This window comes from Lontra canadensis, unplaced genomic scaffold, assembly GCF_010015895.1.
Source record: "Lontra canadensis isolate GAN:19392208 unplaced genomic scaffold, GSC_riverotter_1.0 scaffold4, whole genome shotgun sequence".
NCBI classification, from domain to species: Eukaryota; Metazoa; Chordata; class Mammalia; order Carnivora; family Mustelidae; genus Lontra; species Lontra canadensis.
This window is the reverse complement of record NW_022630998.1, coordinates 54576678-54702038: the sequence shown is the minus strand read 5'-3', so window position 1 is coordinate 54702038 and position 125361 is coordinate 54576678. Positions and strand designations below refer to the sequence as shown.

Below are 125361 nucleotides of genomic sequence, written 5' to 3'. Positions count from 1 at the left end.
ACTCTTTTGCCTTTGAGCTCTAACACACACGTACTCTCCATCACTTTTCTCCATCATATCTTTATACTTTAGCTACTAACAATTTAGACATGTACTTCCTAACAGCCCAAGTCTGGGTTAAATGTCCTCCCCTCCTAAAGGTTCCCTGAAGCACACACTTCCTGCCTTCCCTTGGGAAGTTTCTCCAACGATTTTTTTTTTTTTAAACAAGTATTTATTTGAGAGACAGAGAGAGAGCATATGCACCTTCACAGGGGGCAGAAGAGGAGTGTAAAGGAAGAGGGAGAGAGAGAATCTGAAGCACCCTGCTGAGCTTGGGGCTGAGGCAGGTCTTTATCTCACCACCCTGAGTTCTTGACCTAAGCAAAAATCAAGAGTTGGACACTCAACCGACTGAGCCACCAAAGCATCCCTCATTGAATTTTAACTGCCTGTTTATTTATCACTAGACTGGAAGCTACATGACAGCAGAGGCTATCTAGCAGAGTCTGGCACATAGTAGAGGCCTTATGAACATTTATTGAATGAATAAAAGAATCCTCATCCTCCACAGCTCCCATAACTATGGTTATAGTTTCCTGTTCCAATTCTGCCTTTACCAGTACTGTCATCTTTGATTCATCAGCTTTCAATTCACACTGGTAATTGAAATTATTAATACAATAGATATTCATTGGTTACCTCCTGTGAACCTGACGTAGAGCTAGGATACAGTAGGGAACAAGACAGACATGGTTCCTGTCCTTATGGAGCCTACAGGCTAAAGGGCATGAGACGTCAAAGAAAATAAACAGGCATTACGTGATTAAAAACTATGAAAAATCTATCCCCTATTTAAATGTCCCATCCCCATGGGGAACCTGGGTGGCTCAGTGGGTTAAGCCTCTGCCTTCGGCTCAAGTTATGATCTCAGGGTCCTGGGATTGAGTCCTGCATCGGGCTCTCTGCTCGGCAGGGAGCCTTCTTCCTCCTCTCTCTCTCTCTCTCTCTGCTTACTTCTCTGCCTACTTGTGATCTCTCTCTGTCAAATAAATAAATAAATAGATAATCTTTTAAAAAAATAAATAAATGTCCCATCTCCTATCCCCTAATAACCCATTTCCTATGTAAATGAGTAATATTTTTTTTGTTTTGTTTTAAGGGTCATTTGGATTCCATTCTTTCAACAAAAATGTGTGTAGCTTCTACTATGTACAAGGCACTATGCTAGGGGCTGGAGATGCACTACTTTTTTTAAAGTTTATTAAGTAATCTCTACGCCCAGCATGGGGCTTGAACCCACTATCCTGAGATCAGGAGTCGCTTGCTCCTCCAACTGCACTAGCCAGACACCCCTGGAAAGACAACACTTGAACAAGACAGGTGCAGTCACCTTCTTCACAGCGATTGCAGTCTAGCGGAAGAGGCAAACATTGAAGCAAACAGAGAGATGCAGGCCCATGGAAGTGTTTTAAGCAAGGAAGGGACATGGTCCCATGTATTATAGAGTTCATTCTGAAGAAGGATTGGAAGAAAGCAAAAGTGGAAGAAGGAGGCTTCTGCAATTGTCCAGCTAAGAGGTGAATACATTTTTTTTTAAGATTTTTTTTTTTTTGACAGATCACAAGTAGGCAGAGAGGCAGGCAGAGAGAGAGAGGAGGAGGAGGCAGGCTCCCTACTGAGCAGAGAGCCCAATGCGGGACTCCATCCCAGGACCCTGAGATCATGACCTGAGCCGAAGGCAGAGGCTTTAACCACTGAGCCACCCAGGCGCCCCGGTGAATACACTTTAGATTATGGTGATGGCAGTCAACGTAGAGAAAGGTAAACAGATTCAAGATATTTAGAGAATGAAATTCATTACACCTTAGTAATACAGCTTTTTAGTTGAGAACTGTCAATTCTTTGCTGTGCCATATGGAATACCCTTTCTAGATAAATGAACTTAGAAAGGTAGCATAGTGGAAAAGAATTCAGGCTCTGAATCAGACCGGGTTCATCATTTTATTAGCTGGGTGACCTCAGGTGATTCAATTAACCACTTTGTTAAACAAGGGTCATAAAAATAAGTACCTCATAGGATCGCTATGAGGATTAAAGAAATAATATGTATATAATATGTATACATATAATAATATGTATATAAACCATATATACTTATATATGTATACAGCTGGCATATAGTAAGAACTTTAAGATGTCAGCTATTTTATTATTATTTTAGGAAAATTGGTCTATACACATTAGTCTGATTAAAAACAGAAAAGCTTACTTGTTCTCTATATTAATCTCTTCCCTAACCTAACTGAGCTACTTATCACCATAGAGTAGTATGATACATCTTCTCCAACTGCCAGACCAATCTGCTCATTCTTCAAAACTCCACAACAGAACTCGCCTCCTCTTGTTTTGTTTTTTAAAAATTTTTTTTGTCCAAACTCACCCCACCAGTCACTCTAGTAAATTCAACTGAATCACCACATCTCAATTTAGATCCATAAAACTATAATTACCTTTAGCTTGTCTCTGAGTCTCTTTGTGTTTGTTTTTCATGCATATGTACCTGACTTCCCTATCTTGAGATTACAGAGTTAGAGGAAGTAGTTGTGGGCACTTCTTTTAATACTTCTGTTCTACAGGTGTGCAGCATTCAACAAATACGGTTACTTCCCTATCCTATCAGACACCTTTTATTTTTAAAATGATTTTTCAAACCTTTTTTTTTTTTTTTTTTTTTTGGTTTAAAAATGGTTTTCAAGGGGCACCTGGGTGGCTCAGTGGGTTAAGCCTCTGCCTTCGGCTCAGGTCATGGTCTCAGGATCCTGGGATCAAGCCCCGCATCAGGCTATCTGCTCGGCAGGGAGCCTGCTTCCCCTCCCTTTCTGCCTGCCTCTCTGCCTACTTGTGATCTCACTCTCTCTGTCAAATAAATAAATAAAAATCTTTACAAAAAAAAATGCTTTAAAAAAAAAGCTTTTTTAAACCTCTATACTAGGGGCGCCTGGGTGGCTCAGAGGGTTGAGGCCTCTGCCTTCGGCTCAGGTCATGGTCCCAGGGTCCTGGGATGGAGCCCCACATCGGGCTCTCTGCTCAGCAGGGAACCTGCTTCCTCCTCTCTCTCTGCCTGCTTCTCTGCCTACTTGTGATCTCTGTCTGTCAAATAATAAAAAAAAATCTTAAACCTCTATACTAGTATTCTATCTTAATTTTTATACTTTCTGAATGGTGAATGGGCTTTTTTTTTTTGTAATGATAAAAGCAATGAGTATGAAGAGAAGAATGAAGAATCATTCTAGGACTTCTGGGATTAGCTGTTTCTGGAGTTGCTCTGTGTGCAGCCTTTGACAGTGAATGGGCAGCAGAGGAAGAGTGTTTGGTGGTTGTGGTCAAAGGCTTTGGAGTAAGATGCCTGGGTCTAAATTGAGGCTCTGTCTCATGCTAGCTCTCTGCTCCTTCAACCCTGGGACTCTAGAACCTCATGTGTAAAATGTGGATAATGATAATACCTAGCTCTTGAGCTTGCTGTGAGAATAAAATGAGCTACACCAAGCAAGCTGATTAGTCCAGTGCCTGGTTCATAGCAAGTGAATGTTCAAGGATTTTAAGCTAAAGAGAAGGAAGGAAGGAAGAAATAGAAGTGGAGAATACTGGAAGCCAGTTTGATCAGTGCTGGGTCTGAATGTTTGTGTCAAACTATATATGTTGAAATCCCAATGCCCAGTCTGAAGGTATTAAGAGGTAGAACCTTTGGGAAGTGCTTAGTTTGGGAGGATGGAGCCCTTATGAATGGGATTAGTGCTCTTATAAAAGAGAATCCAGGGGTTCCTGGGTGGCTCTGTTGCTTGAGCATCCGACTCATGGTTTCAGCTCAGGTCATGGTCTCAGTGTCCTAGGATCAAGCCCCACATCAGGCTCCAAGCTCGTCAGGGGATCTGTTTGAGATTTCCTCTCCCTCTTTCTCTGCCCCTCTCTCCACTCTCTGTCTAAAAAAAATAAATAAAATCTTAAAAAAAAAAAAAAGAACCTGAACAAAATAAAACAAACAAAAAGAGAACCCACAAGCTCAACACCCACTTCCACTTTGTGAGTAAACAAACAAAAATGTAGGACCCAGAAGAAGGCCTTCACCAGACATGCTGGCACCCTGATCTCACACCTAGTTTCTGAAACTATGAGAAATAAACTTCTATTGTTTATAAGACATCCAGCCTGTGGTATTTTGTTATAGCAGCTCAAAAGGAAATAATAAAGGGAAATTCTAAATCTGACTGACATGAGCTAAGAACAAGTAGCCATGTTAATTAGGGAGACTTAGATATTAAGACAAATGTACCCGAATTAGAGAAGTTACACTTCATAGGTACTAAAATTTTTAGAAACTTCTGTTGCCTAGATTTCTCGTGAAGTGGTGATACCTGTAATTCTCAGGAATTAGCAATCATTCACTCGTGCTATACCACTCCAGGTTCATAGCAAGTGAATGTTCAAGGATTTTAAGCTAAAGAGAAGGAAGGAAGGAAGAAATAGAAGTGGAGAATACTGGAAGCCAGTTTGATCAGTGCTGGGTCTGAATGTTTGTGTCAAACTATATATGTTGAAATCCCAATGCCCAGTCTGAAGGTATTAAGAGGTAGAACCTTTGGGAACCACAAGCTTCAGCCTGCCATCTTGTCAACATTCCACAAAGCATTGCCAGCTGTGTCATGGGCTCTTATGGGAAACGTGACACCTGAGTCATCAAAACACTGCTTGTAGTTCCTAAATAGCCTACCTATTCAAATTGTCACCACCTTCACCATCATCATTGTGGAGCAGTCCTAGGGCTCCTTAAGGAATGAAAGGAAGGAAGGAGGAAAGGAAGAAAGAAAAGGAGAAGAAAAAGCAAAGGGACAGCTAAATACAAACAATTATTAATTGAGATTCCAATTTTGAGGACCACATATATTTATATATATATACTTTTTTTTTTTGAAGAGAGCTAGAGAGCACATGAGTGAGTTGGGGGGGAGGGGCAGATGGAGACAGAGGGAGAGAATCTCAAGCAGACTCTATGCCCAGCAGTAGCCTGATGCAGGGCATCATCTCAGGAATAGGAGATCATGACCCAAGTGGAATTCAAGAGTCGGATGGTTAGCCAACTAAGCCACCCAGGTGCCCATGAAGGACTATGTTTTGAAAATTTGTTTTGCACATTTATGACATTTAAGATCCCTATTTTTACAGTATCAATGAAATGGGACTGCTCTGAACTATGTAAATTGGGGGCACAACCATAGGCCTGCTTTTTTTTTTTTTTTTTTTTTTGGCAAGCTCTCAACATCTTAGTGGCCAGAAGTCAATTTTTCTAGATGTTCTTCCATATAGCATCTGAGAATGCAGGCTCTAGTGTTAGATTGCCTGGCTTTGAATCATGAACCCCTTCCATCACCTCTATTCCAAACTTGTTGTGTGACCCTGGGCCAATCACTTGACCCCTTTAGGATAGTACTTATTTGGTAATATTGCTGTAACGTTGTATTAGTCATTTATTAATATTTACTGAGGATTGGGACACCTGGGTGGCTCAGTTGGTTAAGCGTCTGCCTTCAGCTCAGGTCATGATCCCACGGTCCTAAGATCGAGTCCCACATTGGGTCCTTGCTCAGCAGGGAACCTGCTTCTTCCTCTGCCTGCTGCTCCCCACACTTGTGCATGCTCTCTTTCCAACAAATACATTTTAAAAATCTTTAAACAAGGGGCACCTGGGTGGCTCAGTGGGTTAAAGCCTCTGCCTTCAGCTCAGGTCATGATCCCAGGGTCCTGGGATCAAGCCCCGCATTGGGCTCTCTGCTCAGCAGGAAGCCTGCTTCCCTCTCTCCCTCTGCCTGCCTCTCTGCCTACTTGTGATCTCTCTCTGTCAAATAAATAAATAAAATCTTTAAAATTTTTTTAAAAATATTTACTGAGCATTTTTTACCTATCAGGTTTGTTTTCAGTGCTAAAGAAAAAGGAGGACAAAATTCTTGACTTAATGAAAATTTATATTCTAGTTAGGATGAGGTAGAGAAAATAAATAAATGAAAAATTTCAGACTATGAAAAATGCTCCGAGGAAGATAAAACAGAATTATGTGATAGAAAATAACCAGAGGAGGGAAGTGAGGTGTTATTTTATGGGATGGTCTGGTTAGGCCTTCCTAAGCAGGTGGATTTGAGCTGACAAGAAAAAGTTAACCATGCAAATATATATGGAAAAGAGTTCCAGGCAAAAGGACCAGAAGGACCTTGAAATGGTTGAGAAACCAAAGATGCTTTGTCCTCACTCCTCTCTTCCCAAACATCCAGGATCCCCTCCTCACATTCAACTGATGATTTCTTCTTAATTCACTGAAAACACAGAAGCTATCAGTAAAGAACATCCATGAGTTATATTTCCTACCTCCATCAACAGGTGTTCTTTTCTTGACATATTATGAACAATCAGAGCACCAATTAAGACCTACCGAACACTTGTACACTAAGTCCCACTCTTTTTTCCTACTAAGAGATTTTATTGTTGCAGTTGCTCACCTCGCCTCTCACATCATCAGATTTTCTTTCTTCATTACATCATACTCATCTGAATCCATACATATCATCTTACCTAATGCAAGCAAGCAAAGAAGTGAAAGAAAAACAGAACAAAATGCAAGCTAACCCTATCTTCTCTATCTCACAATGCCATCTAGTACCACCATTGTTCCACTCCCTTTTACAATAAAACCCTTCATGAGAACTGTCTTACTATCTCTAATTCCTTTCCTGAACCTGTTCCAGTCAGGCGTTCATTTCCTCCACTCCATGGAGCTATCCAGGACATCAGTGATTTCCACGCTGCCAAATTCAGTGGTCAATTCCTTATCTTCATTTTCCTTGATCCAAGAACTATACGTATGACACTGTTGAAAACTCCATCTTTTCTGAGACGTATTTCTTTTCTCTCTGTTCTCCTGTCTCATGGCCATGCCTTCTCAGTTGACTTTCTAAATAGGGGAATGCCCTAATGGCCTTTCTAGATATAGTCACTTCCTAGATGATCTTATCCAGGCCTATGGTTTTAAACAAAATATACATGCTGATGAATCCTCAATCTTTAACACCAGACCCAATCTTTCTTATGAACTCCAGACTCACAGATCAAACTGTCTTCTTGACATCCCCACTTGGGTTTTTATATTTTTTATCAATTATGCCTAAGAAGCTACCCCCAAACTTAGTGGCCTCAAACAATAACCATTTATTATTCCTCACAGTTTCTGTGGGTTAGGTGTGTGGGAGCAACTTGACCAGGTGGTTCTAGCCAGTGGGGTCTTGAGATTACAGTCAGATGTTGGCCAAGGTTGCAGTCATCCAAAGGTTTGACTGGGGCTGGAAGATCTACTTTTTTTTTTTTTTTTAAAGATTTTATTTATTTATTTGACAGACAGAGATCACAAGTAGGCAGAGAGGCAGGTAGAGAGAGAGAAAGGGAAGCAGGCTCCCTGCTGAGCAGAGAGCCCGACGTGGGGCTTGATCCCAGGACCCTGAGACCACGACCAGAGGCGAAGGCAGAGGCTTAACCCACTGAGCCACCCAGGCGCCCCGACTTTTTTTTTTTTTTAAGATTTTATTTATTCACTTTGACAGACAGAGAGAGATCACAAGTAGGCAGAGAGGCAGGTAAAGAGAGAAGGAAGAAGGCTCCCCGAGCAGAGAGCCCGATGTGGGGCTCGATCCCAGGATCCTGAAATCATGACCTGAGCCAAAGGCAGACGCCCAACCCACTGAGCCACCCAGGCACCCCAAGGAAGATCTACTTTTTTTTTTTAATATTTATTTATTTATTTACTTGACAGAGAGAGATCACAAGTAGGCAGAGAGGCAGGCAGAGAGAGAGGAAGGGAAGCAGGCTCCCTGCTGAGCAGAGAGCCTGATGCGGGGCTCGGTCCCAGGACCCCGGGATCATGACCTGAGCCAAAGGCAGAGGCTTTAACCCACTGAGCTACCCAGGCGCCCCGAGGAAGATCTACTTTTTTTTTTTTTAAGATTTTATTTATTTATTTGACAGAGAGATCACAAGTAGATGGAGAGGCAGGCAGAGAGAGAGAGAGAGAGAGAGGGAATCAGGCTCCTTGCTGAGCAGAGAGCCCAATGCGGGACTCGATCCCAGGACCCTGAGATCATGACCTGAGCCGAAGGCAGCAGCTTAACCCACTGAGCCACCCAGGCGCCCGGAAGATCTACTTTTAACATGGCTTACTCACAAGGCTAGAAAGTTAGTTGTGGCTATTGGTAAAGAGGTTTCAGCTCCTCAAATTGTGGGCTTGTTCACAGGGTTGATTGTCATGCAACATGGCAACTTACTTTCCCTAGAACAAGAGATCCCTGTAGAAGCTACAGTGCTTTTTATAAGCTAGACTCAGAAGTCAACGGCTGTTCCTTCTAGAGCATTCTGTTGCTTACAAAGATAAGCCCTGATCTAATATGGGAGAAAATACACATGGGTGTGAATACTAGAAGGTGAGCATCATTGGGGGCCATCTTGGAGGCTGGCTACCACAATGTATAATGTCTAAGAAAATACGTACTGTCTAATTTATGTCCAATACTGAATGTATGATCTACTAACCATTCTTTAAATCTGCTTCCCACTTTTTTTCCCCACCTCAGGTCAGTTACTCAAGTCAAACCCCTTGGTGTCATCCTTGATTCCTCTTTGTGTTTTATACCAACTAGTCTGTCAGTAAGACTCATTGATTCTACCTTCAAAATATATCCAGAATCCAACTTCTTACCATCTCTTTCACTGCTATTCTAGGCCAAACCACCATCATCCTATGCCTGAATTATTACTTCCTAACTGTTTTCCCTATCTCCACTTTTATCCCTTCCAGCCTGATTACCATAAGGGAGCCATTTCAATCCTATTTTTAAAAATTAAAAACTAGAATGGATAATTTTATTCATCTGCTTAAAACCTTCAGTGTCTTCCAGTCTCACTCAGAATAAGAACCTGAAGTCCTTACCATGACCAACAGAGTCCTCTGTGACTTGGCCGCTAATGACTTCTGTAAACTTTTTTACCATTATTTTCCTCCTGGCTCACTCCACTCCAGCCCCATTGCTCCCCACTTTCCTGAAATGTGCCAAACTAGTACCTGCCTCAAGTCCTTGCACGTCCCTGGAAAGCTCTTCTCCCAGATATCCATGTGACTAACACCTTTACTGCTTCCTGACCACTGCTCGGAGAGTGCTTTAAAGTTCCCCATCATGCTCTTTCCCCACACTTAATTTTTTTTCTTTATAGAATATATCCCACCTGACATATTATATAGCTGTTCATTTGGCATCATTCTCCTCCTGCTAAAATAGATCTCCAAGAGAATACCTATTTTCTTCACTGCTAGAACCCCAGGGACTGTATCGGTGCTTTGCATATTATAGGTTTTCAATAAGTGTTTCTTTTTAAGTAGGCTTTACGCCCAAAGGGGCTTGAACTCACCATCCTGAGATCAAGAGTTGCATGATCTATCAACTGAGCTAGCTAGGTGCTCCCGGTATTTCTTGAAAGAAAGGCTGGGATGCCTGGCTGGCTCACCTGGGAAAAGCATATAACTCTTGATCTTGACGTTGTGAGTTTGAGCCTCATGATTGGTGTAAAGATAACTAAAAAATAAATAAATATACTTAAAAAAAAAAAAAGAAAAGAAAGGCTAAGCGCAGGAACCGAGGGGCACCTAGGTGAGTCAGTCGGTTAAGCATCTGTCTTTGGCTCCAGTCATGGCCCCAAGATCCTGGGATCAAGCCCCACATTAGGCTCCCTGCTCAGCAGGGAATCTGCTTCTCCCTTTCCCTCTTGCTGCTCCCCCTGCATGTTCTCTCTCTCTCTCTCTCTCATAAATAAATAAAATCTTTAACATAAACAAATAAACAAACAAATAAATAAATGTAGGAACTGAGGGCATATTGGCGGCTCAGTTGGTTAAGCATGGGACTCTTGATTTTGGCTCAGGTCATGACCTCAGGGTCATGAGATTAAGTGGCGTGTAAGGCTCTGCATTAGGCATGGAGCCTGCTTGAAATTTTTTTCTCTCCCTCTCACTCTGCCCTTCCCCCCCCAAATAAATAAATAAATAAATGCAGGAACTGGAAGAAACTAACCCATGAAAAGTTACTTGGTAGAGTGCCCAGCACAAAAGTATGAGGTATTATTATTTGATGTTTCCAAATCCCAAGGGGCTTATCTGATTTTTTTTTTTAAAAGGATTTTATTTATTTATTTGACACAGAAAAAGAGTGAGAGAGAGAACACAGCAGGGGGAGTGGGAGAGGGAGAAGCAGGCTTCCCACCCAGTGGTGAACCCAATGTAGGGCTCAATCCCAGGACTTTAGGATCAACACCTGAGCCAAAGGCAGATGCTTAATGAAGAAGCCACCCACGCGTCCCCCTAAGGGGCCATTTATATTAACCATTCTTACAGTTACAGAGTGGGACATAACTTTAAAAAAAAACTCTTATAACAGGGGCACCTGGGTAGCTCAGTCGTTAAGTGTCTGCCTTAGGGTCAGGTCATGATCCCAGGGTCCTGGGATCAAGCCCTGCACTGAGCCCTGCATCCGGCTCCCTGCTCAGCAAGAAGCCTGCTTCTCCTTCTCCCACTCCCCCTGCTTCGGTTCCCTCTCTTTCTGTCTCTCTCTGTCAAATAAATACATAAAATCTTAAAAACAAACAAACAAACAAACAGGGACGCCTGGGTGGCTCAGTTGGTTAAGTGTCTGCCTTCAGCTCGGATCATGATCCCAGGGTACTGGAATCCAGTCCTTCATGGGGCTTCTTGCTCAGCAGGGAGCCTGCTTCTCTCTTTGCCTCTGCTGCCGCTCTGCCTGCTTGTGTTCTCTCTTTGATAAATAAATAAAACCTTTAAAAAAGAAAACCAAAAACAAACAAACCTTTAAACATATTTCTCTGAAGAAAATAAATCTATATTTCCATAATGAAGAGAGACAATTCCAATCGTCTCGCTATGTATCTGCTAACTCGCCTTGCCTTTGCATAGCCAAGATTCAAGTGACATACATTTATTTATTTATTTATTTATAAATAAAAGTAAGTTCTACATTCAATGTGGGACTTGAACTCATGACCCCAAAATCAGGAGTTTCATGCTCCCCTGACTGAGTCAGCCGGTGCCCTGAAGTGACTCTTCTCTGAGTCAGATGGGCTGCTACTGGTGACACAGACTCAGCCGGGACTGATATTTTGATGGATGTGTGTTTAATTAGATGATCATATATAAACGTAGAGGCATGAGAGGGTCTGTTTGTAACTATGAAGTTCCTGGTTTGAAATTCTACCAGAGCTTTGTCTAACTGCATTTTGGGAAGACAGATTATGATTATACATTACACAGAAATTTAAATCTGAAAAATTACTCTTAACCTCTCTTATACACCTGGGACAGCTCTCAGCCACAGGTTAAAGGAGAGGACAAAAAAAAAAATTGTGGGCAAATCCACTTTGATTATAGAAGGCCTATCCACCTCTAGCAACACTTGTGTGAAATTGCATAGTTAACAGTTCTTCCTGGTTGAGGCCCAGTTACCCTAAAGCTGAGAAAGGGAACTTGGTTTGAATAAGGATGGTATAGATGTATATTCTTCCTATAGTCACTCTCTTTTTCCAATGCCTTATATAAATAACCTCTCTCAGATCAACTGACATCTCCTCTTCTTGTGAAGATAAAACTAAGAGAAAAGCCAATCTTTGTAAAGTATCCATTTTTAACATCCACCTTAATTAAGGAAAAAAAATTATTTGATATTAGCCTTATTCTCTACTATCCCAAGAACAGTGTCTAATAGATGGTAACGGGCTTAATACATATTTGTTGGATGAATTTTGAATGAACCACATGGTTAATATTTCAGTGTTTGCTTGCAAGATATTTAAGTGAAGGTTGTAGGTGTGGACTTTATGGTCAAACACAAAGGGAGGCTGGGCCTTTCCACTCATTAGTTTCATGATCTCTCTGGAATGCAATTTTCTCATCTGTGAATATTGTTTACTATACAGGGGGCCTGTGAAGGGGAGAAGCAACAATACATTGAAATATTTAGCAGAGGGCCAGCACAGAGTATGTACTCAAAAACTGTGGCTAGGATTATTATTTACAATGCCTGACTGTTAGGCTCCCGGAATCTGAACTCCCAAAAGGCTGGATCGATATAAATGGATATAACTTTTCAAACTTTTGTGATAAAAGCAATTCCTATTCCATTTCTACCACACTACTATTAAGTTCTTTCCTAGCCTGAGGCCTAATCACATCACTCACATTTCTCTTTTTTTAATTTGTCATTTTTGGGTAACACTTCATCTCTGTAGTAGGAAGTAGTGAAGGAAACATGTGGATAAGCATAAGGAAAGGGAGGAGGAAAGAGGGAAGCGGCAACCGTTAGATATGAGAAAGCTATGGGCTTGCTAAGATATAGATGCAAATTCTGCTCCACCTGCAAATATGTGTGATTCTGGGTAAACTACTCAGTCTCTGGCCTTTTCCCCTCATTTGCAATGTTGGGGAGAAGATGTCATGAAGGAAGTTCATTAGATGATTTCTAAGTGCATTTTGCTACTACTCTATGTAAGAGGCCCACAAACTGCAGGCAGCAAGCCAACCCTGGTTGGCCCCTGCTTCTGTTTACTTGCAAGGTAATCATGGCTTTTGCACTTTTAAATTTTTTTTTAATCAAAAAAATATGTTGTGACATTTGAAAATTATCTAAAATTGAAAATCTTATATAAGTTTTACGTGGATACAGTCTTAATCATTTGCTTACATATTACCTACGGCCAGCTTCATGCCAAGCAGGCAGAGCTGGGTGGGTGTCAGAGACCTCCTGGCCCACAAAACCCAAGATATTTGCTACTTAGCCCTTTTAAGAAAAATTTGCTTTTTCCTGCTCTATGTGTAGATAGCATACCTGTTTATTTTAGGCTGACTCATCTCTTTTATAGAAGGGGTGTGCTCATGAGGTATTTTTCAAAATATTATTATTGTAATGCATAATCCCATAAACTGTTCAGCTTTCTAAGAGGAGAAACCATTTTGCTCTCCTTTGGAATCCAAGTGCTAGTGCCTAACATTGTGCTGGCATATAGCAGGTGCTCAGTATCTGTTGTTGGATAAGCATTGTAAGACCAGTGCCAAGCTGGGAATTTCAAAACTTCAAAAGGAATTTCTCATTCAGTACAAACTAAGTTGCCTATTTTGGTAATTTCGATTGGAAAAAAATATTTCTAAAAACTTTTTTGCTGGCCAAAATTCTCCCTGCAAAAACACAAACAAAACCAAAACAAAACCCTACTGAATTTTAGATTAGATATCTAGTGAAAAGAGAATTTTAAAAAAATATTAGAATCGTTCTTCTTCCTAAATAAAGCATATGTTAAAAAGATTGGTAAAATTGAAATGGCCTCAGCCTTCTACAACTGTGCGCCACGTTTTAAAAATGACGATTATTGGAGTCCAGGACATGGTTGTCAGAAACATTCTGCGTAACTTAGGCATACCGGCGAGAAATACAAGCATGTATGCTGAGCAAAATGATTGTGTAAGAAAAAAAAAAAAAGTAAAATTTTGCATTCTGTGCAATGTGTCGAACGTGAACGTATTGCACGTTGTGTTGCAGATTTACTACAGCTGAGTCATTTCGGGACACAAGTGTGTCTCCAGGAAAAAACGAGAGGAAGGAATCAGGCTGAGGGGCTCGCCGGGTTCCCCCAGGCACTCCCAGTAGCAGACACCGGTATTCCGCGGCGGGCGGCGGCGTGGTCAAAAAAGGAGCCGCGGCCCCTTTAAGAGGCACAGCACCTTCTCCAAGATACCATCTTGCACCAGGAGTTCACGTAAGCTCTCCACCTACCTTGCTATATCCCCTCCTCCTTAACTGGGTACGGCCGGCCGGCGGGGCGAGCGAGCCTTTTCATTGGCTTTGCGCGCATCGGCCTTCTTACTTCTATTGGTTCTTGCGCCCGCCACTCGGCGCTATCTCCCGCCCACCTGAGCCGTCCGGCTAGGTTGAGTGAGGGCTCTTGGGTTAGTTCCTGTTAGGCCCCGGCCGGGGGAGTAGGTTGAAGTCTCCTAAGATGCCCGGTGGGCTGGGGCACCGGGAGCTGTGAAGAGGGCGTGAGGAGGCGGCGAGGGGAGACCCGCGGCAGGCTTGAACAAGAGCGGCGGCCGAGCCCGCCTTCCCTGCACCATGCTCATAGAGGATGTGGATGCCCTCAAGTCCTGGCTGGCCAAGTTACTGGAGCCGATGTGAGTGAGCCAGCCTGGGCCAGGGCCGGCGAACGTGGGCGTTGGGGGCCCGCGGGGGTGTGGGGGGAGGGGAGGCGGCGTGGGGGAGGGCGGAGCGGAGGGGCCGCGGTCGGGAGGTCCCGGCGACGTCTTGTATGTAGTACTATCACCATTGTGGGGGGGGCGGTGGCGGGGGGGAGCGAGAGCCTGGGGCGTAGAGGCGGTGTGGCTGTGGGACGGGGTGGGGGGGGGCCGGCAAGGACAGCGAGGGCTTTTTAAATATAAATATTGAGGTGCTGGAAGGGGTAGCAGAAATAGTGAGGGAATTTAAAATTTTGTTGTTTGAGGACTGCGAGAGATCGCAAGGCTGTCGAGGGATTTTTAAACGTGAATATTGGGATCTTGAAGGGTGTAGCAGGATGTCGAGGGCTTTATTAACCGATATTAGTATGAGACTAAGATCCAGAGCGGAGTGTGGAGGGCCTTTTAAAAACGTGAGGGCAGAAAGGAGTAGTAGGGACATTGAGGGCTTTATAGTGATTATTGATGAGCTGTAAGGGTTCAAGAATTTTGAAGGATTTGAGAAACGGGGTAGTTGAAAGGGATATGTGGGCATTGAAGTGTTTTTGGGAATTACTGGAAAGCTGTGAAATATGATAACAAGGATATGAAGGGATTTTAAAATATTATCCAAGAGTTGATAGTGCTAGGAGGACTAATAACTTCTAAATACCATTAAGGGTTGGAAAAAATAAGGGTTTTAAATTTTAAGGGTTGAAAGGGCTACTCTGGTATTCAGTATTATTGGAGAAGTATTTGAAAGGGGGATACCTGAAGCATGCAAGCATTTTTAGTTATAGCTATTGGAGGAATAAAAGGTATAGCAGAAAGACTTTAAGAGTTTTGTAAATATTGTTGAAGGATTGTGAGGGCAACTGAGGATAGTGAGGTGTAGGATATTGTTGAGCTAAAAATAATGAGAAGGGCTCATTTTTAAAAAATATTTTGGGTAGTATGAGTTGTAGAAATATTGGGAGGCTTCAAAGGGATAACAGAGGTACCAGCTTTGTTTGATTGTTTTGTAACCATTGTAAGAGGGTAGGATTGTGGTGTGTTTATTTGGGATACCCGGGTATAGGTAGTTTCTGAGACATCTCATACAGGGAAGAGAGGGAATGCTGAAGGGAGGATTGGAGAGAGATGATACCTAACTCTCCTGGGAAAGAAGGCATGGAAGGGGAAGGGAAGGGATAATTTCCTGCCCTCTTCTCATTTCTACTACTTAGTTATTCTATTAGAGGTGAGGACTTCTAAAGGAAAACTTATTAAAGGACTGCTAAAGGAAAAGGGGTACAAGAGGAAGGGATGGGCAGGCATGCTTCATTAGATTAGATTGCTTTAGTGAAAAAAAAAAGTTTTTCAGAAGGGGAAATAAGGGATAGTGTGGGAGGCATTGGAGGTATGGTGACGTTGGGGCTCTTTGGAGATAGCTACTTCCTGGATTATCTATTACCTGGTCCTTTTGAGAAATCTTGTTAACTAACTTTGTTTGTTGTTTTGCTCCTTTGATTTCTTGGACGTTAACGTCTAGGAAGTGATGCACCTGTAGTCCAATGTATCAGCCTTGCGAAGGTAGGCTGGTTAAAGGAGATAGCATTAGGGGAGGGTTTTTTTTGTTTTAATTTATTTATTTGTTTGTTTTTTTTATTAGGGGAGTTTTGATATCTGAAGTGCTATTTACGTTCTGAGGATGAGGAATATGTGAGTAGAGTACAGGTGTTAGTGAAAGTACACTGGGGCTTTTGGGTTTTATATTAGCGGTGGTCTACTTGAAAGTTTTGTAGAAGAATGTGGGCCTCTTGAGTATTCATCATACTTTTTCTACAGTATACTTTTGGAGCACAGTGATGGAGATGGATTGTGACAAAGGTGGGGAATGAAGGGAATAGATTTAGGGAAATTGACCATATATGGAACAGACTAAAAAAAAAGAAAAAGGTCTGTGTTTAAAAAATTCTTAACCTTCATGTTATTTAACATAAACCCTTGTGTGTGTGTGCTGGACAATTTTGCATACAGGCCCTGAGTTTGTTAGTTAAATATGTGTGTCTTTGATAGAAGGTGACAAGTTTTAACGTTATAGTTAAGTGCCCTTCTTTTGTAAACTCCCTAAAATGTTTTATTCTGGGTAGTGGTGTTTTCTTTCTTTTCTTTTTTATTTTTTTTATAGATTTTATTTATTTGAGAGAGAGAGCAAGAGTGAGGCGAGGGGCAGAGGGAGAAGCAGACTCTTCACTGACCTAGGAGCCTGATGAGGGGCTTGATCCCAGGACCTCCCAGGACCCTGGGATCATGACCTGAGCCATAGGCAGCCATTAACTGATTGAGCCACCCAGGCACCTCTGGTTTTTTCTTAATATGAAAATTTAGTTTGGGTAGGAACTTATTAAACCTCCCAATAGTGTTTTCTCTTGACTTTTTTTGGGCTATTTATACTTTAAGTTTATAGATATTCTGTATTTTCATGGGTAAAAAGTATTTTTAAAGTGATTATTTGAGGGGCACCGGGGTGGCTCAGTGGGTTAAAGCCACTGCCTTTAGCTCGGGTCATGATCCCAGGGTTCTGGGATTGAGCCCCACATGGGACTCTGCTCAGTGGGAAGCCTGCCCCCCTGCCACCACCCCCTACCCCGCCACCTGCCTCTCTGCCTACTTGTGATCTCTGTCTGTCAAATAAATAAATAAAATCTTTAAAAAAAAAAGTTAAAGTGATTATTTCAGCTTGGTTTCCGCATTTGTTTTGAGTTACATGTTCAACTGAAAGCACACATCATGCCTTTTTTTTTTTTTAATCGTTACTTTTTAGGGTTAAAAAGAGCTAAAAATCGCTGTTTAGATTTTAATAATATAGGTAGCTTTTCTAGAAGTACAAAATAAAAGTACTAATTTTTTTTAAAAGATTTTATTTATTTATTTGACAGAGAGAGAGAGAGATCACAAGTAGGCAAAGAGGCAGGCATAGAGAGAGGGAGAAACAGGCTCCCTGCCGAGCAGAGCCCCCGACGTCGGGGCTCGATCCCAGGACCCTGAGACCATGACCTGAGCTGAAGGCAGTGGCTTAACCCTCTGAGCCCCCCGGGCGCCCCAAACGTACTAATTTTTAGTTCATATAAGTAATGGTTTTGGATGGAAGTGGTAATAGGAATTAGCAAATGCAAAAAAAAAAAAAAAAGAAAAAACAAAAAAACGGAAAGAAATAGAAAATGCTGATATCATACATATTTTCATTCTTAGTATGTTGTCATGGGAGATTATTTTTTGTTTAGATACCCTAAAATGTAATAAATGATATGCTAAAATGGGTTGTATTTGTAAATTCACTTTTTGCATATTCCAGATTGAAGAAAATTTTCATGGCAGATTGGCATGTTGTTACAACATAGCATTTTGGAGCAGTTGTTAGGTTTTCAGATAATGGAGTTGTAGTGGATATGTTGAATTCATACTATCCCTGGGCATGATCCACTTTTGCTTGTGTTATTTAGCTTAGTTTACAGTTAACTAAATTTATAAAAGATTTTTAAGCATGTTGTGTCTAGTCACTGGTGAAACAAAGGCATACAGTGAGGTATATCTGAACCAATCCATTTTCTATGTAATTATTCCCTTTAGACAAATTAGATATATCATCTGCTAGTAGAACTTACCTGTTACTTGCCACTACTTTTGTAGAGGTGGTATCTATCTATTACTTTTACTAGAGGAAAGACAGAAGGATGGTACCTGGAAGAAATGACTGCTTTAACAGGCCAGAGAAAAATCTAGTACCATTTTTGTTGGCAGTGCAGTTCAGGGAGAGAAACCATCTTAGTCAAGAAGTTTATATGTTTCTTTTCTTACTGTTACGTGAATAGACAAACTCACAAGTCTTGTTCGATGTCTTTATCTTGCCTCACTTCCAAAATATCCTAGATATCTTAGTCATAGAGACTATGTAAGGATTATGCGCAATTGGGAGATGTCATGGTTTCTATCAGAAATAACTTCTCATTTTTCAGTATGTGAATCCTTTAAGAGCAACGTCTAAGTAAATCTAGGGGATATATTAATCACTGAAGAAATTAAAAGTTTAGAAAAAGTTCAGGCAAGCATTTTTCAGTAACAAACATGCATTTCTACCCAAAAACGTTGTCTTTAGTGGGAAATGTTTTAAGTTATTTATACCAGATAAATTAAATATATATAAACATATATAATTCAAGGCTGCTCATTTGGCTTATTATAAAAATTTGTCTTGGCGTAAGTTTTAAAAAGAGTGATGGTGTTTGTAATACTTTTTGGACATTTGCTCTATTATAAAACATCTTTATGTGAATCAGGTTATTTAGTTTCTAGTTTGTCTCTATGTCTGATTATTGTGTGACTTTAGAGAAATTCTCCAAATTTTCTCTAAACAGTTAATCATATTAGCCTTCTACCTACCTCACGGATATGATATGAATATTAATGTGTAGGCTATAAAAAGGGCCTGTGTACCTTAGAATCATTAAATATAAATGAAATTTTATGGCTTTTGAAATATGAAAATATATTAAACTGTTTTTTGCAAAAATATTTTACTTATTAATGTTAAGCTCTACTGTCACTTTCATAATAATCTAAGGCACGCTAGAGCTAGAGTCTCATTGCAGGCCCTGTAGGTAGGACTGGGAATTGCTAGAGAAAGCCATGGCTTTGAGGTGCACTTTCTGTGAATTCAGTGAATTCAAGATCTTTTTAAGTGTGCTAGGAGATTGAATATGTTGTCATCTCCGAGTGTATGATGGATAAGGCAGCGATAAGCTTCACATACTAAGATCGTTTTATTGGTTCAGTGGTCGTTGGAGGGGTTATACTTTGGTTGAACTCTGGAGTTACATGGTGCCATAGATTTTGCAGTCCTTAATCACATTAAATTCTGATTAGTAATGTCTGGGGCTGCTCAAATGGGGGGAAAAATTGTCACCTGGCAGCTGTGAGACCTGACCTCTCAGATAAATAAACTACAAAGGTGAAATGAGTATTTTGGAGGTTTGTTCTTGAGACTGAGTAGTTCTGATAATGTAGTTAGTGGCTTCAAAGAGTTAGTATACCTCGAAAGTGCTGTGGGACTTGTTTAAGGAGACAGTTACCTATTTCACAGAAAAGGGCTTATTTTGATCAGAAGACTTCTTGGCAAGTTTTAGTATACTAAGTTAAGGACATATTTGTTCTTATGTCCTTTGGTCTGCCTCCTAAATATGTCTGACTTCATTCTTCCTGGCCCAACTGCTATAGGCTAGAAGCCAGAAGTTGCTTTTATAGCTCTATGTTTCCTATTACTGCCTTGTCTCATCCTCTTTCAGGGCTGTTACTTACTTTTTTGTTAATTTTTTTAACCGTTCGTTATTTTGCACTATAATTATTTGTTTTCATGTTCATCTTTTGGCCACTAAACTGCTTGGCAAGGTTTGTCGTGCTCAGAGTAATTTCATTACCAAGCAAGATGCTTGGCCTTTAATGAATGGTCAATAAATGTTTAAATGAATCATTATACTTATATGTACATATAGGTTGGTTGACAATTTAAAATGTAAGATTTAAAAAAAATGTTTTACTTAATTATTTGACAGAGAGAGAGAGAGAGAGTGCACACGCAGAAGAAGGGGGAGTGGCAGGCAGAGGGAAAGGGAGAAACAGGCTCCCCGACATGGCCTCAATCCTGGGACTCTGGGATCATGACTTGGGCCGAAGGCAGATGCTTGACCGACTGAACTACCGAGGTGGCCCTAGATTTTTCTTTTTTAATAGTCTGATTTTTAGGGTATACTTACGTGGTGACTGCTGCTTTGTGACCCATAGTCCAAATATCAAGATGGTGTTTGCATATGACAGATGTATGTATATATATTTTTTTTACCCAAAATAAATCTAGGGGTAATTTCTTCAGTTCATGAAAGCCTCTAAGGGGAAGATGGAAGCTTTTATTTGAAAAGAAGTAGAAAAAAAAATAAAAAGAAAAGAAAAGAAGTAGAAGTACCATTATTTCTCTTTTTAATATCTGTTCACAGGTTCTTAGAACTTAATAGTTATTCACATTAACAATTTGAAAATGTCAACTCAGATATTACTTCTTTTTCTTTCTTTTTTTCTTTTTTTTTTTTAAGATTTTGTTTGTAAGTAATGCCAACACCAAACATGGGACTTGAACTTAAAACCCCAAGATTAAAAACTCTCAGGGGCGCCTGGGTGGCTTAGTGGGTTAAAGCCTCTGCCTTCAGCTCAGATCATGATCTCAGGGTCCTGGGATAAAGTCCTGCGTCGGGCTCCCTGCTAGGCGGGGAGCCTGCTTTCCCCTCCCTCTCTGCCTGCCTCTCTGCCTGCTTGTGATCTCTCTCTGTCAAATAAATAAATCTTTAAAAAAAAATAAAAATAAAAACTCTCAATCTCCACCAGCTGAGCCCGCTGGGCGCTCCCCCTGGACCTTTACTTGTTTTTCCAGTGTTGTTTTTTTTTTTTTTTAAAGATTTTATTTATTTATTTGAGAGAGAGGCAGTGAGAGAGGGCATGAGCGAGGAGAAGGTCAGAGGGAGAAGCGGACTCCCCATGGAGCTGGGAGCCCGATGCGGGGCCCGATGCGGGACCCGATCCCGGGACTCCGGGATCATGACCTGAGCCGAAAGCAGTCGTCCAACCAACTGAGCCACCCAGGCGTCCCTCCAGTGTTGTTTTATTGAAGGAATAATCAATCTGAACACAGATCAGAAGCAGACTTTTTGTTTTTTTATACACTTTTTTTCTTATAAAAATGCAGAAAAGAAAGATAAAATTACTTGTATTTATTTCTAGTTTCTCTTGTGTATATGAACTTCCATGTGATAGCTTCCATATGATAGCTATAATCAGACTCAAATGTAGAATTTTTTATCTGTATTTTTCCATTTGACCTTATTATCAGAAACATTTTTCATATTTGTGTATTGTTTTTATAACTATCACTTTGAATGCCTAATATTTCATAAACAGTGAGAATGGTTGTGCTGACTTTACTTTTTCTGTTAAAAATAATGCTGTTTTCAGGGGTGCCTGGGTGGCTAGTCAGTTAAGTGTCTGCCTTCTGCTTAGGTCATGATCCCAGAGTCCTGTGATTGAGTCCTGTTGGGCTCCTTGCTCAGTGGGGAGTCTGCTTCTCCCTCTGCCCCTCCCCCTACTCATGCGCATGCTCTCTCTCTCATTTTCTCTCTCTAAAATAAATAAAATCTTAAAAAAAATACAAAGTTCTTTTTACACCACACACACACATACATATATCTATCTATCTAGTGTTAATTAGGTATCAGTATTTTCTGTGTTTGGCTTTATTTCCTGAGACTAACTTCCCTGAAGCTAACTACAACTACTGGTCAGAGAACATGAACTTTTTTTAAAGATTTATTTATTTATTTATTTTAGAGGGAGGGGGACCACATGCAGCTGGGCGCACCCGCACATGGAGGGGGAGAAATTCAAGAGACTCCCCACTGAGTGTGGAGCCCTACTCCGATTGATCCCAGGACCCTGAGATCACCACCTGAGCTGAAACCGAGTTGGACAGTTAACCAACTGAGCCATCCAGGCACCCGGAGAATATGAACCCCGTGAATATTTTTTTTTAAAGATTTTATTTATTTATTTGACAGAGAGAGATCACAAGTAGGCAGAGAGAGAAGGGGAAGTAGGCTCCCTGCTGAGCAGAGACACCCCACCCCCACCCCCCAATGCGGGACTCCATCCCAGGACCCTGAGATCATGACCTGAGCCAAAGGCAGAGGCTTAATCCACTGAGCCACCCAGGCGCCCCCCGAGAATATTTTTATTGGTTGTTGATATACATTAAGAGATCATGTTTTGTTTTTTTTCCTCCCAGTGGCTCAATAGCATATTCATTAATTGTCTCACTTCTTTTTTAGTATATGTGCTGTGGAAGTGAGCATAATTGTCTCACTTCTAAAACAAATATTACACCAAGGTAGAACTTAAAATTGAACCCATATTCAGAAATGTAGATTTTTCTGAAAGTGGAAAAGATTTAAGTAGTGTTGGTTTTTCCTAAAACAAATAGACTTTGATTTTTTTTTTAAAAAGATTATTTATTTATTTATTTGACAGACAGAGATCACAAGCAGGCAGAGAGGCAAGCAGAGAGAAAGGAAGGGAAGCAGGCTCCACGTTGGGCAGAGAGCCCGATGCGGGGCTCGATCCCAGGACCTTGGGATCCAAGCGCCCAGACTTTGATATTTTGAAGTAGTGTTTCTTGGGTTAGGGCCTAAGGTAAAGAAAGACCTTTGCTCTTTGGTCTTGGGATTGGGTATATGTATGAAATCTATGAAGCTGATGTGCTAGCATAGCAGATGTGTCATATACCTGCAGTGGAGATTTTCATTAAGGAGGAAAAAGACAAATTTGAGGTTTTACACATAAAACCTCATATTACTTTACATTTTTAGGGCAATATTTCTGTTAACTTCTCCTGATGAAAATTCATTCTTGTTGATAGTTATTTTTTAAATAAAAGATAGATAATTGAAAGATGTTCTTAGAACGTTATTATGCAAGATGTGAATTTTAAGGAGTCCTCATTTCTAATTTCCATTAAACTTACAGAGATTTCTTTTGTTCTTTTAATTAGAACGTACATAGAATGCGGATTTACAGTAGGAAAGTATATGTGGTATAAAATAGATTTTTAACTCTGTGGAATTGTAGTTGAGTTTTCGTTCCACAGGTGTGCTTTCTGCCTGATCTTGAGTGGATCACTTAATTTGTCTTTACATACTTACAAATTTAGGTATCTATAAAATGAATAGTAACTCCTTAATTGTACTGTTAAGGCCTTTTAGAGACTATCCTAGAATAGTAATTTTAGATGGATATTACTGTATTTTCTAATCTCTTTTTATAACAGAAGCCCCTTTCTATCTAGAAATGTGTGTATTTAATATAGCCATGGATCCAAAATCTTAAAATCATCTTCATTCCCAAATATTCTTGTCCCTGTAGTTACTTAAAGTGAATTTTCATAAGCTTTGGTTACAAATAAATAGCTAAAGGATTTTAAATACTCTGAGGTAAGAGAAATAAGAAGTAGTCCTGCATTTGTTGTGTAAATTATCAAGCATCTTACTCATGCTCGGATTTTTGCAATTCACTTCTGGAAGTTTGGTTGGGCTACTGTTAGCATTGGTGCCGTAGCTACTGCAGTATTATAATTGTCAGTTTTTAAGGATTATATAGTAGGGGTGATGAAAGAATAAATAAGAACAATCATAAAGGTACAGAAAATTACAGCATGAAATTCCCCATTGTATTTAAGTTTCACCATTTGATTGGTGTGACTTACTATTTCAGACCACCAATTTCCTTCATAGTGCACCTTATGGATACAGATTAAGAGTTGTTAAATTTAAATGGTCCCATTCCGTTGGCTGTAAACATGCTTTTTGTATTTGGTACAGAATTCTAACTATCAGTTACTAACAATCACTCATATTGCACAAATACGTAATATCTGTGATCACTCTCTTTTCTTAAGAGTCTAGGTTTTTTTTTGCTCTTTTACCTTCTTGTAACTATTCATCTTGAAGCTTAACACATCGCATCAAAATATATTTCATTCAGGAGCAACCTTACTCTGCATTTGTTTTTCAGAGTGTGAAGACTAAATACATGTTTAAGATATCTGGGTTTGTTTAACTCCCCTCATTTATCCAGTAATCTCAATGTTGTGCCTGCTTCTTGCTAGAAACCTCGTATTACCCAGCTTTCTACCTTTTGGGTCATGAGACTCCTCAAAGGTTCTCCTAACAGCAAAAAAAAATGAGATTGTCTCTTTCTACCATTCTCACTTATTTTTATTTTTAAAAATGTTATTCATTTATTAGAGCGAGAGAGCTCGCGTGCCTGTGAGCACAAGTTGGGGGAAGGGCAGAGAGAGAGGAAGAAGCAGGTTCCCCGCTGATGAGGGAGCCCAATGAGGTGCTTAGTCCCGGGACCCAGAGATCAAGACCTGAGCCAAAGGCAGCCGCTTAACTGACTGAGCCAACCAGGCGCCCTGCCATTCTTATTTTTAAAAATCCTTTTCTTTCTCTGTTTAAAATATCTTTCTTTTCCAGGATCTGAACTTTCTAAGTAAAGGTAGAAATCTGATAGATTTTTTTTTTTTAATCCTCTCCCATTCGAATGTTGATTAGAACTATACTGATCAAATACCTTACTGTTTTCAGGAGTGAGATTAAATCTCTCTACACATTTCTGTTTTAAGGGGTTTATGGATTAGCCAAGGTGGGAATGGCCTCTGTAACATTTTTGAACATACTATTATTTGTTTTATTATTTATTATTTTTTTTAGATTGAGTAATTGACATACAATGTTATATTAGTTTCACATATACAACATAGTGATTTGATTTATACATTGTGTAGTGGTCATCACAATAAGTCAATTAGAATCTGTCACCATACAGAGTTATTAGAATATTATTGACTGTATTCGTTAGGCTATACATTACATCCCCACGTCTGACTTATTTTGTAATTGGAAGATTGTGTCTCTTAATCCCCTTCACCTATTAAACCAATTTTCTCTCCCCACCCCCCTGCACCAACTCCCCTTCCTCTTGCAGCCATCAGTTTGTTTTCTGTATCTGTGAGCATTTCTGTTTCTTTTTGTTTTTTAGATTCCACATGTAAGTGAAATCATACGGTATTTGTCTTTCTCTGACTTAGCACACTTAGCATATACCTTATAGGTCCATCCATGTTTTTGCAAATAGCAAGATTTCATTCTTTTTTATGGCTGAGTAATAATACATTATATCTATATATACCATGTCATTTTTATCTTCTTTATTCATTTACCTATCAGTGGATTTTTTTGGTTGCTTCCTTATCTTGACTCTTGTAAATTATGCTTTGATGAACATAAGGGTGCATATGTCTTTCTGAATTAGTGTTTTCATTTTCTTCAGGTAAATAGAAGTGGAATTACTGTATCATGTCATAGTTCTATTTTTCATTTTTTAAGGAACCTCCATACTGTTCTCCGTAGTGGCTGCACCAGTTTACATTCCTATCAAGCAATGCATGAGGGTTCCTTTTTCCTTACATTCTCACCAAGTTGTTATTGCTTGTCTTGTTTGTTTGTTTGTTTGAGATTTTATTTTTCAATAATCTCTACACCCAACATGGAGCTTGAACTCAAAATCCCTACATTAAGAGTCAGCTGTTGTACCCAACTGAGCCCGCTAGGTGCCCCTCTTGTCTTTTTGATCATAGCCTTTCTGACAAGTGTGAGGTGATATCTCATTGTGGTTTTGATTTGCATTTTCTGGTGGCTAGTGAAGTTGAGCATTTTTTTAAACGCCTGTTGGCCATTTGCATGTCTTTTTTGGAAAAATATGTGTTCAGGTCCTCTGCCAGTTTTCTCTTTTTTTTCTTTAAAGATTTTTTTCTTTGATTTAATTAAAGTATAGTTGACAGGTTTTTGTTTGTTTTAGGCCTTCTACTCATTTTTTGATCAGATTGTTTGTTTTTCTGATATTGATCTGTCTATCCATTTGAGAATTTAGCAGTTGGGTCTACCAAGGTAATCTGTTTGAAAATGGAATTTACATTTTTTACTTAAGAAAAATCCTGGCTAAACTGCATTTTTTTAAAAAGATTTTATTTATTTATTTGGCAGAGAGAGATCACAGGTAGGCAGAGAGGCAGGCAGAAGGAGAGGGGGAAGCAGGCTCCCCGCTGAGCAGAGGGCCCGATGTGGGGTTCGATCCCAGGACCCTGAGATCGTGACCTGAGCCGAAGGCGGAGGCTTAACCCACTGAGCCACCCAGGCGCCCCTAAATTGCATGTTTTTATTAATGTGTAGTTCCTCATCTTGCACACTTACACTCTCTCCTAGTGCACTTTGATCCTTACCCATAACATTAGCTCTGAGTTTTGTAAGATTGACAGTCATTGAATGTTGCTCCCTTGGATTTGGTGCATAAATGTGCATTGATGTTCAAAGAATTAGCCTTTCCCACTGATCAACTTGACGTCTTTTTACAAAAAGGTAATTATTATGTGCCCCCAGCCACATATTTACGTTTTGGCAATAAAAAAATTCTATTTTATTGAAATATGAACTTTAAAAATATAGACAAGAAGGAAGTAAAGGTGCTGATGCTTGGTTTTCTTTTTATAAAATTTGCTTTAAGTACTTAAAAATATATTTTTCCTATATATATATACATACATATATATGTATATATATTATATATGTGTACTATCTAAATATATTTAAATATATATTTATTTATATTTATAATATATATTATAATATATAAATATATTAATATATATAAATATATATTTATATTTATATATAATTTATATATATTTAGAGCACAAAAATTTTCTCTTCCTTGTAGGGTAGATAAAATATTAGGTCTGAAGATTGCTACATGTTAGGAATTGACAACTCAGGGAATGTGGGCTGCCCTGGCATAGATGGTTTTGAATGTTGAAAGACATGTGACTGGGGCATCTGGGTGGTCTGCCTTCAGCTCATGCCTTGATCCCGGAGTACTGGGTCAGGCACCTTGCTCAGCGAGGATCCTGCTTCTCCTTCTCCCTCTGCTTCTACCCCTGCTTGTGCTCCCTCACTCTCATTCGCTCTCAAATAAATAAAATCTTAAAAACAAAACAAAACAAAACCCAAAAGACCGGTTACTACTGCCTAGGAAAAAAGACAAAGAGAGACAAGTAGATAGAGGTTGTCCTTGTTGCCCTTCTACCACTTCTTTTCTTTCTCTTCTACGTCCCAGATTTTTTTCTTTCTTGCTTGTAGCTGCTAGAGTATTTGTCAGTAATATTTAAGGTGTTAACCTTCTTGTGTTCTTATTTTTTAAAGAGAGCCTTAAGATACTGAGATTGTCGGTGGACTTGATCACTATTTTTAGATGCTGGTGCCTGGGTAATAGGGAATGGGGGAAAGGTGTCCCACTTGCCCTGGTTCTTCATCCTTGGTTACATGGAACAACAGATAGTTCCTGAGGATATCCGCTTCTCGAGCAGTGTAACTCAGGGGTTGATTGCCACCCTTTCCCTGTTACCATTGAGAGAGCAAACAAATGCAGATTTGGTTCAAAATTCTGGGTATAATTAGAAAATTGAACATAGGAGACACAGTTTTATAAAAATAAGCAGAAAGGGACAGTGTTGCTTGCATTATGTACATGCTCTTTGTTACACAAATCACCTTTGTTTGCAATCACTTTATTTTAAAGACCTTTATTTTTCCAAAATAGGGGTGACTTTATTAATGACATCGCTATTTGAAAAAAAAAAAAAAGTTTGAAAATTTTTGTTTTCTCTTTGTCTAACTAGATGTGATGCTGACCCTTCAGCCTTAGCCAACTATGTTGTAGCGCTGGTCAAGAAGGACAAACCTGAGAAAGAATTGAAAGCCTTTTGTGCTGATCAACTTGACGTCTTTTTACAAAAAGGTAATTATTATGTGCCCCCAGCCACATATTTACGTTTTAAATTTAAAACTTTGTATAAAATACTGGAAATTAAAGTTTGGAAGGAAAGAAATCAGTCATCATCCTTTAACATTTGAATATATACATTCCTGTTAATTATTTATCATGTATTTTGGAAGACTTTTTTTTCCTCCTTTCCTTTCCTTCTCTGCTTCTTTCCTGTGTTGAAGCAGTGTAACTCCACTGCTTTTTAGGGGAATGGGTCCTCTGTAGCTTGTAGCAGAGTCTAGTTGATGGTTGGCGGTGTGACAACTTGTCGATAATGTAGCTTCTAATGCTTACTGCTTATTAGGACACTGAGCTACTTCTTTTTCCCCCTCTTGGCTGGAGCCTTCCTGACCCTTCCTGTCCAGGAAAAGATGGGCATGATCTTCTCTTTGTGCTTTTAACTTCCGATCTTCTTTTTTTTTTTTTTTTAAAGATTTTATTTATTTATTTGACAGAGAGAGATCACAAGTAGACAGAGAGGCAAGCAGAGAGAGAGAGAGAGAGAGGGAAGCAGGCTCCCTGCTGAGCAGAGAGCCCGATGTGGGACTCGATCCCAGGACCCTGAGATCATGACCTGAGCCGAAGGGAGCGGCTTAACGCACTGAGCCACCCAGGCGCCCCTAACTTCCGATCTTCTTACCAAAGTCCTTTCCATGTGTGCAGAATTTCCTGGAGTCCTCCCCTGCTAATGCTCTGACCTCATCTCCTACCACTCCTCTTCACTTGTTCCATTCTAGCCCACCTTGTTCTCCTTGCCTTTTTTTTTTAGCGTGGCAAACATGTTCCCACCTCAGGGCTTTTGAACTCATTTTACTCTTGCTTGAAATGGTTTCTTTAATGGTTTCTGGTGTCTTCTCAAATGTGCCTTCTCAGAGTAGTTTCCTTTGAGTGCCCTATATACAGTATATTATACCTCATGCCCCTATTCATCCTCTCCTCTTCCCAGTCTGGCTTCATTTTGTTTGTCATGGCACTTGTCACTTCCTGCCATGTTATATGTTTGTTTGTGTTTTTATCTGTGTCTTCCTGCCCCCCTATCGTTTGTCTTTCTTTTGTTGAGAATGGCCTCTTGGATCCCACAGAGCTTGGTACATAGAATGTATTCAATAAATATTGTTGAATATATGAAAGGAATGTAGTTAATGCATACTTACTGGTTGATCTAACAGTTGGTATGAGAATATCCTTTAATTCAAATATCTTCTTAGAAGGGAAAGATAGTAAGTATGGCTTCTCACTTGAAAAGTTAGAATTACATAGTTTTGGGTGAATTTTAGGGCTTTTTTTTACACATAAAAAATCCAGTAATTTCTCATATATATATATACATATATATGAATATTCATCTTATATGAATATATGAATATATTGTATGAATATATATTATAAATATAAGAATATTTATTCACATATATGAATATTTTCTTTTGAAATTATTAATTTGTATTACTTGATTTATAGTAGTTTCAAAATCCAGAAATGGTATTCTTCATCATAAGGGTTAGACTCATTTTTAGTTCCACCACCAGTATTTGAGATGTTCTGTTTTCCTCACCTTTGCCGTAGAGTGTTTTCAAACATCTGGCTTTGTTTGTGCAACACTTAAATAGTGTTTCTTCTCCTTAGAAACTTCAGGTTTTGTGGATAAACTGTTTGAAAGTCTCTATACTAAGAACTACCTTCCACCTCTGGAACCAGTTAAGCCTGAGCCAAAACCACCAGTCCAAGAAAAAGAAGAAATTAAAGAAGAGGTAATACAAGATTTTCTTTGTCTTTGGGGGCTTTTAAGATCCTATTACTAGTATCGTTCTTAGTTGGAAGTTGACCTCTTGAAAGTAATCACCTGTTGATTGAAATTTCTGTGTTTGGCACGTGATACAGATTCTTTATCAGGGCTTCTAAGTTCTTTGGACTTGAAATGTTGGAAGAGTTTCAGATAGCGTGTTTAGTGTTCCAAGAAAAAGTTTAGTAATATTGAGGAATTTAGAGAAATCTTATTCAGAGACTTTAGAAACAGAAAACTTGGTTAAATGTAGAGGTTAGATTAAAGTAAAATATTGATAAAACCTTAAGAGAAATTATTAAGTAACACATTTCCATATACTAGACAAACCATTTTCTCTTTTTTAACCAGAGTATTTTTTTATAATTAATGTAGTTATAAATATCATTGTTAATGCGTGAAAGAAAAAGAAAAAAAATGTTTTTATAATGTTGAAGTACAAAAACATGATTATTTATGGTAATCTATTTGAACCAAGGGGAAAAGTTTTTAGAGTTCATTTGTAATTCCTTTTTTTTTTTTTTTTTTTTTTTACTGGCATGTAACAATAGGCATTTATTGCATATTTACTGGTCGGGTGAAGCCTCCAGTCTTCAGGTTTGTGGACTGGCTGGGCGGCTCTGCTTTATACAGGCTTTATACCATTCTGGGACCCAGGCTGAAGGGGAAGGAGCTCTCGGGGGGAAGTTCTTCTCCTAGTGATGGCAGAAGCTCACAAGGGCTTATACAACCAATCAAGCACCCTTCCACTGTTGCTTGTGTCATGCCATCTGGTCATCCTGAGGATGTTCCTTTTGATAGCTATAATATCATTACTAGTTTCATTAAATTTAATAAAATATCTGTATTTCAGTTTTATCAATTGACACATTAGTGTCCCCTTTGCCTTTTTTTTTTTCCCTCCCCAAAAAAGTTTCCCCTTTTTTATAGCTTTTTTTTTTCTCCTCCAGTACAGGATTCAATCTAAGGATCATGTATTGCATTTAGTTGTCATTTCTGCTCTGTCTTAAAATGCTAGGTTGATTGAATGGGTTCATCATTAAAAGAAAACAAAAGAAGTCATTAAATGACTATATTTAAGATCAGTGGAAATCACTGTCACAGTTTTGGTTTTGCCTCATGCCTTGTAATTGTTTCATAAAATCTTATTAAAATAGGAAAGTCTCCTGGTATGTTATTTCAAGTAATGGAAATAAGAGGAAACTTATCTACCATACTTGATAATGTATAATTTTCGGTCTATGTGTATATGTTAAATCTTTAAGAAATAGTTAAAATCTTTGTGCTATCTGTCCTTTTCTATAGTTGTTGAAATTCAGCGGACCAGAAGTATCTGTTTGAAAGATAGCTGGTTTGAATATAAGAGAAAAATTGGATTATTTTGAGTTTGGAAGGACAATTTGAAAAAACACCACATTGTTATGCCATTTCATTTTGTATCTTTATAGTAAATCCTAATTTTGAAAAGTTTGAAGTGGCTATCAGCTTCTGTGTGTAAATATCCCAAATGATACTGTCTGGCATTTCTCTTGTTTTCTAAGATTTTTGTACACAACTTGTCATCATTGACATAAATAATAGCTCATATGATAGTATATAAAGTAGTTTATAGTAATTCTGTTAGTGTGGAATGAAAGGGGTTTGAAGTACCACACACCTTTGGCTAATGGGCTGTATTTCTGGTCTGTGCCGTTGATGCTCAGGACAGCGTACAGAGGTTCAGATCCACCTAAGACCTAGCCATTTTAACTTTATTTCTGGGTCCCCAGTTAACATTGTACCATCAATAGTTGAACAGATTACTTGTCACATGGGGAACCATGTAAGAATTTGGATCATTGCCACAACTCCGGTGCTGGAAAAACCTTGGGTATATATGTGCCATATTTATGAAGCACAGTGTATTTTACCTGTAGTTGGAAGATGACTTGTGAATTTTCTCTTCTTACAATTGGCTGTTATTAAACCCTTACCCTAAGTTCATGAACAAGCAAAAGAATCATCCATTATGATAAAAGATCTTAAGTATTATAATTCCTGATTTGCACTATGCCTGATCATCTGAAATGTTAGAAGGCAGTTTTTCTTAGATTTGGATTTTTGACTGGAAATATGAGAACCTGTAGCACAGTTTTTCCTTCCTTTGTTTGAAAATATATTTCATTTTAATTTTTAAAAATATTATTATATTGTAGAGAATTTTCAGCATACGTCATAAGGGACAATTGTATAATGAATTCTTACCCTTTCATCACTCAACTCCAACAACCCATCAGTCCATGGCCAGTCCTGCCCAACCAAATACCATACCTGTTTGGTATACATTTTTTTTTTTTTTTTTTTTTAAAGTGGGCTCTACACCCAGCATGGAGGTTAAGACCTGAGCTGAGATCAAGAGTCAGGCGCTCAACTGAATGAACCATCCACGCATCCCTTATTTAGTATACTTATATATCAAATATAAATTTATTTATTTATTTATTTATTTATTATTTATTTATTTATATTATACAATTTAGTAGAATGGAAGCTCTTAGACTTGTGTAGCTGTGATAGATCAAGATAATGAATAATTAAAACCTAAATGTGCAATGATTAGACTTCTAATAGAGGATGTGAAGTAGAAAGATTTAAGTCAGGTGGACAACAAAGGAGAAAAACTTTAAAAATTACTGTGCCTGGTGATCCCATGATTCTGTAAAGAAATCTACTTTTCATATTCTTAGAATAGTAAGATTGAAGTAGATGAGAGGTTTTGGGTTTTTTTTTTTTTTTTAAGATTTTATTTATTTATTTGACAGACAGAGATCACAAGTAGGCAGAGAGGCAGGCAGAGAGAGGAGGAAGCCGGCTCCCCGCTGAGCAGAGATTCCCAATGCGGTGCTCGATCCCAGGACCCTGGGATCCTGACCTGAGCCGAAGGCAGAGCCTTTAACACACTGAGCCACCCAGGCGCCCTGAGAGGTTTTGGTTTATGAAGTGTTCAGTTTATTTATTTTTTAATAATCTCTATACCCATCATGGGGCTTGAACTAAGTGACTCTGAGATCAAGAGTCGTGTATTCTTTCTCATGGAGCCAGCTGGGTGCCCTGAAATCTTCATATAGAGTTTAAATTCAAGAATATATAGGCATTATAATGCCAGATATATGTATGTATATATATACACACACACACACATATATATGTATACACACACACACACACACACACACTCTCTTACTTTTTTATTTATTTTTATTTTTTAAAGATTTTATTTATTTATTTAACAGAGGGATATAGTGAGAGAGATCACAAGTAGGATGAGCAGCAGGCAGAGGGAGAGGGAGAAGCAGCCCTCCTCACTGAGCAAACAGCCTGATGCGGGACTTGATTCCAGGACCCCGGAATCATGACCTGGGCTGAAGGCAGATACTTAACTGAGCCACCAATGCACCCCCCAAATAACTTATTTTAGATTAAGTTAGAAATAATTGTGGAAAAATATATCCTTAGCCACCAGGAAGTTATAGAAAATTTATAAAATGGAGAAGAATGCAGATTATTATTTTTTAACTTTTAAAATGTATTTGTAAGAAGCCAGAATAATGAAAGAAGTCTCCATGTACCCATCATTCACCTTCAATAATTACAGATCTACGAGCAGTGATCTTTCACTATAGTTCAGCCAGTTTTTATCCTCTTAAATTACTTTGAAATAAATCCCAAAGATATCATTTTATCTATAAATACTTAATATGCATATTTCTAAAAGATAATATTTAAAAAGTGATATTTTTAAAAATTTTATATAAAAGTAATTCCTTAAGATAGTAACAGATACCTAGTTAGTGTTTAAATTTCTGATTGTTCATAAATGTCCATTTTTCCCCATTTGTTTTAATCAAGATCTAAATAACCAGGTTGGTTGATACTTATTTTTTTTAAAAAGATTTTATTTATTTGAGAGAGAAGGTGGGCATGTGCGTGTGCACACACACATGTATACAAGAGTGAGGAGGAACAGAAAGGGAAGAAGAGGGACAAAGCAGACTCTGTGGGGAGTGCAGAGCTTGCGTCAGGCTCTGTACCAGGACCTGGGATCATGTCCTGAGCCAAAACCAAGAGTTAGATGCTTCACTGCTTAATCGACTGAGCTACTGAGTAGCCCCTGAAATTTCTTTTTTTTATTTTAAATGTGCTTTTCCTTATTCCCTCTCACTTCCTTCTCTCTAGGGTAACCACTATTCCTTCTTCTAGTACCATGTACTAGTTTCTCCTGTTTTTTCCATTTTATGTAAAAGGAATCACAGTTTTTGCCTTTCTTTAGTTTTTTTTAAAGTTTTTGTTTTGGGGGCGCCTGGCTGGGTCAGTTGGTTAAGTGGCTGCCTTTGGCTCAGGTCATGATCCTGGGGTCCTGGGATCGAGCCCTGTATCAGGCTCCTTGCCCAGCGGGGAGTCTGCTTCTCCCTGTCCCTCTGCCTGCCACTGCCTGCTTGTGCTCTCTGTCTGTCAAATAAAGAAATAAAATATTAAAAAAAAAAAAGATTTTATTTTAAAATCTCTACACCCATCGTGGGGCTTGAACTTAAAACCTTGAGATCAGGAGTAGCATGTTTCACCAACTGAGCTGGTCACATACCCATTAGCTTATTATTATGTGAGGTTCATCCATATTTTGCAGGGCCTTTGACTTCTTAATAGCATTATTGAAATACAACTCCCCTACTATACCATTCTACTATTTACAGTGTACAAATGTGATGGTTTTTATTGTATTCAGAGTTGTACAGCCATCGATATGATCCATTATAATCATTTTCATCATCCAAAAAAGAAATAGTGTACCCATTAATCTCTCACCCTCCAACCCTTCTCCTCCAGGCCCCTCCCCCTCTCTTAGGCAACCACTAATCTTTATTTCTTTATGGATTTGCTGATCTGGATATTTCATGTAAATAGAGTGATACCATTTGTAGTCTTGTGACTGGCTTCTTTCTTTCTCTTAGCATAATGCTTTTAGAGTTCATTTGGTTGTATCATGTATTCCTTTTTTTAATGGCTGAATAATATTCCATTTTATGGATATATCACATTTTCTTTTCTTTTTCCTTCTAATTTTTTTTATTATGTTAGTCACCATATAGTACATCATTAGTTTTTGATGTAGTGTTCCATGATTCATTGTTTGTGTATAACACGCAGTGCTCCATGCAATATGTGCACTCCTTAATACCCATTACCTCACATATTCTTTGTTAGGTCATCAGTTGATGCATATTTGGGCTGATAGGCAAGCGGTTAATACATTTTGCTTTTAGGAATAATGCTGGTGTGAACATTTATGCCCAAGTTTTTAGATGATGTTATGTTTTTATTTCTCTTCAATCCTTTAACTTTTTTTTTTTTTTTAAGATTTTATTTATTTATTTCAGAGAGAGAAAGAGAGCATGAGTAGGAGGAGGAGCAGAGGGAAAGGGACAAGCAGAGTCCGTACTGAGCACAGAGCCCAATGCAGGACTTGATCCCATGACCCTGAGATCATGACCTGAACTGAAGTCAAGAGTTGGACACTCAACTGACAGAGTCACCCCAGCTTCCTGATCCTTTAACTTTTTTTTTTTTTTAATTTTTTTAAAGACTTTATTTATTTATTTGATAGATAGAGATCACAGTAGGCAGAGAGGCAGGCAGAGAGAGAGAGAGGAGGAAGCAGGCTCCCTGCCGAGCAGAGAGCCCGATGTGGGGCTCCATCCCAGGACCTGGGATCATGACCTGAGCCGAGGGCAGAGGCTTTAACCCACTGAGCCACCAAGGTGCCCCTGATCCTTTAACTTTTTAAGAATATTTTTTCTCCATTAGAAGTTAATACACATCCATCAAAAAAATCCTTGCAAAATACAGAAAAGGAAAAAGATTTCCAAGTTGATGTCTTTTAAGTTTCTCTTAATCTTTAAATCCCCCTTTAAACCTACCTATATCTTTCTCTCGGTCTTCTTTTCCTCACCCCCTTTTTTCCCTTAAATTTTATTTTGTTGAAGGAACTTAGTCTTTTGTGCTGTAGAGTTTTTACTGTCTGTATTTGCAGATTGCATCCCAGGGGAGTAATATATACTCTTTATTTCCTGTAAATAGGTAGAAAGAATGATTTTTAAATATAATCTAAACAAATGATTCATGTTTTAGCCAGTGCCATATGTTTGCCATATTGTGGCTATCATTTTAGGTTGCCTGGGATTTACTAAATTGTTATCATCTGTTCCATTCACTGACTCCTATTTGTTAAGTGAGCTTCTCCATTAGATGGACATTTGTTTAGCTCTTGCAAATGACTTTATTTCACCTTTCTCTAGTAGAGGCTATTTATTTGTTTTGAGATTAACTTTTTTAAAACAATAAAATCACAGATGATTTCTGGTCAGTCTTAACTATTAAGCTTTAAGAGAAGACAGTATTTCGTGAATTCCAATACCATTTTTCTGTAAATCTTGTGAAATGTGTAATTTTATGGCACTTACTAACTTTACCATTAATTCTTGAAACCTTTTCTGTGAAATAAATCTACAGTTCTGAAATTATGAATATATTTTACAATTAGGGAAACAAATCATTTTACTGTATGATACTTACAGACTTCCTCTTTCTGTGGTTTCATTATAAGGGATGAATTGCTGTTTTCCTTCTGCACTGCTATTCTTACCTTATATTAATATTTAGGGTGTGTGGGTGGCACAGTCGGTTGAGGGTCCAACTCTTGGTTTCGGCTCACTTGTTACCTCAGGGTCGTGAGATAGAGCGCTGTTTTAGGCTCCATGCTGAGCTCTGGAGTCTGCTTGAGATTTCTCTCCTGCTGTACCTCCTGCTTGTGTGTTCTCTCTCTCTCAAATAAATAAATCTTAAAAAAAGAGAAATTAACATTTAAAAATAAGTGTATTACTTTTAAAGTAATTTCAGCTCTTTTTTACTCCTCTCTGTTGCCCAACTTTTTTGTATATAATTTGACTGCAGTATTTCATTGTATTTGTGCCCTCTCTTGTACTAGAAAAATTATCAGATAGATGTGTTTCATAAATAATAGAAGGACTAATCTTTTTCCTATTGAATGCTTTCATATAGGTATTTCAGGAGCCAGCAGAGGAAGAAAGAGATGGTAGAAAAAAGAAGTATCCTAGTCCCCAGAAGACTCGTTCAGAATCTAGTGAGCGAAGGTGTGTGTTTATATTTAATTAGGGAGACACTGATAACTTGCTTTTTAGTTACTGCAAGGGCATTAATGGGATTTTTAACATATGTACTGATGCCTCTCTCTAAACTGATTAAAGAAAGAGGTGGTTATCTTCCCTCCATTCTGTGTTTTTTGTCTTTGTCATACTTTCTCTTCCTTTTATAAACAGTCATCATTATGTGCTTTCCCCAAGAGCACAGGGGTGGGAGTAGTCTCCTTAGAGGATATTAATGAAATGTTCCATTTGGTTAGGGGTGCTCACTATTAAAATCATCCATAGTATTTTATACTACAAATAGTTCAGTTTATATGTTGATTCATCAGCCTGCAATTAAAAAATTAGTCTTTTATTTAGGAAAACTTTGGTTCTGCCTTTCTTCTTTTCTAGTTTTAAATTTCTGCTTTTCCCCTTACCCCTCCCCATACTTTGGTTTCACCTCTTTTTGTCATTTCTCCCCACCCAGTGTAATTGAGGGAATGTTTTTTCTTTTTATATAATGCATCAGAGGAATTATGTTGTGGTTTTACAGCTTTCTGAAAAAGCTCAGACACTATGACTTTTGATGAATCGAGGGTATTTCGTACTCCTGATTTGTTGGCGTACTTGGTTTCTATAGTATACATATGGCGTTTATATCTGTGTATTACAGGACACGTGAGAAAAAAAGAGAAGATGGCAAGTGGAGAGACTATGACCGGTACTATGAGCGGAATGAACTGTACCGTGAGAAATACGACTGGAGAAGGGCCAGGAGTAAGAGTCGGAGTAAGAGCCGGGGCCTGAGTCGAAGTCGAAGCCGAAGTAGAGGGCGCAGCAAAGACCGAGATCCAAATAGGAATGTTGGTGAGGAGATGAGGCTTCCTCCTAAAATCTCTGTATTCCTTATCTTGCTCTGTCTTGAGGATACCAGATTGCCCCTTAAAAGCACGTGTACCTTTACATGTTTGAGCAATGCAAAATCTAGAATTATCTCAAAAAACCTAATGCTAATTTTGTTATAAAGACAGGGCTCTCTTGTCAGGATGGAGTCAAAGGAGTTGGACTAAAATGCTCTTTGTAAGGATATCATAGTACATGTCTGGACTTAAAGTCATTTTGTGTAATTGAAACTAATGTCTTTTAATCAACAAAGCTATCACTGGAGGAAAAGGACTGCCTGTTCCGTCCCTCACCCCCTCACTAAAAATAATTGTTTTGCTTTAAGGTGGTCTGGAGTTTATAAAATTAAAAAGGAAACAGATAAGTAGATAACTGAGATCCCAACCACTGATCTCTCGGGATATCCGTTTGGAAGTCAGTTCTTAGATACCTTCCTTATTAAATATGAGGCTTTTTTCATTAGGTATTGGTGTCGATGTTATAAAAGATGATTTTACACAAGTTACTGATCAAGATATGTCATGTTGTTGATGTTCCTTTTAGGATATATTAATAATGAAAACACTTTGAAATATGGACAACTTAGTGAGTTTATTACAATATTCTCTTCCCTGTTCTGTGAGAAAACAAACATCGTTAAGAACATAAGTGTCTAATCTTGTTTCTTGTTTTTATTTTGTCCCCGAAGCAGAGCACAGGGAAAGATCAAAGTTTAAGAGTGAAAGGAATGACTTGGAGAGTTCCTATGTGCCTGTGTCTGCACCACCTCCGAGCTCCTCTGAGCAGTATTCCTCTGGGGCACAGTCTATTCCCAGCACTGTTACTGTGATCGCACCTGCACATCACTCTGAAAACACAACGGAGAGTTGGTCTAATTACTATAACAATCATAGCTCTTCCAATTCTTTTGGTCGAAACCCACCACCAAAGAGGCGATGCAGAGATTATGATGGTAAAAATTCTCTTTTATATTGTACCCAGAAATACTAGTAAAGCAAATGTTGCTAATATTGCTAGTGTATGCAGAACTTATCATGGCAAAAAGTCTCTTCTCTTCTACCCAAAAGTACTAGTAAAGCAAACGTTAGTATTGCATACCTTTTCATTATAGTCCAGATTTTGTTAAAAGGGATGAGTGAGAAAGAAAACCGCCTTTGGCATATGCTTATTTACTTTCTTGATTTAATAGTTTGGCTCGGGTTAAGAGAATGTTCAAATTTGACCCATTTATTTGTTTCTTGTTGTTCTTATTACTTTCAACACTGTAAGTACACCACAAAATTTGGTAGACATTAGGAATTGTAATTTTTTTTTTGTAGTGTTTGGTGCTGGGAATTTGTAAAGCGTTATATAACCTACTTAAAATTTTGATTTGCTTTCTCTCCACTTGAATGAATCTGTGTGTTTATGTGTGTTTTAATTTTTTATTATGGAAATATTTAAATATTAGTAAAAGTTGACAAAATAATGTAATTAACCCTAATGTATCCATGATCTCACATCAGTAGTTAGGAGATCATGGGCAATTTTGTTTTCATCTGTACTTCTCTCCTTGTTCTCCCAGACCATATCATATGAAGTAAATTGCAGACATTGTAACATTTTTTCTGTAAATACAGAATATCTATTTTTACATTTTATTTAGTTTAAGTAGGAAATACAATCAAATCATAACTCAGGCATTATCTCATTCTCACCCTGGTCTCCTAGCTACTGAGTTCTCATTCCCAAGGCCAATTTAATGTTACTAATTTCTTGTGTAGCTTTCCAAACATAGTCTTATATATATGTACATAAACAGATACGTATAGTCTCCTCTGTTTTCTCTTCTACATAAACCCTAGTATACTCTTCACACTCTTCTGCATGTTTTTTTCACTTAGTGGTATTTTATGGCAGTTATCCTTTATTAATACATTAGGGCTTCCTTCATATCTTTTTTAGGTTTCTTAATTTTGTGAATGTAGGAAAATATGTTTAACTTAATTCATTATTAGTGTGCTTTTGCGGTGTTTCTAATATTTTGTTGTTATAAACAGTGCTACCGTGAATAACCTAGTAAATAATTCCACTTGAATTTTTTTTTTTAAATTTTATTTTTAAGTAAACTCTGTACCCAATGTGGGGTTTAAACTTAAAACCTTGAGAGTTGGTGGTGCCCATTGCACCAACTGAGCCAGCCAGGTACCCTTTCTCATTTGAATATTTTATTTTATTTTATTTTATTTTTAAGGGGGAAGGGGCAGAAGGAGATGGGTGTGGAGCTGACTTGGGGCTCAATCTCATAACCCTGAGATCATGACTGGAGCCAAAATCAAGGGTCGGATGCTTGGGGTGCCTGAGTGGTGCCATTGGTTAAGCATCCGACCCTTGGTTTCGACTCAGGTCATGGTCTCAGGGTTGTGGGATCTAACCCTGCTCAGCCTTCATGCTCAGTGTAGAGTCTGCTTGGGATTCTCTCTCCCTGTCCTCCCTCTTCCCCTTTCACCTGGTCGTGCTCTCTCTCTCAAATAAATAAATAAATCCTAAAAAAAAAAAGTTCAGATGCTTAAACCATAGAGCCACCCAGCTGACCTCTAACTTAAATATTTTAAACTAACATTTCAAATTACAGATACAACAAGAATGTAGAATTTAGAATAATACCGTGAAAATAGGTAATTGAAATTAGATTGTCCAGTTATTTTTTTTTAAGATTTTTTTTTTTTAATTGGACAGAGAGAGAGATCACAAGCAGGAAGAGAGGCAGGCAGAGAGAGAGGGGGAAGCAGGCTTCCCACTGAGCAGAGAGCCCGACGCAGGGCTCGATCCCAAGACCCTGAGACCATGACCCGAGCCGAAGGCAGAGGCTTAACCCACTGAGCCACCCAGGCGCCCCTAGATTGTCCAGTTAAATCCCTTACACACATATCCTGCCTTTGCTAAAATGAATCTGAATTTTTTTTAATTTCCTTTAAGTAATCTCTACAACCAGTGCAGGGCTTAAACTCATGACCCCAAGATCAGGAGTCATATGTTCTACCAACTGAGCCAGCCAGGCACCTTGAATCTGAATTTTTATTTATTTATTTATTTATTTATTTATTTAAGTTTTTGGTTTTTTAAAAAATTTGACAGAGAGTGATCACAAGTAGGCAGAGAGGCAGACAGAGAGGTGGAAGCAGGCTCCCCGCCAAGCAGAGAGCCTGATGGAGGGCTTGATCCCGGACCCTGAGATCATGACCTGAGTGGAAGGCAGAGGCTTAATCCTGAGCCACCCAGGGGCCCCAGAATCTGAATTTTTATTATGCAAACATAATGGCAAATAGATGTGTAGTGGCTAGTATCCTGTTTTGGACCCTGTTACTTGCTACCTCAACAAAGCATGGTCTCATAGAAAGTAGAGTACTTCCATCTGGCCTTACCTCGGGGATATGTGATGATTAACAATAACACTAAGAAGGCTTCTAAATTCCTTAGAGAAAAATTACTTTGTAAATCAGATTGGTAGGCTTTTCAGGGTCTTGTTTTATTTGTTTTCTGAGCTCTAAGATCATAATAAGATTCTTCTTATATTCTTTCAGAAAGAGGATTTTGTGTACTTGGTGACCTTTGTCAGTTTGATCATGGAAATGATCCCCTCGTTGTTGATGAAGTTGCTCTGCCAAGCATGATTCCTTTCCCTCCACCTCCTCCTGGGCTTCCTCCTCCACCACCTCCTGGAATGTTAATGCCTCCCATGCCAGGTCCAGGCCCAGGTCCAGGCCCAGGCCCTGGCCCAGGCCCAGGTCCAGGTCCAGGTCCTGGCCACAGTATGAGACTTCCTGTCCCCCAGGGACATGGCCAGCCTCCGCCTTCTGTTGTGCTTCCCATACCAAGTAAGTACATGTTCATTAAATATTTTGTCCTTTAGCAAAGAATTGTATTTAGAAGAACCTACCTCTTCACTAACTTGACACTAGATTTAAAGCTTTTGAAAGATAAATTAATAATAGAATTTTGAATATATTCCTGTAATTATAATGTTATTCTTTATTCTATCCATTGTTTTATTACATTATTTATAGTACCTTGAAAAAATCTTGGGTGACAGAATCTTGCTGGTTGACGACATCTTAAGAAATCCAGTTGTTTTGAAGATGTCAGAAAGAAGAACATGAAATTTCCCAGTCTTTAAAGAATATCTCTTTGGGTGTGTCTGGGTGGTTCACTTCGATTAAGCCTCTGACTCTTGATTTTGGTTCAGATCATGATCTCAGGGTCATGAAATAGAGCCCTGCAGTGGGCTCCACACTCAGCAGGGAATCTGCTTGAAATTCCCTTTGCCCATTCTCCCACTCATGCACCTCCTCCCCTCTCTCTCGCATGTTCAAATAAATAGATCTTATGACGGTATGTATGGTATACATACTATTACTCTACTTCTGTGTATATTTGAAAATTTCTAAGATAAAAGACTATAAAAATTTTAATTTCTAGAAGAACTTATAAAAGGACGTGAAGTGTGGGAATATTTCTGTTTAAAAATGAAATCCAAAAGTATCATTTTCTCCCAACATTTTGCTATGAAAAATTTCAAGCTAACTGAAAAGTTGAAATAACTACATTGAACACCCATATACTCACCATCTAGGTTCTATGACTAATATTTTACTGTGTTTCTATTTTCACATTATCTTTTTATCTCTCCCATTATTATTTTTTATTCATTTCCTAGTATGTTGCAGACATCAGTACATTTAAACATGTTCCTAATGTAGAACTTAAGGGTTCTATAGAACTCTACTCTTATTCTAGGAGTTTCTGGGTGGCACAGTCTTAAGCGTCTGACTCTTGATTTTGGGTCAGGTCATGATCTCAGGGTGCTGGGATGGAGCTCTGCATTAGGCTCCTTGCTCAGCGGGGAGTGTGTTTGAGGATTCTCTATTCCCCACTGAAGTTTTCTTTCTCTTTCAAATAAATCAGTACATCTTTTTTTTTTTTTTTTTTAAAAAGGAGCTTACCATTATGCCAGAAAGATTGTTCAAGTTCCTTGTCAGTTATTTTTCATCCCTGCTCCCCAGAGGTAACCATCCTGCTTTTTTTTCACCCTAGAATTATTTTGTCTGTTCTAGAACTAAAATGTCCTCTTAATTATGCAACTTACTGTGCTGAAGCCTGCCTATATCAAATTCCTTAATTCTGTTCTGTGCCAAAGTAGGTACTTCAATTATGACTATTCCAAATTAGTTTTAGTATAGTAGGTATTTTTTATTAGGAAATATTCATGCTCTATCTTTTTCTTCTTCTTCTTCTTTTTTTTTTTCTTTTTAATTCTTAGGACCACCCATAACACAGTCAAGCTTGATAAACAACCGTGACCAGCCTGGGACAAGTGCAGTGCCCAATCTTGCACCAGTGGGAGCAAGACTACCTCCTCCTTTACCCCAGAACCTCCTTTATACAGTATCAGAACGTAAGTAAACATTGCTTATCATAAAATTGCTGGGGTATAGAAAAGCTGAGTTTCAATGTCATACTTTTAAAAAAATACAGTTTTTCTTCTTATGGACTATCGACTGTGCCATATGAAAATTACATTTATATTTATATTTATGTTCACAAGGCAGTTACCTTTGTGGTTATGCTCTATGGCTGTATTTTAACTTGTGTGCCAGTGGAAGGAAAGAGTAAGGCCTTCTGCTATAGAGGAAGCAGCAACATTTAGTATCTTCTGAAGGACATGTATTTTGAAGCTTTAATCTCTTCTAAATGAAATTTATTTTGGAGCTTGTGTTAAAAAATTGAACTCTGAATTTCCAAAACATAAGGCTTATCTTCTAAGAGTATACAAAAGGTTGGATAAAATATGCTGAATAATTATTTAACTTGTATGCTGGAGTGACAATTGAGAGCATCACTTAAACTATAATATTTAGTGGCTATGCTATTTATAACATTTATTTTTAACTATAATAATTTGTTCTTAAATCTTGGTTCTCTGATTTCTTAGGTATTTTTTGTCATTATTTTTAGTTTATTTAAAGCTTTTTAAAATATTCCTTTCTCTAAAAACATAAAAACAAGGTGATTGGTTGTTAAAAGTGTTAGATTTTGAGATTTTTTTTTTTTAAGATTTTACTCATTTATTTGAGAAAAGAGTGAGAGAGAGAACATGAGAAGAAGGAGGGTCTGAGGGAGAATTAGACTCTGTGTTGAGCAGGGAGCCTGATGTGGGGCTTGATCCCAGGACTCTGGGATCATGACCTGAGTTGAAGGTAGACATTTAACCGACTGAGTCACTCAGGTGCTGCGAGATTTTTTTTTTTTTTTTTTTAAACAGAGCTGTGTAGCTTTATGAATAAATGCATCTTTTGTGCAGTGTATTATCATAAACATTTCTTCATCTTTATAATGTCATGGTAAGGCAATTCAGCAATATAATGAAGCCCAGGTTTAAATCCTGTTCCATTACTTACTTTCATTGTCATCTTAGACAAGTTACTTAACTTCATAGAATGTCAGTTTTCTCTTCTGTAAAATAGGAATAATAACATTACTCACCTAAAAAGCGTGTTTGAGGAATAAATGCTTTAATACATCTATCTAGAATAGAACCTGGCATCTAGTAAGCTAAATATAAAGGTTAGTTTTTATAATACTATGGTTACTATTGTCTCCTTAAATTGCGACTTCGCTGAAATCATTCATAATTATCTTCTCTTTGTCTACCTCCATTATTCCTGTGTGTTTTTATAAATTGAAATAACACCCATTAATCACCTAGAATTGAAACCTTGACATGATTGACTAATTGCTTTGCTTTATTTATATCTGGTTAATTAAGAAATCCTTTCTCTTTTTCTTTGAAATATCCTTTTCTATTTCTACTGTGGCTTCTGCCCTCATCACACTTGAATCACCTGACATTTGGGTTATTGCTATAATCTTGTTGACTCCATTATGTTTCAGTCCCCATCAGTCACATCATATAATGCTGCGATGCTAATTTTCCTGAGAAAACAAATCAGAATGGTACCTCATGAGAACTCTGCAGTGGCCACAATTTCCCCCTGAATTGCATATATATGTTTTTTATAAGTAGGCTCCATGCTGAGATCAAGAGTCTGAGGCTCAGCCACTGTGAGATACCCAGGTACCTCTCCGAGACGATCGTTGAACCCCTCCCTATAGTTTCTCTTTCTATGATCTACCCTGCCTTTCTTGGTAATCTCTTTTTTCACTCAACTCCCACATGTATCTTCTCTGGTTAGGCCAGTTATACCTTGTCTTTGCCCCCTTGTTGTGACTCAACTTTTTTTGTCTTCATTCTAGTAATTTGCTCTCTCTCTTCTTTCAAGGCCTAAATCTTCTCAGTACATGGGGAACATTATTGCTCTGTTGTAAACTCCTACAGGACTAAAAAGAATTTATTACATATATGACATATAATTGTACACAGGCCTACTGTTAGATTTCTTTTCATGTATGTTAATTTTATGTTCAGCTGAGCTTTAGAACAGGAACCACATCTTAGTATCTCAGTCTTCTAACTACTGTAGTGTCTTTTTGCAGCACGTATTTGTTTCACTGCTTCTCTCATTTTTTTTAAATGGTTTTATTTGTTTATTTGAAAGAGACAAAATGAGAGAGAGAGCACGAGACGGGGGAGGGTCTGAGGGAGAAGCAGACTCCCCGCTAAACAGGGAGCCCGATGGTGGGACTCCATCCTGCGACTCCAGACCATGACCTGAACTGAAGGCAGTTGCCCAACCAATTGAGCACCCCTTTTCTCATTTTTTAATTAGAGAAATTTTAAACAAAAAATAAAAAAGGATAATATAATGCATTCCCATATACCTGTTACTCAACTTCAACATTCATCCGTCCTGTATCATTTATTCTCCCCAATTCATCTCTTAGCATTATTTCTTAATGCCTTTAGACTTGTAAGTACAAAAAATGGATTATTTATCTGAGAGTTTGTTGCAGATGGCACATTTTCTTACTGTTAAATTTAGCATTGTGATTCACAATAAAAATTCTATTTTGTTTTTGAATTTTTAAAAAGTCTGACAATTACCATTTATTTTAATATTGTTAAATTTAACATCGTGACTCACTCTAAAAATTCCGTTTTGATTTTAATTTATAAAAATCTGGCAGTTGTCATCATCTGAGTGACTTAGCTTCATTATTATTAATGGAGCAAATATTTATTGAATGCTTTCTATGTGCCAGGCAATGTGCTACATACTTGAGAGCCAAGATGAAAAAAGGTAAACTTCTGGTTACTTGAACAACATTTTTCTCTTTTTAAGAAGCAAAAATATTTTGTGATATATTAGTAAAGTCCTTTTAAAACATAAGTTCCAAACTTCTGTTTTAGATGCTGATAAACATTTTTAAGAAAATTTGGGGGAGCAGTACAGTTAGCAACTTTTATTTGCCACGTTAGGGAATTGTATATGAAAATATCTAAGGTAATTTAAAAAATAAATTTTTACATTAAAATAAAAGATAAAGGACTGGTCCTTTTATATTTGGTTTTATGAAATATTAATTACATTTTTTCCCTCTTTTTGTCTCAGACCAGTGAAAGGTGGTAACATCCTTTCAGCATTTGTGAATTACTGCTTTAGAGGATAGTCTCTTAGATTCAATCACTGGTTTAAAGAGACTGATTTGGTTGGCAACTGAATGTTTTGAAAATTACAGAATTATTTGTATCAGACAATTTAAAACTTCCTACTATGCAAACTACTCTCTTCCTTATTTATTCTAAAGATTTATATATTTTAGAGTGAGAGAGTGCACACATGTGAGTGGGAGGAGGGGCAAAGGGAGAAGTAAAGAATCTCAAGCAGACTCCCCACTGAATGTGGAACCCGGTATGGGACTTGATCTCAAGATGCATGAAATCAGTACCTGAGCTGAAATGGAGTCAGATGCTTAACTGACTGAGCCACCCAGGAGCCCCTCTCTTCCTTTTTTAAAACTTAAATTTTTAATATAAAATTTATAGAGGAATTTGAAAATGTAGGGGATAGTTTCTGATCTCAGTGTAAACAGAACTTTTTTTGGGGGGGGTATATTTGTTATTCATAAATTTTTTTGTATCTTTCTATTCAGTTGATTAAATTTTTTTTTTTTTAAGTTCATTCTTTGCAGAAAAATTGAATCTTTCAAGTTGTTCAGGTATACTTTCCTCAGTAGTATAATCGGTAATTTCTAAAAAAATTTAGAACTTGACTTCAAATGAAGTAAAAAAACTATGTTTACAATGTATTAGCTCTCAAAGTTTAATAAGTTGGGAAAGTTTAAATTATGGATATTTTATTATCAAAATTATCTTTAAAATTCATAACATAGAAAATGTTTATAAGTGGAATAGAGTGTATCAGATGGTATTTATTTGTGAAAAATATGTCAGTATAGACCCAAATATACAGAGAAAAATGAAATCTGGAGTTTCAGAGGTAAAAATAATCTGCTCAATGCTAGGTACTGGGAATATACAGATGAATAAGAAATGATTCTTCCAAGAAGCTAAAAATCTAATAGTGGAAAAGAAATGTGTTTATTAAAAAAGAAAACACCAAGTACAGTATATTTTGTTGTTATGACTAGATGAACAGAGTGGCTCAGAAATAACAGGTGACAAAGGAACTAATTCTGTCAAAAATAAAACCGTAATTTTGGCTGCAGTTATTACTTGTTCTGGAATGGGACCATTGATTATAAGAAATTATTTCCACCATATAAGTGGGTAGGATATCAGTGGCTCCTGGTAATGCTATTTAAAAGGTGACATCAAATGGATATAGTTTAGAAAAAACTCTGAAATTTTGTTGTTTCTTGAATTAAAAATGTCACAGATATTCTGAAAGGACTTAAATAATAGATGTGATTGAAATTGTATAGAAAGAGAGCAATATCATAACACCTATTAAAATCAGCTATTATGGGGCACCTGGGTGGCTCAGGGGGTTAAAGCCTCTGCCTTCGGCTCAGGTCATGATCCCAGGGTCCTGGGATCGAGCCCCGTGTTGGGCTCTCTGCTCAGCAGGGAGCCTGCTTCCCCCCGCCCCCTGCCCTGCCTGCCTCTCTGCCTACTTGTGATCTCTGTCTGTCAAATAAATAAAACAAAATCTTAAAAAAAAATCAGCTATTTCCTCTGAAGTACTTAAAATATTTTACCTAAATTTGAATTAACCACCTCACTGTGTACATTTTTTGTTTTCACAGTACCATTTTCAAGTATATTCCTTTTTTCCCTTAAATTCAACCTGTTTCTTAAGTTTCTTTGAAGAAGACATATTAGAAATATTTTATGATTGCTAAGCTCACTCTAAGGAATGTGTGAAAAAGTAATAGAGTATAATATCCTGTATTCTACAGATTGATTTTTAGGTTAAAGGTAGTTATTAGTCTTCAAATAAATTTCTATAAATTATCTTTATGTTTCTGACAATATATTTTCCTGTTATCAACTATGTAAAATTACTGAAACACTATATTCCTACTAAGCTTGGGATTCCTCATTTAATTCTGTGGAACATTTCTCAGTGCAGAATCATGGATTTTGATGTCTAGAAAAGTATATCGATATCTGGTAGAGTCACTGAATATTGTCTGGGGTTTCTCTCCCCATATGTTTTACTTTGGTTTGTCTTATATTCAGTATCTTACTGCCATATTTCAACATACAGACTTTCATCCAAAATACTTGTCATTGGGATACTTGTAATAAATAAGCTTTCATCCTTTCTTTAAGTGACTCTTTATTGAGTTCCTACTATGCACCAGGCACCATTTAGGATGGTGTGCCAGGTACCTTGGATTCTAATACAGAAGATTACATGATAAATATGGCCAATAATTGGAAGGTGTAGCTTTTTTGTTTTCTAATTGGGGTTTTAGTTTAAAACTTGAGATTTTTCTCCTGGAAATACTATTAATGACAAAATCAGGAAATTACAGAGTAGCTAAAATTTCAGTGTGTTTCAAGACTGTCATCACTTGACTAGAGTTAACATTAAGAATGTAAAAATTTTGCTCTCAGGCATGTAAGATGTACAAAAAACTTAAGATAGGAGCATAAATTGGGATGTTTGCAGTTTGAAATTATCTAGTCATTCTCTTTCCCAATCGGAACTAAACTGAATGAATATAAATTGTGACCAGCTCATCTTCACCGATATTGTAACCTAGTTGATTTAAGAAAAACTTATTTTGGAAAATTTCTAATATACACCAAAGGAAAACAAATACTGCAGGAATCTTTAGGTACTCAGAGGCTTCAACACTCCTTGACATAATATGGTTAATCATGCTTCATCTATAACTCACCCCTGACTTGATTATGTTAGAACCACCCCCAAATGTAACATTTCATCAGTAAAAACTTCAGTATGTATCTCTCAAAGATAAGGATTAATCATACACCATCACAGTACTTTATCTCATAGTCCCAAAATATTTATATTTACTGTTGTCAAATATCCAGTCAGCATTCATATTTCCAAATTGTACCATAGGTGTCCTTTCACAGTTGGTTCATTTGAAACTGCATCCAAACAAGGTTATGTATTACATTTAGAAGATACCTTTCTTAAGTCTTTAAATCTATAACAATTTCCCTTACCTCTTTTTTGGTTTTTCCTTGGCTTTTGGTTTTTCCTTGACATTTATTTAAGAAACAGATCATTGTCCTGAATAATTTTTTCACATTCTGGGCTTGGCATATTGCATCCCCTCGTGTCATTTAACACATTTCTTCAGTCCTCTATATTTCCTGGAAATGGGGGGCTAAATTTGGAGACTTTAGATTTACGTTTTTTTTTTTGTCATGAATATTTTATTGATGTACTTCCTAATTCAATATTTTATGGTGTACATAATGTGGAGTTTTTTCCTTTGCTGTAAATATTGGTCAGTGTGTACAGGTGTTTTCATTCTGATTCATCCATTTTAAAAGTTGCTCATGGTTTCAGCAGCCATTTATGACCACTGCTTAGATATGTTGTTTCATTAGGGGTTAAAAAGTGTGATTCTAATTCTGTAATGTCTTGTACGTTTATTGACTGGCATTCTGCAAAGTGAAACTCAGTGGTGTTAACCATTTGGTTAACCTGAAATGTAGTTTTTATAGGAAAGACAGGATAAATACTTGTTTCCTTTCATTTGTCAGTTTTCAGAATAATGACCTGCTTTCCCAGTATCTTCCAAAAGGAATCATTATGAACTTATGGATTTTTTTAATTTTAATTTTAATTTTTTAAAAAGATTTTATTTCTGTGAAAGAGAATGAGAGAGAGAGAGAGAGAGAGCATGGGGGTAGGTGGGGGGTCAGAGGGAGAAGCAGACTCCCCGCTAAGCAGGGAAGTGATGTGGGACTCCATCCTGGGACTCAAGGATCATGACCTGAGCCAAAGGCAGTTGCTTAACCAACTGAGCTACCCAGGAGCCCAAACTCATGGATTTTTTTTTTTTTTTCCCCCAAACTCATGGATTTTTAACATGCTTAATATGTTTCACCCCATTGCATCCTTTTTGGTGTTCACATTGTTTCATCTTTGACCATGGGAGCCTCTTCATGTTGGCTCCTGCAGATTTTGTTTTTTGACACACCTAGTGTTTGATAGTTTTCTTGCTTCTGGAAGCACAAGGTATATATATATGACGGTATACCAGGTTCATCTTAATTTTCTGGCCAGACTTAGAATCAGCCTCTTATCTAAGGAAGCTTTTTATTTTTAAATAGTATTTAGAGATTTCAGTAGTGTTGTTGAAGAACGTCAGGCTTCATTTGAATAAACAGCCTTCTTCCTGAAATGAAATTCATGCTGTCATGCATAAAGGACATTGTGCAAATTAGCCTTTAACTTTTAGTTCTCATATAGACTGAGAATGCACTTCCCCATTTTTCTCTTTAGTATACTCCTTAATTCTGTAAGAAATTCTGCCAATAGGTCATTCTTACAACTGTTATTAGATTGTTGATCTATTAGATTGTTTTTGTAATGTAATGATTGAAAGAGACTTTTTAAATGTAAATATTGAAAGAATTGGTGTTAAATGCAGTTTTGTGATCTGCTGTACAGTATGATTTGCCACTTGCCCCTTTGCTTCGCATGTAGAAGGATGGTAAAATTTAGTAACTCTGTTTCCCTTCTACATTTCCTATGAAATCAGGTGGTTGTGGCTTGTTCTGTTAAAGTTTATTAAAAATCTTTTGGAAATTTATAACTTTTAAGGACATTGATTGGGTGTAAAAAAAACCTTCTAAATTCGTTTTATCTTTTGCCACATTGTGAGTGTATGATTTAAGTATAAAGTACTGAATAAATACTGTAAATAGGTCTCTTGGGGTAATCAGTAGAGTAATAGTAGTAAGTGACTGATGAAAAAAACTGCTGCTTGATACTTCTTTTTAAATCCTGTTGTATCAAATTTGACTTCATTTTGTCAGACATTCTTCCATTAATAAATGTGAACACTAAATGTCCTTTCTTTCCGAAAAGTCATTCCTAATATCTGAGGTAATTTCATATATACACTGGTTGGTCTGTGTATCTGGGGTTTTGTCCTTTTTTTCTTTGACTATACTTGTTATCCATCTGCTAAGGGGTAACAAGTTTTCACTATCTAGTTTTTTTCTTTTGGATGTTTCTTATTCTCTGTGAGGGTATGTTGTGGTGTATATGTGTGCGTGTGTTTAATTTCTTTTTGATCTTTTTTCTGCTGTCAGAAATGGGAGTATGTTTTGTGTCAACCTGAAATTATGTGAGTTTGAGGAGAAGAGTTTTTGTTTTTAATGGTTATGACAGTCTTCACAACTACATGTTTTATTGGATACAAGTCTCTACCGTCTCAGGGTTTCAGGGCACCTTTGTCTGATAGTGTGATATGGTTGACTGTTTAGTTTTGGGTATGGTTAGCACATAGTTTTTCACTTTAGATTACAAAAGATGGAGATTATGCAGTCATACTATCTAATTCTTGCTCTTTCTTTATACCTCAGTGCATCCCAGCCCAGTTGTATGTCTTTTTCTTGAGTTAGGAAGAATCTCAGTAATACCTTTCTCGACTGCCGTTCCCATGGATGTACTTTCTCTGTTCTTGGCTGAGGTCTCAGGAAGTACGGCATTACCTGAGAAGCTTGTGACTCTCATTCCCAGCTGCCCTCCTATTCTTTCCTCTGTAGGACAGCCCATGTACTCTCGTGAACATGGTGCTGCTGCATCTGAGCGACTTCAGTTGGGGACACCGCCTCCTCTGTTGGCAGCTCGTTTGGTGCCACCTCGAAACCTCATGGGATCCTCCATTGGGTACCATACCTCAGTCTCCAGCCCCACCCCTCTGGTCCCAGGTAAGCTTTGCTACAAATGGCCATCCACCTTTCTGATCTTTTGTACCACAGCTTGCCAGCCTAAGTGGTGACTGGCCTACTGATCTGCTGTCACCAATTCCCATTAAACCTCTTAGGTAGTTTTCTTTCTGTTTCTTTGCTTCTTTGATTTGTCCCTAGTGGTTGCTAGATGATGAGGCCCCCTGTGTGTCTGTTACCTCTGGTGTCCTCTATATTGAGTTTTAGTGCCTCAGGAACAAAAGTCGTGCTAGTTCTTTGAACTAATTTCTAATCCAGTAAATAGGAAGAGGATATCTAGTTGAATGTTTTCTAATCAGTTTTATATTTCAAGAAAAACTCGGTTAATTTTTTTAAAAACAAGACAAAAACAAACATCTGATTTCTTGGTGATCAAGGGTGAACATCTTTTTCCCCCCTCTGCTCCATGTATGGACTGGCTGTGTATAACATAGTGATTTCTTGAAAACTCTTCCCTCCTACCTACATGTACATGTTGAAGACCTATGTGGAGTGCTTCGTGGGTGTCTCAGGAGGTTTTTAACATTTCTCCTTTTGCCTTTGGATCTCCGTTCATCGTAACTAACTTAAGGACTTTGAAGTTTCTAGGAGTTCTATATATTCTCAGGAATTAGAGAACAAGGTCATTTGATTATGTAACTTCTTTAAAACTCTCTGCAGCTGTAGGAGATTTAACTATAGGAGATCTTCTGTCAAGACTACCAAATGGTAACTGAAAACTTTTTTTTATAATAATTTGCCGATCTTCTGCTTTGAATCATAGAACTGATTGGCCATTAATAAGGATCTGAATGTCTCTTACCTTGTAGCTGAAACTTCCTATGAATGTCATAGAGAATTTTTCCTAAGAAAATTTTAAAAAAGGTGCAGGAACTTCTAAAGAACAATAGCGAAAACCAATGTCTTCACTTAATCTTAACTGTTCTTTGATTTTATATAGGATAAAGAGGATGTATACTGTTTAGAGATTAACACTCAGAACTTCTTTAACACTAACAAAATATTATTTAGCATTAGAATTGTAAAAATTAAGTATTTAGTTTTACAGAAAACAGAGGGAACATGATAAAGATGGCATTGATGTGGTGGTAGGGAGTAGAATCGTGATTACTTTTAGACATACAAAATTCATCTTACTTATTTAGCTGTTTGAAAGAAAGCATTTGAAATATTCTGTGTATGAAACCAGCTATTGTATCTGCATTTTAAAGTGTAGATAACCAAATTAGCAGATTGTTTTTTTACCCCTAATTAAAAGAGTACCTAGAAATTGGTGAGACATGATAACTGAGGAAACCCAACCAGTCCTTTATATATGGTGTTTATGTATGTGCATGCTTCCCTTAAAAAGGTTCATTGATGTTAGGATTAGGTGATTGATATAGAGGATAAAAATGAGTAGGTAAATAAATGGAACTCTCTCTGTAGTCAAGAATGAATCTGTGTATCTGTATTTTGGGACAGGAGCATTTTCAATTCTTTCACTTCTAACAGGTATATCTATATACTGTAATTCAGATATGTATGTATAGGTCGATATATTTGTTGAAGAAAAATATTTTTTGCAGTTGTTTATTTTATTAATGAGAAATTAACTTCTCTCTGATTTGTTACGTGTTTTATTGTTTTGTTTTCCCACAGATACGTATGAACCAGATGGTTATAATCCAGAAGCTCCTAGTATTACCAGTTCTGGTAGATCTCAGTACAGACAGTTCTTTTCGAGAACACAGACACAGCGCCCAAACCTGATTGGCCTAACATCTGGAGATATGGATGCAAATCCAAGAGGTGAGACTGCCTCATACTTACTTTGATGCTGTTGTTACACAGGAGTTCAGTATAGCATTCAGACCTCACTAAAGTCCGGAGTTACGTATACATTGTCTTTTTGAAGGGTTAGAGAGGTTAAAAATCTTGCCCGAGGTTACACAACTATTAATGACAGAACTGGAACTTGAACCCAGGCGTATCTAATGAAGAATGTGCTTTTACCTTCTGTGCTATAATGCATAAATTATTACCAGATTACTTGAAATTAGTGGGAAGATCATATCCTCAGAAATTCATGTTTTCCTTTTGCCAGTAGTCTGGTCTTTGTGCACATTCATGTATAGTAATTCATGGATAATCTCACTCAGATAGAAGTCTTGTGGTTTTTGTACAACAGGCTTGGTTTGTCATGTCAAGTCATCAGAATTCTAGCTATATATCTCTTTCCTTTTCTTATAAAATACTTCAGTAAAGAAAAGCACTGAGCAATGTTAAGAGGTAATCATAAGTGTTCTAGGGAAAATATAATGGCATCTCAAATTCTAGAATGCTTTATGCCATCACAATTGCTATCTCCTCCATTAGCTTTCTAAAAACAAAGACTATAACAGGGCAGAGACCATAGTTACTTTATTCACTGATTTATGCATAAGGGTGGCTCAGTTGTTAAGTGTCTGCCTTCAGCTCAGGTCATGATCCTGGGGTCCTGGGATCAAGCCTTGCATCAGGCTCCCTGCTTGGTGGGAAGCCTGCTTCTTTATCTCCCACTCCCCCTGCTTGTGTTCCCTCTCTCGCTGTGTCTCTGTCAAATAAATACCAAAAAATCCAAGTATTTTAGTCGTAAATGTTGTGAATGAAATATACCAGTTTATAGTATTGGCTTTGGATTTTCCTCCCAACTTTTGAGTTTGAGAACTTTTAAACCTATAAAAAATAAATAAAATAAACATCCGAATACCTTCGCTTAGGTTCAGCATTTGTTACGTGTTGTCACCTTTGGGGTGTGAGTGCTTGCTTGTATACATGCACATTCTTCTCTTTCTTCTTCCCTTCTCCCTTCACTTTTTTTCCTTCAACTACTCGAAAGTATATTGTAGAGATTGAGCACTTTGGATCCTTTATTTTACATCCAAGAGTAAGGTGTAGTCCTATATAAGCATAGTATCTTTGCTACACTTAAGAAAATCATAATTCCATAGTAATATCCTGTCTGGGTGATTCAACGTTTTGTTAAATCACATAAGAATACAAATAATTTCACTATATTTATGGTGCTAAGTCCTTTGATTGCTTGCCTGAGGTGATAAATATTAGATCTGTCCTTTGTAGTGTAATCATTTGTGGAGTGGTACTTTGGCACCACATAAGTATCTTGCTCTCAGGGTACCTGAGTGGCTCAGTCAATTCTGCTGGAATTCAAATTCAGGTCTTTGACTCCAAAGCTTGTATTCTTTCTTCTAAATGATGTGCTTCCAGGGGTCCCTGGGTGGCTCAGTCATTAAGTGTCTGCCTTCTGCTCAGGTCATGATCCCAGGGTCCTGGGATCCAGGCCTGCATCCAGCTCCCTGCTCACCCAGGTGGCTGGGAGTCTGCTTCTCCCTCTCCTCTGTCCTTCCCCCTTGCTTGTGCTCTATGCGCACGTGTGCTCTCTCTCTCTTTCTCTCAAATAAATAAATTCTTAAAAAAATTTTTCTAAAAAAGAAATCTTGTTCTCTAACAATCTTCCACTGGATTTTTTTTTTTTTTGCATTCTTTGAGGATCCTTGCCTGAATCAGTTTTTATTTATTTATTTTTTTAAAATATTTTATTTATTTATTTGACAGAGAGAGATCATAAGTAGGCAGAGAGGCAGGCAGAGAGAGAAGGAAGCAGGCTCCCCGCTGAGCAGAGAGCCCAATGCGATGCGGGGCTTGATCCTAGGACTCTGGGATCATGACGTGAGCCAAAGGCAGAGGCTTTAACCCACCGAGCCACCCAGGTGCCCCCCCCTTTTCTGTAATAAAGATTTTATTTATTTATTTGACAGAGATCACAAGTAGACAGGCAGAGAGAGGAGGACTGAATCAGTTTTTACATTGGAGTTGCCAATGACTTTTTAAACTTGGATATTGTATTTTTAACAGAGGAGAAAAAAGGAGGCCATTGAAAATTTTTTCTTGCTGTTAAGCATTTCTGAAAAGGAAACGGTAGTTGGGTGCTATTCACTTTGCTTTTTTAGCTTTTAAGCTAAATATTTTAATCATTTGAAATTCCCCCAAATACTGCGCATTGTTAATAATGTTAATTTTTGTTTCCAACAGCTGCTAACATTGTCATCCAGACTGAACCACCGGTTCCTGTTTCAATTAATAGCAACATAACCAGAGTAGTTCTTGAACCAGATAGCCGAAAAAGAGCTATAAGTGGTTTGGAAGGGCCGCTCACAAAGAAACCTTGGCTGGGAAAGTAAGATAATTTGCTACTTAGTAACATCTACTTGGTGTTTTTGTTATTTTTGTGTGCATTAGTAAATTCGTAAAATTAAGAGTTGTCATTAATCAATGAGTATCAAACTATGTGTCTCAAAAGTTAGGGTTCCCAGAGACATCATTAGAACATCTTAAAAAATGGAAGAGCTAACAGAATATTAATAATAGATACTAGTAATTTGTATTTGCTACAAATAGGTCTAGCCCAGTACTGAGAATTATTGAGACACTGGAAGTGAATAGAAAAGAAGAAAAACTTAGGTATTTTTGCAGAAGCTGTAAAACACTTCATAAAAAAATGATGTTCTTTCCTTGCTTTAACGTTAGACTCCTTGGTAACTGTGGTGGATCTTTTTAGTATATAATTTTAAATCTCATTTGGGCCTCTTTCATTTTGTGATCTTTTGCCATTCAGTCTTCTTTCTTTCTCGCTACCTGTTCTGTTCCTATGTAACAAGGAAGATACGAAAATTATTTAGTAATTTCTACTGAAGAACGTTAAGTAATTTCCCAGGAATATAAGAATGTCTTCCAGATGATGCTTTAATACATATAAACTTGAATTATTTGTTGACCTTTTTCGTGGCGAGGCATAAGGTGGAGGAATTAATCAGGATCTGTTAATATTCTTTTCAGGCAAGGGAATAACAGTCAGAGTAAACCAGGGTTCTTGAGAAAAAATCAGTATACAAACACCAAATTAGAAGTCAAGAAAATCCCTCAGGAATTGAACAACATTACCAAGCTCAATGAACACTTCAGCAAATTTGGAACTATTGTAAACATCCAGGTAAATGTGGCTAGGTTGGTGACAGAATTAATGTGGTTTTATGCATTTTTGAAATATTCTTGTCCGTTCACTTTGCTTAAATGAGCCAGTAATTAGTGTGATTATCTCTTGTGAGTGTTTTAAGCTCCACTGTATAGCCTTAACCCAACTTCATGATGAAATTGTTAAGCTGATTTTTTTTTTTTAATGCATTTGTTTCTTATCCACAACTTCTTCCTGAAAGACACAGAGGCTAGTTGGTGTGTTTTTGTTCATAGTGCTATCACTGGACAAATGACTTTTTAATCTGCTTTGTTAGTATTCTAATTAGGTAGGTGAGATTTTTGTTAATTTCTAAGATTGTAATTTTGTCTATTGAATGACTCTCATATTGTAGTGAAATACTAATTTGTTAAGGATGGTTCTACTCTTAAGAATATTTGGCAGTGTAACATGTTGTCTAATATCTCATAAATAGTAGCTTTTGTATTCTGTCTCCAATTTATGAATTTGTGGTTGAGTGTTATGCTGTAATTGAGAATACTTGAAGGCCTCATTAGTTTTCCATTTCAGTTAGTCACCCCTGTTGGTTAATGTTGTCATCAAACCAAAATGTGATTTGTATAGCGGAGTTTAAAAAATAGTATTAGGAAATTTGATATTTCAAAGAACTCAAATCTTTTTGAAAGAATTTTTTTTTTGGAGATTTTTTTAAGCAGTTTTTTGGTCCCTGAACGTAGCACATGTTTAGTTTTATAGATGATTTGGAAATACATTAAACAAAAGTGAAAAAAAATCACCTCAATCTTATTACTTTTGCAGTAACAATTACTAATATTTTAATGAAAAGACATAGTGTTTGTTTGTATGGAAGAACACACATACGCACATATACACATGTTCTCTTTTTTAAAATACACACTTTAAGAATACATACCAAATGTCTCTGACTACCTTTTATCTCTTACATGTTTCCTAGGTCATGATTGTTTATAGCATTAAGAAAAATAACATGGCTTAATGTAGTTTGGTAAATGAGTCTTGTCTGGTTTCCATTAACACATATCACAGACTTTGTGGCTTAAGCAATAAGAACTTATTTGGGGGGAAGTCCAAAATCAAGGTGCTGGCCAATTTGGTTCCTGATGAGATTCTCTTTCTGCTTTGCAGATGGCCACTTTCTTGCTGTGTCCTTGAATTGTGGAAGGGGAGAGAGATCTCTTTCTCTTTCTATAAGGCTTCCAGTACCATCTGATTAGGGCCCCACTATTATGATTTTTAACTTTAATTTCTTCCTAAAAGCCCTATCTCCAAATGTAGTCATACTGTGGGGGCTTAGGATTTCAACGTAAGAATTTGGGAGGTGGGTCATAAATCAGTCCCTAGCATTAGGCTGTAATTTATTTACTATTCTTCATTTTTGGGAATTTCTGTTTTTGTTGCTTTATATAAAAACAATGCTGTGGTGAGCCTCCTTGTCGCTGAAACTTCATTATTTTTTTATGATGCATTGCTGAATTAAAGGGAGTTTTAAGACTTTATTTGAGCTGCCAAATTGTTCTTCAAAAGGGTTGTGCCAATTGATACTCCTAAATGCACTGTATGAGGCCTCATCAGTACTGTAATATGGATCCATTAAAATTTTTTAGCCAGTTTTGTAAGTGAAAAATTATACTTGTTTTAGTTTGCTTTTTTTTTTTTTAATATTTTATTTATTTATTTGACAGAGATCACAAGTAGAAAGAGAGGCAGGCAGAGAGAGAGAGAGAGAGAGAGAGGGAAGCAGGCTCCCTGCTGAGCAGAGAGCCCGATGCGGGACTCAATCCCAGGACCCTGAGATCATGACCTGAGCCGAAGGCAGCGGCTTAACCCACTGAGCCACCCAGGCGCCCTAGTTTGCTTTTTTAAAATAGGTTTCTAATTTGTATAGATCTTTTGCAGGTTTTTTTTTTTTTTTTTTTGGATATACCTATTGTCTTTGCCCGTTTTTTTATGAAGGCATTTATAGTAGTGCTTTTCTAAGCCACAGCTTGTCATATATATTAAAAATACTTTTTCTATTCATCATTTAGTTTAGGGCATATTTGGAATGACAGATTTTAAAATTTTATGTGGTAGAATCTCCTATTCTTTGTCTTTATGGATTCTACTTTTATAGGAATACATAAAAAGGTTTTCCAAACACTGAGATTATACCCATACCCACCTTTTTTTCTTTTGTGTTTTTATCAGGTTTTTTGTTTATTACTGTAAAATAGTTTTTCTGGAGTTTATTTGAATGTAAGATATCCAGAAGAGATCTAACAACTTTTCCCCAAGTGGTTAGGTAACATTATTAGGATTATTTGGTGAATAATAATCTTTTATGTATAATCTTGGAAAATATGCATGTTATCTTTTAGAGGGATGGAGAACTTTATTTAGAAAGCATTCAGAGTGGATTTCAGCAGGCTGTTTTCTACTTTTTTTTTTTTAATATTTTTAAAATTTATTTGACAGAGAGAGAGACAGAGAACCACAAGCAGGAGGAGAAGCAGAGAGAGAGAGAGAAGTAGGCTCTCCGCTGAGCAGGGAGCCCTATGCAGGACTTGATCGCAGGACTCTGGGATCATGACCTGAGCTAAAGGCAGATGCTTAACCACCTGAGCCACCCAGGCACTCCTCTTCTCTACTTTTGAATTATTTATCAATAGTTTACTTGAATTTAACTGTTTGTTAATTTCTGTGGGATTTTTTATTGATGCTTTTGTTTTTTCTTACAGGTTGCTTTTAAGGGAGATCCAGAAGCAGCCCTTATCCAGTATCTTACCAATGAGGAGGCCAGGAAAGCCATTTCCAGCACTGAAGCAGTTCTAAACAACCGATTCATTCGAGTTCTGTGGCATAGAGAAAATAACGAGCAGCCAGCACTACAGTCTCCAACACAGCTACTCCTGCAGCAACAGCAAACACTTAGTCACCTGTCACAGCAGCACCATCATCTGCCACAGCACCTTCATCAGCAGCAGGTGCTGGTGGCCCAGTCTCCTCCCTCAACAGTACATGGGGGTATCCAGAAGGTAATCCATTGATTGACAGAGAATGACAGGTCCTCTAGTCCCACCCTGATCTAGATCATTGTTTCTCAGTTTGGGTCCTTAGGTCTTCTACATTAAAGCCACTCAGTTTTATCTGCAGACAGCAGCTTCTCATCTCCTCAGAACTTATTAGACTTGCATTTTCTCGGACCTCACCCCACCGTATTCAGTCAGAATCAGTATGGTTGGTGCCTAAGCATGCTCCAGATGATTTTTAGGAACTGTGAAGTTTGATAAGTGTTCTTCTACTAGTATTAATTACCTAGGTACAAATTCCTGGGCCTTATCTCCCCAAACTTACAGAGTCAGTCTCCAGGTATGAGGCCCATAAATCTACATGTTTAAAGAAATATGCTTAGTGATTCTTCTCAACACTAAAATGTAGTAACTGTCCACTACCAAACAACTTTGGATCTGGAACTTTTGCTTTGTTTTGTGTTAGAATCAGTCATCCTTGTACCCACTCTTCTGTCTTAATTTTTCCATTTAGAAAACTCTTTTAAAAAGCCCTTAAAACTTTCTAGAGCTGAAACGTAAGCTCCAAGGAAATGGGGATTTTTGTCTGTTTTACTCATTCTGTCTTCCATGCCTAAAACAAGGCCTGATGCATATTGTTTGATAGACTTGAATGACTAGATGAAGGAAGGAAAGAACAAACTACTATGCAGTAGAGCCATTCCAATATTGATGATAATGATAAACCTTTTCCTAGTGTTCTCTTGTTTCAGTTAAATGCATTCAGATTTTTAAAAAGGAGTTCTTATCATACATAGTCTTCATTCATCATCCTTTTTATTTGCACCTAAACCTGGATTTCTTTTGTCTCTCTCCCACTTCATGTTAGAGCTCAAAGGCAAGTGCTTCCCCTGGATGTTGGCCACACGGTGTATTAAAGTGATACTGTCACCTTTGTGATCTATTAGACCCAGTTCTGTTATTGTTAAAAGCTACCATTAGTTAAAACTCCCAAATCCCTGAAAGGGAACATTGAAAAAATCATTAGAAATTTTTATCTGTATGAGCATATATACATATATGCATGCATTTTGGTATGACACTTTTCAGACATCCATAGAAGCATGGATAATGGCAATCATTTCTATATCTACCACTTAAAAAATAAAACCTATGGGTAATTGAAGCACCCTCCCTTCTCATTTCCTTATTTTCTTCCCCATGGTAATCACCACCCTGAATTTGTATTATTCCTAGGCATTTTAAAAACTTTGACCACATATGTGCTTATTTTGTGTGCAGATGATGAGTAAACCGCAGACATCAGGCGCCTATGTTCTTAACAAAGTTCCTGTTAAGCATCGTCTTGGACATGCAAGTGGTAACCAGACTGACGCATCACACTTATTGAGTCAGTCAGGTGGTGCTGGAGAGGATTGCCAGGTCCGTATTTCTGTGCTTCTCAGATTATTTAAAGCTGTTTAGTGACAAGAGAGAAATTAAGACATTGACTTTCATCCAGATTTGTAATGTCTTGTTTCTTCAATCAAGGTAAATGTGAGAGCTAACCTGAGTGTGGCAGGTAGACTTCTCTAATTTCCGTGATTATGCTAGAAATGGGCAGTTAAATTTTTTTTCCTACTGAAAGTGAAGTAGGAATTTGAAAATTTTAACCACTTATTAATAGGGAGATGTCGTTCTTAGTCCGTTTCTTTTCCTCTTTAAATAAGAACATAATGAAGAAGATTCTGTTGTAATTGGAAGTCTAACTTTGGAATATATTTTAAGAAGTTTCTTTGCTTTAGGAATATATCTGTATGGTGACTTTCCACAATGGTGATTATTTCAAAAAGGGCCTGAGAAATTCTGAAAAAGAACAAGGGGGTACTAGCACTAGCCCTACTAGATGGTAAAAAATATTATGAAGTCTCTATAACCAAGTCAATTGATACTGGCACATGGATAGACTTAAGAGAACAGAATAAAAGACAAGAAACAGACTCACTTGCAAAAAGGAATTTTTAGATGTCAAAACAGTATCTTAGGCCAGTGGGGAAAATATGGACTTTTTGATTGATGGTATATGGATAACTGGATAGCCATATAGAAAAGATAAAATTAGATCCATTTTTAAGTTACATAATAAGCTAGGATAATTTCCAAAAAGATCTGATATTTAGATGCCGATGGAAATGTCATGAAAGCAAATTTGGCAGTGTCTGGCAAAATTATGTATACGTTTATTCTAAATCAGTAATCCTCCTCCTCAGAATGTATGCCAAAAGTATATTTGTCAAACTATGAAAAAATATATGTACAAGACTAGTAGTTGTAAGCTCTTTATGATAGCAAAAGACTGGAAACAACCCAGATGTCCATCAGTAGGGGACTAGTTACTTAAAATGTAGTTGTACATTCATAGAATAGCATATGTGCAACTTTACAATGGAAGGAGGAGTATCTTCATATGAACCATGAGGTGATCATCAGTATGTACTAGGTAAAAAGAAGAGTAAAATGGAACAAAACATATATAGTCAGCCCTGTTAGTATAAACAAGTAGGTCCAATGAACACATATAAATATTTGCTTATTGACAGGAACAAAAATTCCTAAAATTAATTTGAAAAAAAAATTTTTAATTTCTAAAATTTAAATCTTGATGGTTACACAAAAAAAAGAAGAAACTAGACAGCTTTGACTATGTCTTGTTTTGGAAATTTGTCTTGGAACCATGTAAATGGTGAATGCAGTTGTATAATAAAATGAAAAAAATCATCTCTAAAAATTAAAAAGAAAAGACAGATTGACTGGTGTTTGCATAAAAGGCTTTAAAACACAGTTACTTGACTATATATTCATAGTGAGATAAACCCTGAGGACAAAAAGCAATTAAAAAAATTTATTTATTTGAGAGAGAGCGCTTACGCACAAGTGTATATGAGCACATTGGGGGGATGGACAAAGAAAGGGAGAGAGAAACCCAAGCAGACTGTGCACTGAGCTTAGAGCCTGTCCACGACCCTAAGATCTCAACTTGAGCTGAAACCAAGAGCTGGAAACGTAACCAACTATACCACCCAGGCCCCCCAACAAAAAGCAATTTTTAAAAGTATTTTTTTTAAAGATTTTATTTATTTATTTGACAGACAGAGATCACAAGTAGGCAGAGAGGCAGGTAGAGAGAGAGGGGAAGCAGGCTCCCCGCTGAACAGAGAGCCTGATGCGGAGCCTGATCCCAGGACCCTGAGATCATGACCTGAGCCGAAGGCAGAGGCCTAACCCACTGAGCCACCCAGGTGCCCCTGCAAAGTATTTTTTAACAATCATGTTGTTGGCATTGTTGGTATTCTGAAGCTGGTTTGTGAGCATTGTAGGTTAAATCAAATGAATTATATTGTTGTCACTGACAACTGAGATTTTTAATGTGGTTGAAAAGGAGTATATGGTAGATGAGGTTAAGTAAAAACACTGTAGTCCTGCTTTGAATTGAAACTATGGTTGATCCTTGAACAACTTGGATTTGAATTGTGCTAGATCCGCCTGAACATGGAACTTTAGTATTTACTTTTCTATATACTTATCTGTTTATGGTTTTATTTAAATTAAGTTAGTTAACATGTAGTTTATTATTAATTTGGGGGTAGAATTTAGTGATTCATTAGTTGCATAGAAGACCCAGGGCTCATTACATCAAGTGCCCTTCTTAATGCCCATCACCCTGTTGCCCCACCTCCCCCTCCAGCCACCCTCAGTTTGTTCTCTATAGTTAAGAGTCTCTCCCTTGTTTTTTTATTTTATCTTATTTATTTATTTGACAGAGAGATCACAAGTAGGCAGAGAGGCAGGCAGAGAGAGAGGGAAGCAGGCTCCTTGCTGAGCAGAGAGCCCGATGCAGGGTTCAATCCCAGGCTCAGTGGGATCATGACCTGAGCCAAAGGCAGAGGCTAAACCCACTGAGGCACCCAGACGATTTATCTCCTTCTTCGTTTTTATAATATTTTATTTTTCCTTCACTTCCCTTATGTTTACATATGAGTAAAATCATATGGTATTTATCTTTATCTGACTTACATTTTGCTTAGCATAATACATTCTAGTTCTGTCCCATTGTTTCAAATGACAAGATTTCATTCTTTTTTTTTAAGAATTCTTTTCTGGGGCGCCTGAGTGGCTCAGTGGTTTAAGCCTCTGCCTTCGGCTCGGGTCATGATCTCAGGGTCCTGGGATCAAGCCCCGCATCGGGCTTTCTGCTAGGCAGGGAGCCTGCTTCCGCCTCTCTCTCTCTCTCTCTCTGCCTGCCTCTCTGCCTACTTCTGATCTCTCTGTCAAATAAATAAAAAATAAATCTTTAAAAAAAAAAAAGAATTCTTTTCTGGTACACGATTATGTTTTTAAATTTATTCAGATAAGTTTATTTTATTTTATTTGAAGATTTTATTTATTATTTGAGAGAGAGGGAGAACACGAGCAGGGACGAGAGGAAGATGTAGGCTCCCCGCCGATTAAGGAGCCCTATGGATGGCTCAATCCCAGGACCCTGAGATCATGCCTAAGCCAAAGGCAAATGCTTAGCCAACTGAATCACCCAGGTGTCCCATAAGATTTCATTCTTTTTGTTGGCTGAGTGTATATACACACACACAGACACACCCCCCCCCCACATCTTTATCCGTTCATCTATTGATGGATGTCTGGGCTCTTTTAAACATGAATTTTTAAAATAATTACAGTAAAGACTGTAAATGTATTTTCTCTTACAATTTTCTAAATGTTTTCTGTAATTTATTATCATAAGAATACAGTATGTAACATACAAAGTATGTGTTAATTGTTCATGTTATCAGTAAGCCTTCTGGTCAACAGTAGGCTATTAAGTTTTGGGGGGAGTCAGAAGTTAAATATGTGGATTTTTGGCTGTGGGGTGGAGCGTCAGCACACCTTAACTCCTGAGTTATTCAAGGATCAACTGTATTGATACAAACTCAGGTACTGTTTTATCTTAAAAAACAAGCAATAAAAGAACTCTAGAACCTTGCTTAATTCTGCTCACTGAAAAGATCTGGCAATAATAATCATTCCAAGGGTAATAACCCCCTGCCCCCTCCCAAGCACTCAGAGCCAGGGGTTCTTGAAGAAATGGCTATCCCCAGATCTAGGGCTGACAGTATTCTAGATGATCCTAGAATATTTTATCCATCCAGAAAATGAAGTTGTGAGAGATTTCTAGAATCCTGTCAAAGAATGAGAAATTGTCATAAAGGCTGTAGATCTGTTCCTCACTGATTTAAAGGACATTCATAGGATAGCAGAATGTCTTAACCAGAGTATCATAGTAATTCTGTGGTGAATACTGCAGGATGAGTGACGTGCTTTCTTTGACAATTTGCAAGAAAAAGAGATGGGAAATGAAACAGTTTTACAGGAGACTTAAAAGAGATATAACCAGGGGCACCTGGGTGGCTCAGTGGGTTAAGCCCCTGCCTTCAGCTCAGGTCATGATCTCAGGGTCCTGGGATCGAGTCCCACATCGGGCTCTCTGCTCTGCAGGGAGCCTGCTTCCTCCTCTCTCTCTCTCTGCTTGCCTCTCTGCCCACTTGTGATCTCTCTCTGTCAAATAAATAAAATCTTTAAAAAAAAAAAAAGGAGCTATAACCAGTGTCAGTAGATGGACCTTAATGGGAAAAAATGTTTAGAAAATTATAATACAGTCTTAGGATGTGAATATCTAATCATATTAAGGAGTTACTGTTTTTTTAAGTGTGATGATGGTATTGTGGTTATGTTTAAAGAAGAGGTCCTTATTTTTTAATGATACAACTGAAACATTTTCAGATAAAACAGTGCGGTGTTTTGGTATGAATGTGGAGTTGGGGATTTAAGTAAAACAAGATTATAATAGTCTCCCCTTACCTGCAGGGGATACTTTCCAAGACCCCCAGTGGATGCCTGACATCATAGAAAGTAACGAATCCTAATGTTTTTTCTGTATATTTCTACCCATAATAAAGTTTAATATATAAATTAGGCACAATGAAATGAATAACAACGATAATAAGGTGGAACAATTATAACAATATACTTTAATAAAAGAGAGGTTGCTCTCAAAATATTGTACTATACTAGTACTTGTTCATGTGATGGTGTGAGGTGATAAAATGCCTATATGTTGAGGTAAAGTGAGGTGAATGATACAGGCATTGTGACGTAGTGTTAGGCTGCTGATGACCTGATGAGTCAGAGGGTCATCTGTTTCCAGACTACAGTTGACCTCACGTAACTGAAAGCATGGAAAGCCCAACTGTGAATAAGGGGAGACTACTGTATTTTATGTCCTGATAATCGGTGGTGCTTAGTGATGGATACATCACATTGGTAATATAACTCTTTTGTTTTAAAAATTCTTATAAAAAGATACCAAAACAAAGACAGTTACAGATTTGGAAGTCAGACAGCCCTGACTGACTTGACCTGCCTCTTACTGGTGTATTAGATAACTCGGGAACATTGGTTTCCTTTTTAATAAATTGAGTTGCTGTGGGGATTGAAAATTTTCATGTTGTTAAAACATGGTCATGTTTTCAATAAATTGAGTTGCTGTGGGAGTTGAAAAGTTTCGTGTTAGTAAAGCATGGAAAGGGAGTTTTTAATATGTACTATAGTGCTTAATAAATTGGAGGTGTTGCCATTTTTATTTTAATAAATAACAACATGAATTTCAGCCATGTAGGGTTCCTGCAGTACTTCAGAGACTCTTGTATAGTTAAAGTAGCTTAATTTTGAGGATGGTTGACTACTGTATGATTGAGAGAAGTTTTGTATATGGTTATGAATAGTTAATGATATTATTTATACAGTTGAAGTTTCTGTGAAATTCTCAATGTTATATTCTTTGTCCCTTATATATTCAATTAATAATAAATAATTAATAGTTAATAACAACAGTTAACTCTTGAGAGAAGTATGATGGAGAGAAGTTTTATATATGGTTATGAATATTTAATGGTATTTACACAATTGAAGTTTCTGTGAATTTCTTGATATTATATTCTTTGTCCCTTATATATTTAATTAATAATTAAAAGGAGCGTATGTTAGGAAAGACTTGAACCAGAAAGATTGTACTATACCATGTAGTTCTGTGCCTTAAGGGAAGACTAACTGGATAGTGGTCTGTTCAGAAGGGGAAAGGAATCTAAATACCAAAACTAGCACAGTAGAGATGACCACTACTTTGCTCAGATCTGTGAACTAACTACTTGTCTTATGTTTGATTATAAATTCATGTAGCATTTTATTAAATACAATAAGATTATGTTTACAAAGTACTTTAAATCCTCTGCTAGGTGATTTGGAGGAGGGTTTAAGGAAACAGGAGTAAGTAATTCTGTGATTAGATGTCTCAGTCTTAACCTAGAAGGAAGGAAAACTAGAATGAGGCTAAAGCTGTAATTGGTAAAGAAGCTGCAGTCATTCCAGTTAGGTTAGAGAGATCTTTATTTGTTTTTATTGTTTAGTTAGTATTCCTCTCTTTTGTGTCGGTTCAGTCGTGATTGTGGAGTGGTCTTGTTTTTGTCTTGACCCATCCTGGTCCCAAGAGTGGCCTTGTTGGAGGTTGATACTCTGTGAAAGTGTTTTTGTTTAACAGGACAGTAAGGCCTCACCCAGAGTAGTTGGCCCGCTCCTAGATAATAAGGGGCTACAGTTCTTTTTCTCTCAATTAAAAAAAATAGAAGGAGAAGAGGAATAATGTGATTGCATCCCAAAACACATTATTGCTAAAATTAATTTTTGTTTTTATATTTGAGTGACAGTTGAATTTATGTATACATAAAAAACTCATAAGTGAAGTTTTTAAATGTAAAAAAAAGTTTTAACTCCTAAAAAAAAACCAAATACATGCAGACTTTGTAAAAACTTACTTGAAAGCATTTCTAAAATTTAATTTAATTATATTTGTGTTTCATAGATATTTTCAGCTCCAGGCCATCCAAAAATGATTTACAGCTCCTCAAACTTAAAGACACCTTCAAAACTTTGTTCAGGGTCTAAATCTCATGATGTTCAAGAAGTTCTTAAAAAGAAGCAGGTAACAGCTTTGATTCTAATTTCCTTAAGAGGAAATGACCCGTTGAATTCCTAAGTGATTATGTTAACACATTTGAATAGTTCATGTTGTTATGGAACTATATTAAAATGTTTATTTAGCTGCTTCTGGATGTAGTATATATTTGAAAAAAAGAAGAGACAAAAAATATTTTGCTGTTGCCTTTCACTGGCTGCATGAATCACAAGGAAAGAAGTCTTTCTATATAGAAATAAAGAACACTGAGTTGTCCTGTTTTGTTTTTTTCCTCCAAGGTAAAGAAGCAGTTTTATTTCATGATTTCCTCTTTTAATTCCTCTCTTGCTTTGTAAGTTAGAAAATATTTCACATAAAGTAAAACATTTATGTCGTTTTTACTCATATGACTCAGTTCTGAGTTGCTTTATCTTTTTAGATTTTAAACTCGTATGAGTTTTTCAAATAAAAAAGATATTTATATGTATTATCCCAGTATAATTGGAGATTTGATTAATAGAGAGGGGTGAGAGGCAATTTTTTCCTGGCAAAGATCCATAGAATTTGCTATGATTTCTGTCCTCTAGCTTCATCTCACATTTTTTAAACATTAAACTTGGAAAATAAAGATTGGCTTTTTACATTGGCAAACAAAAACAGATCTTGTTTTTCTTCATAAATACATTTACATTATTCAAGTGAATGTAAATGTCATAGATACAGTGTTCGGCATTTTAAATATTTTTTCAAGTACAGTTATAAATATAAACTCTCATACAGAAAATATATTTAAAGGTTTCATTTCTGGTTTCAGCTGTTTTTTGATTAGGAGCAAAATTTTTCTTGAACAGCATAGGGATGACCTGGAAGAATTGAGTTGGTCTTTTATCAGATGTATGCAAATGTTGGCAAATTTTGTTATCCATTACTGATTCTTTTAATCTTTTCATATAGGAAGCATTGAAGCTACAACAAGACATGAGGAAAAAGAGGCAAGAAGTGCTAGAAAAACAAATAGAATGCCAGAAGGTGAGACGAGCTCATTATTTGCCTGCTGGAATTGATGGATACAATGGATTTTACAGAGATATCCCTCATAGTAAAGTTTATAAGGCGTTATTTATATGAAAATTTACTAAGCATAGTTTTACTTTTTTCTGTTTATTTTATAGATGCTGATATCTAAGCTAGAAAAGAACAAAAACATGAAACCAGAAGAGAGAGCAAATATAATGAAGACTTTGAAAGAGCTTGGTGAAAAGATCTCACAGTTGAAAGATGAATTAAAAACATCTTCTGCAGTCTCCACACCATCTAAAGTAAAGACAAAAACAGAGGTATCTATTTGTATTTTCCATTCAGCATAGTACTGTCGAACATCTGTTACATGCTTGGCTCTTTGAAAATACACTGGAAGCCTTAGGTAGCTAATAGTCTAATAGGGAGACAATTAGAGTGACAGGTGTTTTTTTTTTTTTTTATTTAAGATTTTATTTATTTATTTGACAGAGAGAGCTGACAAGTAGACAGAGAGGAGGGAAGCAGGCTCCCCGCTGAGCAGAGAGCCTGATGTGGGGCTCCATCCCAGGACCCTGGGATCATGACCTGAGCCAAAGGCAGAGGCTTAACCCACTGAGCCACCCAGGCGCCCCAGTGACAGCTTTTTTTTTTTTAATGTTTCTATATATTCTGTGTACTCTCTTTGAAAGAGGTGCTAATACCCTCTTTAAACAAAGATGTGGGGGTTTTTTGTTGTTTTTTGTTTTTTTAAAGATTTTATTTATTTATCTGACAGAGATCACAAGTAGGCAGAGAGGCAGGCAGAGAGAGAGGAGGAAGCAGGCTCCCTGCCGAGCAGAGAGCTCGACGCGGGGCTTGATCCCAGGACCCTGGGACCATGACCTGAGCCGAAGGCAGAGGCTTTAACCCACTGAGCCACCCAGGCGCCCCAAAGATGTGTTTTTTAACTGGATTTTTGGCTCCCTTTCCTGAAGATGAAATTGTTAGAGTGATGGCAAGAAAAAAGTGTGTTTTCCTGTTACATGAATTGTTTTTCTAATATTATAGCACAGTGGAACTATCTCTTTTAATATTCAAAAGGTATCATCAGCTTTATGTGGGTAAAAATGTGGTATTCTGTTGAAAAGATTAATCAGAAGTTCTAGATCCATGTAAGTCTTATTTTATTAATTGCCATTTGTTTCCTTACCCTAGGAGAATACTTGCTGTACACAGTGGTTCCATTATACCGCATCCCTGAGTGGAGTTTTAGATTCATTTCTGGCCCTTTAGGAACTCGGAATAAAAAATTTATCAGATATATAGAATGCAAATTTTTATGTGCAGTATTTTAATGGATTTGAAATTGTGGCTCTTTATTACTAGAGGGATATAAAGTATTTCATCAACATTATTTTGAAAAAATACAATAAAATATTTTTATTGAAATGTCCCCCAGTTATAGAAGGAACATATACACATTTAAAAAATTAGAGAGTATATGTAGGGGGGAAGAAATTCTCTCACAGTCACTCCATCTAAAGACAGATAGTTTGTCCCTCATACCAAAAAGAGAATGACAATAGTTGTAGGGTTCAAATCTGGAAGCATTATGTAGCTATTATTTATGTTTGTATCATTAATGAGTATTTCCTGTGTAATCTATTTTGCCTGTGTTTCATTCATGACTCTTTACTATTAGAAAATTAGTCTCAGCTCCCTCTTCTCAGCTGACTGTTTCCAAGGTCTGAATTTTAGGCCATCTTAAGCAGTAATACTGCTTATTATTTTTTACTGGTATCAGTATACTCTCTGTGTGTTTTTGTACAGTTAACCTTCCCTAAAACACTCAGGTTTATTGCATCCTCTTATTCTCATTTTGCCAAAAGAGATGTGTCATCCTGTAAGTATAATATTCCGAATAAGATCTTAGATATTATCTAACATTTTTTTTAAACAAATACATTTTTACTCTTAATTTTTCCAAAGGCTCAGAAAGAACTGTTAGATACTGAACTGGACCTTCACAAGAGGCTATCCTCAGGAGAAGACACAACAGAGTTACGGAAAAAACTCAGTCAATTACAGGTTGAGGTGAGATTTAAGAGGAGTTACCCACTATGGTTAACGCCTCAGATAATACTTTTTTCTATCTCTGTTTTCCAAGGTTCAGTCTGACAGTGTGTTTTATATTCTACTTTTGTTATTCAGGCTGCACGATTAGGTATTTTACCTGTGGGTCGAGGAAAGACCATGTCCTCTCAAGGTCGAGGAAGAGGCAGAGGCCGTGGAGGAAGAGGAAGGGGCTCACTGAATCACATGGTGGTGGACCACCGCCCTAAAGCACTGTCAGTTGGGGGATTCATTGAGGAGGAAAAAGATGATTTACTTCAGCATTTCTCAGTAAGTTTTTAAAGTAGGCAGATGCCAACTCTAAAAACACTGTATTCGGCATTTTCTTGCTGCCTTCTGTTTTATAGATTAGAAAATCAAATTGTAAAAAAATGGGTATTAGCAGATTCTTATTAATATATTTGAAGGTCAAGAAGCAGCTCATGCTTTGTAATTCCATAATGCTCCACATAAATGTGTTTGTACTGACAGGTTGTTCCCAAGCAAATATTTGATTTTTTTTTTTTTTTTATGGTTATTACATGGTTTAGCAGGTGTTTATAGTCAATAAGTGAAAATAGCTTGGGATGAAGGCAGAATTCAAAGGAGGAATTTATTAGAATAAGAGACATGTATCGCTATATTTTGTATATAGTGGCAAACACTTTTAGATAAACATGTATACAGAGATTTGTTACAGGTGACTGTCTTTAATTTGCTCCTTTAACTGAGTATATTCTCTTTCCACTCATTCATTTAATAAATACTGAGTGTTACTTGTGCTAGAGCATTTTCATATATGATCTCATTTAATCTTAAATAACTGTATAAAGTGCATGTGAAATTCTGTGTGTACAGATGAGAAAATGAAAGTTTAAAACTTAAGAGTAGGGGCAGCTGGTGGCTCAGTTGTTAAGCGTGTGCCTTCGGTTCAGGTCATGATCCTAGGGTCCTAGGATCCAGCCTGGCATCAGGCTCCCTGCTCATTGGGGAGCCTGCTTCTCCCACCTCACTCCCCCTGCTTGTGTTCTCTCTCTCTCTCTCTGTGTCTCTCTGTCAAAGAATATCAATAAAATCTTAAAAAAAAAAAATCTATCTTTATAAATAAATAAATAAATAAATAAACAAACAAAACTTAAGAGTAAATCAGCCAAGATCATACAGTTAGTAAGTGGTAGAACCAAAATAAAAATACACACAGTTGACTTAACATCTGGAATTCCTGCTCCTCAAACAACTTTTTTGAGAGAAAACATTTTCAGTCCTGTTTGTTTGTTTATTTATTTATTTATTTATTTAGAGAGTGAGCAAGTGAGCATGAATTGTGGGGAGGAACAGAGGGGAAGAGAGAATCTCAAGCAGACTCTGTGCCCAGTGCCCTGCCCCATGCAGGGATTGATCCCAGGACCCTGAGATCATGACCTGAGCTGAAATCTATAGAGTTGGACTCTAAGTCGACTGAGGGCTGCCCCCATTTTCAGCCCTATTATGTGTTCAAGATGGTGAAGGAAGTCTTAAACAGCAAGACCTCACACACTGCTTCTTATTAGTATGATGCCCTGTAATCTTTTCTCATCCTGACGTTTAGAGAATAGTGGGTTGTTAAAGTGTCCAGATTGAGAGCTATGTTGGCTGCATTCTGTTCATTCCCTTTTTTTTTTTTTTTTTAAAGATTTTTATTTATTTATTTGACTGAGAGAGATATCATAAGTAGGCAGAGAGGCAGGCGGTCGGGGAGGGAAGCAGGCTCCCTTGTAGGGAGCCTAATGTGGGGCTTGATCCCAGGACCCTGAGATCATGACCTGAGCCTAAGGCAGAGGCTTAACCCACTGAGCCACCCAGGTGCCCCCATTCTGTTCATTCTTGAGCCAGTTTCTTTCACCAGCCTGACCAATATATATATATATAGTAAACTGAGAGACTAGTTTTAAATTGACTTCTTGAGGAGTAAGATATGGAGAGGAGAGCTACCCATATGCAGGGTACTCTTGGGAGTACCCTGGGAGAATGTGATTTTTGTCTTTTGATGTTGAGTATATAAAATTATTATCTTCTTGCCAAATACGTTGGGCATTTAAACCCATTATGAGCTCTGGTGTGGCAGTACTGAAGCAAAGCAGAATTGTTTTAAATTTGAATTTGTAGAGAGTTCTAGTTACAAAAACAAGGTTATCTTTGTTAGGTAGGAGACTCTGTGTTGTATCTTGAGGGTCTCTGGAGACTATGTAGATGTGTAAGGTTTAGCCCAGAACTCATGTTCACATGTATCTCTTTCCTTCTCATAAGTAGGGTCATTCTAGAGCATCTGATAACCAATTTTCATGTATACATATATTTGATAAGTCTGAAATGATGGCATTTGGTTTGTGAAAAGGGGCATGTCCCAGCATTTGGGGAAGGAGCAAACAAAGCAGTGCAGATGAGGTAACTTTGAGAAGGAGATGTTGCCATCAAATTTGGGGGGGGGGTTGTTTTGTTTTTGTTTTGTTTTTTAAAGATTTATTTATTTGGCAGAGAGACACATACAGAGAGAACACAAGCATGGGGAGAGGGAGAAGCAGGCTTCCTGCTGAGCAGGGAGCCCCGATGTGAGCCTCGATCCTAGGACCCTGGGATCATGACCTGAGCCGAAGGCAGCCATTAACGACTATGCCACCCAGGCGCCCTTGCCATCAGTTTTGATGGTGTTTTGTTGTTTGTTTGTTTTAATAGGGTGCTATTAGACAGTCTTGAGTGCTAGAAACATACCCTAGTAATGGATAATTGGGCAGTGTAGTATGTTTTCTTTGAAGGAACTACAGAAATATATATGCCTAGACAGTATTGTAAATAGATTAAGCAAACATATATATATGCCTAGACGGTATTGTAAATAGATTTAGTAAACTTCTTTGAGGTATTTTATATCCCGCAAAGGTAAAATGGATATTTTCAGTATTCTTTTATTGTCCTTAATGATTGTATAAGGATCATGAATGAACCATACCTGTATGAAAAGATGGTGGATGGGTTCAATGAAGCTCTTTTGCAGTATGAGGACCTAATTCTGGAATCCTTCAGTTTATTCTTTTATCCAGTAATCTGCTTCTAAGAATTTATCATAAGGGAATTATGGTTGTATACAAATAAGAGCTATAAGGATGCTTAGTATAGCACCCCTTATAATAGTGAAAAGGGAACAATCTAAATTTTCAGTGGCATTTTGCTGCTATTGAAAACTTGTTTTTAAAGAATAATGCTACAAGAAAATTCTCAGGATTGACTTTTAGGTTAAAAAAAAGTGGGATACAAGATTATCCATAAACTTGGAATGAAAGTCCATTAAATTTATATTTCTAGGTTGGTAGAATTCAAGTTGGTTTTTCATTGTTTTCTTTCTGAGGACCTATTTTCTTTGTTTTCCAAATGAACACATAGTACTTTTTAAATCAGACTTCTTAATATCACATTCATGTTTAGGGTGAAATATTAGTGTTGTTGTTTTCTTAAAAGATTTTGTTTATTCATTTGAGGCAGAGAGAGCGACCACACATAAGTGGGGGGCAGCGGGTGAGAAAGAAACAGACTCCCCGCTGAGCAGGGAGCTGGTCACAGGGCTTGATCCCGGGACCCTGAGATCATGATCTGAGCTGAAGGCGTATGCTTAACTGACTGAGCCACCCGGTCACCCCAATATTAGTATTTTTTTTTAATATTTTATTTATTTATTTGACAGAGATCACAAGTAGGCAGAGAGGCAGGCAGAGAAAGAGAGGAGGAAGCAGGCTCCCTGCTGAGCAGAGAGCCTGATGTGGGGCTCCATCCCAGGACCCTGGGATCATGACTTGAGCTGAAGGCAGAGGCTTTAACAAACTGAGCCACCCAGGCACCCCCAATATTAGTATTTTTTAAAGATTTTATTCATTTATTAGAGAGAGAGATAGTGAGTAAACAAGATAGCAACTGAGCACGAGTGGAGGGGAGTAGCAGAGGGAGAGGGAGAAGCAGACTTCCCGCTGAGCAGGGAGCCTGATGCAGGGCTCGGTCCTAGGACCCTGGGATCATAAGGCAGGTGCTTAACTGACTGAGCCACCCAGACACCCCATATTAGTGTTTTTATACTTTTTATTTAAAAACCAAATTAGAGGAGATGTGTTAATGTTGGGCTCTTAGATCCCAGGTGCTTATATTTTTTTTAAAGAAGTGTAAATTAAAGTATATAATATTTAAAATACGCAATCTATTTAAGGTACAGTGAGAACTATTATAACATTAAACATGTTATATATAAATATTTTAAAGAATTTATGAGAACGAGTGCAAGCGTGCATGTGCATGGAGAAGGACAGAGAGGGAGAGAAGGAGAATCTGAAGCAGATTCCTCACTAAGTACAGAGCCCAGCTTGGGGCTTGATCCCATGACGATCCCATGATCAGGAGATCGTGACCTAAGCTGAAACCAGGAGTCAGATGGTTAACCAACTGAGCCACCCAGGTGCCCCACATATAAATATTTTAATAGCCTATATCAGAGGTCAGCAGACTTTCTCTGTAAAGGACCAGTTAGTAACTATTTTAGGTTTTTGTGGGCAATATACAGTCTCTCTCAGGTTTTCTTTTGCCTCTTCCTTCATCTGCTCCTTCTCTCTTTTTTCTTTTCTTTTTTTTAATTAAAAAATTTTTTTATTTAAGTAATCTCTGCATCCAATATGGGTCTCAAACTCAGGACTCTGAGATCAAGAGTCACATGTTCTTCCACCTGAGCCAGCCAGGTGGTGTTCCTTTTCTTTTTAAGTTTTTTTGTTTGTTTGTTTGTTTGTTTGTTTGTTTTAGGGATTTCATTTACTTTTTTGATGGAGAGAGTGAGAGAGCACAGTGGGCAACAGCAGAGGGAGAGGGAGAAGCAGGCTCCCTCTCAAGCAGGGAGCCCAATGCACAGCTTGATCCCAAGACCCTGGGATCACAACCTGAGCTGAAGGCAGACACTTAATCATCTGAGCCACCCAGGCACCCCAGTTTTTTGTTTTGTTTTGTGTTTTAAGATTTTTATTTATTTATTTGAGAGAGCACACGTAGGGTAGGGGCCAAGAGAGAGGGAGAAGTAGACTCCTCGCTGAGCAGGGTGCCTGATGCTGGGCTCAATTTCAAGACCCTGAGATCATGACCTGAGCGGAAAGCAGACACTTAACTTACTGAGCCACACAGGAACCTCTCTTCTTTTTCACTCTTAATAACCTTTTAAAAACATAAAAACCATTCTTATCTCACAGGCCATCAAACATAAGTTGCTGGACCACATTTGGCCTGATGACTCTAGTTTATTGAAAGATGGTATATGTTACCATATTTTTATTTATTTATTTATTTATTTATTTATTTATTTTAAGATTTTATTTATTTATTTGACAGAGAGAGAGAGAGAGAGATCACAAGTAGGCAGAGCAGCAGGCAAAGAGAGTGGGGTAAGCAGGCTCCCCGCTGAGCAGAGAGCCCGATGCGGGGCTCAATCCCAGAACCCCAAGATCATGACCTGAGCCAAAGGCAGAGACTTAACCCACTGAGCCACCCAGGCACCCCCATATTACTTTTTATATTAAGTAAGTTTAAAAATATAAAGTAGTATTATGTAGCATATAAAGAGAATTTTATGTATTTTTAAGGTAAAATCAGTGAGTTTGGAAAGAACTTTTAAAAAAAGAGTCCTTATTTATGTATCTTTTGTTTGACAGAGATCTGAGGATATTAAAGACCTTTATGAAGAATTCCCCCTGTATATTTTAATATTAAACTTTAGGTCAGAAGATGAAAAATTTTAAATCATAGAGCCTTGCTTGAGGGCACAGACAGGACAAGAGCTAAGGTACATTCCTTTGCCCCTGATTAAAGAGAAGTTTGGCAAGTTTCAACAGAAGAGTTACTTAAACTAAATGTTTGGAATACTTGAACTGCACTTTCGCATTTTCAAGTAGTATGCATCAGTTACAAGATTTTTGAACTGTTGTAGTATGTTTTAGCTTGTGTCACTCAGTGACACAGGGTGAAACTTGGTTTTTTTTTTTCTTTCTGATTATGAAAGTAATACATGCATGTCAGGTTATGTTTGGCTGCAAGTAAAACATGAATAACTTGGGAAATATGAACATTTACTTTCTTTTCAAGAAATCTAGCAGTATGGAGGTTTTAGGTTTAATTTATTCAGAAACTCAGGCACACAACTTCTTTTCATTTTTCTCTTCTAGTATCCTAGTATGTTGGCTTTTTTCCTTAAGCCTTTTCTTCATGGTGTGACACCAGGATGTCGGCAGCAACCACAAACTTCATGGCCTCTAAAAAGGATGTCCAAAGGCCAAAAAGAATAGTACCTTTCTTTTTTTTTTTTTTTTTTTTTGAGAATAGTACCTTTCTTATGACATTCTTTTTTTTTTTTTTTTAAGATTTTTATTTATTTATTTGACAGACAGAGATCACAAGTAGATGGAGAGGCAGGCAGAGAGAGAGAGAGGGAAGCAGGCTCCCTGCTGAGCAGAGAGCCCGATGCGGGACTCGATCCCAGGACCCTGAGATCATGACCTGAGCCGAAGGCAGCGGCTTAACCCACTGAGCCACCCAGGCACCCTCTTATGACATTCTTAAAAATCATGAGATAACCTTCTAAAAAAATATCCCTGCCTCAACCCTCACCCTCCATGCCCACCTGACTCCTGACATGCACCACTCTCTCTGAGCACTCGTGCCCTCATGTGTCTTAGCCGGAATTGTCACTTACCCATTTGTAAGCTAATCCCTGTTGAGGAAACCGTTACCTTGATTGAATTAAATCAGTCATGGTTCCATATGCCATTTGGTCAGTGGTAAAAATCAGGATCAGTTAGAATGGAAAGAGGTTAGGTAGTTGGTTTAGGCAACTAAGACAGTGTCTTTTTTTTTCTACAGTTTTATTTAGATTCGTTAACATACAGTGTAATATTAGTTTCTGGTGTACAATGTGGTGATTCAGCACTTCCATACATTACCCAGTGCTCATAAAGACAAGTGCACTCTTTACTCCCCATCACCTACTTCACCCATCCACCCACCCACCCACCTCCCATCTGATAACCATCAGTTTTTTCTCTACAGTTATGTCTGTCTCTTGATTTACCTCTTTCTTTTTTTTTCCCTTTGCTCATTTGTTTTGTTTCTTCAGTTCCACATATGAGTGAAGTCATAGGGTATTTGTCTTCATCTGACTTAATTGCTCAGCACAATACTCTCTAGTTCTACCATGTCATTGCAAATGGCAAGATTTCATTCTTTTTTATTTTTTAAATTTATTTATTTATTTTTTATTAACATATAATGTATTATTAGCCCCAGGGGTACAGGTCTGTGAATCGCCAGGGATTTCATTCTTTTTTATAACTGAGTAATACTTCATTGTCTGTGTGTCTATGTGTATATACAGCACATCTTTATACATTTGTCGGTCGGTGGACACTTGGACTATTTCTATAATTTGGCTGTTATTAAATAATGCTGCTATATCAAAGTACATGTATCCCTTTGAATTAGTGTCTTTGTATTCTTTGGGTAAGTATCCAGAGTTACAGTTCCTGGATTGTAGGATAGTTGTATTTTGGGGATGCAGAAGTATAGTTATATTTTTAACTTATTGAGGAACCTCCATATTCTTTTCCACAGTGACTGTCCCTAGTTCACATTTTCACCAGCAGTGCAAGAGGCTTCCTCTTTTACCACATCTTTGTCAACACCCGTTGTTTCTTGTGTTATTGACTTAATCCATTCTGACAGGTGTGTCTCACTATAATTTTGATTTGCATTTCCCTGATGATAAGTGATGGTGAGCACCGTTTATGTGTCTGTTGACCATCTGGATATCTTCTTTGGAGAAATGTCTGTTTATGTCTTTTGGCCATCTTTTAATTGGATTATTTGTTTTGGGGAGGTGTTGAATTTTATAAGTTCTTTATGTATGTTGGATACTAATCCTTTATCAGATATGTCATTTGCAAGTATCTTCTCCCATTCTCTCATAGGTTGCCTTTCAGTTTTGTTGATTGTTTCCAACATTGTGCAGAGGCTTTTTATTTTGATGTAGCTCCAGTAGGGTTTTTTTTTACTATTATTTCCCTTCCCTCCAGAGACCTATCTAGAAAAACATTGCTACAGCTGATAGCAGAGAAATTACTGCCTTGGATCTCTTCTAGGATTTTTATCGTTTCAGGTCTCAAATTTAGATTTTTAATCCATTTTTACTTTATTTTTATGTTTGGTGAAAGAGAATGGTTGAGTTTCATTCTTCTCTAAGACAGTGTCTTCTGTGATGTTCATTGAAGAAAACTTGGAAACCATTCAGTTACAGAAAGAAGAAAACACCTAAGTACCTTACATTCTTTTGATAGGAATGTTTTAGTTTTCTTAAAAGTTACGTGTACATCATTTGAAGAGTCAGGTGAACTGAATAGCTACCGAATTGTTAAACATTCTCCGATTGTATTCTCGTTTTCTGTTCTTTAAGGATGTCTACTTTTAAATCTTTCAGCTGATTTTCTGGGTATTTTTTCATTTTTAAATAATTGATTTTACTGTTATTTCTTGATTTTTAAATTGTAAGCACTATATATTGACCTTAATCCTTTGCTTTTCAGCTCCCCAGTTTTTGGGCTGTGTTGTATTCTGTCCTATTTTCTCTTTTCTTAGGGATTTATGCCTTTAAAAAAAAAATCACTTTAGTATCATTGCATACTATGGATGCAATGCAGTGTTCTCTTTTGTAACCAGAGAGCATTTTGAGTCTTAAGAAAGAGGTCTGAGTTTCTGTACTCCCCAAAATATTTATGTAATTCATTCAATTTTTTGTGTTCTTACTAGCAAGAACTTCCAATTTGCCTGCTCCTTCATTCCTGGAACTTCATATAAGACAATGGAATACTTCTGTTATAATTACTGTAGAATTCTCACATACAGTTAGCTTTTCCCTATAGCCTCTCTAGATAGGGTTTTTACTTTCCTTCTTCCAAGAAGAAGGAAATATTTGAGAGTTTTACTGTAAATGAAACTGATACCTTATCATTTGACAAGTAATAATACGCTTTTGCGTTTACCAGAATAAAAGTTACCCTTTCTCTGCATTTAACATTCAGAGAAACTTTTCTGAATAGCACTTCAGTTATTGCCCTTCCTTGGACCATGTAAAAAAAACTTTTTTAGTAATTTTGATCTTTTGTGAACCTACTGATAACTTACTGCCATTTGATAGCTAGTGTGTTTTCTGTTTTTTTCACTGTTACAAACGATGTTAATATACATCTTACTGGATTTGGTGATTTTGAGTAGAATAATTTGTTATGCAGGACAGTCCTACACATGTCAACATCTTTAGCACTGCTGTTAAATGCCAGGAAGTGCTCTTCAGTCTGTATGACACCCAGAATGCCCCCACAGTAATGTTACTATCTCAGGTGAAAACCCTTTTTTGACATTAGTTTGTAGGAGCGATGACTAGATAAAGGCATGCATATTTAAAATTTTGGGACAGCGTGCCAAATAACCCTGCAGGAATGCTGTACTAATTCATACTTGTGGTGACATTGGATAAGAGTAGCTATTTGCTTATATCCTCACTAGCACTTGAGTTTTGTGTTTTCATATTTGCTAGTCAGGTGATTGATGAATAATGACTGACAGAACTGGCATTAGTTTCTGATCTGGGAAAATGGTGGGGCTAGATAAATTTCTCTCTGAGTATCTTCTGCCTCTAAAGTTCCAAGTACCCCTGAGTTACCACATACAACTTTTCATTGATGGCATATAATCAATTTTCTCATGTTCATGTATATATTGGTATATATATATATATTTTTTTTGAATTACCTTATTATATTTTGAAGGGCAGCACATATGTACAAAGTGTAAAAGAAATAAAAATGTATGCAGTGAAAAATAAGGTTTCCTTCTATACCCATTCAATTTCACTCCCCATAGGCATTTATTGTTTTCTGTTTCTGACATATCTTCTCAAAAATATTCTTTCTGTGTATATGTATTATTTTGTCTCTCTTTAACCCAAATGGTGGTGTTACACAGTACTCTCTTGCATGTGCATTTCTCGTTTATTATGTATTAGCTTGTTAATAGAGATGATGCTATACTAGTGCACGTGGTGTTGCTCTGTTGTTTTTAGTGGCTTCTTGATATTTCATTGCATCGATGTACCACATTGGATTTCAACAGTCCCGTAGTAATGGACAGCTAACTTTTACCTACTATTTCATTATTTCAAGCCATATTACAAATATGTGTGTGAGATAATACATAATGTGGGTATAGAAAAATTATGTATTTATAATAGATATGTGACATTTTAGAGGCTGTTTTTAAAGCTGTTAAGGTACTTTTCAACAAAAAAATGAGTACATGCAAACAGTTAAAAATATGGTTAATCAGAAGTAAAAATCTCCCCTCTTTTCTTGATCTCTGCCTACTCTTAAAAGGTAGTCTGTACTCTTAGACATCTTTACAGAAAAATGTTATTAATATAAGAATATATACGCAAAGTCTCTCACTTAAAAAGTTTTATCAGAGTGGGCTTATATTATAAATATAGAGCTACACTTCAGGCCTTGCTTTTTCAACATAAATATCTTAGCTGTTTGGTGTTTTCTTAAAATTATAAGGATAATACTCAATTTAAAATACTTATTGATACAAACTATACCAAGTAGAAATGTATATAGTTCAGTGATTTATCAGAAGGTAAACTTGTGTATACCTAACCCTCAGGTCAAGAAAAAGAATATTCCCAGCCGCCTTCCAGTCATTGTTTTCTGTCCTCCTCAGTAAAGTGACCATTATCCTCACTTTATGATAATCACCTCCTTGCTTTTATTACACACTTGATACTCATTATTCATGGATTTCATATTTGCACATTAACCTACCTAGCAATATTATTTGTAAGATCAAAAATCAATATTCAGGATGCTTTTGTGGTCAGTTCAGACTTTGACAGAGCTGTGAAAAATTTGAGTTACCCGATGCCCATGTTCCCAGTTCAGGTCAGTTAAGGTGATGCTCTGTCCTTCTTGTTTCAGCTTTCATACTATAAACAGCTGTTCTTTTTGCAGTCTTTTTAGTACCACAGTTTCCTCATTTTTGTGCTTTTCACTGGTAGTTTCATTATTTGAAATGCCCCCCACCCCCAAATATAGTTCTCAGGTGCTTTGTTGAAAGTTCAAGAAGGCTGTGATGTGCCTTATGGTGAAGACCCATGCATTACGTAAGCTTTGTTCAGGCATGAGTGCTTTTAGCCATGAGTTCAGTGTCAGTGAATCAACAGTATATCTTAAATACGGTGTCTTTAAATATAAAACAAATGATTAGTTGAAGAAAATGTTTTGACCAGAGGCTCATAGGAACCTAACCCTCTCTTGGCCCTAGGAGCAGTGATTGAGTATTTGCTAATTTTTTGCTTGCAGTGAACTTCATATGACTTGGTGTGAATAATGAGAATCAGCTGTAGTTTTATAACCTAAATGTGCGTTCCTAAAGATTATAATATTACTCTATTTTTAAATTTGTATGAATGGAACCACACAGTCTATATTCTTTCGTGTTTGCTCTTTTCCCTTAACATTATGTTTGTAAGATTCATTTATGTTGTCACATGTAACAATAGTTTCCTTTTTTATTGCTGTATAATTTTCAGTTGTATAACTATAACATAGTTTATTCTTCAGTTCTCCTGTGGATAGGTATGTGGGTTATTTTCACTTTATTTTTATGAACACTGTTGATAGGATTCTTCTAGATCATTCGGTGTATATGTGTACAAATTTATGTTGGATATACATGGTAATGTTGAATGAACTACATCAGTTTCACTGCCAGTAGTGTGTGAAAATTCTTGACTTGGTATTATTAAAATATATCTTTATTCTAATCACTAATCTTGTTTATTGTTGTAAGTTAGATTGTGGGAGTTATATATTCTTAATTACTGACTGCCTGCAAATTAAATTTCTAATTTTTCCTTCAGTAGTTCATACGCAGTACACTTAATGCCCTAAAATTCCTCTTGAAGGGCAGAACCACTACCCTCTTCAGAGGGCAACCCAGTAAATACAGGTTAAAAAAGTCTCACTTTCTGTGGTTATAGAAGTACTACATCTTTTTAAAATTTTTTAAATAACAAAGTCTAAGGATCTAATATATAACAAGGTGACTGTGGTTGACCACACTGTATTGTATAATTGAAATTTGCTAAGAGAGTAGTAGAACCTAAATATTCTCATCAGAAAAAAGGTAAATATGTGAGGTGATGAATGTGTTGTTAATGAACTACATAGGGGGACTCTTCACTCTTTATATGTATATCAGATCATCGTGTTTTACACTTATAAATATCCTTCGGTTTATGTTTTACCTCAGTAATCCTGGAAAGAATTCAGATAATACCGAAGTGAACAAAATAGTGAAAAAATCTCTAATTGGGCTGTGTAAGTTAAACGAATAAGGGCAAAAGATGTCTATTTACACGCATTACCAGATTTTTTTCTCCCAGTTTATTGAGATATAATTGATGTACAACACTGTATTAGTTTAAGATATACAACATAATGGTTTGATAGATGTACATATAGTGAAATGATTACTATGAAATAAGTGTAGTTCACATGTATCACCTCACATAGTAAGAATTCTTTCTCCTTGTGATGAGATCTCCTCTCAGCATCCACCTGATTTTTTTTTAGAAGATGGTAAATGTATATCTGGATGGGGCCATTTTGATACATCATTTTAGTATGTCCCATGAGTTAAAATGTTTGGTACCAGGTTATAAATGTGCAGTCCCTACAGGGATAATAGAGTTTTCCCTTAGGTCACAGGCTGATTTCTGTGCAGACAGTAATGGGTTATGGATCTGGCTTAATATATATAATATATAACTTTTTATTTAATTTTTTTAGAAATTTTTTAAGATTTTATTTTTTTATTTGACAGAGAGAATGAGCATAAGCAGGGGGAACAGCAGAAGCAGAGGGAGTGAGAGAAGCAGATTCCCTGCTGAGCAGGGAGCCCACCATGGGGCTTGATCCCAGGACCCCAGAGTCATGACCTGAGCTGAAGGCAGATGCTTAACTGACCTAGCAACCTATGCACCACCGCCCCCCACCTTTTTAAGATTTTATTATTTGACAGAGAGAGAGAGAGAGAACATAACATTTTTAACATGCAGTGATCTGAGTGTTCTGTGGAAACATTTGGCAAATGGTTAATGACATTTATCAACATTTTTTCTAGGGAAAAACTAGAGTGAACCCGTATTTTTAAAAGAACCATTTCTATTACATTTTTCAGGATTAAACCCAGAATTGGGGATATTCTGCAATGTGGCATCATTGATAGAAAAGCTGTAGGAATGACTGAGCTTTCACTTTAATGATACTTGAGGTCCCTATTTTTATCTCTGTCACTTTCTTTAAAATTTTTGCTTTCTCTTTATGAAGTTTCTTGAGGAGGAAAAAATTGTTTGGGTGGTAGTCCTAAGAAGTACATTTGAAACTGAGCAATTTTACCTTGAGTTAGGAAAGTAGGTGTTTAATTAACGTTTGTTAAATGTATAGAATGGCTGGTACTTGCCATTGTTGTATGGCATTTCAGAGGAGGAAGTGGGAATAGCTTTATCAACTACAGGTGGAGTAGTTGACATCAGTAGGCATTTAAAAAATTATACTTTTTAAGTTTTCAGTCTATGTAGATTATCAAAGCTAAAGACTAGCAATCGTTTTAAGATAGTATTTGTTGAAACAAAATCATGGGAAAGAAAGGGAAAAATAAAACAAGACAAAATCAGAGAGGGAGACAAACTATAGGAGACTCTTGATCATAGGAAACAAACAGGGTTGGTGGAGGGAAGGGGGTGGGGGGTTGGGGTAACTGGGTGATGGACATTAAGGAGGGTATGTGGTATAATGAGCACTAGATATTACGTAAGACTGATGAATCACTGATCTCTGCCTCTGAAACCAATAATAAATTATGATAATTAATTGAATTTAAATTTTAAAAAGCATGAGATTAACCAAGTATGTCATTTGCATAGCTGTATACTTTGCTACACACTTTAATAATTTGTATGTTAGGGTGTATATTAATTTGTTTTTTTTGTTTAATGCCTTTTAATATTTATAATTGTGCTAACCGTGATTTTTGTGCATTTGGATAGAACACTCACATTTTTTTAATGGACTCCTTAGAGCAATCCTGAAACAGAAAAAAAATGAAAAAAAAAGCTGAGATACTTTGATATTAAGCAACTTATGGAGGCTCATTTATGTTCAGTTACTTGCCAGTTAATGGTAGAGCTAGATCGAGACTTTAATCCCAGCATCTTGCTCAATAATCTTTTTGTAAATCTTTTTTTAAAAAGATTTTATTTATTTATTTTTGAGAGAGAGAGAGAGCACGAGTAGGGGAGAGGGACAGAGGGAGAAGCAGACTCCCCGCTGAGCAGGGAGCCCAGTGCAGGACTCGATCCGAGAACCCTGGGAACGTGACCTAAGCTGAAGGCAGACGCTTAACTGACTGAGTCACCCAGGTGCCCTTGTTCAATACTGATGTCAGTAAAATCATGAACAGAAGAAAAAAAGTATTTGTTGTTTTCATTATGACTTTTGTAAGTGGAGTGACAGTATCATGTAAACCAAGACAAATTCTAAGTTAACGTGACAAATACAAGTCACAGACTGTCTGGGCAAAATAGTACATGTGGTTCTTTAATTCAAAGGGACTTCAGGGTTACTGGAGGGGAGGTGGGTGAAGGGATTGAGTAACTAGATATCGGGCATTAAGGAGGGCGCGTGATGTGATGAACACTGGGTGTTACATGCAACAGATGAATAACTGAATTCTGCTTCTGAAACCAATGATAGACTATATGTTCACTAATTGAATTTAAATAAAATAAGTTTAGAAAGAGGAGAAGGGATTTTACTTTTTCTAGCTCTTACTAGATATTGTATAGATCCACTTTAATTTTCCTCCCCAATCATTACACTTTTAAATAGCATACAATTTGAATACAAACTTACGTGTTTTTCTAAAATCTATTTTAGCCTGCAAACCAAGGGTCAAAATTCAAAGACCGTCGGCTACAAATATCATGGCACAAGGCCAAGGTGCCTTCTGTATCCACTGAGACTGAGGAAGAAGAAGTCAAGGAGGAGGTAAATTTAACGATTGAAAATAATCATTCAATTAGACTGTTTCTCAATTAGCATTTTTCTTGACATTAAAGTAAATAAAATAAATCTTAAAATAAATATTGTTCTTTTATGCACGCTGTAACTTAAGACTAGTCTACAAGTTTACTAAAGAACCAGAACAGTTGCAGACGTAAAAAGTTCTTTGCAGGGGATATTTTCTGGCATAGGAGAGACTGTTGTTGTTGTTGGTTTTTTTTTTTTTTTTTTTTTCCTTTTTTCTTTTTTCTTTGCGTTTATTTGGCTTTGTGCTCCAGAAATTTTTATTCTGTTAAGTGAGGACATGGATTACATGAACAAATTTAATTTTAGCTGGTTGTTTAGCTTTTTGCTTATTCATGTTCCATAAGTAATAGATTTGAGTTTCTTACTTTCCTTCTATGTGCAATTGATTAAAATGAGAGTAAGGAAGTGGGAATAAAAGGGAAGAAATATAAAAACCAAGGACTTAACGTAGTACAACTGTTAAATATAATGAAACTCTTAAAATACATGAAAAATAATTTTGCTTTTTTACTCCCTGTTTCTAATTTCTTTGTTAAAATGGACACTTAGCCAATGTTTCAAGTTATTTGATTTATTGTAATTTTGGTTTTATAAGATGTTAGCATTCATGATTGATCAAGAGTCCTCTGACTGGGTAATTTTTAAAAAACAAAAGCAGAAACATTTCCCATGTTTAATAAAAAGAAAAGGAAAGAAAAATCTTGGTGTTTTGGGAATGTTTGTAGATATTTCTACCACATGTAAGATTCCAAATTTTTATGTATGGTTGAGAATGTTGGTGTCATGGGGAAGTTAGTATGTTCTCCATCACAGATAACTGGATATTAAAGGAAAGGTTTAGGAGCTTGGTCATTTATTTTCCTTCTTTTTAATAAGTTAATGGAATAAAATTAATTTAAATTTATTTAATTTCATTAAATTAATTTTATTAAAACCATTTCATAGATATTTTTCTTTAATTTTTCCTACTAAACATTCATGTATTATTTTCCTGATGATATTAGAATGGAAATCTCTTAAAACTAGCAAAATTAACAAGGGAGAGAATATGTATATGTTAAAAAACTGTTTGGGGTATCTTTGCCCTGAAGGATACTCTCTGACTGCATCACTTGTAACTCCAGCCTGGGTTTTGTATACTAGTCTTTTTGTCCTTTGGCCTAATAACTTAACTTGCTTGTACTACTAAGGAGATTTTACCCTCTCTTTCTTCAGGAAACAGAGACCTCAGATTTGTTTTTGCATGATGATGATGATGAAGATGAAGATGAATATGAGTCTCGTTCATGGCGAAGATGAAATCTGATGCGAGCTGTGTAATTTTTAGGAATATTGTTTAGAAGAACAACTTTTTAAAATTATTTAAAGAAGTCAATGAGCCAAAAATTTTTTTTATTTTTCTTTTCCACACAGTAGGTTTAAGGACAGCAAGTTTGCTATTTAAACACATCTCATAACTGTTCATGATATTAAAGCACCAAAGGCCTAGTGACTTTTACACAGTTGTGAAGATCCACAGGAATGATATGGATAATCTCTAGAGCCTTATTTTCCACACCACCTGTTTTGTTGCTATTGGTGTTGGAGTATGATGTAAATGACAGGGTGTTCAGAAATTTTATTTTGGATTATAATCTGCTGATAAAATTTCATTAAATGTCAAAATCGCCTGGAATCTCTTAACTCTCAGCTATTATGGATGGGTCGTCAGACAGGAGATATTTGTAATTAAAATACCCTTTTGCTTTCAAGAGTTGTCTTGGAAGAAGAAAAGTAAATTTATTTTAATTTTTTTACTGTGGAGGAGCCCAGTTTGTATTCAATCTAAATTTTCGAGGGGGGGCTGTTTATGTGCAGTACAAGTACTATTTTAGTGTAAATCATAACAGACTCTGTATTAAATGCTATAAGGCAGTGGTAGCTAGCTCCATGGTATTTCCATTCTGTCATCATCTTAACTGTCCTGGATTTATGCTACTGATCCTTAGTTTGCTTTGAAATTAGTGAATATTGGTTCAGTTGGTCCTGTTTAAAAATACTCTCAGAATGTAAAAGGCTTTCACCTCTTGCCCCTTTCTTGTCCCCATTTTCTTTCTCCTGCCTTTATATTAATAGCCCTGACTTACCCACTATCGAGATAAGTGATTCTTCTGGGCCACCCGAAGTCAGTCCCCAATAAAAAGTTTAAACCAGCACCTTGATAAATAAGTGATGTTTTGATGAGAATAATGGAAGGTTTGCGGGGGTGGGGGGAAGAGAGTCACCAGCTTTCCTTTTTTCTTTTTTGAAGCTTCAGTTTAGTTAATAGTTATACAAAAGGGTTAAAAAGTGTCTGAAATTCTTCACCTAAATTTAAACCATGATGATGAGGTGACTGGGGATAGGGTGGGGGTGGGTGGGATAGGGGGATTGGGGATGCTAGTAATAAATGGGAGTCATAACTTGACTTTGATCAGATGACTTTATATTTTCATAATTTTGTAGCTTGTTGCTATCCATGAACATATGCATCCTTCATTAGACAGTTTCCTTCACTGTGTGCATTTTTACTGTACACTGTATAGAGTAGAGTATCTGTTAAGTAAAATATATATGTAAATTTATGTCCTTGTGTTCTGAATGTTAGATGGAAAAGCAGAGGAGCAACACTACACTGTATTGACCCCTGGGAAAATAAAATAAATAATGTACATAGGATGTCACTTTTTCAAGGATATACACATCTATGTTTTTATATATGTGTGGTGTGAAAATTTGAAACTTCCTGTTGGCTTCAGAAGGTTCTTGGTGATTGATTATTATATCAAGGATTTTGTTTCCTGAGGTAAAGGCTGTTTCTCAAAATAGAAACTGTTCGCTAAGAAACCTAAAACCTTCAGGACTCTAGATTTACTTAGCTGTAAGAAGTTAAATCCCACGTTGTGATTATCTTTTCTTTTCCACGTATTTTCCTGGAATGATGTCTCAAACCAGGATCATTTTTAAGTTGATGTAATTTTCCCTTCACAATAATAAAGACTTCCTTTTTCTAGGTTATTATATTTCTGATAACACTGAAGCTAAAATAAGCTCATAAAAGCAGGAAAACCTTACAATGGGGTACCTAGAATAAGCAATCTTGCTCCTTCCTCCTCCATCATCTCTAATGAAATTTTGATGTCTGTGGCTCAAGTTGGTATATATTTTGAAAGATTCATTGTGGTGAATATTTTGAGTCCTGACAGTTTAAACGTGATAGAGGGAACAAAGGATTTATATATTTTTTGTACAAAGTTTTTTCTTAAACTGTATAATTTTGTAAATAATTTGTTTGTTTTTTTTGTGTACTAAAACTACCAGCGTATAGATTTCAATAAGAATTGTTGTATTTTTGTATTTGGAAACTGAAAATTACAGTAAATTAATGGAGCTGTAAAAGAAAATTTTCAGTGGACTGACAGTTCAGCAGAATGAGATTCCTTTTCATATGATTTTTTTGAACTTCAAAATTGACATCGTATGATAATACTCTCAGTATAGAGAGAGTAGAAGATTTGTTTGATTTTTTTTTTTTAGTTACTGGGGGAGAGGGGATGAAAGAAAAGGGTGTTCAAGTAAAGAATAAACGGACACTGTTTTCAGGAAGATTTGAAGCCCTTTCTTTAAAATAGTGTAATTTTCAGTACACCTTAAAGTAGAACTAAAATAATTTATAAATGTCCTAAGAATTCTAAGACATGTTTGACTTTCTAAAATGAATTCAAAATATGGGTTGAATATATTATTAGAAAATTTAGTTAAGACTAGCATAAAATAGTTGAATGTATGTATTTTTTTCCTTTAGAATTTTTTTTAACCCCCACCCGCAAATCCTCAAGCCCTAGAATTTCTCTTAAAAGTAAGTAACTATCATGGCTTGTTTTCCTGGCCTCTTCCCTTAACGAAAATAACATACTCCATCTGAGGCAAATTTTGTTCTTTTAAATGAGTATAACATCTAAGAAGCTAATGAGCAGTCAGAGCCACCGGTCTGGCTAGGTTAGCCTGGTTTACTAATGGATTGTTGCCCAGGCTTAACAAAGCAACCCTAGGGCATATAGAATTTCCCTCACTTTCTTCATGTTGTAATATCAGGAAAACATTGTCACCAGCTCAGATGATAAATTGGGAAACAGTCTAGTTAGGTGGGTCCGTGGTGATGGATCATTATTTCAAAAAGAAGAAAAAAATCATGTGAAAAGGAATAGTGGTTCCTCTTGATGTATAGTATGCCTGTATTATAGTTTTTACAAAATTGTGAACTTGTGTAATAGTATAATAGGAGATATTGTTGAATTTCTAACTGTTTATACATTTAAATTCATATATGTAATGTTTGTTTTATCGATTACAATCTGAATTTCTAAGAAGCATGTTGACTTTTGCAATAAAGATGCAATATGGAATGGTTCACAATTGGAAAAAAAGAAAAGAAAAAAGAAAAGTATTACAAATTTAAAATAATTTGGAAATTTTATGAACCATTCCAAAAATTCTAACAATCACCAAAAGAGCTGTAATTCTGGCTTGTTCTGGAAAGAAAGAAAATGTGTGTGTATGCTTGTTTGTGTGTGAGAATGAGTGAGCAGTGGATATGTCTGTGTGTTTCATTTTGGGTTCATGTACATGAGAGAATGCACTCAATATGCATTTGGGTACGGAAGTCCCTGACTGTCAAATAGTCAATGAATTCAAGAAGATGTAATCAGGGTGTTCTTTAAAATGAGTGAGAAGGGTATTGCAGAGGCAGTTGTGAGTAACCTTGGATAGCCATATTTTTTTGGTCATGGATGGATCCCAGTATCCCAGATACAAAAGCACAAACAGCTTTATGAAAAAAATTACTTGAATGTTATCTTGAGATTTTTTAGTATGCCTCCCAGTCAGTCGGCAGGACATTTTCCGTAAGTGGAATAGAGAGAAGGGAAAGAACACAGTGAAGAGATGACTTACAGATAGGTCAGCTCTGTGATGAGTATTTGTAAAGAATAACAGGAGAAGGAAGTGATATTACACACTAAGGACTGGATGGTTATAAGAAGAGGAGATACATCACTTGGGCTTATTTTCTCACTTTAAAATTGCTTTTCTCATTATAAAATTCCCCTTCAGAAGATTAGGCATTGTCTACGAAGAATTCTTTAGATTTCAACTTTACAGGAAAATACTAAGGAATGGGAACAAACTTCATTTTCATTCATTTCAAATAAATTTTATCTATTTTATAAATTAAATGGCAAGGTCTGTGTGACCATTTGTTTTGAATAGATGATAATGTAACCAGCATTATGTTTGTAATAAGCATTAGTTTTGGGGTGGTTTGGAAGGGACCAAGCACACTATTAAACACAGTTGTATCTGTTTAATGGTAGCAAGGCAAATGTTTTGCTACAGTGGAGCTCTCATTGATAGAAATTACTGGTTTTGTGTGATGTTTTTACTGACTTAGATACTAATTCTTACAAAGCCAAGGATAAATTTCTAATCCCAATCCCCAGTGTACTACTACCTAGTCTAGATCTAATTAATGTTACTGTAAACGCAGGGTGAGTGTATGTCAATGTGTGGGATCATTTCAGATGCGAGAGTCAGGATAGCTTTAAATACGTGAACCAACATTGGTAGGGCACTTTTTTTTTTTTTTTTCAATTTTAGTCTCAAATATCTATGTGAGGAGCTAATAATGTGTCAAAAAAAAATGTACTGCTATTGCTTGTGTTTTCAATTACCATTTATGGTACATTGATCTTACTGCCAAGTGATCTCCTTTCTACAGGATCATCTACCATTTGGCCTCTTAACCTGATTCTGCATTCGACCTTAGGTTAACTAAACCACCCCAGTGTTCTGATAGAGGTGACTTGATACAGTTGAAATTAAGGTCAGACTAGTGTTTGATGATTATTGGCAAGGTTTTTGTATTTGGAGGCTACTCTTTTCTTGGGCTTCTGCAGTTTTGTTTTTGATGGTAGTGGTGATTATGCATTATAAACATTGCTGTTAATTTCTCTTTGTATTTGTTATCTTTTATGAAAGAGGAACAGGGAGGAAGGTCCTAATGTAATACTCTATTAAATTATTTTCCATGAACATCAGCCTATTTTTTCTACTTCATAGAGTTCTACTACTTTGGTATAATAACCATTAGTTCTTAAAATAATAGAGTCTATTAAATATAGACTCTATATTTCAAAATTGTTCTTTACTCAATCCTTTGTTGGGGTGTAGAGGTGTGAAAAGACTTTCAGTGGCCCTTGCCATATTTCTTTTGGTTTTGTGAAAACTTCGTAAAAGTGGATGTCTGGTTATCAGTTTTCTAAGGTCCTTGTGATTCCTTCTCTTAGTTTTCCCTCAGCTATTACTGTGAAATATGGATCTATATTCTCCCAGTTTTAAATGAAAGGGCTAATACAGACCTTGCTAAATTCGTTCAGTTTCTTGAGGATGACTAAGGGCTAATACAGACCTTGCTAAATTCGTTCAGTTTCTTGAGGATGACTTGGCTTCAATAATGAGTTTGCCCACATGTTTGGTTTATGTTTTTGGGTCAAACACTGCCTGTTTATCTATGGAAACATCTGTTCCTCTATAAACTACGGAGTTCTAGTTTCTGAACAAAAGGGTTATTTGTTTACTCTAGGATTGAAGTTTTTAACATTGAGAGCCTGTAGGGGGCGCCAGCAGCCAAACTTTAGTTAGCCTTAGAGCAATGACTAAATCTTTGACAGCAACTCAGAGTGAAAAACACATTTTGCATTGTGACCTAGCATACACCCACACGAGAAAAAAAGTTTGCCAATGTGTACCCTTACTATGGAGTATGCACCTGGTGATTTTTTATTCTATTAAAAATTCTTGTCAGGATCCACTATTTGGCTTCTAGAACTGCAGTTTGACAAAGAGTAGTCTTTTGAATTGCAGGGTGAATTGGAATTTTAAACCACTCTCTCCCTTGCTGTCACCTCATCACTACTATTTTGAATATAAAATGATAAAATTTTATCTTCTGTGTTTTGCTTGCGAAAGTAGTCTGGAGCCTACTGTTGACCATTGCCTTAAAGGCGGAAGTAATACATACATTGACATCTTTATTGATTAGTGGATGCTTTATTGATTAGTGGATGAAGGTGTTGTATAGTTTTCATTTTTAAAAAGATTTTATTTATTTTAGCGTGTGTGCATGTGCGCATGAACAGGACGAGGAAGAGAATCTCAAGGAGACTCCTTGCTGATGTGGGGCTCTATCTTACTACCCTGAGATCATGACCTAAGCTGAAACCAAGAGTTGGATGTTTAACCAGCTGAGCCACTAAGGCACCCAGGTGCCCCTGTAGTTTTCAGTTTTTTAAATAGACAAGTGTGAGAGGGTTTAAACCTGCCTGCAGTTTTAAATTTTTGTCATTTGTGTAAGGAATGGAGTGGAATACTGTTACATTGGTGCTACTTTTTACAAAATTCAAGTCACTTTGCAGACATGATTTATTACTTAATAATTAAAAAAAAAAAGATCTCCTGTGAAGACCATACAACTTGCAATTACTTAGTGGCTGTGAATCAATAAAAGTTATTTAGCTTTGAATTTTACTTTGCGTATGGAGTTTACCTTAGCTATCAACCATTCAAAACAAATTAAGTACACTGTCCCTGTGAGAACATTGTACATATTTCCAACGTTGTGCTATTGAATTTTATCCTTTCAGATGCATTGCCCTGTAGGTTTCTGATTGATAAACCCCTGTATGAAAAATAACTACCCATTCCATGCTACTTTTCTTAATTTTGGGCAAGTGTGTCATTTGTAGCTTTGTGGGCCTGAGCTTTTTCAGTTTCTAAAATGTAAAGAGAAAGATTGGGAACATATTGATGAGAATGTTGCCATATCTTCAGAAAGCCACAGAGAAAAGCCATGAAGCCCGCAAAGTAATGAAACCAGTACTAATCATGCAAGTATTGTACATTTCAGTATTTCTGTTCTCTTGTCTCTCTCTGTACATCCCTTGTGGGATTCCTTAAGCAAGAAAGCCTGACTTTCCTATAATACCAATGGTACCAAGTAAATGTTTTCAATGAAACTGATTGGTATTTTGAGCTATTCACTTCTAAAAAATAATAGCTGGCACGCATTGAATGCAGGCTTTGTACCCAATAATGGCTCAGAAGTTTGCCTGCATTCTCGCTTGGAGCTACAAGCTTTGAAGAAAGTGCTCTATCCTCTTGTTCAGCTTTGAACGCTGAGTTTGGAGAGGTTAAGTGGCTTCCAGCCTATAGTGGTGGTACCAGAATTTGAACAGTGGTCTGACTCCAGAGCTCATACTATTAACCTCTTTGCTGCTTCTAATAAAATGGAATATTGCAAGTCTGTAGAATGTCACTGGACTTTTTTATCAGTGTCTGTCAAACACTGCCATTCTGGCTCCATCTATCTCATCTGCCTTGGATTGGAACCAAGCTCCCTTGGGGAGCAACAACTGTGTTTTTAGGTAGCATATTGGAAACCTAGAGAACAGCTTATATATGCTAATTTGTGGGGAAACATTTTAAAGTAATTTTCTGTGACCTCCATAATGTGCAGCCAGCCAATTTGATACATTTCACACTAATTTGGCTATATCATAACCTATGTTTATTTTATTTTCAATTTTATCTTAAGTATTTTCCCCCATGGCAAACCGGATTATGATAATCTTACAGTATTTCTACCTTGCTTCTTTGTGTTTTTCAATATTTCTGGTGCCTTCTTCCTTTTAACCTTGGCATTAAAAAAATCATGTTGTACATAAATAAGTTTACATGCTTTAATTTAATGATGTTTTCATATAGTATACTGAATTTTCTAGGCAGAAAGTGCTGAGAATAGCAGTGTTCGCTTATAGTTATGTTTATGCCATAGATTTTTTTTAAAATATATTCGCAGTGAATAAAACTGATGTTCATGTCATTTTTCTATTGTTTATAGAGTTATTTGATTTTTTTTACATGTTTGGATTTCTTATTTTAGTAAAGTTATTCTAGATCCTTGGGGAATTTCTACTTTTAGCTCTTTTGGCAACTATGAAATGTTTATTGACTACTAATGGTATGGTGGTAATTATAACCTGCAAAAAGAAAAAAAAAGCAGATGTAAGCACCCTTGGGAGAAAGAGGACTTTCTTTTTTTTCCTTGACAGCCCATGAAATCTAGGGATGTTCCACTAGATTCAACAGAAAAAAGATTTTTATTCTTGACAAATTTAGTAGACTTTGGAAATATTTCCACTATAACAACTGTTTCAGGGAAATGGCTGAGACAAAAGACAGTGATAACAGTACATATTTTTAGGTATTTGTGCCTAAAAATTGGATTCTGCCATTAACAAATATTTCACTGTCATTAAATGCTGAAAAAGCAGGTGTGCTGTTTTTAAAACATTATCAGCATTCTTGGTTTTGATTAAAGATGGGCAAGAATTTTATACACAGAACTTAATTCCTTAGAATTACATTTAAAAAATTTTTTTTGGAAAATCTACCAATGACTTGAAAGCACTTCTCTCCCTGTGATTTATTTAAATCCTAATAAATTATACATTTCTGCACTTTAGTCACTCATGTGAACATTATTTGGAGTTATCTCAGTAGAATGTTGCTATGCAGTCTCCTGAGACCTCAAGTATGTCAAAGAAGTTTCATCTGTTCTTAGTTTTATGTTTTTGGTGACTATTCTTGTAAGTCAGATAAAGCTAAAGAGAAGACTTTATAAAGTTTGAGTGGATTAAAATCTGTCAGAAGTGAGGACTTATATAGGAACTCTTTTTTATGGCAAGCTTCTGTGCTGAGACCTTCATATTTTTGGGAATCTATCTGTGACTTGTAGGCACCTATCAGTTTCTCAGAAATGACGTATCTCGGGGGAAAAAAAAACAAACAAACCCTAACTGGTACACTATGACATGTTCGGAAGACTTTGAACATTGTAAAAACAGCACATAGCCGATTTTTCCTCTCGTGTGTTGCAGTCCGGGAGGATTGTGTTTTCCTGCCTTTTGCTGTTGCAGTGATCATCAGTGGCAGCACTCTTAGCTTTCTAGACTTTGGATGGCAGAAGTGGTGTCAGTAAACGGTTTCACTTGTTTTCCTTTCTTTGTGGCCTGAGTGGGTTAGACTCCAAAGAGAATTTGCACACTAAAAATAGGAGAAAAGTACAAGTTTTGATTCTGTTCAACATTTTAATAGGGACTCCTTGAGAACGCTTGCCCAGAAACATGACCCATTAATGTGTGGTGTGTGTGTGTGTGTGTGTGGGTGTGTGTGCGTGCGCGCACGCATGTCTCGGTGTGCCATAAATAAGAAATTAAGAAAACATGTTTGGTCAGAGAGAGTGAAATATTCTGCACACAGAAGCCCTGTAATAACTGAGTAAGTGACTGGAAGAACCAGGGCGGATAACAATCTATCTCTGCTTTTTATTTGATTCATTTTCATTTAATTTCACCACAGTCCATTTTAATGGCACTAAGAAATTATGGTCAACATGGAAAAAGAACTGTGAAGACTTAACTACTTCCTGATTGTGTTTTCTATGAATTATTTTTTTAATTTAGTGTTCGTTTCTTTAAAGCATGGTACCCTTTTGTGTAGTACTTTTTAAAAAGATTTTATTTTTAAGTAATCTTTACACCCAATATGGGCCTCAAATTTAGAAGCCTGAGATCAAGGGTCACATGCTCCCCGGAACTGAACCAGCCAGGCACTCTGTGTGTAGTGGTTTTTCTGTCAATATTACCTTTGGTAAGAGAGATGGCAAGCAGGTCAGGACCTGACAACCCACATGTCTGAGGCAGGCAGCTCATCTCCCACAGCTGGGGTGTTCCTCACCCTGTAGTGGCCAAGAGAGCTCCAGCCTTTATGAGGATCACAGTAATCCTGGCTACCATTTCAGTGTTTCTTATGTGACTTATTTGTTTCCGAACGTTCTCATTTAGTCCTTTCAACAAGGCTGGGAGGTATATTCTAGGGTTTTTTTTTGTTTTTTTTTGAAGATTTTATTTATTTATTTGACAGACCGAGATCACAAGTAGGCAGAAAGGCAGACAGAGAGTGGGAAGCAGGCTCCCTGTGGAGCAGAGAGCCCGATGTGGGGCTCGATCCCAGAACCCTGAGACCATGAACTGAGCCGCAGGCAGAGGCTTTAACCCACTGAGCCACCCAGACGTCCCTGGTTTTTCCCTTTTTGTACAAGGGAAAACAGAGTTACAGACGGGTTCCGTCACCCATATCTCAAAGCAAAGCCAAGACTGAAAGTCACATTATATTTGATTTCACAGTAAGGCTTTTAACCATTGCTTGATGCTGTGTTCACATCCCAATTCCTGCTACCTGTGCCAGCTTGGATTAATTAGTCTTAACTGCTCAACTTGCATAAAATGGGCATTTTAATAGTAGTTCCCATTTAATGTTCACAAGATTGCAATAAGCATTACGTGAGATAAAACCTCTGAAAGGACTTTGTGAAATGTAAACCACTATTAGCATATCTTCTAAGCTTCATCAAATGGTCTGAATGGAGTCAGATTCAACTACCATTGAATTTCCTACTTGGGCTATTAAATCTTAGCGAATTATTTACATGTGTTTAGTGATGTTGGAGACAAGGGAATATTTCACACCTGAGTCTGCACTTTTATATTTCCATAATATGCCACATTAATCAACTAGATAAAGACAACTGGATTCTAGGTAATGACATTTTCTCATAACTTAGCAGCTGGAAATACACATTACCCGTACCCCTGAGCTGAGTCAAATACTGTATGTTTTGACAGTTGTCCAAGTGACCTCCGGCAGAAGAAAGAAGGGGCTCACTTTCCTGACCAGGATCCCCCTACCAGTCTCCCCTGAAGAAAATAAGTATTTTTTGTGTGTGTGTACTGACAGTGTATCACAGAGAAGCATAAGTATCACCCCAAAGTCTCAAGCCCTGTGACTTGGGAATTTAGAAGGCATACTTCAGAAACAGTGTCACGGGCTGTTTTATTATTAGCTATACAGTTTGCTCCAGCCCGAAAAAATCCTTTAGTGTGAATTTCTTAGTTGCATAAAATGAGATTTTTTCCTTGTTGTCACATTTCTGTACAGTGCGTGCGTATACCTATATGTAAAAAGGTGGTCAATGAGTTACGCTCTATGGGGAGCCCAAAGGAAAACAGTTAAAATAGAAAAGTCAGTGAAACTATTTTACATAATGAGAATATTTGGGGGACACAAGAATTAACTATTGTATAGATACGTCGTTAGTACACAGTATGTGAAATTATTGCACAAATTTTTCATGGATTTTGTGTTTCTGGGTAAAAGGCAGATAAATATTTAAAAGCAAGCTATCGTTTTCCTCATCTCTCCATAAAATTATCTTTCAGATGATACACTCTGAAAAGAGTCATGTTATTATTAAACATATCTCTTTTTTTAAACTGTTTCTCTTGTTACCATTTAAGCAAATGTATTGATTTATTGAGCATTCTGGAAGATAAAAATGTTTTAGACACTCAACTTGAAAATACACTGACACATTTTGTCTGGAAAGGATAGAGTCTTCCCCTTGCTTGCTTCCCCTCCTCATGTCTAGCCTACCACACCATTAACCAGGGGGGTACTTATTCTTCTCTGACGGTGTGTTTATATCTCTATTTTACACTTCCTCAGGACATCATCTCTCTGTTCATAAAAGGGAAAGATTTTTTTTTTTAAGATTTTATTTATTTATTTGACAGAGATCACAAGTAGGCAGAGAAGCAGGCAGAGAGAGAGAGGAGGAAACAGACTCTGCTGAGCAGAGAGCCTGATGCGGGGCTCGATCCCAGGAGCTGGGATCATGACCTGAGCTGAAGGCAGAGGCCCTAACCCACTGAGCCACCCAGGCGCCCCAGGGCAAGATTTTTTCTATTTCTATTTCTATTTCTATTTCTATTTCTATTTCTATACTTTCCTATAGCAAAGTATTTCGTATTAAGGAGAAAGGAGGTTGTGGATCACCAGTGGTCGTGTGTGTAATTCGCTGGGAGTCTCTCTCCTTTGTTTTCTGCTTTATTCTTTCTTATTGTTGGAATGATTAACTCAATGTGACTACCCAGAAGCCAGAGGCGAAGTTGTGCTTCAAATTTAAAATCAAAACAGGAGAGCAGGTGTAAAATTTTCGATAATGGCTTTATCCGGACTCGATCTGGAACATTAGGCCAAGGGGCCTTTTCCACTTGGGTCATGAATATTACCTGTGGATTCCGTTCCTACAGTATGCTGTAACCCAAAAGAGTAAACCCTTGCAGGGAAAGAAATGAGCCTGTCTTATAATAAGCAAGGCGCTTTTTTCAAAGGCAGCAAACCTAAGGATTATGTAATCATTCAAAGTATTACAGTGTTACAGTACTTTACACCCTGGGGTCCCAGATAACATGAATGTTTTGAGTCACTCTCCGCATTGGTAGTAACACTGGAAATCAATTTGGGCAAATTCTGAAGAACTTACTGATTACGTGACATCGGGAACAAATGAGCGTCATCTCATTTGTTTCAGGAGTCTGTTAAATTATACGATAAACACAGAGGAAACAACCTTGCCCTTTCCCCCCATACAACTTGATTTTTGTTTGACCTTACTAGCTAAGATTTTTCTAAGGACTTTCTCCTCTTCCTGAGCATTCAGAGGCTGGCAGCACTGGGAAGAAGAGAAATTCTGGAACAATGATTTCATTTTCTTCCTTTCTCCCACTAGTTGGTTTAATTGTTATTACAGTACACTCTGCAGGTATTTTAGTAGTGGGTACTCTTCTGGGTGTTGCTTTTTAAAGGTACTAGTATCTATCCTAAAGTAAAAATATCTAAGCCGAAGTTTGTGCCGACCAGCTAAATGGAAGAGTGGTCTGGAAATCGTACTTTTCCAAGCCTTCACAGGCAAATTAAAAAATTTTTTGTTGCAATGTGGCACAAAACATGTAAGAATTATCTGAATTCATCTCTTTACTCCCCCCCCCACCTTTTTTCATTTTATGGTTTATAAGTGTCTGTGACTCTGCTTCAGATTAATTGCATTCAGTTATGGGAGCGTTTATGTATTTTTACAGATCACAGAGCGAGTAAGCATGTCCTTTGGCTACAGAAACGTGTGTGGAGGGAATCAGAAATGTGACCAGTGTGGCTCGAAAGACCTAAGTACACTGTTGCCATACACCTGAGGGGCTCTCTGAATTCAGCTGGTCTGTGCGGGAAGGAGCATCGGCCACCTGGCCTGACAGGTCGTGTTGTTTAATCAAACACAGAAGTGACACAGAAAACTTTGGCTCCCTGTTGGGTTTGATTTTGTTAAAACAGCCAATGGCGTGTGCACTCCGCCCAGCCCCTGTCCATTTCCCCTGCACTTGGACAAATGAGCTCATGTGCTCCTTCCAGAGAGCTTGGTTTTAGGTAATAGGCTCTCCTCTCTTTGTGGTATTTCTATTTTAATTTCACCGCCTAATGATTGGTGCAGGGATCATTGATGCCAAGGGAGTATGCCCAGGGGATGGTGGGAAGCAGGGGGGTGGGATGGATACTAAAGGAATCTATTGTTTTTGTCGTGTTTCATGACTCCTTTTGAGTCTCTTGTGGGTCCTTGACTGCAGCCATCCCAGCTGACCGAGCACTGAATGGAGAACATTCACAAGCATTAAAAGGGGTTGCCGGTGGAAAGAGGATGGACCCTCACCAGGGACAGGCTCTGGTTGGAGAGGTAAGCCAGGCACTCTGGCTCCAGGAGAACATGCTGTTAGTCTGGTGTAGACCTCCTCGGTGGGTAATGCACACTCAGGAGTGAACTATACTAGCTACTGAAAATAGTCCTCCCCTCCGCCCTCCATTTCTTTCTGATAAGTAAAGCATTATTTCGACCGCATGGACTAACAGCCCATCAGTGGCCCTCGCTCACGGCAGACTCCTGCACAGATGAGACAGGATGCTGGTTTCTGCACTAGCAACATAACTCCCTCTACGCGCTGTGCAAGAAAAGCGTTAGAGCAGGGGAGTGAGGGAAATTGTCCATGTTACGGAGATAAGCTCACATCCACCCTAATTCATGGCAGCAGGTCTTTCGTGAATATTGATACTCTTTAATCACAGCAAACGATGAGAGACAAACGCGCTGTGACACGCGATGTAGAGAACCCCTGCCTTTGAGCAGTAGCTCCCAAATCTGACCGTACACTAGAACTTTCCTAGCAAGCTTTAAAAAATGCCGGTTACTAGGCCCCAGCAAGATGATTCTAATTCAGGAGTGCTAGAGAGGGGCTTGTGTAGACACATACCCACACATGTGCACACATCACACATGCACACACACCACACACACCACATGCTCCCTTGCACTTGCACACTCAATATAAACAAATACATATGTAAATATGCATAGATATTTTTTAAAGTTCCCCAGGTGATTCTGCATGCAGCATGAGAAATGCTTCCTAGGATCCCTCCACATGTCGATGACACGTGATTCAACAGGCAGGACAGACATGACCTTCCCAAAGAAGGGTCGTTCCCTGTGACCCTTTGGAAACAAGGTCTGAGGGCTACAAGTGCCTTTGAAAAGAACTAATCAATCCTTGGTCTCCAGCGTAGATGGGAAGAGGAGCCCTGGAAAAGGCACAGGGTTAGCACGCCAGTCTTCTGTGGCTGCCATTTTGGTCCCCAAGTTGATATCAAGCATCTTGTTCCTCCTCATAGGATCACAAAGGGAATTCTGTTCTCAAAGGATCATGCAAAATCATCATGACGGACAGTGTGAGTTAGAAGGCAAGGTGGAACCTATCGCTGTCATCCCATCATGAAAGCTGTGGCTGTACAGAATGTGAATTCTGGGTGAAATACTCACTACTACCATACTCATAAATTGACTGCAGTAAAGCTGTCCTGAAAATAAAAACTATATGGAATAACAATATATAATAATAATACCTCACAAAAACTGAGCATGTATTTTGGGCTCTTAGGAGCTCATTTTACAACCTAGTGGTGGGTCCTCTTGCCATCCCATGTTGTGAGTCAGGAAGCCGTGGTACTCAGAGGTCACTCCCGCCAATACAAAGCTAGTGAGTGGAAGAGCCAGATTTTCAAGCTGGATGGGCCAGCTCTCAGCAATGGCCCCACTTAGGCACACCTGGATGGCTCACTCGGTTGAGCGTCTGTCTTCGGCTCAGGTCATGACCTCAGGGTCCTGGGATCGAGCCCCGTGTTGGGCTCCCTGCTCAGCGGGGAGTCTGCTGCTCCCACTGCTGCCCCTGCTTCTTGTGCTTTCTCTCTCTCTCTCTCTCTCTCTCTCTAATAAATAAATAAAACCTTAAAAAGGAAAAAACGTGGTCCCACACAAACTGCCACTCTGTATCTGACAAGACTTTTGCAACTCAGAAAAGGGACCGACACATTTTATTCTGTCCAAATCAGTGTGAAAGCAAAAACGAAGGTTTGAATCATCCAGATTTGTACACGATGGTGTCGACATTTCCAGGCTTGCCCCTCATTCAGCTGCCACGGAAGAAGCTGCCTTTGGAACGGTTCCAGAAAGGGGGCAGCTTTCAAAGCTGTTTCAGAATAGCGGTCTCATTCTTTTCGTCCTCCACCCCTACATCCAACTCCTATCTTTACTGCTTGATTGAATACTTAAACACTGGGAAATGGGAACAGAACCTGCTCCGATGATTTTCCAGCGCCTTGCAGTTTAAGCAAATACTGTCTTGGGCAGGGCCAGTGTTTCCACAACTATTGCTTCCTGCCATCCCTGTACACGGGCGGATTTCTCCTATTTGCACCTTTTTATACTCATTCCATCCTTCAAGATTGTCTTTATGAAGATACATCTGTTTAGCTTTGGTGATCAGCAGAAACATTAGCAGACCTACTGTTTCAGAGCATACATAATTAATGGATGTTCCTCATTAATTTCTTCTGAAACTGACTCTTGTTAGACTACCGTTAGGTATTTCTTGAATTAAGAGCAGATACCAGGAGCGGAGACTCTCTGCCTATTTTGAAAATAGTCCATGTACTTTGGAGGGGAATTTTGACATCTGAGTCCCTCCATGGCAGTGAAAGGAAATTCCTCTTTTAATGAGATGCAACACATGTCTTTCGTTTGCTAAAAGCCTGCCCTGCCGTCACTGGGTGCCTGTTCTGAGATCTGATTCTCTAATTTTCACATAAACCTGCCTTTCCCAGCCCCCCACCCCAGGGCAGTGTGAGTAGTAATTATGGTCCTGACGTATTTACAAACCATGACAGCAAACCTGTCTTTTCATCAAACAAATCTGGAACAGAAGGATCCCTTCTGCACTCTGCACTTGCCTGCCTCCTCCTTTTGCTTTGTGCAAAGAGTGCATTTCACTTCTTGCTGGGCGTTCCTCTAAGTTCATACACATATGGTGAAAGCCTCCCCCAGATTAGCTTCAGTCCTTCACCTTGCTATTTATTAATCTGTTTAAATTAAGGGCAGAAAATAAATATATAGGTTCTAAGGCAAACAGTCTGTGTTTCTCAGAGCACTAGCCTAATTAATAGATTTCTTTCCATGAAAAAATCCAATGCACATCAGCGTTGTCTGCTTCTGACCCCCAGAGTAGGCAAAGTTTATCTCCCAAATATCAACAAAATACTGTCCGAGACTTCCCAAGGATCTCCAGCGACTTTCCTCTAAGCTGGCCTATCCTTCAATCAGCCAAAGGGAAACTGTGGTTGATTTTTATAAAACAAAACAACAGAACTAGTAAATTTGTCATAGGGAGGCAAGTAGTAATAATGCAGTAATGTATGCAGTACATTAGTATGTAATAATAACGTAGTTACGAAGTATCGTGTCTTCTATACGCTCTGTTGAAATTCTAAGTCATGGCAACCAGTGCAGCAAAGAGAAGCCATATTTCTTAGATGTTTTCTTAGTCTTGTGGGCTCCTGAAGGTTTATCCCAAGGTAATAACACCGGGTATTCTTGAAATGGCGGTGTCAACCTCAAAGATCAGCATTAATGGGGCACCTGGGTGGCTCAGTGGGTTAAAGCCTCTGCCTTCAGCTCAGGTCATGATCTCAGGGTCCTGGGATCAGGCCCCGCATCGGGCTCTCTGCTCAGCAGGTAGCCTGCTTCCCACTCTCTCTCTGCCTGCCTCTCTGCCTACTTGTGATCTGTCTGTCAAATAAATAAATAAAATCTTTAAAAAAAAGATCAGCATTAATGATTGATTAAATATATTATAGTTTGGCTATGCAGCCGATTAGACCTCATCCATTAGAAGCAATACTGTCTTAATAAAAATAGATAACTTTTTGAACATGATAGGCACAGTGCTAAGCACTAAATCGTAGCTTTAAAGGATGTGTTAAAAAATGTCTCATCTACGATTACAATACTCCTTAAGGTGCATATGGTGATTTCCATTTTACAGATGAGAAAGCACAGAGAGGTTAAGTAACTTGCCCATGGTCACACAGTGAAGAGATGGCAGAACTGGGCTATGAATCCAGATAAAATGAAGTTGAAAAATTGTCCAAATGGATTATTAAAGGAAAAAAGGACATTATGAACCTGATTATCCAGTATGCTTCCATTTTAATTTTTAAGAAGATAATTTTTATTTTCTTCTTTTATTAGTAATCATGTATCATTTTTGTATTTTTTAATTGGAAAAAATTACTTTTTTATTTAGAATAAAATATGTTTTTCTTGAGGTAAAACACAGTGGCTATTTATAGGCATATGCTACAGTGTCCATTTGGTGTTTATTTAATAACCTTAAGATGACATTCCTTTTCTTGAACTTGCTGTCTAAATTCAGAAAAGAGCAGGCAACTTGTGAAAAAAACAAAAAAAAAATCCAAAAAACAACAACTCTGGAAAAAAGCATAAGCCTCTAGGTTGCTATTAAACTTGTTTCCACTATAATTTAGAATTGGTGCATAAAGCAAAAACCAGGCAATGGGTCTTCTGTGTCTAACCAACTGCAATGTCCCCCACAGGCTGCAGCAGAGAGCCTGCGTGACGAGAGCGAGATGAAGGTATACAATAGGAAAAGCACATACCATTGCACCAACAACTCAAACTCAATATTGGTTTCCTTAATAAATGACGCCATAAAGTTGTATTGAAGTGAATATACATTATTAGTATCGCTTACCATGTTTATGATCCACTCCACATCAAAGTGACATAAAAAGCGGAGTTAGTAGCAATTAATATCCAATTGCTCATCAAACTTTAATTTGTATTTGCTTTCCCCTGATTGATACATCTTTTATATCTGAAAGGCTCCATCTCTTTATAACATGTGCTATCATTCAAGGCCACTTGTTTTAATCACTCCGCAAACCAGCATGAAATTGTCTAATAATTCACCCAGGTTTTGTCACAAGTGCCTGAAGTTACGACATCCTTTTCCAAGGAGCAGCGGTCCCCCTCAGAACATTTGGAATTATTAAAACAGTGGAGTAGCTTTCTGGCTAGGATTGATGAATACATTGCTAGTTCTTTCGGAGGCATGGAGTTGATTTCTCTCTTTTTTTTCTTCACCTGCTGGTTTGGGTTTTGGTAGCACAGCCCCAGAAGAGAACTCCCCCGGCTGTGGGGCTCTTGGAATAGGTTTTGGGGGAAGGTTGCAACTGAGAGGTGCCACCTGTCATCTCGGTCCTGTAACACTCATCTTAAATAGTTATTCATCCACAGCCAGTGCAAATTTGGATTGGAAATCTGGTAAAAACAAGCAGACAAACAAATCCTGTTATCTTTCAAGTTACCTTCTTCTTCTTCTTCTTTTTTTTTTAAGATTTTATGTATTTATTTGTCAGAGAGAAAGAGAGAGCACAAGCAGGGGGAGCAGCAAAGGGAGAGAGAGAAGCAGTCTCCCTGCTGAGAGAGGAGCCCGATGCAGGGATCGATCCCAGGACTCCAGCCCAGGGATCCTGGGATCATGACCTGAACTGGAGGCAGACGCTTAACCCACTGAGCACCCAGGTGCCCCTCAATTTATCTTCTATTAGAGAGAGTACAGATCCATACAAGAGGTTTTATTTTGTCTGGCTGTTGCAACTCAGAGAGTTCTCCAGGGTATCAGAGGGAATTCTGAGCACACAGCGGGGTGACCAACAAGATCCTGACCCTTCCCCTCCTACAGAGCCCAAGTGAGAATTCTCAGTGGCCCAGCCACTGCCCTGCTTTAAAGGCTCCTGATGCATTTAAAAAAATGAGAGTATGAAGTTGGCATACTTAAAATCCCTGCATTAACAAATGTAAATGCTTTTTATATTTAAGGAAGAGGAAGAAGAAAGGGAAGCAAGGAGAAAAAAACAGAAAAAAAAAAGACAATGACTTTATAATCTTGTTAGGAGAAAAATCTCACAGGTCAGAAGGCCCTTCCCAAAAGAGTCTCTTGACCAACCCCTGCGGTAGGCACTCACCATACCACACCCTCTCCAAGGTCCATAACCCAGCCACTCTATCCCTCTCCCCACCACATCACCCAGCAAACCTCAGTTTGTTTCCTGAGATTAAGAGTTTCTTATGTTTGACTCTCTCCCCAGTCCCATCTTGTTTCATTTTTTCCCTCCCTACCTCCCACAATCCCCCATCCTGCCTCTCAAATTTTTCATATCAGAGAGATCATATGATAATTGTCTTTCTCTGATTGACTTATTTCACTCAGCATAATATCTTCTAGTTCCATCCATGTTGTTGCAAATGGCAAGATTTTGGGGGGGCGGTTGATGGCTGCATAGTATTCCATTGTATACTATACCTTTAAATAAATAAATAAATAAATATTTAATATATACCGTTAAAGCCTTTATTTCCTTGTTGATCTTTTGCCTGGCTTATCTGTCCATTTCAGTGAGGGGGGTGTTAAAATCCCCTAATATTATTGTATTATTGTTGATGTGTTTCTTTGATTTTCTTATTAATTGGTTTATATGATTGGCTGCTCCCATGTTAGGGGCATAGATATTTAAAATTGTTAGATCTTCTTGTCGGACAGACCCTTTAAGTATGATATAGTGTCCTTCCTCATCTCTTATTACAGTCTTTGGCTTAAAATCTAATTTGTCTGATATAGGGATTGCCACCCCAGCTTTCTTTTGATGTCCATTAGCGTGATAAATAGTTTTCCACCCCCTCACTTTAAATCTGGAGGCGTCTTTGGATCTAAAATGAGTTACTTGCAGACAGCATATCAATGGGTTTTGTTTTTTTTAACCCATTCTGATAACTTGTGTCTTTCTATTGGGGCATTCAGCCCGTTTTCATTCAGGGTAACTATTGAAAGATACGAATTTAGTACCATTGTATTGCCTGTAAGGTGACTGTTACTGTATTTTGTCTCTGTTCCTTTCTTATCTGTTACTTTTAGTCTTTCTCTTTGCTTAGAGGACCCCTTTCAATATTTCCTGTAGGGCTGGTTTGGTGTTTGCAAATTCTTTTAGTTTTGTTTGTCCTGGAAACTTTTTATCTCTCCTTCTATTTTCAATGACAGCCTAGCTGGATATAGTCTTCTTGGTTGCATATTTTTCTCTTTCTGTGGTCTGAATATATCATGCCAGTCCTTTCTGGCCTGCCAGGTCTCTGTGGATAGGTCTGCTGCCAATCCAATATTTCTACCATTCTCTGTTACAAATCTCTTGTCCCGAGCTGCTTTCAGGATTTTCTCTTTGTCACTAATACTTGTAAGTTTTAATATTAGATGATGGGGTTCGGACCTATTTTTGCTGATTTTTAGGGGGGTTCTCAGTCCCTCCTGGATTTTGATGCTTGTTTCCTTTCCCAAATTAGGGAAATTCTCTATTATAATTCTCCAGTATACCTTCGACACCTCTCTTTCTCTTTCTTCTTCTTCTCCTGGGATCCCAGTTATTCTAATATTGTTTTATCTTGTGGTATCACTTATCTCATGAATTCTCCCCTCGTGGTCCAGAAGTTGTTTATCTCTCTTTTTCTGAGCTTCTTTATTCTCCATCATTTGATCTTCTGTATCACTAATTCTCTCTTCTGGCTCATTTGTCCTAGCAGTTTGAGCCTTCATTTTTTTTTTAAGATTTTATTTATTTATTCGACAGAGATCACAAGTAGGCAGAGAGGCAGGCAGAGAGAGGGGGTGGGGGAAGCAGGTCCCTGCTGAGCAGAGAGCCCGATGCGGGGCTCGATCCCAAGACCCTGGGATCATGACCTAAGCCGAAGGCAGAGGCTTTAACCCACTGAGCCACCCAGGTGCCCCGAGAGCCTCCATTTTTTATGGCACCTCATTAATAGCTTTTTTGATTTCAACTTGATTCGATTTTGGTTCTTTTATTTTTCCGGAGAGGGATTTTATTTCTCCAGAAAGGGATTCTATAGTATCTTCCATGTTTTTTTTGATAATCATCATTCTGAACTCTAATTCTCATATGTTACTATTGTCCATATTGATTGGGTCCCTAGCTGTTGGTACTGCCTCTTGTTCTTTTTTTTTTTTTTTTTTTGAAGTGAGTTTTTCGGCCTTGTCATTTTATCCAGATAAGAATAGAAAAATGAGAGAACAAAGTACTAAAAGGGTATCAATGACCCCAACCAAATCAGAAGAGACCTGAAACTGGAGGAAGAAGAAAGGGGGGAAAATATTCATATATATGTATATATATACATATATATGAATATATATGATTAAACTGGTGAATAGAAAAGGACCACACACTTGATTTTGGACATATTTTGGTCTGTTAGAAGAAACTACCTCCCAAAATTATAAAGAAAGAAAAATCTATACACACACACACAACAAGGGTAAACATGATGGAGGGATGGATTATGACCATAAAGATGAAAATTTTAAAAGAGTCTATAAAAAGAATTGGTAAGATAAGAAGTTGGTTAAAGGGGCGCCTGGGTGGCTCAGTGGGTTAAAGCCTCTGCCTTCGGCTCAGGTCATGATCCCAGGGCCCTGGGATCGAGCCCCACATCGGGCTCTCTGCTCAGCGGGGAGCCTGCTTCCTCCTCTCTCTCTCTCTGCCTGCCTCTCTGACTACTTGTGATCTCTGTCTGTCAAATAAATAACTAAATAAAATCTTAAAAAAAAAAAAAAAGAAGTTGGTTAAAAAAGAATGTGATCAGGCTAGAGACTAGAACAAAGTCATGAGCTAGATTTAGGGTATATTTTGATCTATTAGAAGAAACTGTATCCCAGAATTTTAAAGAAAGAAAAACCTATATGTATACAAAAAATAAGGTTAAATACAATGAAGGGATAGAATGACTATAACAATGAAAATTTAAAAAGATTTTTAAAAAGGTATTGATAAGATAAAATAGTTAAAAAACGTTGAAATAGGAAAGAGGAAAAATTTAAAAAATAGAAAAAGAAAAAAATAAAATTAAAAAAATTTAACTTTGAAAGACTAAAGAATCATGGGGGGAAAGCCATGAATCTATGCGCTGTATTCTCCTAGCACTGGAGTTTTGCAGTTCTCTTTGAACGGTAAACTTGGTCTTGGCTGGATGTTCTTGCTGATCTTCTGGGGGAGGGACCTGTTGCAGTGATTCTCAAATGTCTTTGCCCGAGGCGGAAATGCACCGCTCTTGCCAGGGGCCGGGCTAAGTAATCTGCTCCTGTTCGCTGTGGGAGCTTTTGTTCCCTGAGCGCTTTCCGTAGAGTCCGGAGGACGGGAATGAAGATGGCGGCCTCCCAGTCTCCGGCCCAGAGGAGCCGAGAGCCCGGGCCCCGCTCCTCAGTGCGCCCTCAGAGAAAAGCAGTCAATCGTGCTTGTCTACCTGGTCTCCAGCCGCTCTCTGAGCTCACCCGGCCTGTAACCAAGCATTTTTATCTCTGGCGCACAGCCCCGTTTGGAGTCTCCAAACCCAGGAAATTCCTGTTGTACGCTCCTGGACCTCCCAGAGGAGGAAGGAGAGGGTCTCTCCAGATCTGCCACTTGTGGGGTTCCTGCCCGAACAGCAGTGGCCCAACTGTGTTGTGGATCATGGCTTAAGGTAACCCCAAGCTGAGATCCCCACTTCGATCGGTCTCTGTAGCCGGCTTCCCCGCTCTGACACCTGCGAGCTCTGCTACACTCACACACCCTTGATCCTTCTGTGACCCCACAGGACCTGAGAACACCCTGTCCCTGTGAGGGCTCCATCCCCACTTAGCCTCTGGAGCGACGTCCCTCAGCGGAGCAGACTTCTAAAAGTTCCGATTTTGTGCTGTGCTGCTCCACTGCTTGTCAGGAGCCAACCCCCCCCCACCCCAACCAGCGGGGGTCTATCTTCCCATGTGTCGCCTCGGATTCACTTCTCACCATGTCCTACCTTCCAGAAAGTGGTCGATTCTCTGTTCATAGAATTGCTGCTCTTCTTCTCTTCGATCTCCTGTTGAGTTTGTAGGTGTTTGGAATGGTTTGATAACTATCTAGCTGAATTCCTGGGACCTGATGATATTTAGGTCTCCTACTTCTCTGCCATCTTGCTGGGTGAGGACCAAGTGTTCTGAGGAGGGGCCAGGCCAACTGACAGAGTCCAGACCAAGCCAAAGGCACCCCTCCCTCCCCCAACTGTGGAAAAACATGAGGTGGTGAGTAATGAGAACGTGGATCTTTCAGTCAGGTCTGCTTGCGAATGCTGGCTCTGCACCTTCCTCACCATCTGACGCTGGCCAAGTCACCAAACTGCTGAGCCTCATCTCTCTCAGCTATAAATGCAGTCTAATAATGACACCCCCTCCCTGTAGTATTGTTATGAGGACTAAGTGAGATCACCCTCTCAAAGCACTTGGCACGGTGCCTGGCACAGCATCAGGGTTCAGTAAACACAACCAGTCTTATTACAAAAGTATGAGTTGCGGAGCTCAAGCCCCAGGAACGTGAATGAGTGGGGAGCGGCCCTCTGCAAACCACCAGGACAGCCAAGCATGGCTACAAGAAACATTGTACGCCCCCAGAGAACCTGCAAGACAGCACTCACTTTATTCTTTAAATCATAAACTATCTCTGGCTTCTGGTAAAGTTTAGAAACAAACAGAACCAACATCAAAGGTACCCACCGCTCAGCTTAAGAAATAAAACATTAGGAACAACAAAATGCTCTTCAGCTATGAAAATGAATGAGCTAGAGCAAGGCGGATACATCTCAGGAACACCGTTCTGATCAACAAGAGTGAGTGACAATAAGATGTATACGGTCTGATGCCGTTTATTCAAGTTTATCCACTTGTGCAGCGACTCTGGGTGTGAATTGTCTAGTGGTGTAGAGGTGGGTAGTAAAAGTGTCAAGACAGAGAGGGGGATGATAGGTCTTGGGAAAGCTTTGAAGGACGGGAGCTCTTTAATTCTCAGGTGTCCTGGCTTTGTTCTCAGCAGGGCCTAGGCCAGGAGCTCCCCTCCCTGCTGTTTTACACAGATGTTAGCCCCTGTGGAGACGGAACTCTAGGCAAACAGTGTTAAATACACTGAAAGCAAAATTCTTCCTTTGAATGTACTCGGCTCCCATTAATGTCCAGGGGCGCTCTCTCTGCAGGCCTCCTGCACATCATGGCATGACATATTCAACCCGAATTCTGAAGGTTGAATGTAACATAAAAGCAGCCAACCAACAGCATAAATGTATATGAAATGAAATCAATAAAAAGTGCATTTTTTTCCTCTATTGAAGAGAGTCCTGGGAGGGTACATCACAGGAGCTAGGACAATGCTAAGGAGATGCTCACAGAAAAGATGAAGCGAGGAGAAGGTGGGGGCAGTGGGGAGAGGAGGAGGGAGGGCAGGAGGTTAGGTTAATTTCACTGTGTGAACCAGGGTTTACTGAGAAATGTCTCTTCCCTCATCACTTAAAAAAATCAATGATCAATGCTTATGTGATGAAATAATAATTTGTGTTTTGTTCATCTGACTTTATCCTAAGAGGTCATCGTGATAAAGAATTTTTTTTTCTAGGATTGGATTGATATCACGAAAGGTCAATATCAGATTGTAAATTTATTGTGGACGAAAAACTGATATCAGGCTTAGCGAGAGAAAGGCTTTTCTTCATCCATCCTTTCCTGCTATAACAGCAGTGGTATTTTTACATCTCATAAAAGTAAAATGCCAAGAATTGCAATGAGTTCTTCGCATTGGCTATTTCATGTATCTTTCATAAAAAACATACGAGGTGGCTCAGAGACTGTGAGTAGATGGGGAGGGACCCCGGAGAGCCAAGGATGAACCCAGGGAGTCCAACTCCAAAACCTACACTCTATCACCACACAGTATACCTCCCCCCACTGAAACAAACACTTCAAAGAAATGGTTTATGTTTACTAACAAAATAATCCTCATGCTGTACTGAAACTTTACCACAGTGCTCTAGTGCTTGTTGGGCTTTGGAAATTATCTAACACGAGCCTCTCACTTAGAAAACTTGTATTTGAAGTGATAATGTGCTCTGGTAGCTAAAATGTTGGTCTGGGAATGAGGGACCTGTTTTCGATCCCCGCTCTTGTTCTAAAGTTATCCTGCTGCAGCAGACAAGCCTTTCCCAGCTCTTGTCCCTGACTTTCAAAACTGTCCTCTCTTCCCTCAGGTCTGGGCTTCTGCATCTTTTTTTATATGACATGAACTTGACCTTCTGTGACCTCAGGTGACTGAACCCTAGATGGACATGTGACCTAGGGGAGAGCAGTCCTTGGTGGGTGGACAAAGAAAGAGAAGGTTGCAAAATAATGCTGTATCCTTCCTAGATCTGACTGATGTCCAGAAATGCCTGGCGTCATCAGCTTCAGAATTACATCTAAAGACCACCCCCTTTATTCCCAGCCTAGAGCCATTCATGTGTTATGTTGTCCCATCTTTGCTTCTTTTATCCTGCTCTCCCTTCTCCGAACTCTTGACCTGGGGATCACTGAAACTTTTGCTGCTACATCGTCATGACTTCATTATGTTTTCCAGAATTTTAGTTTATTTTGCATTAGTTATAATTCAGAATGTTTTTCTCTTCTTATAGTGGATGGTGGTGTTGGGGACTCATTTAATCTTAAAAGAGTGTTTTCAGAGCACTTTATAACTAAATATATTTATATACATTTGGAGTATTCATTATACAATATATTTACATATTGTATGTATACTCTGTGTATGCACGCATGTGTGTGTGTGTGTGTGTGTATTTGTATTCATTTCATTTTCATTTCCAGGGAATAATAGATATTTTGTATCTTGTCACCTGATTCCAGGCATACAGGTGTAATTGTCCAGTATCATCTTGTGACTTTGCAGAGACTCTGAGGCTGGATCTCTGTATCTTTTCGAGTTCTTTGGTTATGAGTCATAGAAAATAAATCGAGCTAATTAAAAAAAGGAATTTACTGAGGATATAGAATAGCACACAGAATTGAGGAAAAGGCTGAAAATCTTGGAAAATGACACGAGCCAGGCAGTTCTGATGCAGCAGGAATAATGGGACCATACTATAATGTGTCACGGCTGTTGTGGATGAGCTCCTTCAGCCCTTTTCAGTCCACCCAGGATTCAGTGTCCATGTTGAGAACACCTGCCTGGTCAGCCCCTGTCACATGCCAAACCATTAGCCAGAGGAGGATAAGACTCATGATTGACAGACCCACCAAGATTGTATCCATTCAAGAAGGGCTAGTTGGGGTGGCCTGGATGGCTCAGTGGGTTAAAGCCTCTGCCTTTGGCGCAGGTCATGATCCCAGGGCCCTGGGATCAAGGCCCACATTGGGCTCTCTGCTCTGCGGGGAGCCTGCTTCCTCCTCTCTCTCTCTGCCTGCCTCTCTGCCAACTTGTGATCTCTGTCAAATAAATAAATAAAATCTTTAAAAAAAAAAAAAGGGCTAGTTCCCCAAAGCAAAACTGGAGTGTCTGATAGTGGAAGGGGGAAGGGATGATGGTCAGATTAACATTCTATTGTCTCAACATTTTATCTGATCCCTACCCAAGAGTAGTATGAGCAAGGGGTCTATAAGAGGAGCTGCCATATATAGGCTTGTTATCATCATAGTCATGGATGAACCCCACTTAGCTCTCTGTTACTTGGTGCAATAGGTGTGTACTTGGGCTACACGGACAGTCGTGATGTGCCAGTAGAGCACATACTTTGGGGCTGCATCTGCTAGATGTTGGGTTGGTGTGATTTGAAGAGATAAACCATCCTGTGGAACTAAAACCTACACTGTTGGCAGAGAAGGAGAATTTGATATGGAACGTTTAGGAACAGAATTTTTCTAAGTGGAGATAAAAAAGTCAATAATTATTTCTGATCAGGTCCCCAAATATGTTTACTTCAACTCCGAAAATGCCCCCTCCCCTTGACTTCCTTACCTCTTTTCAGTGAAAACAAATATTTCACATTACTCAGTTTTGGATCATGTCCATATGTATAACATGAAAGCTTCCCGGTTTATTCTCTATTTAGGTTCACAGAGATCGTTGTCCTCTAAAATATTCATCAGTTACTTTAAAGTAATTTTTAGTGCTCAAGTAATTTATGTTCATTGTAAAAAAAATACAAAAATAGAGATTGGCCAAAGGAAGAAAAATGAAAACCCACAGACAACCACTTGCTGCTTTTCCGTGTATGTATCTCTAGTGAATATATGTACATACATTCTGTAAAGGATTTATGCTCGCAATTTTCAAAAAATAGAATCATGTTGATTATATTGCTTTCATTATCTTTTTCTTCCAAAAAAAAAAGTTGCTATCTTTCCATAACTATAAAAAATATTTCCTCTACATTGTTTTCAGACCTCCAATGAGCTACATATTTTAGCATCCTGTTAGCTTACTGGTTCATTGCAGAGAAAAAGACAACTTGCCATATTTCTTTTTTTTTTTTTTTCCTTTTTAAAAGATTTTATTTATTTGTTTGACAGAGAGAGATCACAAGTAGGCAGAGAGAGGTGGGGGGGGGGGGGGGGGAGCAGGCTTCAGCTTGACAGGGGACTGGATCCCAGGACCCTGAGATGGTGACCTGAGCTGAAGGCAGACGGCTTAACCCACTGAACCATCCAGGCGCCCTGCCACATTTCCAGTATCTCATTGGGGCCTTGATTTTGGTTTGCCCTCTTTCCATGACCATGGACTCTAGATTTTTCTGAGGTGCTCCATCTCCCTCTCCCTCTGCCCCCCCAAACAAATGGTGTGTGTAGGTGTACACGCGCGCGCCCAGGCACACAACCACACTCTCTCTCTCTCTCTCTCTCTCTCTTAATTGCCCCGGGGCAACATTTCTTTAAGGAGGCGCTAGCACTGCTATTTCACCACTAGGAAGAAGGAGACAGACGGCTTTGAGGCCAGGGGAGAAGTCAGTGGCAGAGCCTAAAAGAGAAATTCTAATGGCCCAGTCCTCTGGTCAGACCGCAGAGCCGCACTGCTTCCCCTTCTGCTGCCTCCGGGCGGGGCTGGGAAAGGCGAGCGCTGCGGGTCCGGGAGGGCTGAATGGTGATTCGCCATTCACCTGCCAGGACGCTCGGTGGGAGACGCGCACACTCCCCAGCTCTCAATTGCGGGTGAAAGCTTGTTATCACGTGCAGGACCCATTGATCTGTTTCAACAGTGACTCCTGAATTATATGGCCCCTAAATGTTTGCTGCCAGAGGGATCTATATTGTGGACGAGATGATGGTACTTACTGGAAACTGTTGCCTGATATATGAGTGTGGCCGTTTAGTCTCAATGAAAGTATGCCCCGCGCTCTTGGAGATCTCGCTCCTTGCCACGCCTTCCCACCGCTCCGGTATGGTGTATGGGGCTAGAAAATAGTGAAAGAAAATGACTTGTAAATGTCTTAGCATTTAAAGTAAAGTGGTATTTGTGGTGTGAGTGGAGAGTGGCACAAGCTGCCCAGAGGATGAATTTTTTAATTCATTTAAAAAAGAAAAGAAAAAGCTTAACAAATGTGCCTGCGCATTTACCCGGCATTTACTGTGCTTTGACAATTCATCCCAAGTGAATGATGGTGGAAGAGACAACACTAAATTACAAGGGTCTTCTCCCTAGCACCGTTCACAGTGGTGAAAAATTTGAAGTCATTTCAAAACTGAACCGTAGGAGATTGGTTAAATGAATTATGATTTGGTTGTATAATGGTTCTGTGCTGTCATTAAAAATAAGTTGTATTAAGGCTTATGATGACAAGGAAAGTTGTTTATGATATAATGGTAGGTTAAAAAAAAAAAAACAGGCTCTGAAACAATTTGAGTCGAATGCCCATTTTGGAAATATAATACGGGCATGCACAGCCTCACCCTTATCCAAATGCACACAGAGCATTTGTGCATTTGTGTCCTGACTGCCTCTCTTACTCCGTGTCCAGCTCTTCTCACCCTTGACTCTTTCCCTAACTCCCCCTACAACACCCAGACCCGTGGCCTGAGACTTCCCTCTCCCTGAAACATCTCCCTTCGCCATCTTCCTTCGCCACTCATCCTTCAGATCTCAGTTCAAACATCGCTTCCCACAAATAGGGGTCAGAACCCTGTTATACATTCTCAGGGGTACCTGAGACGAGAAAGACATTTTCTGCACAGCACTGTGGAAGTTACCAATGTTGTCAACCAAACAGAGAGTATTTAAAGTCTGGAAACAAGAAAATATAATTTTTTTCACGAATTATAATATCAACAAACTATTCAAAATATATTCTCCTATGTTTTTAGACTTTGTGGACACCCTGTACTTCTGGTTCCCCTCTGTCTAGGCACATGATTGGCCACGCTTCCTTTGCCTCCAAGGAGTTAAGGGTGGTCATGAGACTAGCTTTGGTATGTTCAATGGGTGAGAAACAACATATATCAATTCCCCACAGAAGCCTGTAAGGAGCAGTCCAACTTACTCTAACCTTTCCTCCCTGCCATGGTCTTGCAACTGTCCAGGGGCAGAGATTCCATCAGCCTTCATCGCTGAGTGAGGGTGCCCTGGGCAGAGTCACCTTCTTTCCCCACCGTTATGTGATGGACAAGTGTGAAAGATAAGCTGTTCTTTGTTATTTGAGGTGACTGAGACACAAGCATTGTTTGTTATCACAGCATAGCCCAGCTTCTCCTGACTAGTGTATTCTCTTATCGAAGTTGTGGTTTTACACTCACATGTCTAGTTTTTAGTCTCATGTATGATCTGCATCTTTAAGGTGATGGACACTGTACTAGAATGTGAGGCTTCAGAACAAGGTATAAACCAAGTTCTCTGCTTTCATTGAGTTTCATTCTGGTGAGAGACAGATCATAAAGAGAGGAAGCCAAGACCCTCATGAAAATAAGTTGTGTGCTCAGATTGGCAGCAGAGGGCTCCACTGGGGTCCTGCTCTTCCTGAATTGGGGTACAGGAAGCAGTGTGGGGAGTAGGATGTGTCTGGGCCAAGAAGATCAGAAGGGCAGCGAGGGAGAGGAGTAGGTCACATAGGACTTTGTAGGCCCTAGGACTGTCTTGGATTTCATTCTAATGTGATGGGAAGTTATTGCAAGGTTCTGAGCAGGAGTATGATATGATGAAACTCTTTCAAAAAGAATCACTCTGTTGGGGGTGCCTGGGTGGCTCAGTGGGTTAAAGCATCTGCCTTTGGCTCAGGTCATGATCTCAGGGTCCTGGGATTGAGCCCCGCATCAGGCTCTCTGCTCAGCGGGGAGCCTGCTTCCGCCTCTCTCTCTGCCTGCCTCTCTGCCTACTTGTGATCTCTGTCAACTAAATAAATAAAAATCTTTAAATTAAAAAAAAAAGAAAAGAATCACTCTATTGTTTTGAAAATCAGCTAGAGAGACAGGGAGCTGCAAGTAGAAGTCAGGAGGTCAAAAGGCAAGAGGGGTGGGGGTCTGGACATGGTAATTGGCTTGGAAGTAGCTATATTTGGAAGGCAAGAGAGATGAGATATGTCAGTGGATTGGATGTGGGGTGAACAAGAGAGGACTCAAACATCATTCCTAGATACTGCCCTGAGCAACTAGGCAAATGGTACTATTTTGGGGACAGGCCACACTGAGGAAGGAGAGAGCTTAGGGTGAAGGTGGGTGAAATCAACAGTTGTATGAATGCATCCGAGTTTCTAGGGGAAAAAACAGTAGGAGGATATATACTAAGATGTTAGAGTATTTGTGGTTGTGAATTGCTTTTATGCCTTCTTTGTGCCTCTTTATATTTTCTAATGTTCCTATAATAAGCACAGGTTAACAGTTTTTTTTTAATTGAGCCATTGTTTCTGATTATACCTTGGGGACTGTGAGAGAGCAGCAAGTTCTCTGGGAACCCTCAGAGTCCTATAACCTTTGAAAGGATATTGTAGCAACACCCACTTTCTCAGCAGTACCCCTAGGGAGTGACCACTACAGCATAAAAAGGAAGAAAGTGTTATGTATTTATGTAGAGAAATACTATTTTTCAAGGTAAAAGTGAATTTTTAAAAAAAGATTTATTTGAGAGAGAAACTGAGTAAGCAGGCAGAGGGGCAGAGGGAGAGGGAGAGAGAGAGTCCTCAAGCAGACTCCATGCTGAGTGCTGAGCCCAGCGCAGGGCTCAATCTCAGGACCCCCGAGATCATGACCTGAGCTGAAATCAAGAGTCAGATGCTTCACCAACTATATCACCCAGGTGCCCCAAAGTGAATTTTTAAGTACAAATTCCTTAAGCATAGCCAGCCCATACTTGAGGCCAGCAACTATGTACAATTTTTTTCTTCTATTTTAACAGCTTTATCCACCACTGGAGGCAGTTATCTTTTTTTTTTTTTTTTTTTTTTTAGAGATTTTGTTTATTTATTTGACAGAGAGAGATCACAAGTAGGCAAAGAACCAGGCAGAGAGAGAGGAAGGGAAGCAGGCTCCTTGCTGAGCAGGAAGACTGATGCGGGACCCTGAGATCATGACCTGAGCCGAAGGCAGAGGTTTTAACCCACTGAACCACCCAGGCTCCCCGGCACTCTCTTTAGCTGGGCAGACTCTGAAGTTGCTCGGATCCTGGTGCAAGTCCAGGTGGAGACTCTGTTCTCCAGTACCATAATTACCGTAATTACTTGACAATCTGCGAATAACAGGCACCTTAGAGGAGGCATGAGCGTTTCTCCTGGCCTCTGTGCCCCCTTGGCGGACTGGGACGGTATTTTGCAAAGAGTTGCTTAGGTTTCCCGAAAACCTTCTTTCCCCCACACTCCTACCTTCCAGAGATCTTAGGGTGATCACGTACTTAGAACAAGGCAAACATCACACGGTAAGTAAGGGGAAGACACAGCAAAATGTAGAGCAAAGCTATAACTTACTCACCTAGTTGGAAGAGAACCACAGACATCCCTATTCTAACTACAGTGATTTTGGAAAAAGACTTCAGCCCTCCAGTGAGAAAGAAAGATTTTTGCCTCATTTCAGAACCAGCTTTGCAATAATTCTATCTACCTTAAATATATATATATATATATATATATATATATATGCACACACACACACACATACATACATATATATGTAACTGAGAGAAAAGAGATCCATTATAATACATTTGAAATTATTATATCTCTTTAAAAAGGTTATGTGACATTTTAAATGTGTGGTTTTCATAAGGAACTTCTCTTCCATGTCACCTAGCTCCCAAAATGAAGGTGGCACACTGTTATATTTACCCCAAATTATATGTGTGATTTCTTTTTTTTTAAAGATTTTATTTATTTATATGACATAGAGATCACAAGTAGGCAGAGACAGGCAGAGAGAGAGGGGGAAGCAGGGTCCCCACTGAGCAGAGAGCCCGACACGGGGTTCGATCCAGGACCCTGAGATCATGACATGATCCAGAGACAGAGGCTTAACCCACTGAGCCACCCAGGCACCCCTGTATGTGTGAATTCTTAAACAGCCCATTTGCCCTCTCCACTCTAAAAAGACTGTTGAGAACATCACACTTAAATATAAGGGTCGGGGCTAAAGCTCATGCTTAGTGACACTGGTGACTTAGTGACTTAATGACATTGGTTAATAGCCAAACATAACAATCATGCTTGCAGTCTGAATATGGCTAAACATGGCCAAGAATAAACAAAGAGATCTAATATTCTCAGTTTAGAAAGGTATCACCTGTGCTAGGTCTCTCTGAGATGCTTAATTAGTAGTAATACGGGGAAATGTTCTTTTTGTTATTCAAAGATCAGCTAGGAGAAACTTTCTAACAGTCCTACAAATGTGTGTCTTTAATGAAGACTTTTAATATCTGATGATTATCTGCTTAGCAGCAAGAACAAGTGACAGCCTTTAAAAATTTTGCTTATTACTTATGTGATACATTTTTTTACAGATTTTATTATTTATTTATTTGCCAGAGAGCGAGAGCACAAGCAGGGGGAGCAGCAGGCCAAGGGAGAAGCAGGCTCCCCACCCAGCAGGGAGCTCGATGCTGGACTCCATCCTGGGACCCTGGGATCATGACCTGAACCAAAGGCAAACACTTAACAACTGAGCCACCCAAGCACCCCGATACATTTTTTAAAAATACTTTATTTATTTATTTGGGGTGCCTGGGTGGCTCAGTGGGTTAAGGCCTCTGCCCTCGGCTCGGGTCGTGATCCCAGGGACCTGGGATCGAGCCCCGCCTCTGGCTCTCTGCTGAGCAGGGAGCCTGCTTCCCTTCCTCTCTCTCTCTGCCTACTTGTGATCTCTGTCAAATTAAAAAAAAAAAATCTTTAAAAATATTTTATTTATTTATTTGACAGAGTGAGACGGCATAAGTAGGGGGAGCGGCAGGCTGAGGGAGAAAGAGAAGCAGTCTACCTACCAAGCAAGAAGCCCCATCTGGGACTCGATCCCAGGACTCTGGCATCATGACCTGACCTGAAGGCAGACACTTAACCAACTGAGCCACACAGGTGCCCCATGTGATACATTTGAATCACTCTAAGAAATTCAGAAAATACAGATGAACAAGCAAATAATGAAATGTCCTTGTAATGGAATGCTGTGCCATCATGAAAAGGCTAAGACAGAGCTTTACATTTGCACAGGGCAATGCCAACGTGGCCACACCTGCCACCAGCATGAAAATGGCTGGAACTACCATTAATGAGGGTGTAAATACTTCAGGCACACAACATGTTGGGCACATTAATTTATTCTTTTCCCTTTAAACACCCTGATGATTAGGTACCAAATAGTATCTTCTAAATGCAGATAAATTACTCTCTGTGAATTTTCTACCTAAGGGTGGACTTGAGCTGAATTTGGGACTAAACAGCTGAGCTCCATCTTGCTAGACTGTCCATCTGTAAGTTCCTGTGATCACTTTGTGGGCAAAGTGGACCCAATTGAAGATGTGACGTTTTGACAAGATATTTTGAAACCGGTGACTGAGAGGGCTGTTAATTCAACAAACTTGAGCTAGTGTCCTATGGTGGAATAGTTCCTTTTGGCGGTCTAGACAGGCCCAGGCACTTGCACTATATATAGACTTCAGCTAGTTCTTAAGAAGCATATGATGGGAACTTCTTAAAATGAATGTTATTTACCTGCTAGGATGTAAATGCTGAAAGGATGTGGTCTACATTATGGACAAAGGCTCTGTAAAATGTGATATTAGAAAATGGAAATTTTACGAGTTCTGGGAACAGAAACACGTGATGTGAGTGAAATGGGAGAAAATTCTAATTTTTTCTGCCTTGCTAGAATTTAATTCAAAACACTCAAAAAAAAAAACAACAACAACAAAAAAAAAACCCCAAACAAACCATGAATAGTAGAACTGCAGCATCCCTGGGTCAGTTGTGCTCCTTTTGACTCTATCAGGCTACCTCTTCCTGAAAAATAACCCTTGTACTTGAGATGACAGTCCTTTCTACCAGAGTTCATAGGGCTCAAGTTCCAGAGTTCCAAGCTGTTGGGGCATTTGGGATTCTCAATCCAGCTCCCAGCCTGGGTGAATTACTCTTTGTTGTGTGGTCAAATCGTCTCCATCAGAGACTTGTAGGACGGGAGTTAGTGGAATGCAAAGGGTGAGACCTCAACAGATTTTGCTGTCATATTTACCTAGCTGTGTTCTAGGGACAAGGCAAGGTTAGGGTCCCCCTACTATTCCGCCATCTTAACTCCTCCCAGATTTTGCTTTCAGGTGATATTCACTAGCTCTGTGCCCTTGGCATTGCTTAGCCTCTAAAGACTTTGGCCAACTCATCTCTAAAATACAAATACCTCATGGGATGGTTGGAAGGATTAAATGAAGATATCTTAGTAAAGCCTTGGGTGAAGTGCCTGACAGCATCAATAACTACCTTTATCACCATAATTATTGTCAGCAACATCATGCAGAGGACTAAGCATGACAGAGTTGTCATGACATCGGGGATCAGGCTGCAGCTGCTGAGACAGTGATAAGGCCATAGGGCAACTTTGGATCATAAACCACACTCCTTATCTTGAACCGGGGACCAGTCTCCATGAGCCGCCACTATCCTGGGTTCTGGTGAGAACTCTGTTTTCCTCATTTTTAAGGAATTCTTGTGATACTCTACTCCTATCTTGAATAGAATATTCTTTAACATCAAAAAGACCTACCTTACAGAAGTGCTCTCTGTAGTATGACCACATAGAAAACAAAATCGAATTCATAAAAAAAGGGAAACAAACTGGTTGATTCTCTGATGCCCCTGCCCAGATGAAAGCCTAATTCTTTCAGTACAATCTTAACCTACGATGTAATTATACGGTGACAAATACTTTCTCATATTTTATTTCATTCAATTATTACTAGCAAACTTGGGAGGAAAAGAGAGCAAAGAGTATGTTATGATCCTCATTCCACAGATCAGGGAACAGAGAGAAAGTAGCTCACTTGCCTAAGGGGCACAGCTATTGGTAGAAATAAAATCAGAGTCTCTCTGGATAGGCTTCTTGCCTATTGTCTTTCCACTGCCCCAGAGAAAGCCAGTCTGTGCAGTCACTCCCCTATTCTTTGCTTGCAACAGACATCACTAATCAACCTCAGTATTCTTTCCCAGCACCCGAACTTACCTTCAGAGTTATTCTTACAGTGTTCCAGATAGCCGTCACCAGTTGAATATAAGTGACACAGGGATATAACAAATGTATTGGCCATTCCTGGACAAGACTGGCTGGCCTTCAGCATTGAGTCTCACCACTGAGCTCATCATCTCATTCACTTGGCATGTCAAGTGATACAGCTGGGAGTGAGATTTTTTTCCTAGGAACTCTAGTGCCAGGTCCTATTTTCAGCAGGTATGAGGTCAACATTGATTGTGTGCTCCTCCAGCTCTGAATCCTGGTCATTTTCATATCCCATAACCTGAAATGGAATCTGACACAGATAGATATTGAACTGTGTTTTGATGGATGGATGGATGGATGGATGGATGGATGGACGGACGGATGGATGGATGGATTTAACAATTGGGTAGACCCATAGAAACATGTCTAGGGTGGAAAAGAGCCACCACTACCGATGGTTTTATAGACTTCCACTTCAGATGATGGCTTGATGCCTTTGTGTCTCCTAGAATTGGGCTGTCAATCTAGAAAGCACTGTCCACCTTCCAAACACTATTTATCTCCATTTATCAGAGGATATTATCAGACACTGTGCTGCTGAGGTAGCAAATTAGGTAGAGCTTTTAGTTCTGTGTCTCTGATAAGGATTTGGGGAAATGTGTTCCGCCAGGGGAGGGCAGGTACACGGTCTCTCTATTCTTCTGGCCTGGTGACAGCTGCCAGCACTCTGCTGAGTGATCAATAACTGGCTGCCATTCCAGTTACTCCTCCCTGGCTATTTTTAAACTGCCACAGAGACCCACCATGGGCTCATGAAGAAATATCCTGAAACAAGGAAGCCCATTCTTCCGCCCTATATCAACTTTGACCTTGGTCGCAGTGTCCAGAGATGTACACAAGTCCAGGTGTCCTTCAGAGGGGTACCACTGAAAGCCATTTACAATGGGGCAGAAGACCAGCCATTCCCATGCACTTAGCCATCGATCACGGTGCTGTTCCACTGGCGCCTGGACTTTTGGCACTGTTGGTGAGAATGTGAGGTTCTAGTTCCTTCTGCCTTCTCAGGATTGTTTTTCATTTTGGTTGCCTCTTTCCCAAATAAAGATAAACGGAATCTGCAAGAAGTCCAGCCAGTCCCTAAAGCATCTTAGCTAAGACTCTTTACTTTATTTACTTCTTGTTTTACATATGGAATCTCTGAGAAGAAATTAGGATGGGGGAGAGTTTTTGACCTAATAAAAACGTTTGTGGACTTTATTTACTCTGTAATGTCTGATAAAATGGGTACTACATACGTACTTCCATTTCCTATTCTGTCTTAAAGAAAAGATGTTATAATCTCTCTCTCTGTCTTGAAGCCATGTGGCTTGAAATCACAAACCTGAGACCAAGATCAGAGCTGAGATCAAGAGTTGGGACACTTGGGGCACCTGGGTGGCTCAGTGGGTTAAAGCCTCTGCCTTTGGCTCAGGTCATGATCCCAGGGTCCTGGGATCGAGCCCTGCATCAGGCTCTCTGCTTGGCCGGGAAACTGCTTCCCTTCCTCTCTCTCTGCCTATCTCTCTGACTACTTGTGATCTCTGTCAAATAAATAAATAAAATCTTTAGAAAAAAAAAAGAGTTGGGACGCTTAACTGACTGAGCCACCCAGGCTCTCCTGTTACAATCTCTTTTGTGGTAATGATGACTATTAAAAGATACTTAATATAGATTTCAGTTAACTTTATTTTTTAAAAAGTGAGATACTTCAAAAATATGAAAAGATATGGAGAATAAAATTAACCCATATATCTATACCCAGCTGAGAAATAAACCATTATAAATGGTTTATAAATGAAACCTCGCCAGTAGTATTTTTT

General features: G+C 38.2%; 1 protein-coding gene across 5 annotated transcripts; it reads left to right on the top strand.

Moving 5' to 3' along the window:
- The first annotated feature begins 14044 nt into the window (after positions 1–14044).
- On the top strand, positions 14045–91054 carry RBM27 (RNA binding motif protein 27). 5 transcript variants are annotated; one of them, XM_032850859.1, is made up of 21 exons: positions 14045–14293; positions 27699–27817; positions 29471–29595; positions 36723–36814; positions 37482–37675; positions 38403–38663; positions 41275–41568; positions 43011–43145; positions 51879–52043; positions 53703–53852; positions 56136–56280; positions 56940–57093; positions 59835–60131; positions 61407–61547; positions 68074–68193; positions 69121–69195; positions 69339–69503; positions 71155–71259; positions 71377–71568; positions 86373–86483; positions 87741–91054. In XM_032850859.1, the coding sequence occupies exons 1-21, from the start codon at positions 14235–14237 to the stop codon at positions 87822–87824; spliced, it is 3183 nt and encodes a 1060-aa protein (XP_032706750.1). In that variant the 5' UTR covers positions 14045–14234; the 3' UTR covers positions 87825–91054. The 5 variants fall into 5 exon arrangements, with proteins under 5 accessions (XP_032706750.1, XP_032706742.1, XP_032706766.1 ...); XM_032850851.1 differs by having other exon boundaries at positions 38400–38663; XM_032850875.1 differs by lacking the exon at positions 51879–52043.
- The last annotated feature ends 34307 nt before the right edge of the window (positions 91055–125361 follow it).

Bases quoted from the DNA above. Each gene is read 5' to 3' on its own strand.
- RBM27 (XM_032850851.1), top strand. From the start codon at position 14,235: ATGCTCATAGAGGATGTGGATGCCCTCAAGTCCTGGCTGGCCAAGTTA. The intron at 29,596-36,722 runs GTAATACAAGAT...GCTTTCATATAG, and splicing joins AAGAAGAAATTAAAGAAGAG to GTATTTCAGGAGCCAGCAGA. The intron at 57,094-59,834 runs GTAAATGTGGCT...TTTTTCTTACAG, and splicing joins GAACTATTGTAAACATCCAG to GTTGCTTTTAAGGGAGATCC.